This window comes from Lethenteron reissneri, chromosome 44 (assembly GCF_015708825.2).
Source record: "Lethenteron reissneri isolate LAM-NWPU_2019-01 chromosome 44, ASM1570882v1, whole genome shotgun sequence".
Lineage (NCBI taxonomy): Eukaryota > Metazoa > Chordata > Hyperoartia > Petromyzontiformes > Petromyzontidae > Lethenteron > Lethenteron reissneri.
In genome coordinates, this window is record NC_083822.1 from 13625180 (window position 1) to 13730453 (window position 105274).

At 51.9% G+C, this 105274-nt stretch overlaps 5 protein-coding genes across 11 annotated transcripts; 2 read left to right on the plus strand and 3 right to left on the minus strand.

Moving 5' to 3' along the window:
• Positions 1–4770: 4770 nt before the first annotated feature.
• On the plus strand, positions 4771–61975 carry LLGL1 (LLGL scribble cell polarity complex component 1). 2 transcript variants are annotated; one of them, XM_061570043.1, is made up of 26 exons: positions 4771–5052; positions 13954–14045; positions 19765–19862; positions 26079–26160; positions 26740–26855; positions 27513–27686; positions 36323–36485; positions 36990–37104; positions 37697–37751; positions 41139–41296; positions 41678–41904; positions 42534–42601; positions 43155–43308; positions 43991–44095; positions 45293–45463; positions 45939–46060; positions 46845–46998; positions 47255–47423; positions 49140–49256; positions 50263–50429; positions 51688–52030; positions 52432–52561; positions 52833–52924; positions 55874–55985; positions 57113–57195; positions 58155–61975. In XM_061570043.1, the coding sequence occupies exons 2-26, from the start codon at positions 13965–13967 to the stop codon at positions 58157–58159; spliced, it is 3261 nt and encodes a 1086-aa protein (XP_061426027.1). In that variant the 5' UTR covers positions 4771–5052; positions 13954–13964; the 3' UTR covers positions 58160–61975. The 2 variants fall into 2 exon arrangements, with proteins under 2 accessions (XP_061426027.1, XP_061426028.1); XM_061570044.1 differs by lacking the exon at positions 4771–5052 and adding an exon at positions 9632–9635.
• GNPTG (N-acetylglucosamine-1-phosphate transferase subunit gamma) lies at positions 60633–72357 on the minus strand. Of its 3 annotated transcripts, none has more exons than XM_061570062.1 (12): positions 72265–72357; positions 72169–72213; positions 71957–72026; positions 69826–69893; positions 68188–68242; positions 67245–67328; positions 66181–66274; positions 65567–65681; positions 64880–64962; positions 63592–63726; positions 63304–63382; positions 60633–62512 (listed from the first exon to the last, which is right to left on the minus strand). In XM_061570062.1, exons 1-12 carry the CDS (start codon positions 72317–72319, stop codon positions 62388–62390), a joined length of 1008 nt encoding a protein of 335 aa, XP_061426046.1. In that variant the 5' UTR covers positions 72320–72357; the 3' UTR covers positions 60633–62387. The 3 variants fall into 3 exon arrangements, with proteins under 3 accessions (XP_061426046.1, XP_061426047.1, XP_061426045.1); XM_061570063.1 differs by having other exon boundaries at positions 72169–72208; positions 72260–72349; XM_061570061.1 differs by having other exon boundaries at positions 72169–72357.
• A 3539-nt stretch (positions 72358–75896) lies between these two features.
• TSR3 (TSR3 ribosome maturation factor) lies at positions 75897–80633 on the plus strand. 4 transcript variants are annotated; one of them, XM_061570058.1, is made up of 7 exons: positions 75897–76627; positions 77930–78167; positions 79055–79248; positions 79356–79529; positions 80017–80071; positions 80184–80241; positions 80281–80633. In XM_061570058.1, the coding sequence occupies exons 1-7, from the start codon at positions 76468–76470 to the stop codon at positions 80524–80526; spliced, it is 1125 nt and encodes a 374-aa protein (XP_061426042.1). In that variant the 5' UTR covers positions 75897–76467; the 3' UTR covers positions 80527–80633. The 4 variants fall into 4 exon arrangements, with proteins under 4 accessions (XP_061426042.1, XP_061426041.1, XP_061426040.1 ...); XM_061570057.1 differs by having other exon boundaries at positions 75899–76627; positions 77936–78167; positions 80184–80633; XM_061570056.1 differs by having other exon boundaries at positions 75900–76627; positions 80184–80633.
• Positions 80534–92700, minus strand: DRG2 (developmentally regulated GTP binding protein 2). Its single transcript, XM_061570060.1, is given in 15 exon segments — positions 80534–81090; positions 81744–81797; positions 81918–81932; positions 81934–81977; positions 82641–82729; positions 83598–83674; positions 84647–84744; positions 85423–85513; positions 86798–86870; positions 88236–88326; positions 88585–88645; positions 88808–88897; positions 89494–89651; positions 92178–92427; positions 92578–92700. Coding segments are annotated over 14 exon segments (1092 nt in total). The 5' UTR covers positions 92242–92427; positions 92578–92700; the 3' UTR covers positions 80534–81003.
• Positions 92701–100076: 7376 nt separating this feature from the next.
• Positions 100077–102650, minus strand: LOC133353461 (B1 bradykinin receptor-like). The gene is made up of 3 exons (XM_061569725.1): positions 102628–102650; positions 101564–102174; positions 100077–100728 (listed from the first exon to the last, which is right to left on the minus strand). The coding sequence occupies exons 2-3, from the start codon at positions 102073–102075 to the stop codon at positions 100077–100079; spliced, it is 1164 nt and encodes a 387-aa protein (XP_061425709.1). The 5' UTR covers positions 102076–102174; positions 102628–102650.
• Positions 102651–105274: the final 2624 nt, after the last annotated feature.

Consider the following 105274-nt stretch of genomic DNA (forward strand, 5'->3'; position numbering starts at 1 on the left):
TTATCATTTATTTTCATGAAAATAATGTTTGCCACCTGTATTGTTATGCGCGCTATTACCGACACCCCAATGTGAAGCCCCTTGTATTTGCTCATCGGAAAGAAATGTCGCTGGCGAGAACGCATCCCCATGTATCCAATGGTATCACGATCCCGGTTAGTGCTCACTCCTCTAGCAAGGCATCTTGAGCGCGCTAAGCGAGGCCTGCCTCTGTTTCGTTTCACCAGGCGAGAGGTCTCAAGACACGAGGCGGGATGAGTCTTATTTGCAAAAGTGACCTGGGTCAGCCAAATTACAAAAGAAAAACAAATAAAATATCACACGGTCCAGCAATGGAAAAAAAACGATGTCCTGGGAGAAATCTAGACGATTGCATCAACAGATATCAACTCAAGTGTTAAATAATAACATATCTTCTGGAGTCGAAGACCGGGGAGCCGTCTGATTGTTAACAATTCCCAGATTTCGCACGCAGTTTGGATCTAAAGCATTCAGTGTAGATGAGGCCCAAGGTGTTTGGATCCTGCCATCCTGCCATCTCTGCCTATCGTGTTTTGTGTTGTTCTCTAGTTCTGTATATATATTATGATTCTGTCCTCATTTAAAATTGACTATTAAAATCACTTAAGTTTAAGTGTGAATGTAATTGTACAACATACCGTAAATGCTATGAAATCACTTTGGTTTTTTTATAAGCATAATTGTGGAATGCTTTGATGTCTGTCGACCCAGTCTTAGCTCAATGGACTTCACTCAGTGGGCAATAAACGTGTGATTATGATGTTTGGCATCGATGACCCAGCGGTGCAGAGGGCTGCGGGGCACACACCACGTAGCACATTCCCGACGTGCACATCTTCCTGTGTGCAGCTTGTCAAGTTCTCCCCTCGTTCTGCGCGGCTTCCCTCCGGGCTCTCCAACATCCACGGCCGGTGTGGCGGGGTGGGTGGGCACGGGGAGCCGTGGCGGGTGGGTGGGCACGGGGAGCCGTGGCGGGTGGGTGGGCACGGGGAGCCGTGGCGGGTGGGTGGGCACGGGGAGCCGTGGCGGGTGGGTGGGCACGGGGAGCCGTGGCGTCACGAGCGGACAGCAAACGTGGGGCGTGAGCCAGGCAGACAGGAACCCAGGCGGGAAGCACGTGGCTGCTTTTCAAACAACAACAAAATACGAGAAATGCGTCTAATATTTCAGACTCATTGCGTCTTGAAGTATTGGCAAGTCTGCAGAAGCACCATCATCAGTCACGTTCTGTACGTGTGTAGACCTTTCGCACCGTACGTAGCCAACCGCGCTGTTTGAGTTTAATGTATGTGTTAAAGCTATCGCCATCCCTCACGGTTCTGCGATGCCACAATATTGCACATTAAGCGGATCGTATCTGCACATCCCATCCATCTTGTCATCCTCTCGGGAAGACGGGCAGGAGGAGAAAAGCAACTATACAGAGGCAGGAGATGTGGTTCGCCGCTTGTCGCCTCTGGCACCACGAGAGGGCAGTGGAGACCGCGTGGCGGCGAGCGGGTCCGTGCCAGGCCGACAACGAGCGGGACATTTAGGAGACGATTCAACAGTCGTGCGACTGTGGCCATGCAAGCCAAGGCTAAGCGCTCATTTAATGGATGTGGAGTAATAGCAAAACTACACGTAGGCTTTCGCGACCAATATTATCCATAATAAAGGTTTTTTGGGGGGTTAGATCGCGTAAATATAAATGTGGCGTTAAACCCGCCAACACAGGAAGACTTCTTTACAATTTTGACAAATCGCCTGACGAAGCTGCTAATTTTAATCACCAGAGAAACGTCGTACGCGAATTGTAAATGTGATGGATTTACTCTCCAACACACCGGTCTGCTTAAGTTGTAACTAATTTGCACGTTGTTTTTACGTGACAAACCTTATTAATCAGCTGTGTCGGGTGGTGGCGGGTTTCACGACGCAAAAATGTACAGCAATGACGCAAAAAAAAATCGGAGCAAAAAAGAACTGCGTCACTCGGCGTGTGGTCAGGGGGGTCACATCCGAGCCACCGGGTCAACCAGCCGCTCGCCACGGGCACCCAGCACATCGTGGGCCCTTTGCGCATACTACCATCAGAACGGCGAGATCTTGTTGAAAACTCACCTCTGTAGAGTGGCCTTTAGCCCCCTAGTCCTTACCCTGCAGGTTCTGTGCATTTCCTGGATTTCTATACACGCCACGCATCGGGCTCCACTGACTAAATGCGCCACTTTACAAATGTAAACTATCATCATGATCATCATCAGTCTGCATGCAATATCTACATGGAATGGCTAGTCCTGTATAATTCATGATAATACGAGTACACATATTGTGCGTATGTGCTTTAGTGCGTGCATGTTAGATGGCAGAGCGTGACCTGAGTTCGATCTCCGCCTGCGGCTAAGATCAGTGGCTCGTGATGTCCTGCTTCCCATACGTCGCGCATTACGATCCACGGATGAAATGCGCCACTTTATCAATGTGGATGATTATTTCATTATTATTATTAATCACGCGTGGATCAGACACCGTGTGACAGGGCAAAGGCCACTCTTGACGTCGTCTAATCGAGGGCACTCACTTCTCTAAGCCGAAAAGATCTCAAACGACACGAGCGAATTTCTAAATCCGCGCCGAACACAAACAGCCACTGATGTCGCGCACAGCCCTCAGCACGGAGTTCGTGTTGAGGGAGGAACGCCCCCCCCCCCCCTCTGTGTGTGTGTGTGTGCTCATCAGCTCCATGCGTTTGTTGAGGGTGGGGGTGGCTACGAACTCGGCCACCCAAGTTCGACTCCTGTTCACGGCCATTGACAGTGGCGAACATCTGAACCGGTTCTGGGCCTCCCTTAGGTCGACTCAGCATTAAAGGAATACATGGTGCAGTGTGTAAACATCAGCACTGGGGAGACAAAGGTGGCCTGGGATGGTGTTGGCCACCCACCCCCTCGTGTGCCACAGGTGCTCGCTAACAGTCCGTTAAAGGCTATACAGGGGGTCTGTATCTGTTTTTTTTCTCCTTATGAACGTGTTTATATAGAACGGGAGTGTGTTTGTACATTCATCTCACACGTGTGTGTGCTTACAGCTCATAATAAACACGTGTGTGTGCTTACAACTCATAATAAATGCGCGAGAGAGAGCAAGATGAACACGTGGATGAGAGAACGCGTGGATGAGAGAACGCGTGGATGAGAGAACGCGTGGATGAGAGAACACGTGGATGAGAGAACACGTGGATGAGAGAACACGTGGATGAGAGAACACGTGGATGAGAGAACACGTGGGTGAGAGAACACGTGTGTGAGAGAACACGTGGATGAGAGAACACGTGGATGAGAGAACACGTGGGTGAGAGAACACGTGGGTGAGAGAACACGTGTGTGAGAGAACACGTGGATGAGAGAACACGTGGGTGAGAGAACACGTGTGTGAGAGAACACGTGGATGAGAGAACACGTGGATGAGAGAACACGTGGGTGAGAGAACACGTGTGTGAGAGAACACGTGGATGAGAGAACACGTGGGTGAGAGAACACGTGTGTGAGAGAACACGTGGATGAGAGAACACGTGGATGAGAGAACACGTGGATGAGAGAACACGTGGATGAGAGAACACGTGTGTGAGAGAACACGTGGATGAGAGAACACGTGGATGAGAGAACACGTGAGTGAGAGAACACGTGGATGAGAGAACACGTGGGTGAGAGAACGCGTGTGTGAGAGAACACGTGGATGAGAGAACACGTGGATGAGAGAACACGTGGATGAGAGAACACGTGAGTGAGAGAACACGTGGATGAGAGAACACGTGGATGAGAGAACGCGTGTGAGAGAACGCGTGGGTGAGAGAACACGTGAGTGAGAGAACACGTGGATGAGAGAACACGTGGATGAGAGAACGCGTGTGAGAGAACACGTGGATGAGAGAACACGTGGATGAGAGAACACGTGGATGAGAGAACACGTGAGTGAGAGAACACGTGGATGAGAGAACACGTGGATGAGAGAACGCGTGTGAGAGAACGCGTGGATGAGAGAACACGTGGATGAGAGAACACGTGGATGAGAGAACGCGTGAGAGAGAGGGAGGGCTGTTATGGGTGGGACACGTCACCACTATCGAGGGTGCTGCCCGCTCGTCGAGACTAGCGGCGGAGTGGCAGCCCAAAGACGAAACGTCGCCCTGCAGAGAGGGCCCAGTCCACCTGGGGGGTGGTGGGAGCGATGATTTGGTGTTTTCTCAAAAAAAATTTAGGATAAGGGTCTAGATGTGTTCGTAACACTCGCGATGGAGGCGGTCCAACGGGGAGGAGAGGGAGTAGTGGAGAGGGAGAGAGAGGGGGAGGCAGAGGAAAGTTTCGGCAGTGAGAGTGGAATTGAGTGCGGGAGTGAGAGAGAGGAGTGGGAGTGAGCGGATCGGGAGAGGGAGGAGCGGGAGGGAGTGGGAGGGGAATGCGTGGGGGAGGGAGGGAGGGCACAGAGCGAGGGTGAGAGGGTGAGAGCAAGAGAGAGATTGTGAGAGGGAGGGCAGAGAGAGGGAGAGAGGGTGAGAGCAAGAGAGAGATTGTGAGAGGGAGGGCACAGAGCGAGGGTGAGAGGGTGAGAGCAAGAGAGAGATTGTGAGAGGGAGGGCAGAGAGAGGGAGAGAGGGTGAGAGCAAGAGAGAGATTGTGAGAGGGAGGGCACAGAGCGAGGGTGAGAGGGTGAGAGCAAGAGAGAGATTGTGAGAGGGAGGGCAGAGAGAGGGAGAGAGGGTGAGAGCAAGAGAGAGATTGTGAGAGGGAGGGCACAGAGCGAGGGTGAGAGGGTGAGAGCAAGAGAGAGATTGCTCGCTCACGTCTTTGTTATCTCAGCCAAAGCAGCAGCAGCAGCGTTCATCTCGCTCTCTCCGTCACCGCGCAGCGCAAGTTTAGCAGCCGCAATCGGGACTAACCCCAAGCCACCACCACCTCCTCCACCACCACCTCCTCCTCCACCACCTCCTCCTCCACCTCCACCTCGCCGCCTCCCCCGGGGTCGCCGCAACGCCGGGAGCCCCGCGTCTCCGTGAGTGCCCACATCTACATCTCGCCCCACATCTACATCTCGCCCCGCGTCTCATCCAGCAGTGGATGGAGCATCGGCTCCACGCCGCGGTCGGAGCAGTCGCCACCATCACACGGAGGGGGCGGGGGGGTACCCGGTGGTCGTGCAGATTTATTGCTGGCGATGTTTGCTGATGTCACCGACCCATCCAGCGTTTCATTTGGAGTACAGAATTATAAAACCGGCAGAGTTTTTGAAGGCAAGTCGCTCTGGTGGAGTTCCCGTTGTCTACTAAATGGTTTACAGCGACAACAGCAAAAATGCTCAACCCCGCAATTGCTTGCTGTACGCCCCAGTGTAGCGGTGGTGGTGGTGGGGGTGGTGGTGGTGGTGGAGGTGGTGGGGGCCTCTCCTCCCCTCTTCTCCTCCGAGGAGGAGCGGAGCGCGAGAGACGCGCGGCGACTCGTCCGCGTGTCGGTGGCCGCCACCACCGTCACCACCATCACCACCACCATCGCCACCATCACCGCGACCATCACCACGACCATCACCACGCACGGCGGCAGCGCTCGCCGCCGCCGCCGTGCGTGCCACTCGGTCCGTTGCACAGACGCGTCGCTACGCTGCTCTTCCATGTACTCGTCGTCGCCAGCCATGGGCTATCCACTGCTAGATGAAGGCCTCCCCCCTCGCCACGCTGGAGTGCGTAGAGCCAGCAACCGGTCTCACTGCTGCACATTTACCGATCTCATCGATACGTCCTTTGCGGTGGTCATATCTTCTCTTTGGCTGCCGACTAGTCATCGGCGTCATAAATCAGCCTTCAATCATTCTAAGCGATATGTCCTGGCCAACTTCACTTTGCTTACAAGTACATATGATGTCATATTTATATTTGCTCATGGATCTGTGTATGTGCGTTGAGCTTCTCCCGCACCGTACGCAGATAACCGTGCGAGGGAAGGACCGCAAACTAAACGCACAAAGCCGATCTGTCATCTGTGCGAGGTCTCGGGGTGAATTCAAGCGTTCTCTCTCCACGCTGCTCTGTGCACTTTTCAGCTTTCGATGACATTGGTCAGTGTGTGAGTCGTCTGATCCATGAGTCACAACTAAGCAATGTTCAGAGTTAGAATCGGACTATTTCGACTGGAGGAGGAATCCGATGAGCTATGAAGCTCGTTCCACGTGTGGGGTGGGTCGGCGAGTGAATAGAAACAACGATCAGGGTGCAAAGTCGAGGAAAGGTCAGCAAGTCACTAACATTTTTTTAAAACCAGTATATTAGTACAAATTGTAAAAGTGAATAAATTCCTGCCGATTTTTTAACCTGAAGTGAAAGTTTGGGCAAAGCGGCAAAACCACAGTCCCAGACCATACCAAGACAAAAACAGTCTCCCGATAAAATTGCGTTTAAAATGGTTAACTATCCACATTCGAACTATCGAATGTGCGTTGATTGAAGACTCCACTCTTTTATGTAGAATTAGGGATCGATTGAAGCCTCCACTCTTTGATGTAGAATTCGGGATCGTTTTCTGCCTCAAAGGTTTCCGAGTCGCTTGTAGACTGGAGTAGGCACGTGATGTGTAGCTACAATAATATCGCTTCTACATAGTATAGCGTTTTCCCGAAGTCAAGGTTTCACAAACTCCAGCTCTCGCGACCTCCCAACCACGCCTACGTCATTCAGCGTTTAACAATTTATTCCCCATCAAATACAAATTAACTCGTTCCACGCTACACGCGCCCGATTATTGTTCAACACGTCCCACGTGGCGCGTCAAGCAATTAACGATGTCTGCGCTAATAGTCGATTCATATTGAGACGTGCGTCCCTGTGTGTGTGTGCCCGCGTGTGTGTGTGTGCCCGCCTGTGTGTGTGTGTGCACGTGCGTGTGCCCGCCTGTGTGTGCGTGTGTGCCCGCCTGCGTGTGTGTGTGTGCCCGCCTGCGTGCGTGTGTGTGTGTGTGCCCGCCTGTGTGTGTGTGCGTGTGCCCGCCTGCGTGTGTGCGTGTGCCCGCCTGCGTGTGTGTGTGTGCCCGCCTGCGTGTGTGTGCACGTGCGTGTGCCCGCCTGTGTGTGCTCACGTGCGTGCGTCACGTGTTCCAGGTGACGCAGACGGCGTTGATTGCTTAGCGCGCCACGTGTTTAACAATCACCAAGCGCGTGCAGCGTGACACGAGTTAACCAGCACAGTCTTTATTTGAATGTGGGAGTAAATTATTAAGCGCGGAAAGATATCGTGGTGGAGTTTGGGAAACCCCGCGGACGAATCCCTCTCAATCTTGCGCCTCCTGTGCTGTGGCTCATCATTGTGAAGTCAATCTGATTTGAGACATTGCCCTCGGTAAATGATGTTGTCTTTTCCCAGTCTTTTGCTCTCAACGTTTTATTTGGATAACATTGTTGCGCGTGGCTTGTATTTTGCTCATGTTTTTACTCGAGTTCTACTTTTCTTGATATAATTGGTAAATAATGAAATAGCCAGCATTGCTGAGGGTGCAACAGAGCAAAGTCGAAAGCAAACGAGAAATGAAACGGTCTGGTGAAACCAACCACAACACATCGGAAAGCAAAGGGGAGGTAATAAATATGATTTAGAACTCCAAACAATAAACAAACAATGCTGTAAAAACATGAGGAAAAACTACTTCAAATCAGAAAATATGAGTTTATCATATCATCATAGTGAATATTGAAAGCATGAAAGTAGCAAAAGTACATTTCTGTGCTGGTGGACACATTGTATGCAGCTCACTGCAGTAACAGATTTACATTCTTCTTGGCTTAAAGCTTTCGTGACTGCAGGGATTCCTATTATTTGGGTCTTTCGGTAAAGTCACGTAGAGGGGTTGAAAGAAAATAACAAAAACTACGACGTGTTACGATCGCAACACAAGCGGTCGTCCTGATCTCAACACAAGTGTTGCGATCGAAACGTCTGAGTTTTTGTTATTTTCTTTGAACCCCTCTACTTGACTACTGAAAGACCTAAAGAATATAGATTTACATTCAGTAGGATAAAAGTCATTTCTCATAAGTATGAGGATGATGATGTTGTTCCAGTCAACACATCCATTCTGCAAAGGGCAAGGGGAGAGATACAGCAGGGCCAAGCAGAATCTCCGTGGACGTGATCAGAGTAAGGCCAGCTGCTGAAACAACATTATCAGTCACATTTTGCAAACGTTTGCGGAAGACTGAAATACTGTACTTTAATCGGGGGATGATTGTTCATTCCTCTGTTAAAAACGGAAGAATTAGGCCCCTCAGTCGCCTATTTCACATTATTCACGAAGGCTGGGTACGGGACGGAGAGATGTAAATTGTGAAGGTGAATCGGCAGCACGAGCATACGAGGTCGAGATTCCGCTTTAGCCATTGACTCGGGCGCCTACCTATGGGGGGCCATGCATTGAGTACGCGTGGAGAGGGGACGTGGGGGGGGGTAACCCAACGCGTTCGCTTGCGTATGGGGGGGGGGGGGTCTACTGACAATGTGCGCATGGGAAACGTGGGGGGGGGGGGGGGTGTGAAGCCTCGACAATAATTTGTCTACATTGGACTTCAAATGAGCGAGATAGTCCGGCGGCGGTGGCCTGTCTGTTTGCTTCAACACGTCAATAGTATCCATCCTTGATCGTTCCTGCGTGGATTAAATATCGGCCGTTCTATAGGATTCGGGGGGGGGCTGAGAGGTCCGCGTGCCGACAGGGACGGGGGGGGGTCAAGGTGACGGATCTTTGCGCACCTACTCCATGGGTGGCCCCCCTATCCGTATGATTATACAAAAGATAAACTAATATCAAGCATCAGTGCGCCAAGCTTTTTGCAAACCATGAACGTTTATATTGTGAACAACGAAGCAGCCGTCAAGGCGAACTTGAAATCCAAGTTGCCTACTTGGAAACAATTTTTTAAAAATCATCCAAACCATTTGTAACAAGGAACTGCTGTATTGAGATGACATGAATATCACAGCAAAACACAAGCCATAAGGGGAGTCGAGGAAGGAGATACTGTCCGCGTTGATGTATTCCATTTGTATTATTGCCAGTTTGATGAAATTGTACTGCGACTGGGGCCTTTAGCACGGACGAATCGGGAAAATCGCCAAAACTGACATTGATTCACGTTGCCAACTCAGCGGGAATGACATCTCTCTGGGACCTTTATTGCCAGTATCAAGTTGATAATAAAAACGAATAGGCTTTAGCCTATTGCCGGAAAGGGTGAAGCCTATTCATTGTTTCTACGAATATAAAATACCACAATATATTTTTGCTGCAACCGGTCGGCGCTCTGTCCGCTCTGCATCATCGTCAGTGGCGAGACGTCGTCTCCGTGACGGCCCCGTGCGCTGTGTCAACACGCCACGTGTCCCTCCGGAAGAGGAGGAGGAGAGACACGTGGCGTTGTTGACGCTGTCGTCTGCAATGCCGAATCCCCGTATCCGTGTTGAGGTGGTGCCTCGTATGATACAACTCCCATGTCAAATCCTGCTGCGGCTGCTGCTGCTGCTGCACATCCATCGGCGTTGCGTTGTTGGCTGAGCTGACCACAGCTGACGCGAAGCTGCGCTACGCACGCGCCGCGTCTCCGATTGGCACGGTTGGCGCTACGTACGGTGCGAAAGAAGCTCACATTCAGTACATACACACGTATCGCATTGCCCTACCGAGTGGACTGTTTCTGGACAACAACAACAACAACACCCATTCGCCACTAAATGGCGGTGACGTCTCCACGGCGCTCGTGCCAGGCAGGGTGCACTTTAAGGCCACGTGAAGAGTCGAAGGCTCGCTGTCGGCAGGAGGTCACGGGGCAGAACCTGCAGGTGCCCATGCGGTAACAGACTGAGACGACTGACAGATGCGCCACCTGTGCCCCCCCCCCCCCCCCCCATCTGTGCCAACTCGCTGCGTTGAAGTCACCCGGCGCTCCGCTCGTTGTTGTGAGCGTCGCTTCTCCGCCCTCCGCTGTTGCTGCTGGAAGGCGACCGCCTCCCACTGCCCAGCAGCAGCAGCGTCCTTCACGAGCCTCCTGACGATTGCCACGTCTGCTTCCACAACAGTTGCTTGCTGAGTCAGGGGTGGTGTAGACAGTGCAGCAGTGTGTGTGTGTCGTATTAGGTTGAACGTGGCACCGCGTTACTTTTCACTGCCTCAACATTCATCGTTGCAATCATCTTGTCATCATTGTCGTCGTTGTTGATGTGTATGGCCGGATGGATTGCAACAGAGTCAGCATCTGTATTGAGACTGCGGCAGCAGCAGCAGCAGGAGGAATCCGATGAGCTTTGAAGCTCTTTGCAGATGTCCAGTCGAGCCGCTTGGTCAGCAAGTTACAACAACAACATATACCAAATACAGGCTAGGAGTGTACAATAGAGGACAGGTAAGCAAGTCACTAAAATGGATAGAGAAAAAATTTACCCGTAAAAACAAAGTTTTTCACTATAAATCCTTTATATGCGTGGCATCGGTTTTATTTTATTATTCATTTCTGTTTTTCTTGAGTAAGAGTTTCATTTTTATCACATTGGTATTTTAAATTAAATATGAAATTAATCTTTTCCTAAAAAGTGGAAAATTTTGGAATTTTTTTTCACGAAAATAAATTGTCACGCACAACGAGTCTGTGTGCAAAATGTCAGCTCGATTGGATCGCGGGAAGTGGGTTAAAAACGACCGAAAGATTTGCACGGTCGTAAGCGCGCAAGCAAGCAAGTGAACTTAATATAAAGGATTTATAAATAAATCTAAATGCTCTACAGGAAATGGCGTGGGTTGATGTGCGGTGTGGATTGCTTCAATGCCTCCGTTGGATGTCCTCCCTCCGTAGATCCCCAGAGTTGGTTGATGGCCTCGTCAGCCATCTCCGCAATTGCACGTCGGACTATCTCTGCATTTCCGCTTGTGGATTAATTAAACTACAAATAGTATGTATTTGTTTCTGTCTCTCACCGTAGTATAGAATTGTCTTTGGTTATGTTGATGAGTATTCATGTGATGATGGCGCTTTGGATGGCAGATGTGTGCCACAAAGGCTCCCACGTGTTTAGGTTTGGTTTGATTGCTGGGCGGTAGTGCCCAACGACTCACGGGGGTGATCTTTTCAGCCGTGGCAACCTTCAGTAAGGCCAACCATGATAACCGTACTCAACAGGAACACGAATTAACGTCATCGCATCAGCCGAGTAGAAGTTGCCGTCATGACAACGTTCGGTTAATTGTTCACAGGTGCGCTCAACCCTGCGCTCATTCCTTCAGCACTCTGCACTCTGCTCCGTTTGTCCCAACAATCGTCCCCCCCTCTCTCTTAACTGGCCACAATCTCGCCGTGGACTCTCTCGCTGCTCCCCCCGTGTGCAGCATGGCCGTGCGATGTCTTCACCGTCTCCACACTGCTCTCTGTTCACAGCCGGGGAATCTCATTTCTCCCCGTTACTTATAATGTGTTATATTTCTCACTCGGGTCTATAAATCCATCCATGGTCTTGCCCCACCCGGGCTTGCTTTTCTTCCATCTGAGTACTCTGTCCCATCGTGCCTCCCTAGCCCTGCAGCTTCCATTGCTTCCTGAACGCAACCCCATCTCTTCTCCCCTAGCCCATCCTGCTACTGCTGCTGCTACTCTGCCTCCCAGCTACCACCAGGCCTACCCCAACCACTGTCACTACTCCAACCCGTCACTACCCAACCCCTATCACTACTACCCCTAACACTACCCAACCCCTATCACTACTACCCCTAACACTACCCAACCCCTATCACTACTACCCCTAACACTTCCCCATACCCATATCACTACTACCCCCTATCACTACCCCTCCTTCATAAATCTATACAAGATAAAAATGATCAGATATGAGCGTGCCCTCATGGGTGGCCCTCTGTGTGTGTGGAACTAGCTCGGCACAGTATTGTCCCACCTCTCCGCACGTGCTTCTGATACGTAGCCTGTGGCCATTCCAAATGTATGACTGTGTTGTGTGTGTTGAACTTCTTTGGCACCATGCGTAGCCAACCCTGCTCATCGGAGGTGCGAGGGAAGGACGACAAACTAAACACAAAAATGAGTTGTAAAAAAATGAGTTTTCAATGTAGATGATGATTTAAAAGTGCATAGCTCCAGTGGCTTCCTAATAGCAGAAGAGCATTCCAGACGCCCGCAGAAGAGCATCTGAATGCGCGCGATGCAGTGACCGTCTTTGTTGTCCGATGGCCAAAAGAGAGGAAGATGCCATCGTGCCTTGCGTAGTCGATGCCGTAACATCCCCACATCGCTAGCTCCGGATCCCACAGATCCCACAGTTTCTACGGGTCCCACGGATCTCCCAGATCCCAGTTCCCACAGCTCCCACAGCTGTCATGCAGTTGGAAGCTCGTCGCCCCGACGTACCATTCCGTACGTCAGCGTACAAATTTAAGTCGACGGCGTGGACACGGAGTCGGGAGACAATCTCAATCCGAGGTGGCCGGGTCACCGAGTGGGCTAATGCCCAAGTTGGTTGTAAATCCTCACGGCCCAGGGTGATTAAGGCAGATGGGGCACTGTGGCAGGCGGCTGCTGGTCTGGGTTCAGTGCCAATGCCGACGGTTGGAGTATTTCTTCACCCCCCCCCCCTCTTGCTTTAACCCCTCCCCTTCACCTCCCTCCCCCCCCAGCTGTAATGTTTTTTGTGAGTCTTCTGTGGCCTGCTGCCTGGTGCTGGTGACGGTCCCTGGGGTCAGAGTTCATGGGATGCGGATGTGAAGGGAATAATGTGTAACCAGGGTTACACGTTACACGCAAGTTGTGTGTCTTTTGAGACTCATTGGGGGGTTTTTGGTCGTAAATAAAATAATTTAAATACTTTATATACACATTTGAACAGCAAATGTAAGCTAGGGCAAGGGAGCAAAAACAACAAAACCAGTCCCAGACCACACCAAGACAACACACAGTCCCTCAATAAAATGGCACATTAACATTGAACTAACAAGGCTGACTGCTGATGAGACCCAGAAGGTCAAAACCGGTCCGTCGTTTGCTCGCTTAAACAAATGCTGCTGCATAACATTTGGGTCTGAATAGTCACTAGGCGGATGGACTAAGACACGTGTTCCATGGAGGCAAATTATGTTTTTCTGCTATTTGCTTTTACCCATAACGCGTCGTGGCAATGCATAATAACTTATGAAATTGTGTCCGAAGTTGTTTGTGTATTATGAACTAGGGGTTGTTCTGGGGCACCTGCAGCGCCCCTCACAACCATTTACGGCCTTGGGCCAGGAAAGTCACGAAAATAATTGCACACGGACGACGCATTCACGCAAGCAGCCGATGCTCTGTTTCGAAGTTTTAAAATGAAACATCTTTGAATTGTATTATGTTTTGAATTAGATAATTGTATTTCTTCATTAAAAGCTTATATCATTTTACATCTGGAAGACTTTATTGAAAACGACATTTCGTGTGAATTTTCTCTCGTCGTTAAGTGGATGGCCTTGCTGGGGGTTCAGTTCGATGCGGACTTTCACCTGTGTGGGATTGCGGGATCGAGATAAGGCGACATTAGAGCTGCTGGCCGTGCAAGAAGACCGCCGTCTGTAGATCGATTCCAACGTAATCGAACGTCTTTCCCTTCGCCTCCGTCGTTCATGCAGGGGGTGTGGAGGTTTGCAGCGCCCCCTGCATGAAAACTACGTCAAGTGCAGCGTTCATCACAGATAGATAAAGTTGCGCGCTTACATAAGAGTATATCGTGGACGCTGCGCTAACGGACGCGGTATAAAAGTGTGCCATGCATGGCCCCTCCCATTTGTCAGGTGTGGACGTGTGACCGGATCACCCCTGACCCGGCCAGACTGCGTGCGTGACCCTGCATGCGTGCGTGACTGTGTGTGTGCCTGTGTGTGCGTGCGTGTGCTGCAGGTACCGCCACCATGATGAAGTTCCGGTTCCGTCGGCAGAGCCACGATGCTCAGCGCGACCGAGCGCGCAGTGAGCTCATCGCCTTCAAGAAGGCGAGTGCTGCACGACACCACTCTACGATGTTAGCTCCCTTGCCTAGCATGCAGGTGGTCGTGAACACGATCCCGACCCTCACGCTTGTATATTTGGAGTTTGCGTGTCTCTTTCCCCGTGGTCGTGTGGATTTTTCTCCATGTCCTCCGATTTTTCCTTTTATATTTAGAATGAACATTCGTTTAGAGTATTTGGCTGCTATAGATTTCCAAATGATAAGCAACTTTGTTGAGCTATTATTTGTATTCAGGTCACTTCTGAAAAGGAGCTATATAGCTCCGTGAGCCTTACCTGGTAAAACTAATTTTTTTAGTTTTTGTTGGCAACTTGAAGTTGTATGTGCCTCGCTGCTGTCACGATTAGCGTGGCAGATGTGAAGTGTTGGAGGAAGGAGCGCCTTGGGGGGGTGGGGGATGGGCAGTCGGGGTGAGAGGTTGACACTGAAAATAGCTCAAGCATTTCCTGAGCTGCCAGTCGATCAATCTTGGCCTCCCAATAACTTTTTTTTTACACGAGGAAGATTTCTGCCAGCCAAAATGCACGCGAGTGTTAGCCTGGTACGTAGGAGTACATGAGTTCGATCCCGACCCTGTGTTTACATTGTTGTCCTTCCCCCGCACCTCGGATTAATGTGGTTGGCTACTTATGGTGCGAAAGAAATGTAACATATACAGATTCATCACCACTGGGAAGACAAAGGCGGCCGGGCGTGGTGTTGGCCACCCACCCCCTAGTGTGCCGTGCCGGCCTTCATAGGTGGTCGCTAATGGCACTTGCCCCAACAATCTGGTAAAGGCTATAGCGGGATCTTTTTATCCATACAAACTCTCATTCACACGTCCAGTTGCCATCCATTCCTGATTTAATCAGCAGTATTAATCCAATGAAATTGACCATTGTCTCCCTACACCCAGCCATCAGATTCACCATGGAAGTCGAAAATGATGGCAAGCTACCCTTTTTGGATGTCCTAATCAAAAGGAGACCTGATGGTTCAATGAGCCACTCTGTCTACAGGAAAGCCACCCACACGGATGCTTATCTAAAACCGGATTCCCACCACCATCCATCCCAGAAGAATTCCCTCATCAAGACTCTATATCATAGAGCCCAATGCATCTCCGACCATGAACACATTTCCAGTGAACTCAAACACGTACGCCAAGCTCTTAAGGCTAATGGTTACTCCGACTACACAATCCGCAAAGCCATCACTCCAACCATCAAGAAGGATCCTGTTGAGGAGCCTTTCAAGACCATCACCTTACCCTACATTGCTGGGGTCACAAAAAAGATCTCCAAAATCCTGATTAAACACAAGATCCAGGTCCGATTCAACACAGTACATAAAATCCGTGATCTGGTCCCGTCTGTAAAAGATGTGGTTCCAGACATACAGTACCCTGGCGTCTACAAACTAAGTTGCCTCTGTGGTAGCAGTTACATTGGAGAAACCAAACGACATGTCTCGGACCGCATCCGTGAACATAAGGCAGACCTGAAACACGGTAGGACAAACACCTCAGCCGTGGCAGATCACTGTTACAATTCAGTGGGCTCACATGACATTGACTTCTCCAAGACAGAGGTTCTCTGCAAGCCATCTGGCTATCATGAGAGATTCGTTCATGAGGCGATCCACATATACAAACACAGAGACAATTTCAACCGAGAAGATGGATTCTGGCTTAGCAATCATTGGAAGGACGTAATAAACCATTTCGGATCTTAACTGATTGTGTTCACGTTTACGGTGACTTTCAGACCACGTTCCACTCACTGGCATGGTGCAGTGTGCAGAGTAATGTATGGTGTCGTAATTGTATAGTAAACATATAGCAGTATGATACACATTAGGGTGGGTAGAATAATACATAGTGTTATATTAAAATGGATAAGGCAGCAACTGCAGCAGCAGCAAGTGCAGCAGCAGCAGCAAGTGCAGCAGCAGCAACTGCAGCAGCAGCAGCAGCAGCAACTGCAGCAGCAGCAGAAACTGCAGCAGCAGCAGCAACTGCTGCAGCAGCAGTAACTGCAGCTCCCTTTGATGCTGTTAATCCTGCATAATGCACATGCATATGCAGTACTAATCACATTCCTGCATTTCCCATAAATATGCTAAATTCCTTTTGATATGCAAATTCCTTTGTCAATGCGCCCAGCTTATATATATGCTCCAAGCTCGTGTGCTGTTTCATTCAGACTCTTTCGCCTCGACGGACCTGGTTTTCACCTGAGGACGGCTGCTTGCGTTATGGCCGAAACGTCGTGAGAATTGTTTTATTATGTTTTATTTTTATTATTTTATTACTTCCCTTCTACGTGACTTTACCGAAAGAACCAAGAAGACATTGTCTCCCTGTTTGTATTTTCTGTTTACTGTTCTGCTATGGCATCCCCTAATCCAGCTCTGGGGTGCCCCCAAGATACTTATCGTGAGTTTCTCCCAGGGTTGTAGAAGCTCGGCCTGAAATAACTTTCTGATTCGCCACATTTGTGACATCCTTCAGTTGACGAGCACTGATGCAAAGCAAGCCCCGACTCTACTGAAGAAACAATGGATGTCGAAGCCAGTCCAGAGTCTGCTTGTACTGAATCATTGCTGCTGAAATTATCCACTCCCAAAATGCTGTGGCTGATGGGTTACATAAAAACGTGAAGAGATGATATATGAAGGAGCCATGTAATCTGCATGATCACTTTGTTACTTACATTCTCCACGACGATGCTAGTGATTGTGTTTGTACGAATGTATCTGCGGTGTCGCGGGTGGCGCGCTGCAGCTGGAACCTTGCGACCCGGGTTAGATTCCCGCTCATGGCCAACATCGGTGACGATTATCTAAACCGGTCCTGGGCTTTCCCGAGGTCGACTCAGCCTGAAATGGGTACCTGGTGCAGTATGTAAACATCGCCACAGGGGAGACAAAGGCAGTCGGGTGTGGTGCTGGCCACCCGCCCCCTCGTGTGCCGTGCCGGTCTTCATAGGTGTTTCTCATTAACAGCACTTGCCCTAAAAGTCTTAAGGCTATACGGGGGATCTTTAACTCCTAAAAAAATACATCACCTGATAATGGTCGCTCGGGTAACACTACAGCACTAGAAGCACGTGACCGTGCTTGCCAGAAGGTATCTAAGGCTCACACAGATGTCCTTGCCTCATTTCTCTCTCGGCTCACTCATCCCGCGTTACGTAAAGTACGATATCGTGTTACTCTTATCTCACTTCAAAAATGGCTAAAGTCCACAGTGTACGGTGTTTAGGTTGTTCACTCGAGCCCCTCGAGTCTAGTTGTGTGTGCTGCGTGTTCACTGTACATCACCAGCCGGGTGATGGGCCCCAGCCCGCATTGGGGGCACATTGAATGTGGCAACGCAGAGAAAACCGTCGTTATCTCAAAGTGGCCAGTGGCATATTGACTGAATAATAATAACCTTTATTTTATAAAGCTCCTTTCATATCAAAATATCTCAAAGCACTGTACGTAAAAAAAAACTACGCTCACGAGTATAGATTTAATCTAAACATAATAGAAAGCTCATAATAACAATATGAATGACAACTACACTCGAAATTTCAGTTTAATTTATTAGGTATAACCCTGTGAGCCATGCGGCTCTTGACTCGGGTGCAACCGCAACAAACAAAAATATGAACAAAGATCATCTTAAAGTGACTACACACAACAGAAAAATTCAGGAAAAAACGGCAAAGTCTTCCAGAAAAAACACCGTATATCAACGCTGCGTGAAAAATCCCAGTGGGATGTAAGTCAAACAATAACAACCATAAGACAATTTAGATTAAAGTTATCAGGCTAACTCTGTACTACAACAAACAAACATGGCAAAACCAAAACGTTTTCAAAATCACCAAAATAAAACAATAAAAACAATGTAACAGTAATCATAGGAACTGTGATTCAAATTTAACAATTAACGATATACATAACATGTACGACCAAACTTTGCAGCCATAGCTGGCTGCATGAGTCGCTCCATAATGCTAATAAAATGAAGAACAAACTGTGATGAAGCGAATGGCCGTGCAATGTGACTGGGACTCCATTGGGAGGTTAAGTGCTCCGGTGTTTGGTCTGCTGTGTAAGAGTAACGCCGTTGTCGTCCCATGGTTTACGATTCCGGGAGTAAACCATCCCTGCCCTCCTATTAGCGGCGCAAGCGCAGCCCACGTGCTCCTCACACGGACGCACTCCGTTCGCGGCGTGCGGGTCACGTGGAGCGTGAGGTGACGGGCAGCCGCTAGCCTCGGGGTCAGCCCACCCGCTCACTAACCGCGGAGCCATCATTGCGAGATCGATGCCCAGCTTGCCCGTTGGGGGGGGGGGGGGGGCGGTGGATTGTCCGAAGTGCGTCATGTATGTTGTTAAAACGGAAGATCAAAACGCGTCGGAGACTCCGGAGACGACGGCAAACCCGTCGCGCTTCCGCTGCCACGGGCGACGTTTCAAATACGTCGCTGCACGGCATTAAAGCCGCCCACAGCTGAGCTCCCCGTGACAGAGAGGGGTCGGCAGCCTGCGGCTCCGGACCCGGACCCGCACGCAGCTCTTTAAGGAGACCGCTTCGTGACGTGATTTATTAAGGACCCGCCGTCTCTTGTTCGCATGCATTGTGGCCGTTGCAATATTGTTGTTTTATTAAATGGCTCCTCTTTGGTTGCTTGCCCCCTGGCCATTACAAAGCAGCTTTTATTAACAAGAGCCCTGGGACGGTCAACGCAGGGGGTCGACTCGGTCGATGGCAGTATTGTGCTGTCATATCACAAGTTGTGCTTTAATATCACAAGTAATACTTCACAGCTCTTAGTCAATCCACTGCCACATGAAGGCCTGCCCATTTTTCATCGCACTGCTCATTTCAGGTTGCCGAATGGGTTAGGTGGTGGCTGGATGCATCGGGACTGGTTCGGATTTCACTCGTCACCGATGTTAGCAGTGGCTAGGGTTGGGATCGAACGCACCAGGGCCTGTATGCCGGGCGAGTTAACATCTCCTAACCACCGTGGCCAGCGAGGCATTAACGTCACCACCAGGGCGTTTTCTTGACCCAGGAGTTGTGACCGTTCGTCCAAGTAAAATCATCTACAAAAAATTGCAATCAGTTTCTTGTCGTGGTCCATTTTCTGAGTCGCGGTGATTGCATGTAGTCCATTCCCGCCCATCACCTCCCGTCCAGCGGCACACGTGATGAGAGGTGAGATTTTTGTGTTATCCGATTTGGTCGTGTAAATTGAACTGACGCTCGTTGGAGAAATCGATTCCTTAAATCAGAATCTCTATTTAGACTGGAGGTGGAATCCGATGAGCTATAAAGCTCTTTGTCACACGTCAAGTCGGGGTGAATGGTCAGCAAGTTCCAACAACAAACCATACAAAAAAACGATAGAGGAGCAAGATAGAGAAAAGGCAACTCACTAAAAGTAATAAATATACATAATGCATAGAAGTACAAATGAGACTCTAGTTGTTGATGTGTATTTGTGTTGTTAACTTATCGACCAACTGCCCCTATTGGACATCTGTGAGAAAGCGCTTCATAGCTCATTGGATTCTTCCTCCTCATCCCGCAGTCTAAATACAGATACCGATTCTGAATTGCACAAATCCGTGACTTCCTGCCGATTAAATAATCGTGGCGTGCCCAGCTCTCATCCTCCGCTTCACGAAGGTCGCGCCCCGTCGCCGTGTGTCCACAGACGATGCAGCACGGCTTCCCGAGCCAGCCCAGCGCCCTGGCCTACGACCCGTGCCTGCGCCTCATGGCCATCGGCACCAAGACGGGCGCCCTCAAGCTGTATCCTTGCGCCGCCGCCTCCGCTGAGACACGGAGTTGGGGGAGGGGGGGTTCTGGCAGCAGTAAGTTTCCCGTCGTTACCAGGTCCCAGCCTCGAGGTCCCCTCGCTCACGGCGTCCACGACGCGTTGTCACCGTGACGCGGTTCTCCTCCCGTAAGGGGGGGGGAACACTTTTCACGAACGCGGACCGCACACCGTTGCAATGCGGAACGCGTTATAATGCGGCTGCTGATCAGTCGATGACGAACAAATTCAGCTGCGTGGCTGAGCGGTACAGTGATACAATACGTGGAATGATACAGTAATGCAAATAACATGGAGAGAGAGAGAGGAGATGTAGAAAGATAGAGGAGAGAGTTGGAGGTATTCCTGAACTTGCTGTCAGCGCTGAGCAAGGACAAAGTGAATCAAAACCAAGTCCGATGGTTCTTTCTTTACAATCATCCTTGGCCAAGCTGATTCCAGCCATTTGAACTTGGGTCTTCAGCTAAACCTGGAATGTCGGTCGTACTCGTTCACTTCTTTGACCCGGGGTATCGGGGCTTGCTTTAGCCAACGCGGTCACCCTTTTTGATGTTAAATACAATATCGGAGTTATCCGGATATTCTTAAAGACGGCTGTAGCAGCGACGGGTCAGACAAATCCTCTGGCTTGGCGTCGGGACCCTGTTAATAAAATTCCATCTGTGAAATGCACTCCAAGGCCTGAGCATAGGCAGCAGCAGCAAGCAGCTGTGTGTGTGTGTTGGCTCCAAAGCAGAACTCTTCCAATCCTTCAACTTGCCTTGCGGTCTCGAGCTTCACTCGCCTGCTTATTGACTTTGCCGATCTCAAGCCAATGCTGGTAGTTGGGTGGGTGGGTTTTGGCGCTCGAGCCAACACAAACGTTGGCGTTGCACGAAAGGAAAACATTCGCGGGCAAAGAGAAGAGAGAGAGAGAGAATCCCAGCAGAGAAATATGGCCTGCAGTGAAAATAACACACGAAGATTCTGAATCGAGGGATGCCTGTTTTAAATGTTGCCTTTGCAATCCTACCAAAACAAAAACAATCAGGAAATGAAAGCTGCAGGAATAAAACCTTGCTAGTTTTTTTTGTTAAAATACAGATCAACAAAGACCGGAACACAGCCCAGTGTGCATCTCTGTCTGTCACAGGCGTCGACAGTGTGCGGTGCTGATTCTCAAGCTAGCTTGTTTTACTGAGGGTTTAAAACAATATAATCTCATCTCTGGGTTATTTTTCTTGTGGCAGTTTAATATAAGTTGTGTAATATTCAAGGGAATTGACCAGAACACTTGATGGAAGTTGATGACAGCTGAAAGGCTTGCATAAGTGTGGGGTTTTTTTGGAAGAGGAGATGCATTTTACGATTTGATTTAAGTCAAATACCTCATTGGTTATTTGTGCAATAATCATCGTTAAGGAACCTTTGTTAAATTCTCTGCAATATTGACGTATTTGTCTTTGTATTGTTGCTGCTTTGCTCACGCGACCGGCTAAAGGTGATCATCGTCCGTGTAACAACAACAGTGAACTCAACTCTATCTCTTTGGGACTCCTCTCGTGAGGGGGCCAAGGTTGGGCCACTTGCACCATGGCAAAATAAAATCCACATTTCCCTGCACGCCTGATGAGGCTGGTTGTAATCACCAGAGAAACGCACAGTAGTCGAATTGTAAATGTTGTGGGTTTACTCCCCAACACGCAGCCGGTGTGCTGAAGTCGTCACTGATTGCCATGTTCTGTTTACGTGACAAACCTTACTCATCGGCTGTGTTGGGTGACGGCGAGTTTAACAACACTTTTCTATTCAAAGGATTTAACCCCCAAAAAAACATTTTATATGGATCATTTTGGTCACGAAAACATACTCTGCATTAAACTGAAGTTTGGAATCTCCGTATAGAGTTAATTGGCTGCAAGTCTGGTTAACTATTATGCATTCAAGCTCAGACCTGGGATTTGAGAAGCAAAATAAAAAAACATTTATAGACGTTATCTTGTTTGCTGAATATTAAAAAAGAAACGTCAGGGTCACGTCTGGCTCGGCAAGCAGGGGGAGGCTGTGCTGATCACCCTTATCCATAGGGCAACCACCGTTGATGTCCCTACAAAGTGGTGCCTATTTTATCGACCCCAGAAGGATGAAGAGCTGAGTGAACCCCCAACCAGGGATGTGAACTCGCAACCTTTCCGATTGTGGGCCGCTCGCTCGGCCGCTGAGCCACCCGGCCTAATTTAATTTTTAGAAGCATTTATTTTGCTTGCTGCGTGAGCATAAATACATCGCGTGATGTTGATATTATATCATGTGTTTCATATCATACCATATTGATGGCATCCTTCCGTCAACAGCAGATGAAAGAATTTTCAGCTTTGCGTAATCCGAATAATATTGAAGACATATGACTCCCTTTGATTTACATTTCCTGCAGTGTCTGTAAAGTCCGATCCTATATAATACTATTTAAACAAAGTATCGTACTTGTCTGCTTACTTGTTATTGTCGTTCGTCGAGTTGCACATCTCCACTGGCTATCGATGTCTTTCCCGGCTGACACAAGCGCCGAGAGATGGGTCCAGAAAAGTCTGGGCGTGAGCTAGCTGGGTGGTGGGGTGCCACGGTGGTGAGACGTGGAAGAGTAGGCCAAATACTCAGTCGTGCCCCGTCTGCCAGCTTTGGCCGAGGAAGCAGTTCTGGAGCTGCTCCTGTACCCTTTGACCTTTAATCTAGGACTCCCGTAAAAAGACAAAGTGCTGGTATATCTGAAATTGTCTCTTATCGCGTCCGACTCCCAGTGGGGCCAGGAGGTGGGGTTGGTGGGTCGTGGAGAGACGCCGGGGCAAGCGAAGAGCACGGCCTCCTCCGATTGATTTCAAAAGTTGTTAAACTCCACTTAAGAACAGATGGCGAGCTTCTTAATTTTCTTAATTCCCCAAACGAAATAATGGGCAGCTGTGGGGCAGAATGATTGCCAACCATCTGTACATACGTGGACATTCAGTAATGAAGGCTTGTATTTTTACTCTCTGTGCATTTGTTAAAGTACATGTGATGTGTTACAAGCGGAAAAGTGAGAGTGACTTAAAAAAACAACGAATTTTCTGATTTGCGATCTGTTTCCATCTTCTCCAGAGACTTTTGACATTGTTTAAATGGTGCCTGAAAATAGCCTTTTCAGTCAAGGTCATTCTCAGCCATTCTGGCCTCTACAAACAAACAAATCGGAACGTTCGTAAACGTTGTGGAGGCTGAACTTGTGACCCCTCGTGCAAAACTGTCTCGGCAAAGAGCGCCCCAGCCGCCCCAGCCGCCCCAGCCGCCCCAGCCGCCCCAGCCGCCCCAGCCGCCCCAGCCGCCCCAGCCGCCCCAGCCGCCCCAGCCGCCCCAGCCGCCCCAGCCGCCCCAGCCGCCACAAGCGCAGGCTGCCGGCCTCCCAAAGCGAGCGGAGAAACCGCGTCCGAGTTTGCACGCTCGGAGCCGTTGCGGTGATTCATTGAGGCCTCCCCTATCCTGACCATCGAGACGCAGAAAGGGGGGGGGGGGCGCCCGGGGGGGGGGGGGCGCCCGTCTGACGACTCGCGCTCGCTTGCACGCACGAGAGTGGGCATGCTTGCTTTAACTCCCATGCTATCAGCTTGGAGAAGAGTCAAGGGGGGGGGGGGGGTGGCAGTTATTTTTATTTATTTACTTTTTTACTAGGCTAGGCCCCCTGAGCTACACATCTCTTTTTCAGGTGCGACCTGGCTTTCACAAATGATGGCCCAACGACTAAGTGGCTTATCATCACGTGGAAATACACAACGAGCCAAATACTCTAAACATGTGACGTTGATTCTAAATGTGGAGGGGAAAAACCGGAGGACACGAGAAAAATCCACGTGACCACAGGAGGGAGACGTGCAAATTCTAAATATATAGCAGACATCGGGGTCGGGATCAAACCCATGACCTTATGGATACCAGGCGAGGTGGTTAACGTCTCTCCACGGTGGCACCCCTGCGGTGGTCACCCCCGGTCCGCGCTTGGCTGCGAGCGTTCTGTGTGCCTGGGAAAACACGTGGAACGTTCTGGAATCTTGGTCATGGCCGTCTCTATTGTGGGCGCCTAACCGAGCCTGAACGGCCGAGCCTATTCAAGTCTCCTCCTTTCACAATCGCCGCATGCCTGCCCTTAATAAAGCAAAGAGGGATTAATTAAAGTCTCACTGAGGGCCCCCCCACCCCCCACCACACCCCTCTTTTCACACAAAGATGGGTAAAGTAAACCATGGAAACGTCTCTGTAGCTTATTTATTTATTTGCCCATCTGCACTCCCACCTCTGCTCTGGCGCATTGCTGCTTCCCACCCGCCCCACGGGGGTGGCTACCCGAGTTCGATTCCCGCTCACGGCCACCGATACAGGTGACAATTACCTGAACTGATCCTGGGCCTCCCCTAGGTCGACTGGACCTCAATTGAGTACTTGGTGCGATGTGTAGTAAACATCGCCACTGGGGGGGGGAGGGAGACAAAAGCGGCTGGGCGTGGTGTTGGCCACCCCCTGTCCTTATAGGTGCTTCTCGCAAACAGCACTTGCCCCAACTGCCTGCTATGGCTATACGGGGGGCCTTCGTCTTTGTGAAGGTTTCCCTGCCACGTGGTGGGCTGGCCGGCGCGGGGCCATCTCCCCATGTACGGTGGCCCAGGAGATGTTATCGCCCTCTCCTGGTATGCAGGAGGTCGTGGGTTCGATCTCTCTCGCCATGGAAACGTGGATTTTTCTTCGGGTCCTCCGGTTTTGCCCTCCAGGTTTAGAATCAACATGCGTTTAGAGCATTTGACCGCTCTAAATGTCCATGTAATAATAAGCTGCCTTGCTATATAGCTCAGCGGGCCTTACCTGGTAAAATAAAGAATAGTTTAGTAATTTAGTTATCCGCAACCTTTTGTCACGGTTACGTGTAGCCACCTAACAAAGGGTTAATCCGCGGGATCACAGAGCCACGTTCCAGCTTGAAGCGTATCAAATGACCGGCGATAATTATTTTTCCTGGAAATTAGCAGTGGAACAGGACACCTTGGTCATTACTAATCGCAAACATTGTCGGTTGGTGAAAATAAAAAATGTGGGCTGCGCAGAGGTGGAAGGGCAGGAAGCTTGAGTTGAACATTGGTGGATTTAAAAAATATTATCAACTGAACTCAACAATGTTATTTTACCACTGAGCTATGTCGCTCTTTCTCAGAAGCGACCTGGCCACAAATGATAGCTCAACGAAGTGGCTTATCATGTGGAAATTTATAGCAGCCAAATAATCTAAATGCACATCCATTTTAAATGTGGAGGGGAAAACCGGAGGACCCAGAGAAAAATCCTTGTGACTATGAGGGGAGAACATGCAAACTCCAAATATATAGGCGTCGTCAGGGTCATGGATCAAACCTGCATACCAGGCGAGGGAATCAAAGTGGCCGGGTAACGCGTTAATGGGTAATGCGTTAATGGGGTGGCTGCAGTTTGCACCGTTCCTGTCATGCACATTTTGCTCACGAGTTTGACATCTCTCGATGCGTCTTAAGACGTAAAAATTGTGCCATGGGAAAATCACTTCAACAATGATTTCATTTTTTTAATGACTCGCAACAAATGTAAACTTAAGAAGAAAGCTGTTTGCGTGTGAGGATGGGAGCCATGAAACGGAGATGTGGAGTTTAATTTAGTCTGCCCAGCGTGAAATACGATCGGATTCCATTCTGAAGCATTGCGAGGTCGTTGGGCTCATGTAATTTAAACGAAGGTGAGAGTCCCTTGAACACCGTGTTTACTTTGCGAGGGAGAACTGCTTCACGCAGCAGCCATCCTGTCACAGCAGTTCTGCGGCCTCGGTAAAATGAACTCTTGGGCTCTGCTGGAAACTTGTGAAATGTGAACGTTTATCTGGTTCATAACAGCGACCATCCATTGCAAAGTAAAATTTTCAAGATGCTCGGGCTGATGGGAGTTCTGAATGTTGCGCAGCATTCCTTGCAAGCTTGAGGTTATGTACACGCACGGGTACCTGATCCAATAAGCGTTTGTGAAATTTTGCTTCTGTAGAATATGTCGAACCCACGACCACCTGTATACCAGGCGAGGTAGTTGACATCTCGCCACCGCGGCACCCCACTCGATCGGAGAGACTTCTCCGTGCACGGCGCGAGGTTTTCCTTGACCGGAGGCTCCCTCAGGTGCGGAGCTCCTGGCGTGGTGCTCAGCGGGAAGCACCAGACGGCCACCGCCGTCACACAGCTCCACTTCGTGCCGGGGCAGGTGCGGAGTGGCGATGCGGAGTGGCCACGCCGGGCACGGAACGGCACCACGCAGCCAGCCACACATTCACTTGATCCACACCGGCCACCCACCCACACTACTGACACATCCCACCCCCAAGAAAGAAACTAAGCCTACATTTCAACTGCTTTAAGAAACAATGTTCTCTTTTACAGAGGAATACTCGCCAGTCAGTTGTAGCGCATTCTAAGTTGATTGTAGAGAAGCAGTGGATCCGTTTAAAGTATAGGACACAGAAGTTGAGTACTGTACGTACAGACTTCCGCTAGCGACATCACTCAGCAGCGTTTTGAAGTTCCCGTAAACAACAACAACAGAGCTACGAGAAGCGCACGCAAGATGCCGGATGCCTGATGGAATATTTCCGGAACAACGTGAAGGAAAATTTGAATTGCCGTCTATAACCTATGCCGGTTTAATAGAGCATTCCAGATGGTAAAACGCCGGATAAACAAAGCGTTTGTCATAATTGGCTATCGATGTACCCAAAAATGTATTGACCGAGTTTGCTCGTTGGCTGACGGGAGAGTCGTTGCCGGGCGGGGCGAGGGTGCGCAGGGCCTCCTCGTGTCGCTGCTCGACGACAACTCGCTGCACCTGTGGGAGCTGGTGGAGCGCGGGGACTGCACGGCGCTGCAGGAGAGGGGGGACTTCACGCTGAGCACACGCCCGGGGTAAGGTTCCTCCCGATCGCGGGCGCCGCACATCCGCGACGCGTCGCCGCTACGAGAATGCGCCGGAGCGTAATCCATCGCACGTACGCCGGTCACCTTCGCAGCGGCTTCTGGCTAGCCATCGAACAAAACACGGTCACCGCATCGTGCGCTTTCGGATGCACTTCTGAGGCCGTCTGAAACCCTCTTCCAATATTAGGAAGCCACTGGAGCTATGCACTTTTAAATCGTTGACCCTTGAAAACTAATTTATTTAGAACTGCTTTTTACGTTAAGTTTGTCCTTCCCCCTGCAGCTTCGATTAGCACGGTTGGCTATGTACGGTGTGAAGGAAGTTCAACATGCATACAAATCCGCGTCGACCGTTTTGCCGACTGTCGTAGATCATCGCGCTGCTCGAGGAACCCGGTGGCCCCAGTTGGATTCCTGCTCGCGGCCACCAGCACCAGTGACGAATATCTGAACCAGTCCTGTGTTTCCTCCGGGTCGATTAAACCTTAAATGTGCTGTGGAAACATCAGCACGGGGGAGACGAAAACAGCCTGGCTTTTGCCAGCCTTCATAGGTGCTGCTTGCTAATGGCATTTACACAAAAGTCTGTCACGGCGTTGCGGGGGATTTTTGCCTCTGCGTCCGTGTGAATGTGCGTGCAAGCAGGGCGTTTCCGAGCGGCGTGCGTGTGACGGTCGCATGCGTGCTGGCGGGCGGCGCCCGCCTGTGCGCGGGCACGGAGAGCGGCGCGGTGCTGATGCTGCGCCTGCCCCAGCTCGCCCCGCTGGAGGAGGGGGACGTGGAGGGGGCTACCATCTCGACCGAGGCGGCGCTGCATGCGTAAGGCTCGCGGCCCCCCTGTCCGCGTGGCGCGGGGATGCATCCCACCACACGCACGTCGTGCGCCGTGGGCACCGCCCCTCTGTCACGCCTCGCGGCCGCCATGCGTTCTGTTGGCGGAGCTCCGTTGTCGATGGAAATGCGACCTCTCGTCGCTCGCTGGGGGGTCCGTAGGCCGTGGCGGTGTCCGTTAAGTCCGGCCCTGCTCTCTCGAGGCTTCCCCCGGCTGCTCGGCTGCCCGCTGCCGTCGTGACGGATGGTGCCGAGCCCAGGGCCAGGCGGGGAGCGACGTCGGCTTCGGGGGCCACTTGAGCCCGGAGCTGCCCGTAGGCCGCTCTGCCACTCGTAGTCACTCGACGAGGGGAGCAGTGGCGCAGTGGTTGGGGCACCGCGCTACGAACCCGGCGACCAGATTCCGATTCCCGCTCACGGCCAACACCAGCGACGATTATCTGAGCCTAGGCTTCCCCTAGGTCGACTCAGCCCGAAATTAGTACCTGATGCTGTGTGTAAACATGGCCACTTCGGCGTGGTGCTGGCCACCCACCCCTCGTGTCGTGCTGGCCTTTCGTAGGTGCTCGCTAACAGCACTTGCCCCAATAGTCTGTTAAGGCTATATAGGGCATCTTTGTTTTTGTCATTCCCAACACTTTGCCTTTTTTTATTGTCAATTGTTTTCCAACTTTTATCCTGAACGTTTCAGCCCTCAGGCTTGCAGGAAGGATCACGTGATTTGGTGCGGTGGCACACGCCTGCAATTGATCGGCTTGCCTTGGGGCCATGGTTGGTTCAAAGGTCGCGAGCGATAACTGGGACGTAAGCGTGGCAGGAACCGTGTGACGGTGCAAGGTTTATTTAGGGCTGAGTGCGCCTGGATGGGCGACAGTGCGCTGTTGCCGGTGCGTAGCGGGGAGGGTTTGAGGTTTGTGGGTTTACCTCTGGGAGGCTGGGGAGAGATGGGGGGGGGGTGGGGATTTTCTCATGTGGCGTTGCGTTACTACGATGTACGGAAAGTCCTCGATTAACGTGCTAGTTGTAGATGCGTTCTGCAAAAAACGCATTTAGCAAGTGATGTAATAAGTTTGGCAAGTTACGATATACTCCTACTATGCACCAGTGACGTGCAGTGAGGTCAATGGCTGGGGAGGCACTGGCTCGTGTCAGAGCCAGATTCACACACTGAGGGGGGCGTGTCCTCGCTGAGGAGGGCGTGTCTGATACGCCCCCTTTTAGTAACAGCTGTTTTCATTGGAGTATGACGGGTGAGGCTCTGCCTCCCCTGCCTCCCCTGACCACACGTGACTGCTATGCACACGCAGTGAAATGGCGGGACAAATAACTGAGGGTACGCCGCCTGCTTACCGTATCATTCCATGTTACTGTATCGCTGTACCGCTCGGCCACGCAGCTCAAGAAAGTAGTTTTGTCATCCATCGCTCAGAAACCGCGTTATAACGGTGCGCGTTCCGCATTGTGCAAAAAGTGTTCCCAAATGGAAGAACCGCATTGCAGCGAACACGCGTTGTCATGTGAACACGCGTTGTCATGTGAACACCGCCACGCTTTAAAGCAAGCACTCGCCGTACGTGATTTAATTAATTGTCATCTCCGAGCGGTCAAATGTTTCGCAGCACAATCTTGTATTGTCCACACCAGCATCATCATTTAGGGTTCACAGCAGCCTACGCACACACGCACTCGCACACTCGGAGCAGCGCTCGCTTAGAGCAGCACTCGCACGCTCGGAGCAGCGCTCGCTCAGAGCAGCACTCGAATTGTAGCAGCGCTCGCTCACTCGGAGCAGCGCTCGCCCCGACGATGCGCGCGGCTCCACGGGTGGACTGTGTCTCTTGGTGGGCGCGTTCGTAAGTGGCCTCTGCTAATGGTGCTTCACATCGTCCCGAGGAGGTGGCTCTCAAGCTCCACTTCGGCGGACGAGGAGTGTCACCCTGTCCCGGACGTGTCACGGCGCTGGTGCGCGATGCACCGTGTATGTGCACGCACAGACGTGCGCACGGACGCACAGACGTACAAACTCACGCACGTACGGACGTGTACAGATGCGTGTGCACACGCGCTGGGTTCGTGCGCACTGCGGCCCCCGGGTCCACTGCCACCGTGAATGCTTGGGAGGAGAGGGGGTGCGGTGGTGGCCCTTGCTGTCAAGCTGGGCAGCTCACAGCGGTGGCGGCGGTGATGGTGGGAGCCGTGGTGGTGGTGGTGGCGATGGTGGCGATGGTGTAGTGATCGTGTTGGGGTGGTGTTGCAGTGGTTAGCGCACTGTGCTACGAACCTGGCGACCCGAGTCCGATTCCCACTCGCCACCAACACCAGTGATGATTATCTGAACTAGCCTTGGGCCTCCCCTCGGTGTAATGTGTAAATATCGACAATAGGGAAACAAAGGCGGCCGGGTGTGGTGCTGACCACCCCACCCCCCTCGCGTGCTGGATACTTGCTTACAGCAATTGCCCCAATAGTCTGTTAAGGCTAAATGAAGAAGCTTTATCTTTGGTGGCAGTGGTAGTGATGGTGTAAAATGGTAATGGTATTGTGGTAGTGGTAGCAGTGGTGATGATGGTGGTTAGGGGTTCATGGTAGTGGTGGTGATGATACAGTAGGGAGTACAGCTGGTGCTTCTGCCAGTCATCTCAGTCAGCCAACCCATGGCACCTACTGGGTCTGTCCTGTGACCTCCTGTCAGCAAGCCTTTGACGCTTCACGTGACCTCAGGGTAGGTGCACCCAGCCTGGCACAGGCGCTGTGATGACGTCGCCGTCACTTCGTGGCGAATGGCGGGTGTTGGTGATGGGATGGTGCTGGATAAGGTAAAGCCTCTTCATGTTTTCATCATCTTGATACCGACAGAAATGGTCCCAGAGAGAGATGTCACTCCTCCGGCTTTGCTGCCACCAAAGTCTGCAATCTCCTCCCCCAGCCGCCCGTGCTGCTCACGCCCTGCCTCTGTTCGTGTCGAGGCTCGCCACCATCCTCTTGCCTTCTCACTATGGCTGACCGAATGCGTTACAACGCTCTTCACATCAATTCATACCTTGTTTGTATTGTACATTTGGATTAAGCCAGTTTCTCTTGTTGAACATCTTGATGCTGCCAGCCGAGGCAGTGGCGTTGCCTTGCAACAACCTTCATCCAATTTGGGGGAGAGTCGTACAATCATTGATTGCTAACATTTCCCGTTTTGTACACACACTGAGTGTGTGTAGCCTTGTTGAGTGTGTGTGTGTACACACACACCCAACAAGGCTACACATTCCTCAATAACAGTCTCCTAAAGATGACAACATATCTGGCCTTTCTTCACAGCAGAGGGCTTTGCTCGGAAGAAGTGCCATTGTCACGGACACCGAGTACAAATAAGAGCCCTCGACTCTGAAGGAGGGCCGCTGCCTGCAGCGTCGCGTTACGCCTCTCGTGTCCCTGTCAGCGCAGTGTTTTACTCGTGAAGGTGACGGGTGTTGGTTATTGTGACTGAGCACCGCCGCCAATGCAGTGTCGTCGTTTTTAAATCCTTTATATTAAGTTCGCTTGCTTGCTTGCTTGCGTGCTTGCTTGCTTACGACCGTGCAAATCTTTCGGTCGTTTGTTAACCCACTTCCCGTGATCCAATCGAGCTGACATTTTGCACACAGACTCGTTGAATGAGACAATTAATGTTCGTGAAAAATGTTTTCAAAAATTTTACATTGTTTAGAGAAAACAAATTAAATATTTAATTACCAATTGCTTAATACTGGCAGACAATCATCTGACCCATAGGTGGCAGCCATCTCAAACCAGAGGATGAGAAGACTCTAGCCGCCACGCATATAAAGGATTTATAGTGAAAAACTTTGTTTTTACGGGTTATACTTATTTCAAATTAAGTTTTGGTGACAGAGAGCCACTCATCTAAATCATCAATCACTCAATCTTAATTTTACGTGCCAATATCAGAGTGCACATTACAGCAGAACGGGACGCTACCGTGGGGCATGGAGCAACGGGGAGGGACAGAGAGAGACTCCCTCACCACCTCAGCGGCCGACACCGGCCGAGCGGAGCAAATCGCAACCGCACGCAAAAGAAAGTGTAAATAGGCATTGCGAGTCGCATAAGTCGAAAATAAAATATACAATTAGATGGTCGGCGGGTTTTGACGTCACGTGACATTGGTGAGGTCCAGGAGACGGGGGAGTGATGATCAACTTACAGATTTGCCATACTTTTACGGTGGAAGTTCCGTGGGTTCCTGCTCGTTATTTATAATGCTGCTGCGATTTGATGGCTTCTCATTCGTAAACACGAGGAGGTGTGTACTGTGTATTTTGACGGAGAAGGCCGTGTTCATGAGGGTTGTAAAAGAACTAAAATGTTTTACGTCAGCATTGGCTCGGTTGCCAAACGGGAAATGAGGTCTGTGTTTCAGTGTCAGGGCTGGAAATTCGACTTCATGAGAATGATTTCCAGGCCTCGTTGCTCTCCGGAATAATAATAAAAAACACATTGTGGGTTTTTTTGGACTGACGTGACTTTATTGAATTACAGTCCCCAATTCTTTCGAGCGTCACTTTAACTTTGGTTTGTGAATACATTTTCACGTTCGCCCTCGTTTGCGAGGCTGACGAACGTGTGATGTTGCTTTGCATCTTAGGTGTTTCTTTTAGTCCGAAGAAAAATGTGTAAAGGGCAAAACAACAGCCCAGTTTCGTGACGAGTTGCACGATGTATTGCGCGATTGGAGCCTTGCGAGTAAAATGTCGGCCTGGAATGTCTGCAGTCCGGACAGCCTCGCATCTTGTCGTCTTGACCTGCCAGACGCCTCGTGGCCTGTGACGAGGCACGCACGGAACTAAACTAAGCTATTTCTATTTTGCCAGCTAAAGCCCAACTGTGCTTATATAGCTCTTTTTCAGAAGTGACCTGGTCACAAATGATAGCTCAACGAAGTGGCTTATCACGTGGAAATGTATAGCAGTCAAATACTCTAAGCGCGTGATGTTGATTATAAATGTGGAGAGAAAAACCGGAGGGCCCAGAGAGAAATCCACGTGACCACGGGGAGAAAGAACATGCAAACTCCAAATATAAATGAGTCGGGATTGGGATCGAACCCACGACCTCCTGTGTACCAGGCGAGATGGTTAACATCTCTTCACCACGGTCTGCCGGCCGAGTCACCCTTGAACAAGAGCTGCTTGGCTCGGTGGGCTTCACTCGGTGGGGAATCCACTCCTGGTTCTGAGCTTGTCAGGTCCCCGAGCTGGGAACAACTCAGTCGGGGCCGTGGGGTGAGGGGTATTTGGGGGGGCAGATTGCTTTCAGCCTCCAATCCGAAGGGGGGGGGGGGCCTCAGAGATTGTCTTAGAGAAGGGTCTCGGTGGGGGGGGGGGGTATTTTTTCATTTAACACCTCGCCTCCAGAAACCCGTCCGTGGCCCTTCCCGCGTTAGTCGGAGGTGTCGCCGCCTGACCATGAAACCGACTTCTCGGCGGCATCAGTTGAGGCCCTCCGGCATGGGGGCCCTGGCCTCACGAGGTGTGGCACCCCAAGCCACCTCTAGGGAAGAAAAGCGACTGAACTGGATGGCCTTCCGGCGATTCGTGGAGACGCAAAATTGTTAAACGTTTGGCTTTTCACAATGGAGATTTGTTGCACTCTGGTGTTCAAACGAATTCTCATAAATATTAACCGCATTGATATTTTTTGGTTTTGGTGAGCCTACGCAGGTGTAGAATTTGACTGGACGCTGAATGTAGCCCTTGGATGCTGGGTTTCGTGTTAATAATCCTGACCATATGTGTCTGGCCCATGAAGTCTATTTGATTGCTACTGCTGCTGCTGTTAGTGCACTACATCGTTCCGTACAGATCTGTGCCATGCTCGCCTTACCCCCCTCACACTTTTCTCCTTCATCACGACTCTACAGCATCCGGTGGTACCTTTGTATTTTTACGTGGCTGTGTAAATCGCGCGGTGTGTGGGGAGCGGGAGTGCTGCGGTTAGCACGCTGTGCTGCGACTCGAGTTCGATTCCCGCTCATGGTCAACACCGGTGACGATTGTCTGAATCGGTCCTGGGCCTCCCGTAGGTCAACTCAGCCTCCAATAACTACCTGGTAGGATGTGTAATAAGTAAAACCCATAAAAACAAAGTTTTTCACTATAAATCCTTTATATGCGTGGCGGCTAGAGTCCTCTCGTCCTCTGGCTTGAGATGGCTACCACCTATGGGTCAGATGATTGTCTGCCAGTATTAAGAAATTGGTAATTAAATATTTAATTTGTTTTCCCTAAACAGTGTAAAATTTTGGAAAAAAAATTTCACGAACATTAATTGTCTCGCACAACGAGTCTGTGTGCAAAATGTCAGCTCGATTGGATCACGGGAAGTGGGTTAAAACACGACCGAAAGATTTGCACGGTCATAAGCAAGCACGCAAGCACGCAAGCATGCAAGCAAGCAAGCGAACTTAATATAAAGGATTTAAAAATCACCACTGAGGAGACAAAGGCATCCAGGCATGGTGCTGGCCGCCCACCCTCTCGTGTGCCGTGGTGCTGACCTTCACAGATGCTACTGGCGATCAGCACTTGCCCCAACAGTCTGTTATGGCTACATGGGGTATCTTTGTCTTTGTGCGTGGGGATGGGTGAAATGGCCTTGGCCTCGATGAAGATGGGACTCGCCTCTCTTTGTTTTGCCTGTTGGCAGCATGTGGACCTTGCTCTCATTGATTCTAAAAATGTTGACGTTTACGTATTTACTAAGTTCTCCCATTGAATCGATCGCTATAATATATTTTTTCTAGCAGTCAGCACCAACAATATTAAGTCTACAAAGTGCATGACAGGGCAATGTAAATAAATGTTGTTCTCATTGGAAGCATTTCACTGTGCAACATTGCGAGCAGTGAGAATCAATTTCCTTTCATCACTTTGTAGGGCAAACTCGGATAAAATAATTTACATGAGAACAACCAGACGCATCACGGATCGAATATCCCTTCAGTGAGTCTCGTTAGAAGGTTGGTGTTGATTCAGTGTTTGTATACGGCAATATGTCCATGTGCTTCAGGTGCCAATGTCAAGGTCTCTTAGTCATGAGAGCACCTCAAGGGAGAGAGTTGGTGTACTTGTGTTCTTCCTCTGTTGACGGAGTGCGGATGACGCTGGTTTAATGTGTGGCCCGTTGCTTGGGTTGCATGGCCACCGTCACTCTTCTGTGGCTTGTCATTAATGGGTCTGTAGACGTCTCTGTGGGTTAACTATTCGGTCCATCGTTTAGGTTGTATGGCCATGATCGCACTGCTGCATCTCATGCTAAATTATGCACTAAAAAAGGAGATGCATGATGCGTGCATCAGACTGTTGGTGTCGTGATGCTGTTGGTGGTTCCACCGGTGTCTTCAAGAAAATAGACAACCAGGAGGTGCGATGTTTGCGATGTTTGGGCTTCGATGAGGTGTTCATTCTACCACCCCCACCACGGCTCTGCGTGTGTGCCAACATGGCTACCGCCCGGCCTCCACTGGATGCGCCCCCGACACAAACCTGCAGCCCCCCGAACGCAGCCCCCCGCTGCGCTCACTGTCCTCAAGTTCGCACGCGCGGCAGTGAGAAACATCCGTCTGGCAGCGCGTGCAGCCCAGTGTTCCGTGCTTTATATCCATCCCTGCTTGCAAGCAATTCCATCTTCATTGTGTGGAGTTGGCAGTGTCAGATCTGTGGGGAAAAGAGAAAACTCAAAGAATTCTCGTAAATGTTAAAGCGGGAGTTTTTAAAACGAGAGTCGCTGACGGAAGGAATTCTTTGCACAATGTGGAAACGTTGAGACGGAATGTGAAAAACTAAACGAATGACTTCTGTGTGGTTTAGAGTTGTGTGGGTGGCAGGACCTGTGTGCACTGGGTTTATAGCACAGTGCTGCTGTGTAATTGTAAATTAACTTTTCTGAAAAAGTAAATTTACTTTTCTTAAAAAGTAATTTCCACACCAGAGAGAAAGTGTAACAGGTTGCACCATCGTGTTCCCATGGCAACGGCGAAGAACTCTGATCCATCTCTTGACCACCAAGTTCATGTAGGACCTGGTGAAGAATTTGACCACAACTCCCCCCTACACACCGTGCATGGCTGAAGGAGGAGCCCACACCCCAGCAGGCCTGGATTCCAGCCAGGCAGGCAGGAATCCAGGCAGAGATCTTTTTTCTAGACTAGTACGATTGCCATGCATGTGTGTGTGTACGTGTGCATCGCCCTGTGAGTGGCTACACTCCACTACGAACCGAGCGAACAGAATTCGATTCCCGCTCATGGCCAACACCAGTGATGATAATCTGAACTACTTGTGGGCCTCTCCTAGGTCGACTCAGTCTCAAATTAGTACCTGGTGCAGTGTGTAAAACATCACCACTGGGGAGACAAAGGCGACCAAGTGTGTTGCTGGCGACCCACCCCCTTGTGTGCCGTGCCGGCCTTCATAATTGCTCACTTCACAGCACTCGCCCCAAAAAAATGTTTAGGATATACCGGGGATTTTGTCTTTGTTTGGCCCCAAGTAGCACCTAACACTTGTCCCGACAGTTTATTGAGGCTACACCGGGGATCTTTGTCTTTGTGCGGCCGCGTGCCCGTGCAGAGTGGGCGTGGAGCAGCGGCCGTGCCAGCCCCTGGGCCCCGTGGAGGCCCTGCAGCAGCACCCCGCACGGCCCCACCTGCTGCTCGTCGGCTACGGCCGTGGGGCCCTCCTTGTGTGGGACCTCCGGCGCCACGCCGCCCAGCGACACCACCTGGGGGCGCCTGTGAGCACCACCCCCAACCACCACCACCAACCACCACCACCAACCACCACCAATACCCCCAACCACCACCCCCAACCACCACCACCAACCACCACCCCCAACCACCACCAATACCCCCAACCACCACCAATACCCCCAACCACCACCCCCAACCACAACTACCCCCAATCACCACCACTTCCCACCCACCAACCACCACGACCACCCCCAACCACAACCACCCCCAACCACCACCCCCACCACCCCCAACCACCACCCTTGGGGAGCGGTGGCACAGCGGTTAGCGCGCTGCTCTACGAATTGGTCCTGGGCCTCCCCCTGCAATGAGTACCCGGTGAGATGTGTAAACATCACCACTTGGGCGACAAAGGCGTGGTGCTGGCTACCCACCCCCTTCGTGTGCCATGCCGGCCTTCATGGGTGCTACTCGCTAACAGCACTTGCCCCAAAAGTCTGAAGGCTACACAGGGGATCTTTGTCTTTGTGCGGCACGCTCGGCGGTAGCTGGAGAGCGCCACGTGGCAGGGCACCGGCGATGGCATCGTGAGCTCGCACAGCGATGGCAGCCACAGCGTGTGGAGCCCCGGGGAGGAGCAGCCACAGACGAGCGTCACGTACGGTACGGACACACGTCCCACACGCCACGCACACACCCAGCGCCATGGACACACGTCCCACACGCCACGCACGCTCCCAGCGCCACGGTCACTCGCCCCACAGCCGGCGGACGTGCAGTGTTGGGATGGACTCAACACTGCCCAGTACATTAAGCAGTCCCCTTCCTTAATCTCCTTCCAAACCTCTCTCAAGCCCTCACCTCTTCTCCATCATCACCCATTCCCTTCCTCTCCCCTCCACTCCGTTCCGTCCCTCCCCTGCCCTTTCGTGATCCCCGAGTACCCCTCTATCACTGCCATTTGTTCCTCAATCCTTGATGTCATTGACAGTGATGTCATTGACAGTGATGTCATTGACAGTGATGTCATTGACATCATTCCAATCTGTGTCATTGTTTTGCAAGCTACGTCAAGCACCTTTTAATGAAGGCACTTTATAAATATTCAATTAGATTGCAATATACGGACCCTGCGTGTGTGTATGACCATCTCACGGTGGACACGTTAGTGTCTCCGTCGTCCTGAGGTGGCCACCTGGACCGTCTCGCAGCGTGGCTGTGCCTCACCGCCCTGTGGCCTCTCTCCCATCCACAGGCCCCTTCCCCTGCAAGGCCATCACCAAGGTCCTGTGGGAGGACTCCAGCAACGGGTGAGTCGTCATGTTTCTAACAACGCATCATTCAAACGTGACCCCCCTACGCCCAGCGTCATTAATGATCATTATAAGGTGACGTCCTTCAAGTGGACACCCCCCCCCCCCCCATTAATAATAATTAGCGGGTGACGTCACTCCACATCGGGGGCCGAGGAGCCTCCTCCCCCCTCCTCAGCGTCAACTCACAAACCTCACTCACAAGGCAGAACCCTCACGTTCACGCGATCTCCGTCATGCTGTTGAGACATCAAAGTAAAAAGGACGTCGTGATGAACAAGGGATTTTAACCTTTACATGCAATAAGTCTGTGTCACCGCTCCCTTACAAACTGCACACGCATTGATGCAATGAATATCACGTCGCGGGCTGCTTTTCGCTTGCAAGTTTCAGATTTATTAGCAATACACCCGTCCTTGGACGGGCAAAAAGGCGAGTTTCATAATATCTTCCTTGCAAAACGAGCAATGGGGCCGCACTCATTTTCATTCTTGTCTATTGAGGAATCCGATGAGCTTTAAAGCTCTTTTTCACAGATGTCCAGTAGGGGCGGCTCACAGTTACAACAACAAACAACACAAAAACACAATAGGAGTGCAAAGTATAGGAATATGTAAGCAAATCGTAACAAAATTTCCGTAAAACAGATAAAGTTTCTAAGTTTAAGTTGCACCAGTTCCCAAGCTTGGGCAAGGCAGCAAAGCAAGAAGAGTCCCAGACCACAGCAAGACAACAGCAACGCACAGTCCCCCAATAACATTGCACATTGCAATGTCACTCTCGATACACGGTGTAAGGATGAAAGTTACAAATTTGCAAAACGCAGTTGCATGCAGGGCGAATCGTCTGCTTGAGGATATTGTTTGAAGCGAGCGCTCGGGCTGCAGAGGGGACGTCCCGTGCGCCGTCATCGTCATTGTGTACGGTGAACACGGCATCTTTATGACCGTAGATGTGAGCCTTGAACAAACGGTGACCTCCACGTTCCGCAACGAGCACGCAAGCGGCGCGCTCTTTGCTCCTCTCCGTGCACGACGCCGCATCGAGCGTTTGCTGACATTTGCTTTTCCCCGCGACGTCCTGGGAAACGCGTAATGAGTTTGTTAAAATGTCCAGAGTATGGGGTATATTTATTTATATATATATATTCTCCTCCTCCCCCACACAATGCTTTTGCAATAGCCAGATGGTTAATTCTAATCATTGGAGCTGTTCAGGTCTGGGAGTAAAGGCAGCATGAGATAAACTCGTCCCGATTGTGAGTCCCGGCGGCCGGGAACCAAATCCACGGATCGAGGTCCCCGCCAGGTTTAGTAAGCTAAGCCGGAGCGAGCCTGCGCCCCGTGTGTGGGTAAGCTCAGCCGGGGCGAGCCTGCTGCGCCGTGTGTGGGTGACTGCCAGTGCGCCGCACGGTGCTGTCTGTGTGGAGCTGCGAGGTGCCAGCGCAGGGACAGTACAGAAATGTTCACGGGGACTTTTGAGCGTTTCACGCTTGCACAGTGGAGTTTTCTCCTCCACATATACAACGTTTTTTTTTCCCACACAAAGCCAAACTCTCACGAATGGAATTCTCCAAAAATACCCCAATGCTGCCGGACCTTCCTGAACAAGATTCTCTTTAGACTCTGAGGTTTTCCTGGGTAAACCGATGGAATAATTTCTGTTCTGAGACGACTGCCGCCACGTGGCGTTATCTCCCGAACGTGACTCCGGTTTCCCAGCCTCCGCGGCGCTGCGTTGTCTCCCCCCTCCCTCCTCCTCTGACTGCTGCTATACATTTCCACGCGATGATGAGTTGCTTCGCTGAGCTATCATTTGTGATAGCCAGGTCGCTTCTTAAAAAGAGTTAATAGCTCAGTGGGCTTTACCTGGTAAAGTCACATCTTTTAGTTTAGTTGAAGATGCGGAGAGTGGAGTGATAAGGAGAGTGAGAGGGAAGGGAGGGGGAGGCCCCGGAGTGAGGGGGGGGGGGGCGCGGGGGGCTTCGTGAGGGGGGGCTGGCTGTGGGCTGCTGTCGAGGTGGGGATCTGTAGTTGCCTGCGGCTGTTGTTGGGGATTTCGGGACATTGCCCCGACTCTGGAACAGCAGTGTCCATGTCAGCTGTCCCAGCAACACGGTCGGTCCCCCATGGATAAATAATTCAATGCCCGTAAAACACCAAATGTTGTCGTGCCACGGGGGAAGCTCAGCTTGAAGCTTTTAACCACGTGGTACTTTTTGTTAAATCTCCGAGTGTGGCTGTAAGTGTCCGAGATGCACTGTACGGCAAAGACGAGCGTCAGGGCTTGCCGCGGCAGTGCTGCCTCTGAGGGCTTGGCCGCAATAAGAAGGCCACATTTTCACTACGCTGCGCGGAACAAGAATACAACGGGCTCGTCGTGTCTCGGGCAACGACCCTTGCACACTCGGCCTTTTCTTCTCTGGGGAAACATCGCTTCTGTCCAGAGGCGGCGTCAGTGATGGATGTGGGGAACTTGTTTTGATTCTCCCTGTGTGCACTGTCGTGATGCAGGAGGGGCGCCATGGTGGCTAGGGGAGATGTTATCTCCCTTGCCTGGTACACAGGAGGTCGTGGGTTCGATCCTGACCCTGACGCCTGTTGCATATTTGGAGTTTGCATTTCTCTCTCCCTGTGGTCGCTTGCATTTTTTCTCCGGGTCCTCTGGTTTTGCCCTCCACTTTTAGAATCAACGTGTGCTTAGAGTATTTGGCTGCGATACATTTCTACGTCATCAGTCACTTTGTTGTTGAGCTGTCATTTGTGGCTAGGTCGTTTCTGAAAAAGAGATGCATCGATCAGTGGGTCTTTCCTGGTAAAATACAAAGTAGTTTTTAGTAGTTTTTTAGGTCGGCTCAGCCTTAAATTAGTACCTGCGTCGATGTCTGGGGAGACAAAGGTGGCCAGGCGTGGTGCTGACCACCCACCCCGTCATGTGCCCTGCCGGCTTGAACAAATGCTCGCAAACAGCACTTGTTTCAGAAGTCTGTGATGGCTAAATGGGGGATCTTTGTCTTTGTTCATATATGCTGGAAATAAAAATAAAGTACTTTTTATACTTTTTATTTTACATTTACTTATTTTTAATGACTAGCTCACCTATTCTCTACTTTGCACTCCTATCGTTTTGTGAGTCGTTTATTGTTGTTGTAACTTGCGGACTCGCCGCCCCTACTGGAGGACATCTGCGATGAAGAGCTTCGTAGCTCATCGGATTCCTCCTCCTGCAGTCTCAACTCTGATTCTGATTCAAACCCCGGCAGTCGACGGTGGCAGCTCTGCGCTCTGACCTCGCCACCATGAACACTCGTCCCAAAAGTGCTTGAATGCTCTACGGGAGGGGAGGGGGGTGCGGGTTGAACGGTCGTCTTTGTGTGCGGTGCAGAGAGTCCCTGCTGGTGTTTGGCGGGGGGATGCCGCGCGCCAGCTTTGGGGACCGGCACTGCGTGACGGTGCGCCGCGGCGGGGGGCGCCACGCCGCCTTCGACTTCACGTCGCGAGTCGTCGACTTCTTCACGGTGCACGGCGACGCTGCGGCTGGCGGTGAGGCCGTGGGGGGTGGGGGGTGGGGGGTGGGGGTGGGGGCACGCGGAGAGACCCCCCTCCTCTCCCCTCTACTCGCTCGCTCCCAGAGGGAGGGGGGGGCAGTGTGTTAGCGGGCGTGTTTGTTTTTGTCTTTGTGCCCCTACGGACTGTTAAGAGCAAGTGCTACATGGAGCTGCGGGAGAAGGACCGACGTATATGAGGCTATACGGGGGATCTTTGTCTTTGTGGCGGTGAGCGCGCCGCGCTACGAACCCAGCGACCTGCATTCGACTCCACGTCGTGGCTGGCATCGGCGGCGAACGACTCGGAGCGGGCGGGCGTCGTGGTTTTTCTCCCGGTAGCGATCGTCATCGGCCAATCGCCGTGCTTCTCGTGCAGGTGCCGTCGGTGGCGGTGACGCCACGGCCCTGGTGGTCCTGGTGGAGGAGGAGCTGGTGGTCCTGGACCTGGCGACGGACGGCTGGCCCACCGTGCCGCCCCCGTACCTCTCCCCGCTGCACTCGTCGGCGATCACGTGCTCGTGCCACGTGGCCGCGGTGCCGCTGCGCCTCTGGGAGCGAGTGCGCGCCACGGGGCGTGCGCAGCGCACGCTCGCGCCCAGCGCCGTGAGTTCCTCCTCCTCCTCCCTGTGTCTCTCCACATCGTCTCTGGCCGGGTGTACTGGGTTTGCCACGGTCTCTCTCTGGGTACAGCGATAATTTTCTCGGGCGAGCGGTAAACTTGCTCTAGCGAGAATATCTCGCAATTCTTTAGCCAACCATGCTAATTGGACCTGTGGGGGGAAGGACAAACAAACAAAACACAAAAAGCATTTCTAGAGAAATTAGTTTTTAATTTAGATTTAATTCAGACCTAATAGGGAAGGAAGAGCATTCCAGATGGCCACAGAAGTGCATCTGAAAGCACGCCACGTGGCGGCTGTCTTTGTCCGATGGTTATCCAAAAGTGACTGCGAGGATGACTGGAGTTTGCGTGATGGTTTATGCTTTTTGACGAGATCAGAAAGGTATTGTGGTTCATTTGTGGTAAGAACTTTGTGTGTAATGAGCACGATCTTATACATCCAGTGTTAAGATTGACATAAGCGCTGTAAAATATGATTTATAATTATGTTACGCTTATTAGAGATGTCAGATGCTTGTGATGTTTTTTTATCCACACATTTTCCACCGCCCCTGTGGGGTTCCCACGTGGGTGTCCCCTGTAATAGGGACTAACTCAACCTTGTCTGCAGAGTTGGCCGATCCTGGGAGGGAGGAACCTTCTCCCAGAGCCGAGCGAAAGGAATCTGTTGCTCACAGGGTAAGCCGCCCAGCATGCGACGCTCACCGATGTGAAACACTCGAGCGGTGATTCTCCCCATTCCTTCCTGGTGGTGAAGGGAGGGTATCGACCACTTGTCAGCAGGGTCTAAGTGCGTAGAAGAGCGGTGGTGTAAGCGGTTAGTGCGCTGCGCTACGAACCCATCCTCAAATGAGTACCCGGTGCAGTGTGTAAATGTCGCCACTGGGGAGACAAAGGCGGCCGGGCGTGGTGCTGGCCACCTTACCACCTCATGTGCCTTTTCCGGCCTTCATAGGTGCTCACTAACAGTACTTGCCCCAACTGTCTGTTAATGCTTTTTAGGGGATATTTGTCTTTTTGTGTGTGTGTGCATGCGCGTGTGTGCGTACGCGTACATGCGCATGTGTACACGCCACAACGTGCATGTGCGTACGTGCAGGTGCGCGTGTGTGCGCGTGTGTGTGCGTGTGTGTGAGTGTGTGCATGTGTGCGCGTGCGTGCGCATGTGTATACGCCACAACGTGCGTGTGTGTGTGTGTGTGTGCGTGCGTGCGTGTGTGCGTGTGTGCAGGCACGAGGACGGCACGGTGCGCTTCTGGGACGCGTCGGGCGCTGGGCTCACTCCGCTCTACATCCTGAGCACCGCGCCACTCTTCCAGACGGACGGCGAGCACAGCGAGGGCCTGGGCCCCGCCAGCGACGACGAGTGGCCTCCCTTCGTCAAGGTGGGCCCTGCCGCTTGCGCGCAAAGACAAAGAGCCCTCCGCCCGTATAGCCTTAAGAGGCTGTTGGGGCAAGTGCTGTGAGCAAGCACCTAATGAAGGCCGGCATGGCGAGCGAGGGGGTGGGGTGGACGGCACCATGCCCGGCCACCTTCGTCTCCCCGGCACTGCACCAAGTAATCATTTGAGGCTGAGTGGACCTAGGGGAGGCCCACTACCGGTTCAGATAATAATCGTCAATGGTGTTGACCGTGAGCGGAAATCGAACTTGGGTCGCCTGCTGGACTATCGCTCTCCACACACAGCTGTCCACACAACGTCAAATATTAATTGTCATATCTGCGATGGGAAAACCTGCGATGGGCGAGTTGTTGGTGTATTTTGTCATATTAAATATCATTTTACTTAACTTTGGTCGGCCCTGCTTGCAAAAGAGGCATTGTGCGTCTCGACAGGGCCGTATATCATCTTCTGTTCTTCGAGTATTTGGCTGCCATGAATTACCACGTGATAAGCCACTTTGTTGAGCTATCAATTTGTGGCCAGGTCGCTTCCGAAAAAGGGCATTACCTGGTAAAGTAAAAAAAAGTGTAGGCTATACAAAGGATACCACCACCCCCAGCAACTGTGAACGTCTCCACAGAAAAGCCGCGAATGTTGACCTCCGTGCCGTCCGTGCTGGCAGGTGGGCTGCTTCGACCCCTACAGCGACGACCCTCGCCTGGGGATCCAGAAGATCTCGCTGTGCAAGTTCAGCGGGCGGCTCCTGGTGGCGGGGACGGCCGGCCAGGTTGGTCGCGGACTGGGACTGGGACTAAAATTGAGACTGGGACTGAAACTGGGACTGAGATTGGAACTTGGACTGGGACTGGGGCTGGGACTCCGCGTTTTGTTCAGACTCCTTGGGGCCGTTCCACCGCTGTGAGCGGTTGCCATCGGTTGCTGTGCGAGGGCCTTGGAGGACCCAGGGTGCCGCGGTGGCGAGGTGTTAACTACCTCGCCTGATGCGCAGGGGATCATGGGATCGATCCTGACCCTGACGCCTGCTGTATATTTGGAGTTTGCGTGTCTCTCTCACCGTGGTCACGTGGATTTTACTCCGGGTCCTACGGATTTTCACTCCACATTTCGAATCAACATCACGCATTTAGAGTATTTGGCTGCTATAAATTTCTACTTCGTTGACCTATCATTTGTGGCCAGGTTGCTTCTAAGAAAGCTATAGAGCTCAGTGGGCGTTACTTGGTAAAATAAAATAAAAATAGTTTAGTTTGGCTCATAGCACCTTCAGACCCGTGACGTGAACAAGAAAGACGCCTGTCAGCGTTTGCGGCGTCCGTTTGTTCACCTGCCTAGGGCCATTTACTGCGCGGCCGTGAAGCAGAGCACGAGGGGAGTTCTTAATTTATTATGCGCCTTGGCCATGGAGCTGAACAAAGAATTGGCTATTTGTACAGCAGAAGTGAGTTGAGCTGATGAGGATGGTCGTGCGTGATGAATATGATGATGCGTAGAATAAACAATGATGTCCGCGACAGTGAGTGGTTGATGACGAGTGAGTGTTATGGATGGGTAGGGAAGTTTGGAAGAGGGATGGAGTTAGGGATGGGGAAGGAGAGTCGGGGTAAGCGAGGGAAAGTGAGTGAGTGTCTTAAGGGAAGAAGGAAAGAGACGGTGAGGCTGGTTGACGTTTAGGGGCCGTTCCAGCGTCAGGGGGCCAGAAGCGAGAAAGGGAGGGAATGGTGACAGAGCACAAGGAGGAGGGGCAACGGGGACAGAGACGGCGGGGATTGTAAACTGAGAGGGCGAGAAGGAGCGTGGAATGAGATGAGGGAGGCGAGATTCGTGGACCCCGTGAGCCCACGTCGCACTCGCGGTGGCCCCAGCCCACCCTCCGCTCGCGGTGGCCGCTGGGTAGCGCCGCGGGCGGGGAAGGGAGCGACCGTGACGGGGGAGGGCCGAGCGGCGATCCGCGCTGCGCACGCAGGTGCTCATCATGGAGCTGGGGGACGAGGCGGCCGTGCAGGAGATCGCCGTGGTGACGGTGGACCTGCTCAAGGAGCGCGAGGGCTTCGCCTGGAAGGGCCACGAGCGCCTCGTGGTGCGGCCCGGGCCCCGGGCGCTGCCGGCCGGCTACCGGCCCGGACTCCTGCTGCAGGTGTCCGCTCCTGGGGGGGAGGGGGAACAGTGGTGCCCATGTTGTTTTCCGTTGTCCCGTTCCTTCTACCTACCTCGCCTCGTATGCAGTAGGTCATGGGTTCGATCCTGACCCTGACCGATGCCTGCTGCGTTTCTCTCCTCACTCTCTCCCCGTGGTCGCGTCCTCCGGTTTTTCCTTGCGCTATGTATACACAACACATGTCAAACAGCAGCGCACCTTCAAATGAAAGCAATCAAACTCCGGGCTGGGATAGCAGTCCCACCTTCGCCGTTATTCCTTAGAGGAAAATTATTCCCACTTAGCGCGGATTCCCTTTACACGGAAATGTTCAGGAACGCAACCCCTGCGTTAAACGGTGACTTGCTGTATGTGAAGGACCTTGTGTGTGTGTGTGTTGTCAGTGCTCACGAGCAGCACTTGCCCCAACGGTTAGCATGGCTATACAGGGGACCTTTGTCTGTGCGTGCCGTAGGTGCTGCCACCGGCAGCTGTGACGGCGCTGGTCCTGCACGCCGAGTGGCGCCTCCTGGCCTTTGGCACGAGCCACGGATTCGGCCTCTTCGACTACCAGAAGGCCCACGTGGTGTTCGCGCGGTGGGCCTTCCCTTGTCCCCACTTCACCTCGCCGTGCACGAACCCCTCGGCTTCCCCTCTGCTAAGCGGACCACAAATAATTTTTATTATCCAGGAGATTCTTCGAGTCTCGAGGACTCTTTGTAGTATTTTATTTTTAATGAGGGTTCTGCATTGATTGGCTCGTGGTAGCAAACCCACGCGTTTGAGGATTCCAACAGAGCCGTGGCAGTACTGCCATCTCCTAGCCACTCTATAGCCTCACGGACAGATGAATTTAAGAATCAAATGTTTTCCTTTTATGGATGGATGTAAAACTTTTTTCGCACCGTAACGTAGCCAACCGTGCTAATCAGAGGTTCAGGGGAAAGACGACACACTAAACACAAAAAGTAGTTCTAAAGAAATTTCTAATATCGGAAGAAAGAGCATTCCAGACGACCGCAGAAGCGCACCTGAATGCGCGCGATGCGGTGGCCGTCTTTGTTCGATGGCTAGCGAAGGATGATGGATACACCTCAGCCCTCGCCGTTGAAATGGCCGTAAGATAGCAGCCCAGGGTGGGAGTTTGAGTGAGGCCCAGGTCTCCCCAACAATGAGGACACTCATTACGCTTTCAGATGCACGCCACCTTTGGCCAGCTTAATTGGCCAGTCAGGCCTGACTACGCACTGACCCTGTGCTGTAGTCATACCCAACGAGGCTTCTTACGGCGGGACAGGCGTCGGGCCCTCGTCGAGTGTGACCCCGCGAATTTGACCCCGCGCGGGCTGTGCGACCCCTTGACCCCCCCCCCCCCCCACAGCTGCACGCTGCACCCCAGCGAGACGCTCGCCCTAGAGGGACCGCTGTCGCGTGTGAAGTCTCTGAAGAAGTCGCTGCGCCAGTCCTTCCGACGCATCCGCAAGAGCCGCGTCTCCGGAAAGAAGCGTGCGGATCCCGGCAGCCCGGCCACCAAGGTGCTGCTCCCCCACCACCCCCACGTCACCCACAAAGGCAATGATCCCCCCCCTCCACGTACAGCCTCGACAGACTGTGTGGGCGAGTGCCGGGGAGACGAAGGCAACCGAGCGTGGTGCTGGCCACCCACCCCCTCCTGTGTCACAGTGCCGGCCTTCATAGGTGCTACTCGCAAACAGCACTTGCCCCAACAGTCTGTTAAAGTCTACATGGGGGATCTTTGTCTTTGTGCGTGACCCCCCCGCGGGGGCGCAGGTGCAGGAGGCGAACGCTCGCCTGGCGGAGCAGCAGCAGCAGGAGGAGGCGGCGGCGCGTGACGCTGACGTGGCTCCGGTGCAGCGCCGCGTGGAGCCGCGCTCGCTCGACGACTCCCTCTCTGGCCTCGTGCGCTGCCTCTACTTCGCCGACACCTTCCTGCGCGACGGTGCGACGTTCGGCTGCGCTACGCACCGCTACGTGACGTTATACGTCGCTACACTATGCATCCCTACACTTTGCTACGCACCGCTACGCACCGCTACACTACGCACCGCTACGCTACGCACCGCTACGCTACGCACCGCTACGCTACGCACCGCTACGCTACGCTACGCACCACTACGCTACGCACCGCTACGCTACGCACCGCTACGCTACGCACCGCTACGCTACGCTATGCACCGCTACGCTACGCACCGCTACGCTACGCACCGCTACGCTAAGCTACGCACCGCTACGCTACGCACCGCTACGCTACGCACCGCTACGCTACGTACTGCTACGCTACGCTACGCACCGCTACGCTACGCACCGCTCCGCTACGCACTGCTACGCACCACTACACCCACTACACTACGCACCGCTATGCATCGCTACACCGTTACGCACCGCAACATTTGGCCAGCCGGGAGCGGTCGCCTCCAGACGTCAGCACGGCCATAGCCCCATTGTGCCACCGGTTACATGTGTAGGACTTTGTCTGTATATTCTGGCTCTCTCTGAAAGCCCTTGTAAGCAGCTGCATGTGGAGGCTTGCCCCCTCTTTTCTCTCCGCCTGATGAAGACCGCTTGTGTTGCCATCAAAACCTCGTGGTTTTTTGCTTTTATTTTTTATTTAAATTTATTTTTTATTTTTATTTTCTATCTACGTAACTTTACCGAAAGAACCAAGAATATGAATTCCTGCAGTCACGAAAGTTTTAAGTTAAAATGTAATATGTCTGTTTGGATGTTTAACTTCTGTTACAACGTACATAGCCAACCGTGCTAACAGGAGGAGCGGGGGAAGGAAAACAAATGAAACACAAAAAGCAGTTTCCAAAAAAAATAGTTTTCAATCGCAATGATTTAAAAGTGCATAGCTCCAGTGGCTTCCTAATATCGGAAGGAAGAGCGTTCCAGATGGCCGCAGAAGTGCATCCTAAAGCACGATGCAGTGACCGTCTTTGTTTGATGGCTCGCCAAAAGCCGTGCTGTGAGGATGAGCGGAGTTTGCGTGATGGTTTATGTTCCTTGACGGGATCAGCAGAGTATTGTGCTTCATTTGAGGCGAGAACTTTCTGTGTGACGAGTGCTACCTTAAATTAGTTATCCTATGGTAGTAATCCAATCTAATTTAACCAGTGTATGTGGAACACTTCCTACTTGATGTAGCTTGCAAAACAATGACACAGATTAGTAATGATGACTCTAAGGAGGTGGACTGTTTAATGTACTGGTGCAGGGCTGAGTCTATGACAGCAGTGTTGAGTCTATTGAGTCTCTGGGCATCAGTGTTGAGTCTCTGGGTAGCAGTGTTGAGTCTATAGGGAAGCAGTGTTGAGTCTATGGTGACAGTGCTGAGTCTATGGGTAGCAGTGCTGAGTCTATGGGTAGCAGTGTTGAGTCTATGAGCAGCAGTGTTGAGTCTATGGGCAGTGTAGTTCAATGTACAGGGAAGTTGATTCCAGTGGAGGGGTGCAAGGAGGGAGAAGGACCGAGAACGGATTGGGCACAGGGAGGAGGAGGGCCAGAGAGAAGATTGTTAAGAGAATAATTCTAGACAGGTTATTGACAAAGTGGCTGTCCGCGTGCGTGCACGTATGTATGTCTTTGTGTGGGCTAACAGCACTTGCTCCTACCGTCTGTTAAGGCTATACAGGGGATCTGTGTCTTTGGGCAGGTGTACGGCACGGCCCCACGCTCTGGGTGGGCACCAACGCGGGCACGGTGTTTGCGTACTCGCTGGACGTGCCCAGCCCTGACCGGCGCTCCGAGCTCGCCATCCAAGCGCTGCTGGGTGAGTGGCGCTGCTGGGTGAGTGGCGCTGCTGGGTGAGCGGCGCTGCTGGGTGAGCGGCGCTGCTGGGTGAGCGGCGCTGCTGGGTGAGCGGCGCTGCTGGGTGAGCGGCGCTGCTGGGTGAGCGGCGCTGCTGGGTGAGCGGCGCTGCTGGGTGAGAGGCGCTGCTGGGTGAGCGGCGCTGCTGGGTGAGCGGCGCTGCTGGGTGAGCGGCGCTGCTGGGTGAGCGGCGCTGCTGGGTGAGCGGCGCTGCTGGGTGAGCGGCGCTGCTGGGTGAGCGGCGCTGCTGGGTGAGCGGCGCTGCTGGGTGAGCGGCGCTGCTGGGTGAGCGGCGCTGCTGGGTGAGCGGCGCTGCTGGGTGAGCGGCGCTGCTGGGTGAGCGGCGCTGCTGGGTGAGCGGCGCTGCTGGGTGAGCGGCGCTGCTGGGTGAGCGGCGCGCTCCGGTGCTTCCCGCTCCACATTTAGATCTCGCCACCCACCGTGGTTTGTGCGACTTTCCAAATGAAATGAGATGCACCCAACGCTCGCCCTGCTGTGACCACTCCGGCCCATCTCGCCTGGACTCGTTACGATCAACTAGTTTTTATTTTTCCAGGTAAGGCCCACTGAACGATATAGCTCTTGACCTGGCCATAAATGAAAGCCGAAATAAAAGTGGCTTATCAGCATGTGTAGATGTATAACAGAATCTGGAGAGAGACATACAAACTCCAAATATGCAGGTGTCACAGTCGCAATCAAACCCACGTCCTCCTGCGTACCAGGCAAGGGAGATAACATCTCGCCACACTTAACCCTGACCCACCGTGCATTGCGTCACCATACCCGGCCTCGCCCGTTCTCCCTGCCCGCGAACTGGCGCACACCCCCCGCATCGCCACACCCTGCCCGGCAGAGGCCCCCTCTCCGCTTTGCTCCGTCGCCACGCCCAAGCACCACCTGGACACATCGGCTTCTCCCCCCCCCCCCCCTTGCGCCTCCCTCGCCGCGCCCCACGTCGTGCGCAGCAAAGGAGATCCAGCTGATGCACCGCGCGCCCGTCGTGTCGGTGTGGGCGCTGGACGGGCGTGGGCGTCCGCTGCCCGAGCCGCTGGAGGCGTCGCACGACCTGGCGCGCGCCGCCGAGATGCAGGGCGGCCACTCCCTGCTCATCGCCTCCGAGGAGCAGTTCAAGGTCCCACGGGGGCAGCGTGGGGGACGGCATCGCGGCTGCAGCTTCTCCCCCCGAATGCCGGCGCCGGCCCCGGCAGTAGTGCCGGCGCCGGCCCCGGCAGTAGTGCCGGCGCTGGCCCCGGCTGTAGCGCCGGCACAGCGCCGGCACAGCGCCTGACCCAAGCAGAGATTACAAAAGAGGCCTAAACTAAACTATTTTTTTTATTTAAACCAGGTAAGGCCCGCTGGGCTATGTAGCTCTTATTCATATGCGACCTGGCCACAAATTAAAGCTCAACAAAGTGGCTTATCATTGTCACGTTTAGATTTTTTGCAGCCAAATTCTCTAAATGCGTGACGTTGATTCTAAATGTGGAGGGAAAAACTGGAGGACCCGGAATAAAATCCACGCGACCACGGGGAGATCATGCAAACGCCACATATACAGGCGTTAGGGTCGGGATCGAACCCACTCCCTCCTGCGTACCAGGTGAGGGAGTTAACATCTTTCTGAATATATGAGGCACGTGCAGGTGTATATAATGAGAAATAAAGACAAACATTGAGAAATAAGAGGAGAGGTGCGTTCAAAATAGACATGGGAAACATTAATTGGCTCTTTATGTTGAAAAACGAGAGTACAAGGGCAAGGCAAATATCAAAGCATTATTGGCTTGGGGTGAGCAGTTTTCTTTATGGGACCCTTTTTGCCAGTATCAAAATTATTAAAAAAGAATAGGCAATAATATATTAATTAACTTGCAAAATGTATTAGCTTGTTGTGTTTGTGAGAATCTGAATTGATATTTGACGCATCCCTACCGTTAATTGATCTGCACTTCCCTTGAGCTGCTTGCTGGGTGCCGCTCGCCTGCAGCGCGGTTCGCGAACGCCTCGTGCCGACGCCGACCCACGACCCATGACCCACGACCCACAACCCTCATCCTCCTCGCCGCCGTGGCGCCGCTTTCATTCGTGCCCAGCTCCCGGGTTCGCGTACACGGGGAGGGGGAGCGCGCATTCACCATTCTATAGCCAACGTCTCTGTGCGTGCGCGTTGATCTTCTTTCGCGGCGTACGTAGCCAACCGTGCTAATCGGAGGTGCGGGAACGCCGTGCGGTAGGGGCCCAGATGTAGCCCTCTGGGGTGTTGGAACGCTGTGCCCGCCTTCACCCGTGCCACCACCGCAATGGGGGGGGGGGGGGGGAGGTTCGGCGGTCACCGCGTGGGTCGCGCCAGCGCGGGCTCACCGAGGCGCCGGCCCGACTGTCCCCCGCAGGTGTTCTCGCTGCCCAAGGTGACGGCCAAGACCAAGTTCAAGCTGACGGCGCACGAGGGGGCGCGCGTGCGCAAGGTGGCGCTGTGCGACGCGTGGGGGCCGCCCGGTCCCCAGGGCCCGCACGGCGCGGCGTCGGGAGAGGCCGCCGGAGCGGCCGGAGGGGGGGCGGCGGGGGGTCAGCGGGACGAGTGGCACGGCCGCAGCCTGCTGCTGTGCCTCACCAACCTGGGCGACGTGCACACCGTCTCCGTGCCGGGGCTGCGGCCGCTGTCGCGCCACGCCTGCGTCCGCAAGGAGGACATCTCCGCCGTCTCCTCGTGCCTCTTCACCGCCACGGCTCAGGGTAGGCCCACGGGGCCGCGTCGCTCTGCTGCGCGGGGACCCCGACGCGTTGGCGGGATGTCGTCTACCTTGCCTGGTGCGCGGGAGGTCGTGGGTTCGATCCCGACTCTGATCTGGTGCGATGCGTAAATGTCGCCACTGGTGAGACAAAGGCGGCCGGGCGTGGTGCTGGCCACCCACCACCCCCTCGTGTGCCGTGCCAGCTTTCATAGGTGCTGACTCGCTAACAGCACTTGCCCCAACAGTCTGTTAAGGCTGTATGGGGGATCTTTATCTTGTATGTGCAGTGGCCCTTCGACACTTCACTCGATAGCCTCAAAAGCGCACCCATCCTGGCACGAGCGCCTTGGCGAGTTTGTCGGCGAATGGTGGCATTGTTGCCGTTACTTATGCGTCCTGCAGGCCTCTACCTTCAGTCGCCCTCGGAGTTCCAGTGCTTCTCTGTGCTCGCCTCGCGCTCTGTCGAGCCGCGCTGCCGGGTGGAGGTGGCGCCGTACGAGAAAGACTTCTCCCCCCGTCCACAAGCACCCGGGTAGCGCAGCCTCCCCCACGTAGACCACAGCGACTCCCCAACCCACTACACCCCTACCCCAGCCCCACCCCCACTACACCCCTATCCCTACCCCAGCCCCACTCCCACCACACCCCTATCCCTACCCCAGCCCCACCACACCCCTATCCCTAACCCAGGCCCCACTTACCTATTCTTAAACCCACACTGCCCATGCCATCTCGCAGCACTTTCCCCAATAGGCTCTAAAGCTGATTGGCGTCCCTGGTGTTTGTGTGCACATTGCAATCAGGGTGGTGGATGACAGCCCCGTGACCGTCCCCACGATGGCCAACGGGCAGAGGAAGGAGAGGGAGCGGGCGGACTCGCTGACCGAGGCTCAAGGTGGGCGACGTTCCACCGCACGTCCCCTTGCCGCTTGAGCTACTTTGTGCTTTTTGTGTTCATGAGCTTTGCTTGAACTCTGCTCTTGGCGTGTGTCCTGACTCCGGATCTGGAAATTTCCATTCCTTAATAGCTCCTCGCGAGCAGCACTTGCCCCAGCAGTTTTTGTCAAGACCATGCAGCGTTCCTTTGTCTTTGCGTGGCGATGTGTCCGTGGGTGTCCTGGCAGTGTGATGTGTGTGTGTGTCTTGGCAGTGTGATGTGTGTGTGTCCTGGCAGTGTGGTGTGTGTGTGTGTCTTGGCAGTGTGATGTGTGTGGGTGTCTTGGCAGTGTGATGTGTGTGTGTGTGTCTTGGCAGTGTGTGTGTGTGTGGGTGTCTTGGCAGTGTGATGTGTGTGTGTGTGTCTTGGCAGTGTGATGTGTGTGTGTGGGTGTCTTGGCAGAATGATGTGTGTGTGTGTGTGTCTTGGCAGAGTGATGTGTGTGTGTGTGTGTCTTGGCAGAGTGATGTGTGTGTGGGTGTCTTGGCAGTGTGATGTGTGTGTGTGTGTCTTGGCAGTGTGATGTGTGTGGGTGTCTTGGCAGAGTGATGTGTGTGTGTGTGTCTTGGCAGAGTGATGTTTGTGTGTGTGTCTTGGCAGAGTGATGTGTGTGTGGGTGTCTTGGCAGTGTGATGTGTGTGTGTGTGTCCTGGCAGAGTGATGTGTGTGTGGGTGTCTTGGCAGTGTGATGTGTGTGTGTGTGTCCTGGCAGTATAATGTGTGTGTGTGTGTCTTGGCAGTGTGATGTGTGTGTGGGTGTCTTGGCAGTGTGGTGTGTGTGTGGGTGTCTTGGCGGTGTGATGAGTGTGTGGGTGTCTTGGCGGTGTGATGTGTGTGTGTGTGTCCTGGCAGAGTGATGTGTGTGTGGGTGTCTTGGCAGTGTGATGTGTGTGTGTGTGTGTCCTGGCAGTATAATGTGTGTGTGTGTGTCTTGGCAGTGTGATGTGTGTGTGGGTGTTTTGGCGGTGTGATGAGTGTGTGGGTGTCTTGGCGGTGTGATGTGTGTGTGGGTGTCTTGGCGGTGTGATGAGTGTGTGGGTGTCTTGGCGGTGTGATGTGTGTGTGTGTGTCCTGGCAGAGTGATGTGTGTGTGGGTGTCTTGGCAGTATGATGTGTGTGTGGGTGTCTTGGCGGTGTGATGTGTGTGTGTGTGGGTGTCTTGGCAGAGTGATGTGTGTGTGGGTGTCCCGGCAGATCGCTGCCAACATTCCTTCCCGGCACATCCGAGGCAGTCATTCCCACATATGGCAATAATAATTTCACGTCAGTTGCGCTATAAAACGTTTCCCCCTTCCATAAACGGTTTTTAATATAAACCTCCTTGCACGTTTGTAGCTGACGTGGCTCGGCGTCCCGGCCTTGTGCCCCCCCCCCCCCCCCCCACATGCACTGCTCTCCTACCGCGACGCGTGACGGCCTGTTGTTGTTGTGGGGTTATTATCTTACGTGGATTTATGGAGCAGCAGTGCCTTAATCCAAGGCACTTTACAACAATTGTACTATATGTAAGATGATATTGGTCGAAATAGTAAAGAGTAGGGTTATTAAGAGCGGTGGTGTTATGCTGACAGGAGAACAGGCGGTGAGGTTAAGGAGGGGTTGGGGTAGTGACAGGGGTTGGGGTAGTGATAGGGGTTGGGGTAGTGACAGGGGTTGGGGTAGTGATAGGGGTTGGGGTAGTGATAGGGGTTGGGGTAGTGGCAGGGGTTGGAGTAGTGACAGGGGTAGTGACTGGGGTAGTGGCAGGGGTTGGGGTAGTGATAGTGGTTGGGGTAGTGACAGGGGTAGTGGTAGTGGCAGGGGTTGTGGTAGTGACAGGGGTAGTGACCGGGGTAGTGACAGGGGTTAGGGTAGTGACCGGGGTTGGGGTAGTGACCGGGGTTGGGGTAGTGACAGGGGTTGGGGTAGTGACCGGGGTTGGGGTAGTGACCGGGGTTGGGGTAGTGACCGGGGTAGTGACAGGGGTAGTGACAGGGGTAGTGACCGGGGTAGTGGCAGGGGTTGGGGTAGTGATAGAGGCGTAGTTGCAGCAGGAGGAGTAATGCAGATTCGAGAGGTTTTTTTCCTGTCACATGTTATTGTTTTTTCGCAATTAGAGGCCACCTCATTGTAAACAAGTAAACCCGTAAAAAAAAGTTTTTCACTATAAATCTTTTATATGCGTGGCATCGGGGCGGCTAGAGTCCTCTCGTCCTCTGGCTTGAGATGGCTGCCACCTATGGGTCAGATGATTGTCTGGCAGCATTAAACAATTGGTAATTATTTTTTTTTCCCTAAACAGTGTAAAATTTTGGAAAAATGTTTCACGAAAATGCATTGTCACGCACAACGAGTCTGTGTGCAAAATGTCAGCTCGATTGGATCACGGGAAGTGGGTTAAAAAACGACCAAAAGATTTGCACGGTCCTAAGCAAGCAAGCGAACTTAATATAAAGGATTTTTAAAAGAAAAATGTTTTAACGACTTTATTTTAGCCGGTAAGGGCCACTGAGCTACATAGCTCTTTTTCAGAAGCGACCTGGCCACAATTGATAGCGGTACAAAGTGGCTTATCATCATGTGGAAAGTTGCAGCAGCCAAATATTCTGAACGCACATTGATTCTAAATGTGGAGGAGAAAACCGGAGGTCGCAGAGAAAAATCCACTCGACCACGGGGAGAGTGAGAGATATGCAAACTCCAAATATACAGCAGCAGGCGTCATGGTCGGGATCAAACGCAAGACCTCCTGCATACCAGGCGAGGGAGATAACATCTCACCATCGCGGTGCCCCAATTTGAGGCCCTAAGCTGTAGCTTGCTTAGCTTATGCCTAAATAAGACCCTGGCTCCGTGGCTCCGTGGCTCCGTGGCTCCGTGGCTCCGTCCCTGCTCATGCTCCCCATGACCCCCCCCCGCACACTGCAGGCGTCCTGGAGGAGATCCAACAGACGCTGGCCGAGAGTTTCCTGGAGACGTCGCTGGGCTCCATGGAGCTGACAGCCGACATCACCATGGAGGAGGTCAAGGACTACCTGGCGTGAGTGCCTTGCGTCCCTCCCGACGTCGCTCGGCGTCAAGCGCCGTTCCCCTGGACACAACTGGGCCTTACTCCTTCCCTTGGAAAATGTTCTTGCAGAGGTCATTTTCTCCCTCGCTCTGCTATCAGCATGCTCTGTATGACCCCGTGACCCAGTAGGTCTGGCTCCCAGCAGGGACGTGCTCCACTGGAGCAGGCCGGCTGGGTGTGGTCGTGACGTCATTCTCTTCTCGCCGCCGTTCTCTCCATTCTGGTTCTTTTGGACCCTCACTGCAGTCTGAATTCCATTGATCGTTCAACCCTTCGTTACGCCCGACTACTCTCCAGCTTCCATTCTTATTTTCCATCCTGCTTCTTCCGTCTGCTTGAAAGGGGTCCCTTCCTGTCAAAAACCCCGATTGGGGTTCCTCAAGATGTGTGGCGAGTGTGAATGTGTGTGAGCATGGGTGTGCACTTGGCCTGGCACAAGCATCGTGGTGACGTCACCGCCACTTAGTGGCGAATGGCGGTTGTTGTTGTTGTTGTGTTTTAGTACGGCCTCTGGGGGAGGTTCGTGAAGGATGCTACTACTGGGCAGTTGGAGGCGGTCGCCCTCCAGCAACAACGGAGGGCGGAGGAGCGACGCTCGCAATAATGAGCGGAGAGCCGGGCGACTAAAACGTTGGGAGTGGGAGCACAGTTTTTGCATCTGTCAGTCATCTCCGTCGAAACTATATATCTTTTGTATTTACTAGGTAAGGTCCACTGAGCCATATAGCTCTTTTTCATAAGCAACCTGGCCACGAAAGATTCCTCAGCAAAGTGGCTTATCACGTGGAAATGTATAGCAGCAGCCGGAAACTCTTAAAAACACACTTCGATTCTAAATGTGGAGGGGGAAAAACGGAGGACCCGGAGAAAAATCCACGCTACCACGGAGAGAGAAAGAAAGACGTGCAAACTCCAAATACAGATCAGGCATCATCAGGGTCGGGGATCGAACCCACGACCTCCTGCATACCAGGCGAGGGCGATAACATCTCGCCACCGTGGCGTCCCACAAACAGTGCTCCCCTGACAGCAATCGCCGCGGTAGTTTTTGTTGTTTACGGCTGAGCAGGGCGGTTGTATGTCTCTGCTGCGTGCAGGACGGCGGACGAGGCGGAGAGGAACCTGCGGAGGATCGCCGAGGAGGACGCCGCTGCCTCTGCCACGGCCGTCCGTGGCGCCTGTGAGCCCCGCAATGCCAGCAGCAGTAACAATCGTAACGGCGGCGTTGTGTATCGCGTCGTTCATGCCAAGTGCATCGCGCAACTCTGTACATTAATTGCATATGAGGGCCAAATGCTTGCACAGCTCTGCATGCAGCATGTTAACCTGGTAACAAGATGGCACTCTCCTCACCAATGACACGCTCAACAGCAACAACAATAATAACAACAATCAGAATTTGTATAAAAAGCCTCTTAAAACAATTAGCATCTCAAGATGCTGGGCAGGAACAATTTTTTACGTCAAATAATGCAGACGGAACGACCTTGCGTTGCAGGCCATGCCTGCCGACTGAAGTTCAAGTCTGCGTCTGTGGATTCCGTTACCCTATCAGTCTTCTTGAGGCCGATAAAATCTGTACCACTTCGTGGGAAGTCAATGGCAGCTGCCTCGTGGAGAGCGCACTGGCCCCTGCAATGAGAATGTGGAATTTCCACCGCTGCCTAAGAGCTGCTGGTGGAGTTGAGCGCCGCTCCATACTCATTTGAGCCACGGTGGCAAAATGTTCACTTCCTCACCTGGTGGTCAGGAGGTCGTGGGTTCCAAACCCCTCCCTGTCACCTGCTGTACACGTGGAGTGGTCGTGTGGATTTTTCTCCGGGTCCTCCAGTTTTCCCCTCCACATTTAGAATCAACGTCATGCGCTCAGAGTATTTGTCTGCCGCTATAAATTTTCACACGGTGATCAGCCACTTTGTTGAGCTATCATTTGTGATAGCCAAGTCGCTTCTGAAAAAGAGCTACTGTATAGCTCAGTTGGCCTCACCTGGTATAATTAAAGAGACTAGTTGTAGTCGTAGAACACGGAGACTCTGACTTTTCTTTATAAATTATTCATCCGCTTTGTCGGTCCCAAAACTTCTTCCTTCAGTACAACGTGTCCCCCCCCCCCCCCCCCCCCCGTGTCCGGCGTGTCAGGTTGAGCGCTCACGACGGGAGCCGCCCGCCTGGGCCACCCGCCCCACGGTTCCTCCCTCCCGCTCCGACTTCCTTGAAGACGTCGACGTCCAACCCCAACGCGGTTACTGGTATTGAGCCCCGGGCCTCAATGTGAAAAAGACGCGACAGATTTGGAAGAGGGTTTCCAAGCTGGACAGGACACTTAGCTGCGTCGGCTCACAAAAGGGGAAACTGTGCATACGTACGTTGAACTTCTTTCACACCCTACATAGCCAACCGTTCTCATCGGAGGTGCGGAGTGGGCACAAACTAAAAGCAAAAAGCCGTTGGCACGGAATGAGCGCGTGCACAAACATCGCGTTCATACCGAAGCAAAACGAAGCAGGGATTCACTTCCCTGTCGGTAGAACTGCACGTTGGTTTGTCATGGTGGACCGAATTTTATGGCAAACTTTGATTGGGAATTTACAAACCCTAGTTGTTTACGATCTCTACGATCCATTCGCGTGATGTTTACCAGTACACAAGTCCACGATTGCCTCACGTGCATGCACAGATGGGGAGGAGGCTGGTAACCATAGACACGTGAACAGTGCAGAGTGGTGGTGGTGAGGGGAGGGGATTGGCTGTTTGGGTTTCATCATCTATTCTCTGCAGGCCTCACGAGGCAGATTCAATCTGGATTCATGTATCCATTGGTGAGGCCCATATGCTTTGCTGCTCCTGGCTTGCGTTTCACATGGGGGAGGATTGGCCGACTTGGAAATGTGAACTGGATTTGATGTCTTGGGAACTTGTTCCACAACCACTAGTATCTTGACAAGGCAATTCGACTTTGTTCAAGACTCTGGAATTGAGGATAAAAATTGAGATTTAGAAAATGGGCCACCTTAATTTGCGCCATCGAATCTAATGCTGGACATGTACGCGTGTTATAACGTAATCTTTCTGCTAAGTACTATGCAATACGATAATAATGTGAAGCGTTTATAAAAGGAGCAACGATGAATCCATAGCCGGGGCAAAACGTGTGCCGGCTTTTACCCTGGCTTATTTTAACAGCTGTGACTTATTTCCTGCCAAGTCCACGTTTCAGGGGTTTTAAAGGTGTGCAACGCTCCGTTTGCTCGGATGGTCGAGAGCCATTTCTGAGTACGGCGCGCGGCTCTCTCCGTAGCGCGGTGACCTGTTGCCAGCACGGCCGAGGGGTCGTGTTTTTGACACTCGACGTTTGGGGCCGGAGCGTCCGGAACGTCCTCCGGTGATCGCGTCGCTCGGCACGCACGCGATGGCCACCGAGCCCCTGGAAGTGCCTCGGTCCACGCCGACTTGCGTCCGTCTCCGTCGGCCCCGGAGTGTGACCGCGTTTAAAGGGGTGGGGTGGGGGGTGGGCATACAATCACTCAGGGGGGACACGACGCGGTCGATGTTCCGACAAACTTTGAACGCCAAACGGAGTGAAGGAATGCGATCCGTGTCTCTCGCGCGGTGTCCGCTCCAGCAGCCCGTGTGTGGGGATCGCCGCTGTATGGTTCCTATATATTTTTTATTGACTTCAAGAATTTAGGAGCGGGGGTGGGGTTCGGCCCCCCCTCTGGCCCCTCCCCACCACCGATGCTACGGGGCTGGGAATCGCTCGTTGCAGCGCGCTGGCCGCCGTGCCGAGTTTTGCCGTCATGTCCGTCATGTCCGCGCGCACAGCTCAGATTGAGATGCCATCGTCCTGTTGCTGCGCACGTTACCATCCCGGCAACGCAATTGCACTGCCGTCCGCCGCACGTACGACTCGTTCCAATGCACACGGCCTTCTCGAGCGCTGTGCCCGCAGGCGAGGGGGGTTTTGGCGAGAGACACTGCAGACGGGCGAGAGACGGTGAGGGAGAGCGGCCTCTCGAGACCGGCGATCTGCGCTGCACGTCACGGAAGTCTCCTTTCTCGTTTCTGGTGTTTACTCCAGAAACAGAAATTTGCTTCCGCAAAAAGAATGTTTAAAAAGCTGCAGTCCAGACGTCCCCAAGCAGCAGCAGCAGCAGGACTTGTACAAAGCAATCGTGAAGATTCGGTGTGGCTTTCTTAAGACGTCAAGGGGTAACGTTTCCGTGTCCTCTAAAAGTAGTGAAGTGGACGATTCATGAGAAGCAGCACCGGCGTCGGTTGTTTTGGCGATTCCCTCTCGGCACGTGGGCGTCCTCACGCCGGCGATGTCGTGGTGCGAGGTTGGCACGCGGCTCGTCGCGGCGGAGCTGTTCTCGGGATCATTCGCCTCTCGCGACGCTCGGTACTAGCGGCCTCCAGCAGGGCAGCGTGGCCGAAACAGGAATTGAACCTTAATACTCCATGCAATGTAGAGTGTACCGACTGTTAAGCTACCCAGCCACTCAGTTATATCATTGGACGACCGTATTTTGCAGGTTGTATACTTGCTCCCTCTCTCCTTGACTGTAAAGCAAAGGTGGGGCGGGGGGGGTACGTTTCATACTCCAGTGTGCACGCAACCAGATTCGTGTAACTTTATTTGCACCGGGCACAAGTTTATTACTTTCCAGTGTCCATTCATCCGGAGAATACGGTAAAGCATTAATTTTTTTAAAAAGTTAAAGTCCAGCGATTTAAGTATTAAATCGTCACAAAAACAGCTTCTTTCAGGTGGGGTTTACACCTCATTTACCCCATGCAGCGTTGTGGAGGGTCTGCGAGCGTTGACGCTGTGGCGTTCTCCATGCGGCGTGTTCCATGGAGACCACAGCGCGGTGAGTGGCTCCAGGCGGCGCATTTCACCGCGAGCGTTGTGCGGCAAGTGCGGTGTGCAACCTCCACCGCCGCCGCGTGCCATCGCCGGCGTGGGGAACAGCCGGGGTCCAACGGATTTCTTACCGATTCGTGGCCAAAGTCTTTTAATTGTAAAAAATGTATTACGACGCAGAAATGTAAAATTCGCCTTTTAATATTGGAAAAATATACTCTTCGCGATGCGTTTCACACTGCCCGTATGTAAATGGTCGTGCTTAGCGTGAAAAGCATTTATTTCCCCTTGGTGCAAAAAAAAGGTGGCGGTGCAAACATGTTAATGGATTTGTGTGATCGGTTGGGGTGGCACAATGGTGAACGTGGAAGTGTGGGGTGGGTGGATCCAGCAGGGACGAATCCTGAATTGTCTGCTCCAACGAGAAGGCCATGCTCAGCTTGCCAAGAGCACCTGCTGGAAAAACGTGGTTTCTGTAGGGGAGCAGTAGAGCAAGTAGGTTGGCTGGATCTATTCGGTGTTCTCCTAAACACACACGAGGTTCTCACGTTACGTACTAGTTTTCCCCGCGTAAAGCGCCACGAAAAAAACTCTTAAGAATTGGGCACAAAACATCCCACATACTTTTAAAACTATTTAAGACAATAAATGGGAGTTTCATGGGTACATATTTTAAATTATTATCGCTATTAAACAAGTAGTGTTTCACTCTCTCATACGGCGCGTGGGGGAGTTAGTGTCACAGAGAGCTGGGTAGAAAGTTTTGGATTTAGTTTGTAGCAGCTGCCCCGCCCCACCTCGTGAAGGTTTTTAACGTCCTTGGAGAAGTTTGCGGTTAACGCCTCTTCATTTTGTTTACAGTCCGAGGCCAGCTGCCCGGCAAGGCTTTTGTGGTTTTGTTGTAAATTGCGGCCGTGTTGTTTCCCCGCTCCATGTTGTAACGCTTATCGCCGGAGCCCCCAGCGCCACGAACAAAGCACCCGGGGGCAAACTGTTTACAGCCAAGATTATTTTTGTAGCTGAATTTAGGTCTTATCTTTTTTTATTATCTTCTGTAATTTTCAAGACATTTAATAAACTTCAGATAAAGATAAAACCCAGCGGTGGCGTCGTTTCGGCTGTATTTAGGATTTGGGTTATTTTCTGTCGGGAACTGCCTGACGCCTTGCGTGGGAAAAAAAATTCACCGAACGCGGCACTTTTCAGGAACTCGTCTACCGCATTAATCGAGGACTTACTGTACACGGTGGGAGCAGCATTACGGTTTATTCAACAGGTAAAAGACAATTATTTAAATATACAAATGATATAATGGAGTTTTTCTTGCACCGATGCCGTATTGCACACACTTCGTTTACACAATGTAAGACAAAGAAAAGGAGCCCAATTAAATTTTTGCTGGATTTGGCAACTTTATCTCCCCAAGGGTCCCCACAGCTCTGCTGCTCTGAACTCGCGTGAGTTTGAGGCTTCGTGTCCAAGGCTGCGCGGGGGTCGGCCTGGAGGGGTCAGCGTTCCCCCACGTCTCCCTTGAGTTGCGGCAGACCTCTCGGAGCCCCGTTGGAGGTGGCCGGCAGCAGCCCGCCCCCCGCCGGGCGATGCTCTGCCCGGGAGGCTGGCGGCGCCGTCGTTGCTGAAACACACGGAGAGAAGACGGCGCCACCACGGGCACGAGAAGCGCGTTCGGTGGTGAAGCTTCGCGTGGCATCGCATGGCATTGCGAACGTGGACGCTTGGGCAGACGTCGCACAAGGGAAACTGCACAAGGAAGTCACAGGTGTTCTCGGCAGCACAATTAATAGATTCCTCAGCACGTGTTTAATAATATAATAATTTACATTTGTAGCGTGGCGGATTTCATCTGTAGATCCCACCATTGCATCCGCGTGTATGGAAAGCCAGGAAGTAAATGGAGCCTGCTGGGTAAACAGCCAGTTTAAAGAGGTGAGTTTTCAAGACTTAAACATATCTAATGATCCCAACTGTCTTATTAGCAAAGAGTTCCAAAGCTGGGGAGCTGTGCAGTGGCAAAAGCCTGCTCATGACAGGAAATGAGCCTTGAGGCATCAAAGTTGTGCAGGATTCTGTCGATCCACTATTGGATGACGGCCTCCCAAACACCCTTGAGTCATGCGGATTGATCATACTTCATGCTGGTCGGTGCACTTGAATGAAGGGGTGCCGGAACTGATTCAGATATCGCTCCCCACGATCGCTGCTCCAACAACCACACAACAACACGACAGGAATCGAACCCATGAACCTCCTGCATACCAGGCGAGGGAGTTAACGTCTCGCCACCACGACGGTGCCCAATCTTAGCACAACCCCGTCACGGACACTGACGGTGCCACGGACACTGACGGTGCCACGGACACTGACGGTGCCACGGACACCGGCTGCGACCGTCGCAGGTAGGCTCACCTGTATGGTTGGGCGAGATGCCATGCTGCTGCAGCAGAGCCTTCAGCCTCCTCACCTCGTCCTGCAGCGTGCGGTACTCCTGCGGAAAAACGCGCTTCGACTGAATCGACGCCCGCACTTTAACTTGGCGTGCGCGGACGAACGCGGACGAACGCATCCTTTCAGGTTGCAAAACAACCAGGGCAACGCACTGAGCCAGTAAATGCAGAGGCAGTGGGCAGGCTTAGGAGCCCGGTGTGCAGACCAGCACTCCCTCCTGTGCCAATGGCCCTTCTGTTGGTGCCGTACCTCATTGCACGAGTCCAACGTGTTAAAGACTCTTTCCTGATCCTCCGGACCGTCTGCGGTCGTGGCGTCGGCGTCTGCCGACAGTACGTAGCCGCTCTTCCTGAAGATCGCCGCCCGCAGTTGCTTTTCGTAGCCCTGCCGGTGACGTTCACGGGGAGAGACGCACGTGACATTGGCAGCCACCTTGCACTGCGCGACAACTGGAAGCTCGTGTGTGCACGTGCAAGGTGTGTGCACGTGCAAGGTGTGTGCACGTGCAAGGTGTGTGCACGTGCAAGGTGTGTGCACGTGCAAGGTGTGTGCACGTGCAAGGTGTGTGCACGTGCAAGGTGTGTGCACGTGCAAGGTGTGTGCACGTGCAAGGTGTGTGCACGTGCAAGGTGTGTGCACGTGCAAGGTGTGTGCACGTGCAAGGTGTGTGCACGTGCAAGGTGTGTGCACGTGCAAGGTGTGTGCACGTGCAAGGTGTGTGCACGTGCAAGGTGTGTGCACGTGCAAGGTGTACGTGGAGCCCCACTTATACAGCGTATGTGGAGCGAGATGTTAACTACCTCGCCTGGTTTACAGGTCGTGGGCTTCATCCCAACCCTGACTTGGAGTTTGCACGTTCTCCCCATGGTCACGTGACTTTTTCTCCGGGTGCTCTGGTTTTTACCTCCACATTTAGAATCCACGTGTGCGTTGAGAGTATTTGGCTGCTTTACATTTCCACACGATAAGCCACTTAATTTAGATATAATTTGTGTCCAGGTAGCTTCTTAAAAACTGGTATATAAATCAGTGGGCCTGACCTGTTAAAATAAAGGTTTATTTTTTATTTTTGGTATAGCCCCCTTGTCAAACCACTGCTGTCATTGAGGTTCACCAGGCCGTGTGGGTTGTGGGGTTCATTTGACCATACTTCACCACGGTTGGTCACCGGGGTTGGCGGGTGAGACCGGGAGGGAGCAGAAGCGGAGGGAGACGGCGAGGAGACAGCCGGGGGACTCTCACCGCATCGCGTGGCGCTTCCAGATGCGCTTCTGCAGCCATCTGGAACGTGCTTTCCTCCCATATTAGGAAGCTGGTGGAGCTATGCACTTTTAAATCATCTAGATTTAAAACTGATTTCTTTAGAACTGCTTTATGTTTTTAGTTTGTTGTCCTTACCCCCCACACCTCCGATTAGCACGGTTGGCTACGTATGGTGCGAAATAAGTTGTCCATCATAGACACATTCCCTGCAGTGGGAAGCCACAGGCCGCGAACGAGAGCAGCAACAACAAACACAACGGAGAGGGGGCGTCACCTGCTGGGTGATGATCTCGTCGTACAAATCTTGCTCGATCCTATCCCACTCCTCTCGCAGCGACTGGGGCAGCGTGGGGTACACTGCAATCGCGGAAATGGAGGTGAACAACACACTCCCCTTCCTAGACATTATGCTTGGACGCAGCCTAAATGGTAAATTAACAGACAGCGTTTACCGAAAGGGAATGCACACTGATGCCTATCTGAATGCAGATTTGCACCATCACCCAGTACAGAAATCCTCTCTCATCAAGCCGCTCATACACTGGGGGAAAAACAGTGTCAGATGGTGAAAGTCTAGTGAGCGAGATTAAACATGTTAAAGAAGCACTACGACCGAATGGCTACAATAACACTCAGATTAACAGAGCATTGAATGCCAAACCAAGACCGAACAACAAAGCTGCTGAAAGTGATCAGATTATTAAAACAATTCAGATGCCACATCTCAAGAGTAACTCCCTGGGATCGTGCTGCTGCCTTCATCCTATAACCTCGCCCAGATCCGCTGGCGAACGGAATGGAGCAGCAGTGCGGACGTCCACAATAAACATCTCCTTCGGCATTGGTGTTTTGAAGGCTTCATTTTCAGCGACGTCTCCATCGACAAAGACTTAAAAGGATGGCAGCAGCGATCGACTGATGGATCAATCGATTGCCGTCGAGAGCGAGCGCGCCACCTCACCCAGCATGCTGTGCGGGTGGCACACGTGCGGCGTGGTGAAGTTGACTGCGTACTCGCAGGTGCGTGGCTCCTCCACGCCCAGCAGCGCATTCTGAGTCCCGCACTTGAAGGTCACCTGTGGTGCGTGCGCACAAAGATCCCCCGTGTAGCCTTAACAGACTGTTGGGGCAAGTGCTGTTAGCGAGCACCTATGAAGGCCGGCACGGCACGCGAGGGGGTGGGTGGCCAGTACCACGCTCGACCACCTTTGTCTCACCAGTGGCGCTGTTCACACACCACTAGGTACTCATTTAAGGCCGAGTCAACCTAGGGGAGGCTCAGGACTGGCCGTGGGCAAGAATCGAAGTCGGATTACCGGGTTTGAAGCGCAGCGCGCTAACCGCTACACAACAGCTCCACTGGCGCAGCGCACACATGGCTCAGCGGTGCAGCACACACATGGCTCAGCGGTGCAGCGCACACACACACGCGGGTCAGCGGTGCAGCACACACACACACGGTGCAGCACACACACACACGGTGCAGCACACACACACACACGGTGCAGCACACACACACACGGCTCAGCGGTGCAGCGAGCAGAGGCAGCGGGCGCTAGACAGCCGATCCCTCACCTTGGCCTGCCGGCTGTTGGAGCCACAGTTGTCACCATTTTTCATCACCATAGCGATGAAGGTGTTGTTAACGATCTCCCACTCGTGCCAGATGCTGTGTGGAAACGAGAGGGTGGAAGAGGATGGAGTGTTCGCCAGCGACTCTGCACAGCGGAGCAAGGCATGGAGACGTTAAACGCCACGGCACAGATACGAATGCTGTCCTGCGGGGATGTGTTAGGTTCTGTCTTTACTTGACACTGCTGTGTTATTGTTGTTGCATATCTTGTGTTGAATGCCGAATGTTAACTTTCGAGTGTTTACAATACGTGTGTGAATTTCTTACTCGGTTGTATAAGCAAAGGCTTTTCCACGTACGACTGCCTAAGCCGACGGGTAGCTATCAGAGTACGACATTGGCATGTTTAGAGTCCTTTTTGCTATGTTTGGTGTCTCCCAGTTTTGGGCAACCCTTTCAAAATGGTGAGGTCCTTAAAAGCAACAAAACTCTATACTCTAATTTCATAAATATAGGGTTATCTTCACAATAATTTAAAGTCCCCTCACATTCTGGAGCAACGCACGAGCTGAATAATGCATAAACGGCGCTTCAACCTCAGTTGGAAAGCGTTAAAAACAGCCCTTGGACCTCTACGAGATGGCACCTGGCTTAAAGATCCGATGGTGCTGATGTTAATTATCTTGCATCCTCTCATCCTCTTCATTCCCAATCTACGCTCTGCCCCTCCTCCCTGTGCCCAATCCCGGTCCTCGGTCTTTGCAGCCCTCCACTGGAATCAACTTTCCCTGTACATTGAGCAGCACTGCTACCCATAGACTCAGCACTGCTACCCATAGACTCAACACTGCTCCAGTGTTGTCTATCACTGTCACCCATTCTTCAATCCTTGCAGCACGCCCCTGCCAACTACATCATTCCATTCCGCGTCACCACCGTGTAAGCTACGTCAAGCGCCTTTAGTGAAGGCGCTTAATGTAAATATAAAATTGGATTGGACTTTGTGTAGGGCTGAACTGTAATCTCTGAGTGCTGCACACAGGGTGGGTGTGCCGCCGCCGCGTACCCGAGTATGCCGCTGTAAGCGTTCCACCGCAGAGACTGCTCGTGCTGGGTCACGTTGTGAAACGGGCAGAAGTCGTACTTGTACCTGGATTTCATAAACGGCACGTACATTGGATTATGCCAATTGAATTCATCGCAATGTAAAGTGGTCGTGACTAACATGACAAAAAACTTTTACAATAAAAATGGTAAAGAAAAAACCCCCAAAAATATCGAACTCCCTTCTTTATGTTGTCAGCAGAGGGCAGTGCAGGGAAGTCCAGGTTGTCACTGCTTTTACAACACGAGGCGTTCCTGGAAACCCCGTGGGGTAAGTGGGATCCTATATGCCCATATAAACATCACTTGCCGATTTGTTTTTCCGTTTATCGTCCACATCTAAGAGGGTTTCATCGGTAAACAACCACAAACACCGGAGAAGAACAAAAGCTCCACACCAAATCACGTCGGAAACCAGACGAGAAAGCAGACCGACTGTTCAAATGGGTTTTGGAGCCGTATCGGAAGATGTGACGTAAATCAAGTTTCTGAGTCCTAAATCGATCCGTGGTGGCGTGATGGAAACCTCGTAGATGTGGACCGTCTTAAACGGGACAGACAGCCTGTAATTTTTTTACAGTACACTGCTCCAATGTCTGTTCCCCACCATCACCAAGCCGCATTGACCAGTGTGGTGAGGTATGGTCAAATAACACCCACAGCTTCTTGTATCGTGTGGGGTCCAGATGTCTTGTTACCCCCATTTCATTATCTACAACTTTTAAAGTAAGGTTTATATAAAACAGACATGAATATGCAAGGGAAAAAATATTGGGGGTCAGAAGACATCTGGACCACCAACCCTGTACAACAGTGGACAGGGGGGGCTACACACTGCGCTGCGGGTAACGCGGGTAACGCGGGTAACGCGGGTAACGCGACGTGTGTGGACTGGAGTCTCTCACGATCCTGAGGTGTGGCTGAAGCACTTCCCAGCGAGCCGGAAGAGATGGCGAGGCCCTGGCACACGTTCGGGAGTTTCACGTCAACAGAATCCACCGTCTTACACGCTCGGCTTGTGTGTGTGTGTAGAACTTTCTTCACACCGTACGTAGCCAACCGTGCTCATCAGAGGTGCGGGGAAAGGACAACAGTCTTGATGTCTGACGTTTTGCTCCGCCATCGAACAAAGACGGTCACCGCATCTTGTGCTTCCAGATGTGTTTCTACGGCCGTCTGGAACGCTCTTTTGATATTGGGAAGCCACTGGAAATATGGACTTTTACATCTAAATTAAAAACTCCTTTATTTAAAAGTGCTTTTTGTGTTTAGTTTGTTGTTCTTTCCCCGCACCTCCAAAGTTGCATGGTTGGCTACTACGTTCGATGCTAAAGAAGTTCAAAACATACAATACGTGCGTGACAGCGTCTTGTGTTCCAGAGCTACGTGTTTAATTACCGTACTCAGAAAATAGCACTTAATCGAACATTCCATTTGAACCTATAACCGTAATAATTACATAGCAACCCACACCACAGCCTGTTTTGGGTTATGACCAGCTGTAAACATCAAAGTCAAAGACGATCCGACCCAGAGTGTGAGCCATCTCATGAGGTCTCGTAAGCGAATCGCGCGACTGCCTGTGCTAAACAACACGGAGGACGCCAAGCCGAAGCCGCCACGTCGGAGAGTCGAGGCAGGAAACCACCGGCAGCAGCGACGCTGCAATGACGCCGAATCTTGGCGCAAAGACGCACCGATGTGCACATGGCGCTGTGGCGTCAACAGTGCAGGTGAGGGGCATCGTCCCAACTCGCACTAGCGGGCCTGGGCACGACGCGGCAAGACCCCTCCACTGGAATAGACTTCACCGGTATTCTGCCGATAGACCACAGACTCAACACTGCCCATAGACCGAGTGCCCTCCCCATAATATATTAAGCAATCCCCCTCCATCTCCTTCACCTCCTTCCGTTTCTCAAAGCCTCACCTCTTCTCCTTCGTCAATCCCCTCCCTCTCCCCTCCCTCTCCCCTCCACTCCTTCCCGTCCCTCCCCTGTCGCCCTCCCGTGACCCCCACGTGCCCCTCTATCGCTGTCACGTGTAGTACATCCCTGCCGCCAACTACGTCATTCCACTGGCACCGCTTTGTGAACTACGTCAAGAATCTTAAGTGAAGGCGCTCTCTATATAACTACACAATACAATATCTACATTAGATTGGAAGCGATGATTTGATGTGGAGCGTGAACGATAATAACGGAGAGGCAGCCGAGGAATGGAGAGCGTGAAGAGAGGACGTCCCCCGGTGAGATGGAGCTAAGAGGTTGGTTCATCCAGTGGTTTTTTGGGGGGTTCGATCGCGTAAATATGAATGTGGTGTTAAATCCGCCACCACCCGACACAGCCAATTGGTAAGATTTGTGACGTAAATAGAACGTGGCAATTCGTCACGAGTAGGGCACACCGTGTTGAACAGGTCGCTCGTGTGTGGCCGTCGAATGGATCGTGGGGGAGGTGGTCGGGGAGGCCTTCATCCAGCAGTGGATGATGGTGGCTGACGACAACTATGATGATGATGATGACGGCGTGCGTGCGTTCACCTGTCACTCGCGACGGCTTCACCTTGGCCTTGAGCCGGGTCGCCTGAGCCACGAGGCCGTTGTTGAGCCTGGCCGTGGGGGGGGGGGGGTCATCGCAGCGGTGAAGCGACTACAAACACCGACTACCAACACCGACTACAAACACCGACTACAAACACCGACTACAAACACCGACTACCAACACCGACTACAAACACCGACTACAAACACCGACTACAAACACCGACTACAAACACCGACTACAAACACCGACTACCAACACCGACTACAAACACCGACTACAAACAACGACTACAAACACCGACTACAAACACCGACTACCAACACCGACTACAAACACCGACTATCAACACCGACTACCAACACCGACTACAAACACCGACTATCAACACCGACTACAAACACCGACTACCAACACCAACTACCAACACCGACTACCAACACCAAAGTGCGGTTTTATCTTTGCATCTCTCACGTGGAGTTATTTGGCAGCAGCGCCGTTACTCCACCGCGCGTTACAACAATCAGAACATTGTATGTAAGATGACGGTGGTTGAGATAATAGAGAGTGGTGTAGTTATGGTGACAGCAGAACAGGCGGGAGAGGTTAAGTGGCGATAGGGGTTGGGTTAGTGATAGGGGTAGTGACAGGGTTAGTGATAGGGGTAGTGACAGGGGTAGTGGTAGGGGTAGTGACAGGGGTGGTGGTAGGGGTGGTGGTAGGGGTGGTGATAGGGGTGGTGATATGGGTAGTGGTAGGGTTAGTGGTAGGGTTAGTGACAGGGTTAGTGACAGGGTTAGTGGTAGGGGTAGTGACAGGGTTAGTGATAGGGGTAGTGGTAGTGGTAGGGTAGTGGTAGGGGAAGTGACAGGGGAAGTGACAGGGGTAGTGGCAGGGGTGGTGGCAGGGGTGATGGTAGGGGTGGTGGCAGGGGTGGTGGCAGGGGTGGTGGTAGGGTTAGTGGTAGGGTTAGTGACAGGGTTAGTGATAGGGGTAGTGACAGGGGTAGTGGCAGGGTAGTGGCAGGGGTAGTGATAGGGGTGGTGGTAGGGGTGGTTCAAGTTCAAGTTCATTTATTAGGTATAGCCCTGTGAGCCATTCAGCTCTTGAATCGGGTGCAACCGCAACAAACAAAAAACAAAAACATGAACAAAAAACATCTTAAAGTGAATATGTGACTAAGTGCAAACAGAAAATTCAAGAAAAGACAGCAAAAATATTGCAGAAAAAACACCGTACACCAACGCTGTGTGCAAAAATCTCAGTGGGATGCAAGTCAAACAACAACAACCACAAGACAGCTTAGATTAAGGCCATCAGTCTAACTCTGTACTACAACAAACAAACATGGCTAAACCAATACACTTTTCGAAATCACCAAAATAAAGCCATGAAAGCAATGAAAAAGCAACCATAGGAACTGTGACGGAATTTTCACAATAAATGGCATAAACAACATCTACTACCAAAACCCTGCAGCCATAGCTGGCTGCATGAGTCACTCCACAACAGCAGGAGCATCGATCAGAGTATTGTAATTTTTCAATGCACCTTTAAGATCAGCACACTAAATCCAAACTAAATCCAAACACAGGTCATACTTTGTAGCGATAGGGGTAGTGACAGGGGTAGTGGTAGGGGTAGTGATAGGGTTAGTGATAGGGTTAGTGATAGGGGTGGTGGTAGGGGTGGTGGTAGGGGTTGTGGTAGGGTTAGTGACAGAGTTAGTGGTAGGGGTAGTGACAGGGGTAGTGATGGGGTTTGGGGTTTGGGGTAGGCCCAGTCGTAGCTGGGGCCAGGTGTAGCAGTAGCAGCGGGATGATGATGGTGGTGGGCTCGGGGAGAAGAGATGGCGGTTGTTCTAAGGGAGGAATGCAAGCTGCAGATTGTTGATGTGAAGATGGTTGCCCTGCGTCCTGCAGGGGGAGTTGAGTCCAGTGGAGGGGAGCGAGAAGGGAACGAGAGGGCGAGGCTGGGAGCAGGCTGGGAGGGTGGGAGGAAGGCACAGAGAGACTGGGAGCGTAGAGGAGGGGATGGGACGGAGTCGTTCGAGACGCGGGGCAATCCCAGGGATGGAGGTAATACGCGAGGCAGCTCCAGGGACACACAGGCGCGCGGTCCACCACTCACCCGAACGAGTTGGGCTCCTCAACAATCTTCATGCGGATCACCCCACGGCTGCTGCTGCTGCTGCTGCTCCCTGCACGTGAACACGGCAAGACAGCGGCCACATGAGCACAGGCGAAGGGGAGCGCTCCATCTACAATGTTATGCAGTCCGGCCCTTTCGTCAACACACCGCTGGGTGAGGTGAGTTTGGTGACAGTGGTTGGCCACACGCACCTGGGGAGAGGCAGGCGATGACAATGAGGAGGAGGAGGGTGGTGCGGGTGCTGGTGAGGGTGGTGGTGAGGGTGGTGGTGAGGGTGGTGAGGGTGAGGGTGGTGGTGCGGGCCGCAGCAGCAGCAGCAACAGGCGGTGGTAGCGGCGCCATTCGGAGGCATCTCCCGCGGTCGAAGCGACCCGGAAGCGACCACGTGGCCCTTGGACTCTACCAACTCCTCCTGCGCGAGGGGGGGGGGGGCGGTGGTGCGCGAGGGGGGGGGGGTGGTGCGCGAGGGGGGGGGTGGTGCGCGAGGGGGGGGCGGTGGTGCGCGAGGGGGGGGGGCGGTGGTGCGCGAGGGGGGGGGGCGGTGGTGCGCGCGGGGCCCCCACAACGCGAACGCTGCCGGGCGCCTTGCGAGCGGCAGCGCTGGGTTCGACCGCGGGCAGCGGAAGGTTTCTCCTCCACCACCATGCGGGCGACTCTCCGCACAGCCGAGATGGACTCTTGCAGTTCGGCATGGGGGAGCTCAGGGGCGAGATGGCGATGAGTTCGTGAGATGATGGAGCGAAGACGACTCCGGCGGGTTGTTGGAATGGTGCATCGTTTGGGTTGCGTGGCCTCGCAAACAAACAACCGTAGTCTTTCATCGATGTGTCACTGTGAGTCTCTGGATCTCTATGGGTCTGTGTATGTCTATGGGTCGCTGTGTATCTCTGTGAGTCTCTGTGTATCTCTATGGGTCTGTGTATGTCTATGGGTCTGTGCATGTCTATGGGTCTGTGCATGTCTATGGGTCGCTGTGTATGTCTATGGGTCTGTGTATGTCTATGGGTCTGTGTATGTCTATGGGTCTGTGTATGTCTATGGGTCTGTGTATGTCTATGGGTCGCTGTGTATCTCTGTGAGTCTCTGTGTATCTCTATGGGTCTGTGTATGTCTATGGGTCTGTGCATGTCTATGGGTCTGTGCATGTCTATGGGTCGCTGTGTATGTCTATGGGTCTGTGTATGTCTATGGGTCTGTGTATGTCTATGGGTCTGTGCATGTCTATGGGTCTGTGTATCTCTATGGGTCTGTGCATGTCTATGGGTCGCTGTGTATCTCTATGGGTCTGTGTTTCTCTATGGGTCTGTGTATGTCTATGGGTCTGTGCATGTCTATGGGTCGCTGTGTATGTCTATGGGTCTGTGTATGTCTATGGGTCTGTGTATGTCTATGGGTCTGTGCATGTCTATGGGTCGCTGTGTATCTCTATGGGTCTGTGTTTCTCTATGGGTCTGTGCATGTCTATGGGTCTGTGCATGTCTATGGGTCTGTGTATGTCTATGGGTCTGTGCATGTCTATGGGTCTGTGTATCTCTATGGGTCTGTGTATGTCTATGGGTCGCTGTGTATCTCTGTGAGTCTGTGTTTCTCTATGGGTCTGTGTATGTCTATGGGTCTGTGTATGTCTATGGGTCTGTGTATGTCTATGGGTCGCTCTGTATCTATGTGAGTCTGTGTATCTCTATGGGTCTGTGCATGTCTATGGGTCGCTGTGTATCTCTATGGGTCTGTGTTTCTCTATGGGTCTGTGTATGTCTATGGGTCTGTGTATGTCTATGGGTCGCTATGTATCTCTGAGTCTCTGTGTATGTCTATGGGTCGCTGTGTATCTCTGTGAGTCTCTGTGTATCTCTATGGGTCTGTGTATGTCTATGGGTCGCTGTGTATCTCTGTGAGTCTCTGTGTATCTCTATGGGTCTGTGCATGTCTATGGGTCGCTATGTATCTCTTAGTCTCTGTGTATCTATGGGTCTGTGTATGTCTATGGGTCGATGTGTATCTCTGTGAGTCTGTGTTTCTCTATGGGTCTGTGCATGTCTATGGGTCGCTGTGTATCTCTGTGAGTCTCGAATGAGATGTTAGACATCGGCCTGGTTGATGATCTTCTGAGGCGGCTGATGGTTCGTTTCTACGGGAGTCTTCGAGGGACGTCAATGCCGCCAGGATGTGTCTCCCGTGAGACGTCTCTCTTTGGGAGGTCCGCGCTGTTGCGTTCCGTGCGCTCGGAGCGTCCCCCTGGACCAGGGCGAGGTCCCAGAAGGGGGATCGGGACTCGAGGCGACATTGCCGACGTCTCGGCTGGTGAAGGTTGTCGGTGGTTGTCGTCGGCAGAACGGGGAGGCCACGGGTTTTGTGTCCGTCCCAAGGGTCCCGACTAGACGATTCGAGTGGCGCTGTGGAGGTGTTTTGTGTGTGTGGGGGGGGGGGGGGAGCCCTGGGACCAAGGGGCATCCCTGCAAGTTTGTGTATCGCAGCGACTCCTGATGTGGTACTGTTCAACAGGTGTGTGTCACGTGGTGCTGATCTCAGCCGTGGCTGGGCTACCGCTGCGAGGGGAGCTGTTTTATTGCGTTTGCCACTAAACGTTGATCGTGAAAGCAAATACAAAACTGTGCCGCCGCCGCCGACTCCTCCTCGTTCGTGTGAGCGGGAAGCCGAGAGGTGTCCAGAGGGGTCGGGGTGGTCACGGGTGCCCAAGAGTGGCAGGGGTCGGCATCTTGCAGCTTCGGAGCCGCACGCGGCTCTTGAAGCCACTGGTTCGTGACGTTTGTTTCAAGTACCACCGTCTCATTCACTGCAAGCATTGCGGCTCTGCAGATAATGAAGTTTTTTTTTTACCGAATTCGGAAAAAAATACTCTTGTTGATATATTCTTAGTTCTTTCGGTAAAGTCACGTAGAAGGGAAATAATAAAATAATAAAAACTTCGAAGCGTCGTGAGAATTTTATTTTTTATATTTTTTTTATTATTTCCCTTCTACGTGACTTTACCGAAAGAACCAAGAATATGAATCCCTGCAGTCACGAAAGCTTTAAATCAAACTCTTGTTGTTATGTTGCTTTCCAACCCCTGCACCGAGACGCTGGGTTTGAGGGTCGCAATCACCGCTTCGGTGCGAATTCTCTGTCTCGGGGCCCAGTTTTTCGGTAATTTTCCATAAAATTGCGACTTACGGCTCCAAAGTGGGTGTTGAACAGCGCAAATCGAACTATTTGCATTCAAAACGAGCGTCTCGAATGCAAACTGCAATGGAACAGCGCCCCCTGGCGGTGGAACCCAACAAGTTCAGTGACACAATAAAATAGATCTCATAGTGACACAATAAAACACTGAGTTCTCTTCTTCGCTCGTCCTCCAGGTGTCTCCTCGTCCTCCCGGCGTCTCGACTCGTTATTGACCAAAATAAACACAAGGCGACTACTGATTGCAGGGTCAACACTCAACCAACAGCAGACGTGGTTGTGGCGTCACCACGACACTTGTGCCAGGCTAGGTGCAGTTTGAGGCCATTTGAAATGTCGAAGGCACGCTGGCAGGGGTCACGGGACAGACCCACGTGCCACAAGCATTGTGCTTAATGCAGACATCATTCCTCGTAGAAAAGTTTCAGTTTTGTTGCCAGAAAAAAGGGGAAAATCCTAATCACACAGCATACTCATCAATCACACAATACAGCCTCATTACACAAAGCAGGCTAATCAATCACAGCACGCACTATTCACACAACACAGACTCGTCAGACAACACAGACTCATCACACAAGGTAATTGTTATTGGCCAAAAACATCCCAATGCTGCGAAAACGTGGCAGGACCCTCATCATGAATTGTAAACTTGATACTCAGAGAACCCCCCCCCCCCCCCCACCGTGATACAATGGTACAACCCGTTTAAAGGGACCGCGTTGAACTCTTCACGCCTCCCACGTGGTTTGCCGTGGCGCGTCGCTGATTGGGTGACGCGCGGAGCTCGCGGTGTTCGCCGTGGTGCTGGTGGCCCACGCTGCTGCTGCTGCTGCGGCTGCTGCGTCTGTGGCCTTTGAGGCGAGTCGGTGGTAATTAGTTGCCGGGAGGCTGACTCGGTGTGCACGTCGGTATCGTGAGTGGGCTGGGAGCACGGTGAAGACAGCAGCGTGTATGTGCGTGTAGAGGCCAGGAGGTGTGGGGAGCGGCAGTGCAGCGGAAAGCGACCGACCCGATTTAGATTCCCGCTCACGGCCGACTCCAGTGACCATTATCTGAACCGGTCCTGGGCCTCCCCGAGGTCGACTCGGCCTAAAATTAGTACCTGGCGCGGTGTGTAAATATCGCCGAGAGGGAGACAAAGGCGGCCGAGTGTTGTGCTGGCCACCCACCCCCTCGTGTAACCGTGCTGCACATGCTGTTGTGTTTAGCTACGTGTATAACAGGCAGATGGGTAGGTAGAAGAGTTGGTGTAAGTGGGTAGTTGTAACGGGTAGGGGGGTGGGTGTACGTGTATCTACTTGTACATGGGACCACGGGGTCGAAGGCGGGGTGGAGGCGGCGGCGGCGGCGGCCCGGCTGGGCCCCACAGCCGCGCGCCCGCCTGGAAGGAGGCTCGGCACCGGGCGAGGGCGGACGGGCCCCTGGAGGACAGCTTCGCCCACGACCTGCAGCTCGGCAACTCAGGTGGGCTGGGTGGCTCTGGGCTGGGTGGCTCTGGGCTGGGGTGACTCGGGGCTCGGGTGACTCGGGGCTGGGTGGCTCTGGGCTGGGTGGCTCGGGGCTGGGTGGCTCGGGGCTCGGGTGACTCGGGGCTGGGTGGCTCGGGGCTGGGTGGCTCTGGGCTGGGTGGCTCGGGGCTGGGTGGCTCGGGGCTGGGGTGGCTCTGGGCTGGGGTGACTCGGGGCTCGGGTGACTCGGGGCTGGGGTGACTCTGGGCTGGGGTGACTCGGGGCTGGGGTGGCTCTGGGCTGGGGTGGCTCGGGGCTGGGGTGACTCGGAGCTGGGTGGCTCGGGGCGGGGCTGGTGGCTCGGGGCTGGGTGGCTCGGGGCTGGGATGACTCGGGGCTGGGTGGTTCTGGGCTGGGTGGCTCGGGGCTGGGGTGACTCGGGGCTGGGTGGTTCTGGGCTGGGTGGCTCGGGGCTGGGTGGCTCTGGGCTGGGTGGCTCGGGGCTGGGTGACTCGGGGCTGGGTGGCTCGGGGCTGGGGTGACTCGGGGCTGGGTGGCTCGGGGCTGGGTGGCTCGGGGCTGGGATGGCTCGGGGCTGGGTGGTTCTGGGCTGGGTGGCTCGGGGCTGGGTGGCTCGGGGCTGGGTGGCTCGGGGCTGGGGTGGCTCTGGGCTGGGTGGCTCGGGGCTGGGTGGCTCGGGGCTGCGTGGCTCTGGGCTGGGTGGGGTGACTCGGGGCTGGGTGGCTCGGGGCTGGGGTGACTCGGGGCTGGGTGGCTCGGGGCTGGGTGGCTCGGGGCTGGGTGGCTCGGGGCTGGGTGCCCCGGGGCTGGGTGCCCCGTGACGGGGATATTCGTGGGCACAGGGGCCTCATCGAGCAGACCCCGACATACGAACGAGTTCCATTCCTGAGACCCGTTCGTAAGTCGAGCAGTAAGTAGGAACAATCCTGCACTGTTTAAATGCACGTAGGTCAGTTATAAAATGTGTTACGGGGTTCAACAAAGGGAAGCGCTGAAACCCTGACGCTCGTACGCACCGTGGTGGTGCATCGTGTACAGCTCGTCGAGATGAGTCGATTGCCGCATCGCCGACCATCAACAAACTGAAAGTGACTGCATCACGGACATTGTGCGAGAGCCGGGGTACTATGGAACCCCGGGGTACCGCCATACGGTTAATTTGCAAGAATACAAATGCTGGGTTGTCGCAGTACGTGGTGGTGAGCTTCCTGTACCTTGACTAGCCGCGCCGCCGTCTGTGTGCCAAGTGTCACGTTCGGCACCGCCGGGGTCTCTGCACCCCACCGACTCCGCGCAGAGGCAGCGGCGGGAGCGATGGGCGGCGATGCTGAAGCGGAGGGCGACTCTGGCGCGTGCTTCATCACCAAGATGCCATTCCCGCTGGCCATGTGGGACCTTGGCCACTGCGACCCGCGGCGCTGCACGGGGCGCAAGCTGGTGGTGAAGAGGCTGGTGCAGAGCCTGCGTCTCAGCCAGCGCTTCAATGGCGTGGTGCTGAGTCCCGTGGCCACGCGATTCGTCTCGCCCAGCGACAGGTGCGGGGCTTGCCGCATGATGGCACAGCCGTCAACGTGACTGCAGAAAAACTTTCCGTTCTGCCGAACAGGCGTCCCTCGATGTACGAACGTTCGGTTTACTAAATTTCGCGTGAACGCAATTGACAAACGATTGACACATCGATTTAATGAAATGGAATTCCCGCGTTGATGAAATTTAGTTTAGTGTTACCCTAACATGAAACGTAAAGTATTTTTACGTAAAAGAAATATAATTAATATTTTCAACAGTGTTAAATATAACTTGTGCAGTAAATGTAAAGAATGGGGAAAACAATTTACGTAATAAAAGTCGCGGGGAACACAGTGCGATCTGGGACCCGCGATGGACTGCGTGGGAGACGAGAGACGGTGCGAGTTCTACGGCGGCAGCATCATCACCCTGAGCAGTGCTGTTCCAGCAGTCGACTTCTTTACGGTGCAAACTCTACAGGAATCTCGCGGTTGAGCCACGGGCATGATCGACCGAACTGTACTTAAATACATTTGGCGCGAATAGTGAAATCTGCGATGGGTGAGGTTTTTCCCACCTTCACGAAATCACACTGACCAGCGTGGGGAAGTATGGTTAAAGAAACCCCACAACCTGCATGGGGTATGGGGAGACCCTTGTGCAAAGTAAATATGGGGTTTTAACATTGGCGTAGCCAGGCATTAATTACAGGCGGTCTGTTAGGTTGGTGACTCAAAATATTTCTGTACCTGACACACCGCATCCAGTATCTCTCGCTCGCTATGGCCTATGGTCACGTGCTGTTTACTCCAGTTTGCCAGTCACCTGGAAAATATTTGAAGAATTAAAACCCGGCACATTGCCCAGTCGACGGTAAAGCCGGACGGTGGCTGGTGCACGCGCACGCACGCAGGGAGGTGGTGGCGGCGAGCGGCTTGGCGGTGATCGACTGCTCGTGGGCTCGCCTGGACGACACTCCGTTTGGGAGAATGCGCGCGGGTAACCCGCGCCTCCTGCCCCACCTGGTCGCCGCCAACCCCGTCAACTACGGCCGCCCCTCCAAGCTGTCGTGCGTCGAGGCCTTTGCCGCGGCGCTGTGCATCGTGGGTACGGATTCTTACCCCCCCCACCCCCGAACTTCTTCCTCCCCCAACGTTACAAATTGTCATCGTGCATTGACCACGCATTCCCTCGCCTGGTGTTGGCCGCACCAGGTTTCCCCGAGCTGGCAGAAGCGCTGCTGGCACGGTTCAAGTGGGGGCGCACCTTCCTGGTGCTGAACCGTGAACTTCTGGAGCTCTACGCGCAGGGCGGGGACGAGGCCGGCGTGCTGCGCGCACAAAACGAGTGGCTCGACAACGCCCGCTCCGAGACGCGCGACGACACTGGTGAGATGGGTTGTGATTGTTTACACACAGACGAAGATCCCTCCCGTGTGGACTTCACAGACCATTGAGGCGAGTAGCGCCTATAAAGGCTGGCCAGGCACACGAGGGGGTGGGCGGGTGGCCAGCACGACGCCCGGCCGCGTTTGTCTATGCACGCACCCCTGCAGTGCGCTTCCTGGTTGCACCGAGAAATCGGCACGATGTCCTGACGTTTCGCCATCAGTGCGTGGAGCGAAATATCAGACGCCGTGCCGCACACAAGTTGGAGACCTACGCAGTATGGCCACGAAAACTACGCAGTGGTGATACAGCAAGCCCTCGTTGTAAAGCTGAGACTCAAATCTGTCTAGCGCAGTGGTCACTTCAGATTCCCTAATACAGGCAATGTCCTAGTTCAGCCAGTTTTTCCATGCAAGCACTGCGGAATGACTGCTTCCAACTGCTTGATATCACGCACCTACTCTGCTGTGCGCAACTGTACCCACAGATATGTTTGATGTGGATCTAAGCAAGGATTGCGTCAACCCAAATCGACTGCCGAGGTAAGCATTGTCGGTGTTGATCCGCATTCAGTTTTATATACTTTACGGCAAGCAAAGTGGCTTTTCATCATCATTGTGACTAAATAAGCACAATGATGCTTCTCCATCCTAGAGATTTTCCAGAGAGCAGCAGCGAGGAAGAGGAAGGCAGTGGAGATGGTAACGAGGACGGTGATGACAAGAGCGAGGGTGGTGATGGTGACGACGGTGGTGATGACAAGAGCGAGGGTGGTGATGGTGGTGATGACAAGAGCGAGGGTGGTGATGGTGACGACGGTGGTGATGACAAGAGCGAGGGTGGTGATGGTGACGGGGGTGGTAATGACAAGCGCGAGGGTGGTGATGGTGACGACGGTGGTGATGACAAGAGCGAGGGTGGTGATGGTGACGGGGTTGGTAATGGTGGCACGAATGAGCCGTCAATTGAAAAGGAAAAGATAACAGAATATCAATAGGAAAAAATCACATTTTCAAGTCCTTGGGGAAAAAATATCTTATTTTGTTTACATTTTCTTAAGGATTTAATTTGAAGTGGAAAAGCAATAAAATATTTCCAAATTTCCTTGTAAGCTTGTGTCTGATTTTATTCACAAAGATGTTAGTCAAAACAAAAGCCCCGACACTGGAAACCAAATTAACAAACAGCATTTGCACTCCACGGATGTCTGTAGCAGCACTCTTCGTCGCTGAACCCATAAAGGCTCGGATGGTTTTGGCCAAACTAAAAGGCAAAGTTTTACGAAAAATGTAATTATCAAATCTGTTTGATAGCTCGTGAAACAAATGCTAAATGTGTACAGTCAATGCTTGCTCGCTTGTCCGACGCATACACTCACAGCTGTCCCGCGCCGCGTGACGTTTCGCGTTGGTGTTGGCGCGCGTGGCGGATTGTGCCGCGGTATTGGGCAACTTCTTCCCTCCCGTCCTGGTCTTCACTTCTTCACCACTTGGATGACGTCATCGTGCTCCATCCTGTGGCCCGCGCCAACCCGCTGGGGGCTGTACTTGGTGCTGGTTCCCTGTGTCAGGGGCGGTGGAGGGGGCAGTGTAGTGGGAGAAATGAAATCAACACAGTGCAACGTTGGGTCTTGTACGGTGCTTTGAGATCCTTGATGACAAGCACTATATAGATAAAATTGTTATACCCGCCCCAACCCATTAACCATACTTATCCAGTGGAGTATTTACGCACAGTGGAACTGTCATTTGCTAAAGCTGTTCACATATCTGACCTACATATTAAAAAAAACGTATGTTACCAGGTAAGGTCCACTGATCCATGAAGCTCTTTTTCAGAAGCGACCTGGCTATCAGAAATGATAGCTCAATGAAGTGGCTTATATGTGGGAATTTATAACAGCCAAATCATCTAAACGCATGTTGATTCTAAATGTGGAGGGAAAAACTGGAGAACCCCGAGAAAAATTCACCCAACCACAGGCAGAACATGCAAACTCTAAATATACAGCAGGCGTTGGGATCGGGATCGAACCCATGACCTGTATACATCTCGCCACTGCGACATCCCACCAACACAAATCAGCCCCCAGCGAGTCGAGTACGCGATGTACCGCAACGCAGCAGCGCGTCGGCCACTTTGTCAGCTTCACGGACGGAGGCCAAACTCCCGACTCAAAACTGTCGCATTCGTGGGTGCCAGCATCTTTCTTACCCACACGAGGGCGTACTTGAACTGGCTGGTGAGGGTCCTGTGGATGACGTGACACTGCAAGAGATTGAAAGGGCACGTTGCGTTTGGGCGACCTCGACCGTGGTGCCGCTGTAACCAACGACGATACACGACGCGCGTGACAGAAGAGTATGCGTTGTGCGGCGCGACGCTCACCACATGCTCCACTGTAGGCGCTGCGCCTCAGGATGAGCCCGCCCTCAAAGTCCGGCCGTTCTGTGGGAAGCAGAAAGCGCAATCGCTCCGACGACTTAGGGATTTTTCATTCATTGCGGATGCACTTCAATGGGAAACGTGCAAACTGTGCGGTAAATACGACGTGATTCTGGAAAAACAAGATGTGGGCTATACATGTACAGCCCTTTGTAAAAGTATGGTCTTCATTCCGCCGATTTATCGCAATTCTGCTATAGATGCGGTGTCACTCGACAAGGCATCTATGCATACATCTCATCATCGGTGTGCTCGGTATCGGAATGGCCCAGGCGGGAGGGGATTCACCAGCCTCCCAAAAACCCCTACCAAGAGGAAGGCCTTTTAAAACTTCAGACAGGAGGTGCACTTCACATACACTCTTCTAAGAGATCGTCACATGACGGTCAAAACAAATACTTTAAATTCACAGCGCTAGATTTCAGCCAAATTAGGTGCAAAAACAAATTTGGCAAGATGGTTTATGTTTGAAACAAACATTGGTGATCAGGCTGACACTTATCAACTCCCTACACTCAAAAACCAGTCAAATCATGGGCATCTGAAACCCATGTTCAAACAAATGCAGGATCTCAGTGCCCTGACCTATGAGCACGGTTCCCTCCGAGGATCTGCAATCCTCAGAATAGGTGGAGTGCGGGGGGAGGTGAGTATGTGAGCTCTCACCCCCTCTCTTTTTGGTGTAGACACGAATGAGCGCCAGGTATTCCCAGAGCACCTCCAGCAGGTAGTCCAAGTTCAACTTCATCTCACAGCTGCGGGCAGGACACAAGTGTGGGTGCAAGAAACCATCCGCCATCTTCACTACTAAACCTTGCCTTTAGACTTCCACTGTCCTAATTCATCTTCTAGGCTCCCAGGCTCCACCGTCCCTCTGTGCCTCCCTCGCCACCTGCGCCCAGTCTCACTGTCGTTCATTTTCCCTTCTCGCTCCCCTCCACTGGAACCAACTCCCACTGCAGCAGACAGAGCAACCATCTTCACTATCAAAACAACCTGCAGCTTCCATGTCTCCCTTAGAACCCCCATCACTTCTCCCCTAACCCATCCTACTACTGCTACTCCCTGCCCCTCAGCTACGACCAGGACTACCCCAACCCCTATCACGACCCCAACTCCTCCCCTCCTTAACCACTTCCACCTGTCCTGTCACCATAACTACACCGCCACTTTTAATAACCTCACTCTTTATTATAACCACTATTATCTTACATACAATTTTACAATTCTTGTAAAGCACCTTGGATTAAGGCGCTATATACATCGATATAAATGTACACAAGACAACTGTTTTGTTGACAGGTTTTTTTTTGCTGAGCTATAAATGCAATGACTCCACGATCAATGACTGCACACACATCTCACGCGAATGTCATCCCTCTAAGTTTCAGGAACACAAGACGACTCCTCGCAACTCCCGAGGCCAAACGCGTGTTGGATAGCATCAGAATCCACGCGTACGCACGACTGCTCTTCCTCGCGGCGCCAAGGTTCTTCACGTCCGTCTCGTTCACCCCCTCGACCTGAACGTCACATCGGCATCTCATTTTGCATAACCCCCACGACGCATCACTCGGGAAGAGGATGGCTGCATGCCTAGAACGTGACAATCCGCGCTCGCACCTGATGACCACGCTGTGAGGCTCCCTCGCCAGCCTGTCCACCTCCTCCAGCGAGATCTGGTCAATCTTGTTGTACACCTGGAGGCACGCGGGGCGGTACGTCATGGTTAGGGGGGGTACGTCACAAGTCGTGCGTCGCGCATCGCACGTCACATCGATCTGCCAGCAGCCGATGAATCCACCCAAGCCCTCGTCCAATCGAAACTTAAACTAATCAATTAAACTAATCAATTTTTTACCAGGTAAGGTCCACCGAGCTATTAGCTCTTTTTCAGGAGCGACCTGGCCACACGTCATCATAGCTCAACGAAGTGGCTTATCGTGTGGCAATGTATAGTAGCTGCAGGAATGTAATGAATAGCAGCCGAAAAAAAATTAAAACGTACGTTGCTTCTAAATATGGAGGGAAAAGCCAGAGGATCCGAAGAAAAATCCACGCGACCACCACGGGGAGAACATGCAAACTCAAAATATACAGCAGGCATCGTCAGGATCTGGGTCAAACCCACAACCTCCTGCATCCCAGGTGAGGGAGATAACATCTCGCCACCGCGGGGCCCCAATCAAACCAGTGTGACAAATTGTTTTGTCCGAGACTGTTGTCATCTGCAGCTCTGACACTTGGGGAGTTGCAGTGTTGAGCTTATTTAATTTACTGAGAAATAGGAAACGGCATAAAAACTGAGTTTATAATTTGCTTTTGAGAGTGTACATATTGTAAATAAATTCTGTCATCTGTCGACAGCTTATGTTTAATGTTTATTTTAGATTTAGTTTTGTCTTGCTCAAAGGAATCATGGCCAATAGTCGAGAATAATTTACTGTGGACAGCCAAGGAATGGAACGCGAAAGATGGCGGGCGGCAGTTTTGAGGAGACCATCTAGCAATGAATTGACCAAGGCTGGTGATGATTGATTTTATGTAAATGTTCCCAAGTTATTGGATGTAATTATACATTTACATCTGGCAATGCCACTCACAGCTCCACACAGCTCCTTGCCAAACCTCCCTAATGCCCTCCCACCCCCATGTGCCTATACCCTTCTTACGTAGAGACACGGCATGTAGACTCGGTTTCCGACGATGACATCGATTAACTCATCCGCGGTGCAGTCCTCTCGGAAGAGCACCTCGGCGTTGAAGATTTCTGCAGGGCTAGGGTCAAGGGTCGAAGGACAGCTAGGACTCACGGGGGAGGGGCGCGCACGGGTGGGCAGCGGGGCGCTTGCACGAAGCTAGAGACGGTCGTGAATGCTACGCGTGAAACGGCGGTGCACTTTGTAGCTTCTAGACGGGCGCTCTAAGGTGCAAAGGCTCACTCGTGCCCCCGCTGGCAAAGCGGTCTCCAGGAGGGGAGGCTCTTAGAGCGCCCGTCTAGAAGCTACAAAGTGCACCGCCGTTTCACGCGTAGCATTCACGCGATGTGTTTTCGCTTGAACGCGGTTTTTCTTTTACAGAACGTTTTTCGCTTAAAGCGCACCGCGCCCGCTATAAGACAAGTCTAGTCGTGTGTGACGGACTACTTTTTTGAGCGGCGTGGAGGGAAAGCCTGGAGGAGCCGGAGAATAATCCACATGACCACGGGGAGAGAGACATGCAAACTCTAAATTTCAAACAGGAGTCAGGGTCGGGATCGAACCCATGACCTTGTGAATACTGGGTGAGGTAGTTAACATCTCACCATCGAGGCGAGATTTCCAGGTGCAGAAATGTCTTCAGGGCTCACCGATCGCACCTCCGATTAGCACGGCTGGCTACGTACGGTGCGAAAGAAGTTCAACATACATACAACATACGTCGCACTGAGCCTGGCGCGCAAGGATACTGTACTCGTGCAGGATGAGCTGACACAGCTTCTCGGAGCACTGGGTGAGGGGCACAGTCGAGTTGAACGCCAGGCCGCCACCTTTCTTTTGCTGCAAGAGAAGAAGCGTCGCGTCAGCTGTGGAATTGTCAGCTGAGTTATTTATATATATGTGTGTGTATGTCAACAACCGAATAGTGGGTAGCAGTGCAGTAAATAGCTGCAGTAAATAAAATACGGGTAGCCCTCGATTACAAAAGCATTCATCAAAAAACGCACATAAAACGACATTTTGTAAATCTGAATGGCTTTTCCCAAAAATATACACTACCTAAATTACTTTTCACAAGACAAAAATAATAAAAAAACATAAATATTAAGAACGATCAAATAATCATGAACTTAAAACTAAAATAATTAACCTTTGCAGTGAATTTTAAACATCTGCTGCATGTTGGAATGCCTGTAAAGGTGATGTGGAGGCGTTGCGGCTGTTTCAATTCAGGGACACCGTGACACTGTTGTGGACGGATGACGACACAACCTCCAGCGTGCTTCTCGTTTGATGATCTCACGGCGAGTGGTGGCAGTGAAATTTCATTAACGTAGAAATTCGATTTCGTTAATCGAAAAGCGTCAATAATTTGTCAATTGCATTAAAGTGAAATCTTGTCAACCGAACCACGTTGCGAAATCAAGGGATCCCTGTACTGTACTGTGCTCCCAGGTCTATGCTCCCCACCTTCACCAACCTGCGCCAACCAGCATGATGACGTATGGTCAAACAGCCCTCGTTGTCTGTACAGGAAGGGGAGGAGGCCCTCACACGCTGATAAATAGGAAATCACATTTTGGACATTTGGCTTGCGTAAGAACATGGGACTGCGGTCTGGGATGTGGAGACCTCACGGACTCATCCCTCGGTTGTGACAACTTGTTTGTCCGTGGTTCTTTTGTTTTGGTGCCAATTCTTCATTTGTTTATTCATTTTAATTATCTGAGGGTTTTCATTTTATTGGCTGGTAGTTATTATAATAGATAAGATTTGACCCTTGTAATAATTAATGTAGAGCATTGTGGGATGCAATTAGCACGAATCATTCTATATAAAATAGAAATTATCATTATTAGCAGTGTAAAGACAAAAAGGCTGCACTTGTACAAACATGCAACGTTTCACCTCCCCCTTGAGTCAACATATCATTACGGTTCAGGATTGAAATTCAATTCTATTATTGATTCAATTAAATGCCGAAGGGTGATACTGTATATGCAAACACACACGAACAGACGTTGTGTACGGATGAACGCGTGAATGGTACTCATCCCATGTAAAGATACCTTTATCGAGGTCTCAATCCCTCCCGGTCGCATACAAGCGCTGCGAACAGCTCACCTTAAAATAGATGTTCGGCTTCTGTACATTGAGACGAATCCCCACGGCTTCCAACTCCTTCTCCAGAAGAGTCCTGAGCAGGGTGGAAGGGAATCTCCGTGTAATTTAGCACAGCCATTGCTTACGACACAGCTCATAATTAGAGGCAGACCTTGCTTAGCACGACCCTGTAGAACGCCATTTCTTTAGAGCGCTCTTGGTCCTGGAGAAAAATATAACCAAAAAAAAAATCCAAACATCTATAAAGCACTTACGAGTGAGAACACGCAGCAGCAGCGCCGGCCGAGGAAACGCAGCCGCCCCCATCATTCGCTCAGCCAATGAGAGCGACGAACACTATCAGCCAACCAGACCTCACCCCCCACCCGCGTGATCCGCTTATTATGATTTGTGGTCACGATTACATTTTTTTAATCTACTTTTTGTTTCAGAGTTATTACAGTACGTTCAGCCAGGTGACAACTCACGGGGCCAGGATAGAGTCCCAGGCTCCACCGAAAAGAAACGTCACCACAGACATTTAGACCTAGGGTATCGATAAGACCCAGATTGGGAGTGCAGCAGCTCCAACCTCGTCTGGCACCGCTGGCTTGTAGGAGTAGAGTAGAATTCACTCATCAATACAGTACATAATACTTACTGATGTTATAATACATTATTATCATTTATCAAATGTTTACCAGTTGTATTATTATTGTTAGCGATATTACCGATATCGCAATGAAGACCTCATATATTCATTCAAAATAAATAAAAATACTGTCAGCAATGCATCCCCATACAAACAATGGCATCACCCCTTCTAGCGTCGATTCGATGAGCGTTCCTCACTTCCCCATGACCACATCTTGAGCGCTAAACAACGTCTGCCTGGGCTGAAGATTCACTGTGCAACCTTTAGCAAGAGGCTTGATGTTATAGCCACCTCTATTATTCACTAACCTATTGAAAGCATCGCCAATGAACCCATTGTAATCCTGTTATATGCGAATGGATTAATTCTGTTATCTGTGTATACGCGGATGAGAGGGGCGTCCTGAAAGTGCTCATTCTTCCGATTATCCACATCTTTCTCGGATAAGAGGAATTACCCCAAAGCTACAGAAAATCAATTTTATTGTCTACATTTATCTGCAGATAATAGTCAGACAGATGTACTATTGGCAGATCCTACTATTTGTGCCTATCCACAAACACATTTCAGATGTGGATAACCACAGAAAAATCCAGATATTAGGATGTATTTGCCCGCATTTTGGAGAAAATCATCTTATCTGTAAATATGCGTTGCTCATAAGATTAATTCACGTGGCTATCTGAGCTTCACTGTAACATGGCAGCATGCATGTAGACGTACGCAACAGCGGGCGACAAAGGCAGTGGTGAGCAACCGGTAATAGGTGAGGAAGTGTGGGGAGATGATAGCCACTGGCCGTACCTCTGCACATCCCCCTTGGTGGCATCCAGCATCATGATGACCACATCTGCCGTGCGGGCCACAGCAATCACCTGTCGCCCACGCCCCTTACCTACACACCGAAGCGTGATACAGTCAGGATTTATAGTGACTAAATTACGTACGTGCGCTGTATAGGAAGTGGAAGAAAAAGGAAAGTCTCGAGTCTGTACTCGAGTCAAAAATGTTGAATGCATGGCTGTATGCCGAAAATAACAGATGCAAAAAGGCACGGTGGAAAAGGCAGGAGCCACACAAATTCACTAACTCATCCACTCAGTCACCCACTCAGTCCCCACTCACTCGGTCATTTACTCGCCCACTCACTCACCCTGGGCAGCCCCTTCGATGATTCCCGGCAGATCCAGGAGCTGAATGTTGGCACCGTTGTACTGCAGGCAACATCCATTTGTACACGTTGGGCAACGACGAACCGCATGGCTTGGCAATATAAATAACAAAGAGTACCGTAAAGGCTGGTACACATCGCTTGACCATTGCCATATTGTAGGGATATTTATATTGAATGTTAAGTGCATGAGAACAAAATAAACCTCTATGACGCCCGGAATGCAGGTGAGCGTGGTGAACTCGTAGGATGCGCACTCGCTTGCCGTGGCAGTCACCAGACTCAGGAAGGTGGACTGCGCATTAGGAGGGAGGATCGAAGCAGAGTGGAGAAAAAGCATTGGGGGGAGGGCAGACAGCGTGCACAAGGGAATACAAAATCACCGGGTAGAGCAGTGGCGGGGTGGTTCACGAATGGCACTATGCACCCAGCTACCTGAGTTCAAACATTAGTGGGGACTGATATATGAACTGGTCCTGGTACTCTCTCCTTTACAGAACTTACACGAACCAGCATGGTGAAGTATAGTCAAACAAGCCCCATGAAAAACATGGCATGGGGAAGCATTCACTCAGCAGCAGGCTGGCAGAGCTATCACATTACATGAACTTATAACAGGCCACTTAACTTTGGGAGATGAGAGATTACTTCACGATGATTAAACGCGTTCAACATTTACGCAGGGAAAATAAAGCATCCAAAGCAAACAAAATTCGATCATAAACAATTACATTAAAGCTTCAGGGTAGCTCCGAAAAGGCTGGCACAGCATGAATAGCAATGAATCGTTACATTCCCAATCCCATTCACCACCATGTTGGCGTATTACTCTGCGGTCAAGGGTGAGCTTCCGGAGGTGAGCAGTGCCTACAGCTGCATGAAGGAGCTCACCTTTCCCACGGAGGGAAATCCGATGAGGGCGACGCGAGCATCCCCGGACTTCATTACATCGAAGCCCTCGCCCTTGGCGGCCGACTTTGAAGGTTCCAAGAGCTGGGCACGGTACTTGGCCAGCTTGGCCTTCAGCAAGCCCAGATGGTACTCCGTGGCTGAGGTCCAACAGCCACACACACAAAGACCCCCCCCCCCCCCGCATAGCCTTTAGAGACTTTTGGTGCAAATGCTGTTTGTGAGCACCAATGAAGGCTGGCACGGCACACAAAGGGTGGCCAGCACAACCTTGGTCTCCCCAGTGGCGATGTTTACACACTGCACTAGGTACTCATTTGAGGCTGAATCGATCTAAGGGAAGCTCAGGACCGGTTCAGATGTTCGTCGTAAGCGGGAATCGATCTCTGGTCGCTGTGTTCGTAGCACAGTGCGCGAGCCACTGTGCCATTGCTCCCTATACACACAGCCAAATACACACATAGATGCAAACACTCATACACAAGATCCTTACACTTGTACAGACAAGCACATACGCACAGACATGTATCCACCTACAGAGATGTAAACACACATAAGAACCAGAAACACATACGTGCAGCCACACACACACATTTGCAAACACCTACAGCCACACACATGCATACACAGCCACACACACACATTTGCAAACGCCTACAGCTACACACACATACACAGCCACACACAAGCATCATTTCTATACAGTAGCCGAGCAAATGCCTAATAGGCCAAAATGTCAAGCAGCCAGCAACCATCAACGCAATCAACGTTTTAATCGATAAGACTTAACTAATTTCATAAATTGGGCAAGATTATATATTGGGAAAAAAGGCGATCGGAGGGAATTCCAAAGTCTAGCAGTGTTAGTAACTTGGATTAGAAGTGTAAGCTGCAGTGTGGTGGTTGAACACAGTGTGGGTGAGACAACACAGTCAGTGTCTAGTAGACCAAGTCCTCAACATGGGGGGAGGAATCAGTCAAGTTTATGGGAACAGTAGCCAAGGTAGCAGTGACTGAAGAGTGATAAGGAGATTGACTGCCGATGAGCGAGTGACTGGAGTGAATTAGTGAGTGCTGGATCATCAATCATCCTGACTGCTTTAAGTTGCATGCTATGTGTATATTGACATCAACTGTACAGATGCACACATGCACAGACATGCACATATAAAAGCCTCAAGCGCATACACGTGCACACAAGTGCGCATGTTTAATAGAAAATGTATTGCAAGACAGATTTTAAATATTTGTATGAAATGTCACTATGGTACATGAATAGTTAATGTTTCAGCCCACTGCCAGTTAAGGGCCACCCCCCCCCCCCCCCCCACGTGGGTTATTTCTTTTTATCACACTTCACCATGTGGTGGTCGGTGCAGGTTGGTTAAATAATCCCATTCAGCCCACATCCAGCAGTGGATTGACACAAAAGGAAAAGGTAGTCAGAAATCTTGGGGTCATCTATGAAGCCACACTTTCCTTCCAGGCTCTTAATGAAATATATTACAAAGACTTAATTTTTCCATCTTAGGAATGTCTCCCATATCCGATCCCTTTTCTCTGCAGCAGATGCAGAGAAGCCGGCCCATGGCTTCATTTCATCTCGCATCGACTATTGCAACGTAATTGCTCCCTGCTGTGGCGACGAAGGTGCTTCACAATGTACATGGTGTGCAGAATGCGACCGCTCAGGTGTCAACCAGAAAAACCTTGAGAATAGGTTTTCCACTTTTACTGGCAGCAAAACAGGTGTTAAGATGTTAAAACATCAAACTGAAACCTTTTACAAGGAATCATGTTTGCATTGACCACAATACTTGTGGTCAGAATGCAAACAAAAAAAATACTCTGATAATATATGCATTGTCTTTGAAACTGGTTGGTCCACACCAGAGACAGCTTTCTTTCGAGCCTCGTCTCAAACGGTGTCAGACCAGAGGACGCCAAAAGGCGTACAGCACAAAGACAACGCCACTATCAGGGTAATGAGAGCTCGGGGTGAAGAGCTACATCATTGCCAGAAAAAAAGGGGAAAACCTCTTCTCATATTTTGGTACTGGCAAAGGAGGTCCCATGATGTAGCAGAAAAACCTTCTTCACATCGCATTACACCCTGTTGGCCTATCTGCACTGATTTCCAGATTCACAGATGATTCCGTTTAAAATCATCTCGCCAACTTACAAGGTTCTGCATCACTTTGCCCCAGCCTACAACAGAGACACGCTCCAGCCGTGTCTCCTCAAGGTCTCTAAGTTCTGGGGGTGCAGCTCTCCTCTGCATTCACAGGTCACAGAGGAGTCGGTCGATGGATGCCCATGCGACTGCCACTCTCGAACGCTCTTCCACAAGATCTCAGGTTCTCCGAATCTGTCGACATTTTTAAAACACGTCTTGAAACATATTAATATACGTCCGTTTATTCAACTATCAGTAAATCATTATCTTCGAATTATTTATATGCCGAATGTTTGCTGCTGCGTCTGAAACAAAGTGACAGACGCACCACCACTACCTGTGGTCTCCACGTAGCACGGTCACCACGGTTTAATTTTCCCAGGGGATATTTTCTGCCCCCCCCCCCCAACCACTCCAACCCACGGAATCCCTCGGGAGAATACTTTGCGGAGCACAGCCCCGGCTGCAATTAAGCCCTAACCACCATCACCTTTATTCTTCTGCGTACGGGAAATCTCCCTCTCGATCTCCGCAATCTTTTCCAGTATCCCCATGGCTTCTCACGACCCCGGCGGGGTGAGACACGAGAAGGAGAAGACGACGACGAGACGAGCGGAGAGGATGAAGACAGCCGAGGGGGTCAGTCTCTGCAGCCCCGTCTCGGGCCGACTCGGTCCGGCCGAGCGCCAGGCGCCTCTCCCTGCAGCACCGCCAGGCAAGGGTGGTGCTTCTCCTGAGGCCTAGTGGGGAAAGTCAAGAAAAACGACACAAAATGAAGGCGAGCGACACAGGGGGTTGTGCGTCGCGTCTGTGTCGCGTCGCGTGTGTCCCGTGCTGTCGGTGGAGCTGTGTGCAGGGAAGAGTCGCGAGGAAGAGTGGCAGACGCTCACCGGCACTCGCACGCGTGGGGTGACGGCGCGCAGGCGCTGAAGCTGACGGGAGATCCAAGGGACCGCGGCGATTTGCGAGTCCGGCAGCGGAACGTCCCAGAGTCCCCGGGACGCCGCGGGTGGGAGGGGGGTGGGAGGGGGTGGGAGGGGAGGGGCGCCCCGTGGACTCACGAAGCCCCATTGGACGCCGATGTAAATGTTGTGTCGTCAAACCCGCCGCCACCCCACACAGCCAAATAGCAAGGAGTGTCATGTCAACAACTCGTGCCAATTAGTCACACCAACTACTTCAGGTACACAGGCGTGTTGGAGAGTAAATTCACAACGTTTACAATTCGGGTACTGTGATTACAACAACAACCGTTGCCACCACCGCCTTCATCCGGCGATTAGCTAGACTTGTGTAAAAGTCTTCCTCTTCTGGTCTTAAATAGACAAAAGGTGATGTAATCAGTGTGCGAAGACCAGCGGGGGGTTAACTGTTTTTATTTTAGCAGAATCAACCTGGCCCCAAATGATAGTTTAACGAAATGGCTTTTTGTGGAAATGTATAGCAGCCAAATACTCTAAAAGCATATTTCTAAATGTGCAGGAAAACCCGGAGGCCCCGAAGAAAAGTCCACGCGACCACGGGGAGCAATAAACGAGGCATGAGCTGCAGGATTATATTTCCTGAAAACCACGTGTGTGTGTTTTGGGTCTTGTTTTTTTAATAGATTCGTTAATAACATCGCCCTGAAGAGTAGCAATATGTTGTAAGGGTCTAGGATCGATCCCACGACCTTCTGTGTACCGGGAGAGTACTGTAAATAGAACGTAAGCATACAATGTGGTTTTTAGGCACTCACCATAATCCATGAATAAAATCGTCAACCAATTGCATAATGCGCTGTCAGAGAGGTCCGAATGGATTCCTCGTCACATGAGGCCGATGTGGAATCGAATTGTGGGAAAAGACAAACACGCCTAAGAAGTTCAGTTTTCAGTTTCATTTATTTGGTATAGCCATGTGAGCCATTCGGCTCTTGAATCGGGTGCAACCGCAACAAACAAAAAACATGAACAAGAAAACATCTTAAAGTGACTACGCGCAAACAGAAAAATCCAGGAAAAAACAGCAAAAAACAGCAAAAACTTCCAAACAAAACACCGTATACCAACGCTGTGTGCAAAAATCCCAGAGGGATGCAAGTCAAACAACAACAACCACAAGACAACTTAGATTAAAGCCATCAGTCTAACTCCGTACTACAACAAACAAATATGGCCAAACCAAAAAACTTTTTGAAATCACCAAAATAAAGCCATAAAAGCAATGTAAGTGATCATAGGAATTGTGACCGAAATTTCACACGAAACGACATAAATAACATGTACCATCAAACCCTGTAGCCATAGCTGGCTGCATGAGTCACTCCACAACAGCAGGAGCATATTAATTAATAACCTGGCACTGTGTACCGTACTTATTGTTTGGAAATAGCAATAATGTACCGTCAACATTTTGTAGCCATCACGAACACATGTTCTATATCCAGATGGCGAAAGCCCATAACTTACTTCCGCCTCCGAGTGCGTCCGTAGGAACTCCTCTACACATGTAACGGGCCTCCACTGGGGGACACTCTAGACAGCCTGTCCAGAAGGTGTTTTGGCCTACTCTTCCACTCTGGCCAGCCGTCTTGGAAGAGTACCCACACTTTACTCCACCACGCACCTTGCCGCTCGACTGTGGTGTACCCATTTACACTGCCGCCTTTACAGAGGCGCGGGGATTGAAGAAATTCGGCCCCAGTCGTTGTAGCCGCCGCCCCGGGAGATGGCACCAAACCGGCGACATCTGAATTTCAAGTCGAGCGAGGTCACCATCACATCGCCGATCCAGGTTGACAATCGAGCATGGCTATTGGATGCGTCTTTACACACCTACTGAGCACGCTGCCTAGAATTAGTCGAGTTATGAAGACAATGTATTTGTTTGCATGACACCACAGACGCGCTCGGCACACGTGAGAGACGAAGCGCTCCAACACGGGCGGACATGTGCACACACGTCTCTCGTTTCACAATGAAAGCCAGAGCGCGTTACCGTAATTTTATTAACCTTATCTTGTTAATTACATTACTGGGTCAGTGAAGGAAATACGCATGAAAATTGTTGAATTCCTTGATATACTTTGCATTAATAAACGAGGCATGAGCTGCAGGATTATATTTCCTGAAAACCACGTGTGTGTGTTTTGGGTCTTGTTTTTTTTATAGATTCGTTAATAATATCGCCCTGAAGAGTAGCAATATGTTGAGTGATTTTTAGAGCAACGGTCCTTCACTGCAGAGAGTTTGGGTGTTGAGTTTGATTTGTTACACAGATGATGATCCCGTTTAGCCAATTGCTCGGCTGTCTTGCACAGGAGATCCGTGGTGCTGCGTGAGCTACAGTAACAACACAAAAGACAAAAAAAACATCAACATCGCAGAGAACGAGTCCTCCAGGAATATTGCACAACTAACAAGCGAGATATTTGACGGCCGTAAACGAAAGAGATGCGAATAAAAACAACCCAGTGCGAATAACATAGAGAGAAAAAGTTGCCAGAAAACAGTTACAACGACACACCCACTGATTCTCTCTGCGCGACACCCACCCACCGATTCTCTCTGCACGACACCCACCCACCGATTCTCTCTGCGCGACACCCACTGATTCTCTCTGCGCGACACCCACCCACTGATTCTCTCTGCGCGACACCCACTGATTCTCTCTGCGCGACACCCACCCACTGATTCTCTCTGCGCGACACCCACCCACCGATTCTCTCTGCGCGACACCCATCCACTGATTCTCTCTGCGCGACACCCACCCACTGATTCTCTCTGCACGACACCCACCCACCGATTCTCTCTGCACGACACCCACCCACCGATTCTCTCTGCGCGATACCCACCCACTGATTCTCTCTGCGCGACACCCACTGATTCTCTCTGCACGACACCCATCCACTGATTCTCTCTGCGCGACACCCACCCACTGATTCTCTCTGCGCGATACCCACCCACTGATTCTCTCTGCGCGACACCCACTGATTCTCTTTGCGCGACACCCACCCACTGATTCTCTCTGCGCGATACCCACCCACTGATTCTCTCTGCGCGACACCCACCCACTGATTCTCTCTGCGCGACACCCACCCACTGATTCTCTCTGCGCAATACCCACCCACTGATTCTCTCTGCGCGACACCCACCCACTGATTCTCTCTGCGCGACACCCACCCACTGATTCTCTCTGCGCGATACCTACCCACTGATTCTCTCTGCGCGACACCCACCCACTGATTCTCTCTGCGCGATACCCACCCACTGATTCTCTCTGCGCGACACCCACCCACTGATTCTCTCTGCGCGATACCCACCCACTGATTCTCTTTGCGCGACACCCACCCACTGATTCTCTCTGCGCGATACCCACCCACTGATTCTCTCTGCGCGACACCCACCCACTGATTCTCTCTGCGCGATACACGCGCGTGTCTCCCGTCAATACTGCGGCTCTCGCACGTACACGCGCCGGCGCGGGCGAACGTTTATATTTTAATATGCACGCCAGTCACACACACACACTCATTCATATCACACACACACACTGATTGATATCACACACACACACACTGATTGATATCACACACACAACTGAGTTATATCACACACACACACTGATTGATATCACACACACACACACTGATTCATATCACACACACACACACTGATTGATATCACACACACACACTGATTGATATCACACACACACTGATTGATATCACACACACACTGAGTTATATCACACACACACACTGAGTTATATCACACACACACACTGAGTTATATCACACACACACACTGAGTTATATCACACACACACACACACACTGAGTTATATCACACACACACACACACTGAGTTATATCACACACACACACACACTGAGTTATATCACACACACACACTGAGTTATATCACACACACACACTGAGTTATATCACACACACACACTGAGTTATATCACACACACACACTGAGTTATATCACACACACACACTGAGTTATATCACACACACACACTGAGTTATATCACACACACACACTGAGTTATATCACACACACGCACAACGCGTCAAACATCCGTCTGTACCAAGGTTTTATTCCCGGCGCGAATAGTGAACTCCTGTTTATGGCCCCCGGCGAACACCCCACGGGTAGCGCCTCGCCTCTCGTCTCCCACCCTTCGCGACGTGCCACTCTCTCGGGCTCGGCCGAGCGGGCGAAGGGGGCTGAATCGACCAACTGAACGACCACTCACCTCGCAGACAAACTCACGGCGCCACACGGGCACGGTGGGACTTGGGGATGAGTCGCAGCTACACCCGGCAGGCGTCACGCGGATGCTGAGGGCGGCTGGGATCCACCACGAGTTTTGAACGTATTCTTAGGTTTTTTCGGTAAAGTCACGTAGGTAAAAAAAAGTCTTCCTGTTCTGGTCTTAAATAGACAAAAGGTGATGTAATCAGTGTGAACCGATAAGGTGCGAAGACCAGCGGGGGATTAACCATTTTTATTTTAGCAGGTAAGGCCCCCACTTAGCCATGTCGCTCTTTTTCAGAATCAACCTGGCCTCAAATGATAGTTCAACGAAGTTGCTTTTTGTGGAAATGTATAGCAGTCAAATACTCTAAAAGCATATTTCTAAATGTGCAGGGGAAAACCGGAGGCCCCGAAGAAAAGTCCACGCGACCACGGGGAGAGAGACACGCAAACTCCAAATATACAGCAGCAGGCATTGTAAGGGTCTAGGATCGATCCCACGACATTCTGTGTACTGGGAGAGTACTGTAAATAGAACGTAAGCATACAATGTGGTTTTTAGGCACTCACCATAATCCATGAATAATATCGTCAACCAAGTCCATAACGCGCTGTCAGAGAGGTCCGAATGGATTCCTCGTCACATGAGGCAGATGTGGAATCGAATTGTGGGAAAATACAAACACGCCAAAGAAGTAATAACCTGGCACTGTGTACCGTACTTATTGTTTGGAAATAGCAATAATGTACCTTCAACATTTTATGCGATCACTAATACATGTTCTATATCCCATGATAGTGTTAATATACCATTCAGTCGCGTATACAATGATTCCATGCAATAGTTTATTCAGAGTATAATATAGTGAGTACATATATAAGCACATGTACAGTAGTACTATGGTGAATTATATATCCGGAGCCCATCTTGGGCTTCTTTAGCTTGTATATAGGCGTTAAATAACGTGGCAATTACACAGTTCAATAAAAATGCAGTCCACCTATATTGTTAAACTTATTCGCAAAATCAGTGCACACGTTAAATAAAATTATGCATAGACTGTACAACAAATCCAAAGGTTAACGTACATAACTTAAAAGGCAACATTTTACATTTTATGTTGATAGCCAATACACAGGGTAACACTTCAAAGCCTGTCTATGAGGCTTGTTTACATGTTTGCAAACCTACAACATCACCCGTGCATGCGTCTGCTCTCGTCAGATTTCAGAAGCTAAGCAGGTTTGAATAACGCGGTAGGAGATGCGTTCCTGAAAAGTGCCGCATTAAGTGAAAAACGCGTTAAGCGAAAACAATAAATAATGTAATGACGATAATGTTTGGCGGGATACGACAGTTACAACTATAATAAAAATGTTACTAGGTAAGGCTCATTGAGCTGTATAGCTCTTTTTCAGAAGCGACCTGCCCACAAATGATCGATCAACGAAGTGGCTTATAACGTGGACATTTATCGCAGCCAAATACTCTAAACGCATGTCTCGAAGTGTGGAGTTTTGTTGTGTAGTGATTAGATAAACTATCTTCTCGCCACACTGGACAACCTGGTTTAACCTCTGGCGCCTAAACACCAGATTGGAACAACCCAGGTTCCCAGAGGTTGTCGGCTCAATGCGCTGAACCCTGAACCACGCAGCTCTTGCATGTTTAAAGTAAAAAAACACGAATAGTTTCGTGATAGCCGCATGGCTCAGCTCAGACCGTTGAGCCAGCACCGCTGAGATCCTGAGTTTAAATCTGGATTCTAGTCACCAGCGATTAAACCAGGATCTCGTGTATGGTGGTGAGTTGATGTCCTCATCAGCAATTCTGCACAAACGATTGTTTTATTGAATTAGGCAAATTTTCCAGAAGTCTGCCTGCCATGCAACGAATATATCTCCGAGTGTGAAAGTGTAGCACCTCCGCTTAGCACGGTTAGCTACGTACGGTGCTAAAAAGTTCAACATACATACACTAACAGGCAAGTGACATGCGGTGAGGTCAATGACTGGGGTGGCATTGGCAAGTGTCAGAGCCAGATTCACACACTGAGGGGGGCGTGGCCTCACGGAGGGGGCGTGGCCTCACGGAGGGGGCGTGACCTCACGGAGGGGGCGTGACCTCACGGAGGGGGCGTGGCCTCCCTGACGTCCCCTTCAGTGAGGCAGATGTGACAGTTGCCTCCCCTGGTGCTTTTTCATTGCAGTTTCATGACGAGACCAGCGAGCCTAAATTTCTTCATACACATACTTGAAATAAGTTACCTGGAGTATGGAAGGCGATGACATGAAATGAAGGGGTCTACAAACATTACATTGGTGACACACTGAGATAGTAACAGGCACGCGCTTATTGCCCGCGCTCCATCCAGTTACTGAGGAGTTGCACAATCAGAGGGGAGGCTGAGCTCGTTGCTGCCTCACCTCTCGTCTCTTCCTGTATTTGCAGCAGAGCTCCGCAAATTTGGCGATTTTGACTATAAAAATGATTGGAATCGTACAGAAATTACAGTTATAACACAGATCAGTGGAAAAATCTTAATATTAATTTTATTTGATTTTTCTTTTTTACTTTTCGTAACAGCTATTTTCATTGGAGTATGACAGGTGAGGCTCTATCCTCCCCTGCCTCCCCTGACCGCACGTCTCTGCTAACAGGGTTCTCAGACGAAAGTCTGGGATATAACCTCTGGCGGGCCGTCTTCCACACACACCGGTGACGCACTGCCCTTTCAGAGTTTCCTCTGGACGTCTCATCTCATTGTACGACACGATAACACATTTTGGATATACGATTGTGAGCAAACAAATCCACCTCACCCAAGGACGTAGCCATTGGGGGGGACCAAATCTTCCAGGGGGTCTGGGGTCCCCCCCCCCCCAGAAAAAAAATCTAAATTTGAAAACGAATTTCCTGTCAAAAATATTTTAAAATTCACTAACACATAGGATTGACTTTTTTTTTTACAATAATGTCTAATAGTGTATTACATTACATGTATCTGGGGGGGGGGGGTGTATCTCCCCCCCCCCCCCAATATATATTATAATTACGGCCTTGACCCCACTCCCTCCCAAATCTCTCGAATAAAAGGAAGTTAAATCTGGCCACAGCGTCTGCGCACCAATGAACATCGTCACATGGAGGAGGACGCTTGCGAGGACGTGTGGCCCACACTCGCGTGCTCAGCCCTGCTCCTGGACTTCGAGGCGATGCTCGAGGAAGTGGACGCTTGGTCTCGCCTGCAGCGAAGCACCTGGAGCGCCTTGCGCTGGAAGGCCCTGCTCGCCGTGAAGTACAGCGCAGGGTTGATGCAGCTGTTGAGGAATCCGAAGTAGGTGCTTATCTGGCTGCACAGGTTCCACAGCAACTTCCACCAACATTTGTCGGCCAGCACGTCGGTCTTGAGGAGCCAACCGCAGCAGCTGTTGAAGTGGAAGGGGAACCAGCAGACGAAGAAGCCCACGACCACGATGGAGATGGCCGCGATGGCGCGGCTCCTCTCCTGGTCGCGTGCCCCCGACGCGACCAGCTCCCCGCCGGACCGCGTCGACACCCGAGAGCGCAGGAGGCTCCTCCGAATTCGGAAGCCGCACACGCCGATCGTGGCGAAGGGAAGCACGAAGCCCAGGACGTCCAAGAGGATCCTGTTGACGACGTTCCAGGTGGGGCTCGGGTAGTCGAGGAGGCACACCGCGGGGAGGCCGTTCTCGGGTAAGGGCCGCACGTTGCGGAAGATGACCACGGGGAGGCTGAGCAGCAGGGAGCAGAGCCACAAGGCGACGCACCTGGGGGGGGGGGGGGGGGGGGCGAGACGCGCGGGGAGCCGTCAAGGACGAGAGGCAGCGGAGGTGGCTCAGGAGTGTCATCTTTCATTGATATTGCGCCCTGACTAGGGCGCTGAACAAAGAGTTAACTATTTGTACAGCAGAATAGTGTGATGAGATAAGTTGATGAGAAGGATGGTCGTGCGTGATGGATATGATGATGATGCGTAGAACAAACGATGATGAACACGACAGTGAGTGGTTGGTGACGAGCGAGTGAGTGTTATGGATGGGTAGGGAAGTTGGGAAGAGGGATAGAGTTAGGGATGGGGAAGGAGAGTTGGGGTAAGCGAGGGAAACTGAGTGATCCATAATAGAGTTTTTTGGGTTAGATCACGTAAATATATAAATGTGTCGTTAAAACCTGCCAACACTCGACACAGCCAACTAGTAAGGGTTGTCACGTAAGGGAAAAAGGAAAGAGACAGTAAGGCTGGTTGACGTGTAGGGGCAGTTCCAGCGTCAGGGGGCCAAAAGCGAGAAAGAAGAGAATGGTGATAGAGCACAAGGAGGATGGGGGGGGGGCAGACAGAGACAGCTGGGATTGTGAACAGAGAGGGCGAGAAGGAGCGTACAATGCAAGTGAGAGCAACTGGATGGCTGGCACGGCTGGGATTAGGATGAGAATGATCACGCACAGGGCACTTAATTGGCACAGCATGGTGTGTGGTGCATCTCGTGAGTTTATGAAATCCGTGGTGTTTGGTGCATCTCCTGCGAGTGGATGGAATCCGTGGCGTGTAGTGAATTTCCTTGGAGTGGATGGAATCCGTCTGACGTGACTGGCACAACGCACCTGAGGCGTACACGCGACACGCGGCGCTTCGCGTGGGACTGCATGGTCTTGCAGATGACCTGGTGCTGGTCCAGGCTGACGGCCGTCAAGAAGAAGACGCTGGCGTACTTGTTCACGTACAGCACCGCGTTGGTGGCGCGGCACATGAAGTCGCCGAAGGGCCAGCTGAGGCCCCGCTTCACGGCGGTGGCCCAGAAGGGCAGGTTCACGACGAGCAGCAGCTCGGCCACCGTGAGGTTCGTCACGTAGACGTCGGCCACTGTCTGGGCGCCGCGGTGCAGCGCGTAGACCAGCAGGACGGCCAGGTTGAGCACGAGGCCCAGGGCAAAGGCGGTCAGGATGAGTACGGGCGTGGCCGAGGTGAAAATGTCCCAGGTGGCCGTGAAATAAAGAGAAGCGTTCGAGCAAGGCCCGAGCACTTCGGAGGCGTTGCCCCTCTCGCTGTGGTTGGCCCACGCGGTGCGGTTGGGATCGAGTGACGTGACCCAGGAGATGTTGGAGGTGGTGGACATGGTTTTTGTCGTCTTCTTTTCTGGACGGATTTCAATCAAGTTCCGGCGGCCAATGTGTACTTTCCTCAAGGAAAAGGCGAACTTGATAGGACCTGGACACTGGATCGTCAGAACAGAATTGATTCGAGGACAACAATTTCATGCACATAAATGTAACAAATTTTAACGATTTCAGATTTTTAAGTGCTTTTGGCATACCAATGTGCCTGAAGGAGCATTGTTTATGGGTAGTATTGAGTCTATGGGCAGTGATAATAGGGGTTTCCCCTTTTTTATGGCAACAAAGTAGGTATTAAGATGTTAAAACACCAACCTGAAAACTTTTTACAAGGAATCATGTCTGCATTAACCCCAATGCTTGTGGTCAGAATGCAAACAAAAAAACAGTCTGGTAAGGCTATACGGGAGACATTTGGCTGTAATCCATACAGGTGTGTGTGTGGTCTGTACAGGTGTGTGTGGTCTGTACAGGTGTGTGTCTGTGGTCTGTACAGGTGTGTGATGCTGTACAGGTGTATGTGTTCCGTACAGGTGTGAATGCACCTCACTCACCCACAGCCTCCAAGTTGTTGCTCCCACACAGAGTGCTGCACAGCGACTTAACGCGCTTCGCCCGTGCGTGACCCACCCTGCCCGCGGCTCTCGCAAGCGAACTTAAACTCACACACACGCACGTGGACACACGGATGCACACGCGCACGCACTAATCTACCACCCTCACAGAGTCCGGCCGGGAGGCGTGTGAGGGTGTGGGCGGAACACAACAGAGGCGGAGGCGATTGTCTGGGTTCAGGCGGTTCCAGAGAGACCAGCGTAACGACTGCGACAGAAGAGCAGTGCAAGGTGACGCATGATGAGGTACGGGGGTGAGTGGTTACCAAAAAAACATCTCAAATGTCTCAGCTACGTCACACATGATCGTATACAAACCCTACCACACAACAAACAATTACAACTGTTAATGCACTGAATTTGGGGCAAAAATCAGCTCTGAAATTAAAATATCGGGTTGACTGTCATGGGGACCTTGAGGGCAATTGAATGGCTCTCAGGGGTAGTTCTATGATATCCGCTTCCGTGGGTCGTTCTCTAATCCAGTGCTGTAATGGGTTGAACTGCTCTGCGAGAGATGCGCATGGTCAATCTTCGTCTCGTGAAGTGACGCCTACAGCACATTTAGAACATGGGGGGGGGGGGGGGGGAGCTCGTGGGAGTATCTCAGGTGCGCCTCCACGGAGGGCACATCAATCACGTGGCATGAATGCGGTCCCGATAGAGGCAGAGATCCCGTTACACAAACAACCCATAACTCAAATCAGTAAACGCTGGCTTATGCTATAGCCGTGGCTGCCTATGTAGATTACTAAACAGGTGATGTTGCTGGCACCTTTGTAGAAGCACTCGGCTCGCGACTGGAAGGTTTTTAGTTAATGCCAAGGCAGAGGTTACCGGCTCTTCTTTCTGTATCCCTGTGTGTGTGGGGGGGGGGGGGTATAAGACAAACATGCATACACACGAAGAGGCCGTGTTTCGATCCACGGCTGGATGACGGACGGGTACTTGGTCATACTGAACACGCAGCTCAAGGCGGACTGTGCGTGGGACCGTAGCACTCGCATCACGTGAAGCTGTGGTCCTCATCCAGCCACGATGTTGGTTGTCTGCTCCCCAAGGCACGGAGCCGTATTCGGAAAATTCGGCAGCAGCTCAAGCACATTTTAGGGGCCATGAGTTGATACCTGCATATTACAGTACAACAGTAATCGTATCTAGCCTCCAAACTGCAGCTACTACGACTTTGAACAAATCACCCGAAATGCGTCGAAACATAACATCTCGGAAGCCAAGCAGATTTTGAGCCTGGGTGATGCTGCGATGGGTGACCCACAGTGCACAGCATGTTATCAAAAGGGGACCGTGTAGCAAAATACAGTAAGTCCTCGTTTAACGCGGGAGATGTGTTCCTGCTAAGTGCCGCTTTAAGCGAGCAAAACAATCCCCATGTATAATGTAAGGAGAAGGCTTGGCGAGATACGATGTACGCACACAAAACACAGAACGTGAGAACAGCGAAGTTGTGCACGGTACAATATTCTATCTGCACTGCCCTCCGATTCCCACAACGCATCCCCCCTGCATGTTGGTCACCCATCCAAACAAGACCCAGGCTTCGATCTGCTTGGCTTGCGAGACTTGAGGAGATGGGGCGCATCCAGAGCTCATTCGCTCGCTCTGTCCGCAGAGGCTGACGTGGTCACAGACCATTTGAGACTGACGAACGGGCATTGGTGAACACTCTTTATTTACAAGCCTTTAAGACGTGCAAAACACTCGCCTACAGCAATCATGCACGGGACGTGTGAAACACAGCACATTGAAACAACTCGGGTAACCCGCGTGCCCACATCCCGTCACATTCGAGACACGCGTGTGGACAGCGCTACGGTGCCCGACCATATGTTCTCACTTAAGCGCACGCAATCTGCATGCCTTTGGTATAAAAACGTGTCAAAGTTATACTATATCTATTTATATATGTACAACTTACATAGCGCGGCGGCATCACACTCGACACTATGTAGCGAGTTTACTCCTTTATTAATGTTTTAAGCCCTAAAAAATGTTGTACAATATACAAATATGGCTTCTAAAAGGTGTTCGCCAGTGTAACGAAACGTGTATAACTCTCTAGAGGTGACGAGATGTTAACTCCCTCGCCTGGTGTGCGGGTCGTGGGTTCGATCCTGACGCCTGCCGCTGTGTATTTGGAGTTTGCATGTCCACACGGTGGTCGCGCGGATTTTTCTCCGGGTCCTTCAGTCCCCCCCCCCGCCCCCATTTAGAATCAACACCACACGTTTAGAGTGTTTGGTTGCTAAACATTTCCACAGAAGCCTGTTGAGCTATCATTTGTGACCAGGTCGCTTCTGCAAAAGAGCGACAGAGTGCAGTGGGCCTAACTTGGTTGCATACAAACAAGTTTCTAGTCAGGTGAGTTTGAATTTCTGCAGCTTGTCGTCATCTTACAGAATGAGTCTCCTGTACTCTTGTAGAATATTCCGCACGCAACTTTGAACTTTTGGTTTTCAGTCCGTGGGCAGGAGGCAGCAGTGCCGCTTGCATGGAGGGATTGCCCTCTGCGTGGTGTTTGTGTCGTGCATGCCTCGACTACCGCACCTCGACAGAATCCTTTCAATGG

Excerpts from the sequence above, each read along its gene's own strand:
- TSR3 (XM_061570056.1), top strand. The coding sequence starts at position 76,468 with ATGGGACCACGGGGTCGAAGGCGGGGTGGAGGCGGCGGCGGCGGCGGC. Across the intron at positions 78,168-79,054 it reads TTCGTCTCGCCCAGCGACAG|GGAGGTGGTGGCGGCGAGCG; the intron begins GTGCGGGGCTTG and ends GCACGCACGCAG. Across the intron at positions 80,072-80,183 it reads AACCCAAATCGACTGCCGAG|AGATTTTCCAGAGAGCAGCA; the intron begins GTAAGCATTGTC and ends TCTCCATCCTAG.
- LOC133353461 (XM_061569725.1), bottom strand. The coding sequence starts at position 102,075 with ATGTCCACCACCTCCAACATCTCCTGGGTCACGTCACTCGATCCCAAC. Across the intron at positions 100,729-101,563 it reads GTGTCGCGTGTACGCCTCAG|GTGCGTCGCCTTGTGGCTCT; the intron begins GTGCGTTGTGCC and ends CCCCCCCCCCAG.
- GNPTG (XM_061570061.1), bottom strand. The coding sequence starts at position 72,319 with ATGGCGCCGCTACCACCGCCTGTTGCTGCTGCTGCTGCGGCCCGCACC. Across the intron at positions 68,243-69,825 it reads GAAGCCGTCGCGAGTGACAG|GGCCTCGCCATCTCTTCCGG; the intron begins GTGAACGCACGC and ends AACGTGTGCCAG. Across the intron at positions 65,682-66,180 it reads CCAACAGCCGGCAGGCCAAG|GTGACCTTCAAGTGCGGGAC; the intron begins GTGAGGGATCGG and ends CACGCACCACAG.
- LLGL1 (XM_061570043.1), top strand. The coding sequence starts at position 13,965 with ATGATGAAGTTCCGGTTCCGTCGGCAGAGCCACGATGCTCAGCGCGAC. Across the intron at positions 37,752-41,138 it reads TGGGAGGACTCCAGCAACGG|AGAGTCCCTGCTGGTGTTTG; the intron begins GTGAGTCGTCAT and ends TGTGCGGTGCAG. Across the intron at positions 41,905-42,533 it reads GCACGCTCGCGCCCAGCGCC|AGTTGGCCGATCCTGGGAGG; the intron begins GTGAGTTCCTCC and ends CCTTGTCTGCAG.